The following is a 144179-nucleotide window of genomic DNA, read 5'->3' on the forward strand; positions in this document are numbered from 1 at the left end:
AAATTTGTTTTTTATGTTTTATTGGGATATTTTCAGCATTCCGTATATTCAATTTATTTTAAAAAAAATGCCAAAATATGTGCTCTTTATTTATTAAGTAGGTATCTATTTCCAATTCGTGTATCTTGATGAATGATAATTTTAAATTAATTAATTTCAATAATATAATAATTATTTATCTATTTTTTACGTAGGTATAAGAGTTTTTTTTAACACAGTGACATCTATGATCCTAGAAGCTAAGTAATAACACAATGTTTCTCCAGGAAAAATTGACGCGGATATAAAAATTATTGTCTTCAACCCACTCATAGATAATATACGTAAAACCCACTATAGGTAAATAGTTACTGCCTGCGCACAGAATTTCCGTAATTCCATTAACTAACGTCCATTTTCTTATTTTTAAGGGTGTAAGGGTCTAAATTTTAATAATAAATATGACCATAAAATATAATGTAATAATAAGATGTGACCCTGCAACGAATTCAAATTTTATTACATTTTTTTACAATTGTAAGTTTATCTTTAAATTAAAAAAAAAATCTTTTTAATGTTTTCAGTATCAAAAAAAAATCTCAAATTGCAAGCTTCGTATTTTTCCGCTAGGTTCTCTGATGGCATGAACATTTTTTGCATTGACTTGCTATTATGTACAGCTTATCTGAAGAATGGAATGGGGGAGCCACTGTCGAAAACTACCCAATCAAGACTCGTAACTGGACAAAATCTGACATTTTCAAAATGGCGTCATATGGGGTAGTTCGTAGTTTTTTTTTGGTCATTCTACAGATAAGTTTGTGGGTCTGTACCTATTTATCTGGAATAGGCAAAAAGATTTTACTCACGTAATTTTGAAATTCGTATTCAATATTCTAAATAAGGCAGGCCAATTATTAGTCTAATAAAATGGGAGATGCTTTACACTCTTCACCTTTACAGTATAATTTAGAATGTTATGTTATTTAACTTTAATAGGTACAAAATAGGCAAGGACCTAATAGCCACCCCTGCGCGCCACATATTATTGTTTAGTAATGTAACAATACTGACTACTGTTGTACTTAACTCATTTTCTACAATATCGCGTTGAGTGCAGCGCTCGAAATGGAAAAGTTAACGATCCGGAGCGCTCGACAATTTTCTGAAGATATTAACATGCTCGTAGTTATCAAATTATATTTAAATTAATTAGAGTATTATATAAAAAAATTGGTCAAAGACGGTCAAATTATTTTTCCACGAGACGGAGCGATAATTTTACCGATTTCACGAACCGGAACGGCGCTCCGGTGCGCTCCGGTCCATTTCGAGCCCTGGTTGAGTGTTGAGTCGCTTTTTGAATAAACTCGTGAATAGTCGTGAATCTACGTTATTCACACGTCTGTGATGCGCTTTTAATTGTAATATTACATAGGTATAGTACCTATTAATATAATAATAAGCTTGACTAATAACTTTATTAATTATTTTATTTAAATATGTATTATCAGTTGGGTAGAGAGGTCTGTGGCGATTTTTAGCTATGCTTTAGGCGTTGACAAGTATGGAGCCCCACTTAAACTAAACGCCCTACTGACACTAGGAACATCAAGTTACAGTCGTGCATGGTTTGATCGATTTTTTTTTAATACTTACGTATCTTTTAAAGTAGATTTTGACATCTACTTTTTGACGAAACGATTGAGACATCTGCTTCATGAAAAGCCGCTACTGAGTAGAATTGTTTCGAATCCAGAAACTTGTACGTATGCAGTTCGCCGTGAAATGTTTATCGGAAGTATATGGCCGTATATTAAAGACCGTCCAACCTCTTTGGGTCGTATAATACTGACATAGCACGGTTCTTATCGGTTTACCGGGTTTACACTTTACAGGAAGCCAGTTAGTAGCAAACAAATTTTGAAAATAGCCGATATACTGGATTATTTGTTAGGTTAGGTTTTCATTCTTGAATTCATGAATTTTGCCAAAATATGCTATGAAAATTTAATTAATGAAATTTTATAAAATTGGAGACCGTATAGTATACGGTGATCTCTTTCCAATATAAAACTCACGGCAAACTGTGCTGATGAAATGTTTTAACTAAAATTTACATGTACCTAACCGAATTGTTTAAAGGTAATACCTATATTATAAGGTGTAAAACACATTTTTTTATCGAATATTTTATTTTGATTCGTAGAAGTTAAAAAATTATATTAAAAGTTCCTCATTTTTTATCATATCAGCAAAGTCATAAACTTGCTTGCTTTTGATACTTCAAGTTTCTACACAAATTTAATAAACTTAAAAAGTACAATAAAAAACTTCACATGCTTTTGAATTATCGTGAGATAATATCGAGTCTTAATTCTATCATATTATCATCCTATTGTGCTCCATTTAGGGACTCGTATTTCCTCTTGTAGTTTCCTTGGGGGTCGAACTTCTGGGCCAGCTTGACCCAGTCCCTGGGCCTCCTGCTGGTGAGATGTCTGTAAACCTTGTCGGTGGTCGATCTTTGCTTGTCGGTGCATTTGTCGCACGCCGTGGAAAGTGCGTCAGGTAAACTCTCTGGAAATTAAAAAAATATAATATTTAGAAATTATATAAAAATATACAAAAATTAATACTATCGACTTAGGGTACATGATGGAATTTGAATTTAAATTCTAGAACAGTGATTTCCAAACTGGGAGGCGCGGAGTGTTGCAAAGGGAGGCACGAAAAGTTTAACACAATTAATGTAGCCACAGGTTTGCAGTTTTCAAATGCATAATTTATAAAACGGCCGCTAGTTATAAACTACATAAAAAAACAGTCCTATAAAAGGTTGTTTGCAAACCTGTCTGAAAATATGAAGTCTAATTTTATAATACCTCACTGCTATATTATTGTGAAGCGCGCTGGCTATCTCGTGAAAAAATGAGAAATAAAAGGGTCAAATCATAATATTGAAGTTTTAGGCAAATATGTTTAAGAACGACAATTTTGTTGTTAAACTTGTCTATTTGGTTGTAATTAAAAAAATATGAGTGAATAAATCAATGCAAGGACCACTAATGTATTCACTGATTTAAAAAGACAAAGTGAATTCATTAAAAATTGGAGCTTTGGAAGTCCAAATTACAAAAAAAAATAAGTTCGCCATGTTTCCACTTTTAAATGATTTCTACGCCAAATATTTTGAAGCAAACAAAAATCTATTTACTGAGTTTTTGGTTAGTTTGGTAATGCACTTTTCACAATATTTTATTAATAGTAAAAAAAAGTAGCCTGCTTTCTTTCGGGGCTATCAAATATTTTATTTAATATTTTATTGTGGTTGTGCGTTGCAATTTGATGTTATACCTATATATGATGATTGATATACTTAAATGATAACTCCCGTGTATAATTTAGGAAACACTACTTTAGAGCACTGCTCCGCAACCTTTTCCAACCCATGGCACACCAAAGGTCTTCCCAGAATTCCGCGGCACACCACACGTAAAACAATTTATACACCAAAACATGGACTCCACATCCTGAAGGGGGACCCCAGCCCAAGATCTTTGGCGGGCTCCCCTACCTATCGCTAAGGTTAAAGACAGTGTGGTACTCTAAAATAGCGTTTTTCAAATAGTGTTCGAGGTAAAATTAATGGTATTGATTTTATGTTTAGCGATTTTTTGTATGGTTATATTCTATTTATATAATTATGGTTACTTGTCGGGTTAGGAATAATTATTTATCGAGTATTGATACAATAATAATAAATTGTGTCTCACAATCACATGTTTCAAAATATTAATACTTACTAACGTAGTAAAATAGCGCCGTAGGCAACTTTTTTTGACTCGAAAATGGGAGCTGAACTGCGATAGCCTTGTCGGAAATCCGAGGATATTTTTTATTAACCGAAATCCAGAAAATAGCCAATGGAACATCGGCGAACTTCAGTTTTAGCGTCCCGTCGTTTATCAATTCAACAAATTCCTCTCGAATTTATAGGAAAAGCGCTTCTATAGAATTTTCTGCATTGGTTGCAAAAGGGTTTCGTATCCTGTCGCATTTACTGTATGAAAGTACTGATGAAATTTCTTTTGCAGCAAAGTTAAATGTTTTTGAGACGGATCCAAAATTAATTGCTTGTTTTCAATGGTGGTTTGGTAGTTCCTTTGGAACATTTGTAGAGATCCTTGTCTTAACTCCTTTTGCCAAAGTTCCATTTTATTTTTGACTTCTTCTAATTTATCAGAGCACGTCAATATATTTTCATTCTGACTGCATTGTTTTATTAAGTTCATGCAGGTGCTCAAATATATTACCAGCCATATACGAAAATTTGGCTATTGCACCGCGGCACACCGGTTGCGGAGCACTGCTTTAGAGGACCACACTGCCCTTAACCTCAGCGATAGGTAGGTGGGCTCGCAAAAGATCCTGGCCTGGGGGGCCCGCTTCAGGATGTGGGGCCCATGATAGAATACATTCGTCAATTAACGATGATGAATTTGGATTGACTACTATTGAAATTGATTGTGCTAATAAACAAGCACATTCATCGCATGAAAAACAAATTAATTTAATGAATATAATATATTATGTAGTAAAACCTTGCTTATTTTAATATATTTTTTTAACTTTTGTATTAGTATTAGTACATTTTTGACTGTTTAAAAATGTGTCTGTATTATTTATTTAAAATGAAGGGGGGGGGGAGGCGCCAAGATTAGGTTTTTTAAAAGGGAGGCGTAGTAACATAAAGTTTGGAAACCACTGTTCTAGACAATAAATGGGCTTACCTACTGGATGCATTAATATTATCTAGGTACCTACGGGTTTTTCCAAACACTTAAAATATTCAAAATTTGTTTTTATACTAAACTTGATGCTTTACGAATTAGGTAGTGGTAGGTGATAAACTTTTACTCTTCTTTTATTGTATTAAACTACTCGTACTATATAAACAATAATTAACTGTATTCGTTGTCAGTGTGTATTTGCTATTAGTGAGTGCGTATAGTGCCTGAAGATGCCGAAAGGCGAAACCCTGGTCGCAATAATGACTCAAACGAAATCCTTAATTTAGTCCTAATTTATGAATTATGGGATAAAACATTGAAGACCATTTGAGTAATTCCACACTAAAAGCTCTCTTAAAATCTCAATATAAAAATTTGATAAAATATTATCTAGCCGTAAACAAAATAATGCACACTCAGGGCTCGAAATGGACTGGAGCGCACCGGAGCGCCGTTCCGGTTCGTGAACTCGGTAAAATTATTGCTCCGTCTCGTGGAAAAAAATAATTTGACCGTTTGAGCTAGATAGGCTGTACAACAAAAAATCTAACACACTTATTTTTATAAAATACACATAAAATTTGACACGTCCTATGTAAATATTTTCAGAAAATTGTCGAGCGCTCCGGTTCGTAAACTTTTCCATTTCGAGCGCTGTGCACACTGTATAAAAAATGGTATAAAATATTGGTTCTAGTCGGTTATGTGGATTACAGCGGCAAACACATTTTGAAAATACTCTATAATATATTGGATTAGTTGTTAGTTTGGGTTATTTTAGGTTAGGTTAGGTTTGGTTAACATAACAAATAATTCAGTATATCGGTTATTTTAAAAATGTGTTTGCCGCTGTATTCCACATAATCGACTTGTACAAAAATATTTTTATACAATTTTGTACAAATGGTCATGTTTTTAGAATCTCGCCACGAATGCCAAACACGTGAAAATGCACTGATAAACAAGCAGCTGTGTGATTCGTCGAATCTTGTTTTACCAATACGCGCACATTATTAATAAATAATTGTATGATATCTGTCCAATTTACATCTTATTTGATGGCAATGTTTGGAGATATGGACATGCGTTGAGTTTGTGTAGTGATTGTATTTGAGACAAATGTATCTCATGATTCAGTGACGTCCCTTGGCAAAGAGGCTTAGAATGCCAACCGCTTTCATTTTTCATTTAAAATTGTTTGCAAATTCGTTAACCCTACTTAATTATTTATTTTCGGCAATCTTAAACAGGCAAATGGGTACTTACACTAAAAATCTTGAAATTTACTTTGAGCATTTCTACGAAACCTACTCTCAAGCAGTGATAGATTTAGGTGCGTGATGGTATGTGGCACTGAGAGGTTTGGAGACACCATTAAGAAAATGTTGGCTGTGCGATAAACCGCCATTATAATACAATAATAGTTAGGTATGTTATCAGTATTTTAATGCTTCGATTGTTTTTTTTTAAACTAATATGTCCTCCCAATGATATTTCATAAAATATTCTAACAGGTTCTTGTAAAATATCCTAAATATCCTAACATGTTCCATTAATTCTGTGTTCCCTGGTAGTGATAATATTGTATTCGTTCCTTCAGTCGCCGCCCTTGTGCCTCTTCTATACAATGCATGACCTGCCTACCCCCGTTGGGCGTCACTATTAGAATTAACAGAATAGGGGCACCTACCCATCACCTCGCGTAATATTCCGTCTATATAACGTATTGTGGCTGTCGTGTGCGAATTTTTTTGTTTTTTTTTTTAAATATGTATTTTTTAGCAGTGTATCTGAGCGAAAAACCAGAATAGTCAATAAGCTACACATATTATTGTGCAGTGGCGGCGTAGGGTACCCCTAATAATTATAATTAAATGCCCCTACATATATAATAATATATTATTATAATGATATTGTTGTATGGAAACCCTAACAACACACAAAGCACGACATATTTGGCTTGCAGCAATGCCTTGCATAACTAAATGTCGCGAGACTGGTGTATACATTGAGGTCAATTGACTTATGTATTCATTGCACAATTCCTTTTCAAAGGACTTCATTTTTGCACACCAAAGTAATGAAATAAATAATACAATTTCTTTGTTCACATGAGGCACTTACATGTATTTCTATGCATGTGTAAAAAACAGATTATAGAATAAAAACGAATTGTCATATGAAATGTTCAATTCAATTTCAATTCAATTATATTGCAACACATTTGTATTGTAAACATTGCAAAATATTAATTTACATGCATTACTTTACTCTGCTGTACATATTACAATATATAACTATTTTTTTATTCAACGAATCAGCCTTTAACATAGTGGTCTATGTGTATGGATGCGAATCCCGAGAGATGCAGGTTCGATTCCCGCGGGGTGTCTTACTTGTTCAAAGTAAGATTTTTTTCCTATTGTTTATAATGTATATTATCAGAAGTGTTTTCAAAATTATGTATGTATATATGAATATATCTGATTTAGATAAAGATGTTGAAAAAATCTTTCTTCCATAGAGATGGAGTCGAAATTTATCGGCTTATAATGTCGTGTGTCACAGGTTCGAATGAGTCTGGCAAATACACATATTGTTTTTCAATCCGTGTTTGGAGTCGGAGTGTGGACCTAATAGGATGAGCAAGTGGCTAACATCCCTTTTTCTTGAAAACAGAAATCTATTGATACACACCTCCACTCTATGTGATCCTATTAGGATCGGACGTGGTCAAAAGAAAAAATAAATAAAAAGACAATCCGCCACAATGAATAGATAAACAGTCAATAATATTGCACTGCGGCATTGTTATTTAATTGAACATTTTGTAAAATTTGTGTTAAATCGTTTATAACTGTAAGTAAACACAATGGAAATAAAAAATGGCAGTCATTATGTGAGTAATAAAATCAGAATGGCAATAGAATGATGTTAATAGTTGTGTAGTTTACCAACTTAAATATACTTCATGCGTTTGCTAAATAACTTCAAATGTCATAAAGCTATAGTACATTTTTTTGGATTGGGCCGACTATAGTTATTAAGAATTGGCATCACCGGTTAGCGATTTACGGAAAAAAACAACCGAAGTTCCCGTTTTATCGGGTTGATGGTGAGAATGTTATCACTTTTATCGGGGAAAATGCACTTCCACATATTAAAAAAAATCTAGTTAAATAAAAACATGCTCAAGAGAAAATTAGCTGATTAAGCTACGGGTTTCCTACTTACTGACACTTAACACGCCAACATAAATGATTTTCCAAATTCCGGTTGCGGGTGTCAAAAAATGTGATAAATAAATAATATTACATAACAATTAAACAAGCGAGAATTAAAAAAATATAGTATACGATCCTAAATTTATAATAATATAGTTAAATTGCGTCTTAGGCACATAACATTCGTAATACCTACATAACCACTAATCGTATATAATAGAATTATAAGAAAAATAAATAACATCACATTTTGACTTTGAATCCATCAAGCGAGTCAATCCGCAATAGTCAATCAACGATCAGAAAATACATAATTTGTTTTTTTACGTTTTTAATCTGCTCATTGTAATTTCATGCATGTCGAAGCACAAACAAATATCTATTGGGCAGATTTAAATTATAAATACCTAAAATTTTCAAAGCGTGAATGACGACACATAAAGTATCTATGTGATTGGCTTAGCGGATTATATTATAATATAGAATAAACTAGAATTTAATACTGACAATTAGTGTTTTTGTCTCACTTTTTCTAGGTCAAGAACCCCGGATTAAATTTAATTATATAATGTCAAAAAGTTCATTAAAGCGCCAATCTGAAGCGAAAGATCTTGGCATAATTTTTGTCTCTTCGTTATCTTTTCACTCGCTTATAACTTTTACAGCTTTACGTGCAAGTAAGCCTCTAGGATTCATCATGCGACCAGCCAAGCCATTCAAGAATCCAAATGTCATACGTACCTACTCTCTACATTTCGTTAGTGGGTAGTATTCTTGAATATGGATATGGACCCAGAGATAATAGTATCTGCGCATCTATTCTATACACAACACTGCTATCGGCCGCTATCGGCAGCTATCGAGGATAGTTCATATTTTTGTATCGAGGTATTAGTACTTATTGTAGCAATTACAACAAGTCAGTTCCAGTTGTAATTGTCAGATTTTTTTATTATTATTATTATTATTTTGTTCTTCTCTTTTGTGAAAGTAATATTTGTTATAATGTAAATCTCATGTTGTGAACGTCCTGAATTTTTATTTGTACATAATGTTTTGTTTTCTTAAATAAATAAATAATACTTTCGTTACTAACTACAGTTTGAAGTAATAGTTATATTATATTTTGTTTTATTTTAATTGAATACATTGTATATTAAAAAATACGGATGGAATTATTGAAATACATTAATTATTACTATTCGATAAATGAATAAGTAACCAACAAAACTTTGTAACTATATTAATATAGGTACATTAAACCGGAGCTTCTTAAATTTTCCACATGGATTAAGTCCCGAATATTCCAAAAATGTGTAAACATTTTTTGACATACCAACACATAATTTTCAATTGAAATATTTGTATTGCAAATCAATTCACGTGACCCCCCGATACACGGTTCAGATAGATCTAAAACTATTTAAAATTTTGTTAACGTAACATTGAGACATTCGGTTTACCGGCTTCCCATTTATTATGCAAATTTAATACTCTTTACTATGAATAATGGCCGCCAAATTACTAATAATATGTACGGGTAATTCTCAGAATTTAATTTATAAATAATTATTGTTAATTATAACATATGGATATCCTCTGAAATAACGTGTTTACAATCCATGACCTGATTGGCCATATTTTTTCAGCCTATCTCTGGTGCAGCCATGAAAAGCGCTAATTAGTTTAATATGGACATACATATTCATTAATTAATTACTCGTACATTACTATTTATTTCGTAGTCTGGCAATCCTTCGCTATTTCATTTCGCAAAGTTTACACTTCGGTACCAACCTAACAAGACTTAATCCAACACTCTTGTTTTACACCGAGAACCTGATTTAAAAAAAGAACGTTGTTATGTGGTACGGCCGTTCAAATTACCGCGATAAAACACCATTTCTTGTAGGAATATACGTTACTCAGTTTTCCAACCCATTGCGTCCATCCAGTCATTACGACGTGTCATAAAAGGGGAAACATTTTTAGTTTAGTCTCTTTCACTTTGAAGTCCAAGCTACCTCTATACGTGGTTTAACGTTTAAGTCATTGGTGATCTGCTATTACTGGCCCTGAATTGTAGGGATTGCAAAACCGGTATTCCAGTATTTATCAATACCGAAATACCGGTTTTTAAAATACAAAATACCGGAATTTTCGGTATTAAGAAAGCACACTCGTTTACGTTTTTGAAAATGAATTATAATTTATGTGCAGCTAAAATGCAAATATATTGAGTGAATCCAACACAGGTGAAAAAATAATAAAACAAATTTCATCAAATATGTTTGTATAAGTAATTGTCGCGATGAATTATCATAATATTAATTCGAAATAGAAAGCACCCGTGACAAAAATGTTCAATTATTCTATAATTATTCTTGATGCCTGTACAAGCAGCCGGACTTATTTGCACTTGATGAACGTTTGATGGCTTTAGTTAAAATTATCAATATATTCAAGTTATTTGTAAAAAATCACTAGATGTACAATTATGATCAATACATATTTTTAAATGTCAACATAATAAATGTAGGTATGCAGGTTTTTGCTATAAAATAATATTTTTAAAAGATTTTAATAGCTATATTTATTGATAAGCATCTACTCCAGTTTTTTTATGTTTAAGAAATACCGGTATTCAATAAGAGATACCAAAGACCAGTATTGATATTTTCATTCGGTATTGAAATCCCTACTGAATAGGGAGTATCCTGAATTGGATGCCAACCTTCGATAAAAGATGGCAGTAAAAGTAGAAGATTGTATTATAAACTGTTGATTAGATTTTTGTAACAATTATAATACTATGATACAAAAATTTTAAAAACTACCCTCGATAGCTGCCGATAGCAGTCTTGTGTATAAAATAGATGCGTTGATAAGTAATATATTAGCCCGGGGTCAATATCCTTTTAAAGTAAAAAATAATGTTATCTACGCTTTTCACGTTCCAACCGATTGTCTGCGAATTCGTATGCCTACTAGGTCATGGTATTTCAAATTCATTGTCTCAAAACAATATCGACAATGAAATTTCAATTGAACGAAAGAGGAATTGTCTTGTTTTGTTAATGCTTTTTTAAAACTAATTAACTATCAACAGAGACGTGCTTAGGTAAACTGTCGCCCTCAATCAAAACTGAAACTGCTACTATTATCATTTTGTCTGTCAAATATTATTTAAATTTATCAACGACAAGGTATTTAGTTTTTATTTCTTCTCGAAATAAACAAATGCAATTAAAATCTCATAATTTTTTTATAATGCTTATTTATTGACTTTAAATCAGGCAAAATATATCAGCGCCGCAGACGAAATTCATGATGTAATATTCGAATAAGCAACACATGACCTGCCTGTTCAATAATAATCATTTTAGTTACATGGTGTGGTTATAGGTAAGAGATAGATTGATATTTTACTAGGTACATTAGTAGTTTAGTTATTACAATTTATGATTTTTATTTTATTTTTTATCGTGGAGGCTTCCACGTCCATAATCCCACCATTATATATTACTACTATTTATTTATATTTCTTAATGTTATTAGTACCTATTTGAAGGAGGAAATATCAGTCAAAAACATTTCCAATTAGATACGTTGCTATGAAAATAACAACACGATTTCGATTGTAATCATTGCTTATGACTTTTCATACAACGCGGGCACATATTGTTTGAATCTAGTTTCATACATAAATGGATACGCAATACGCTCTTTTTACTATATTCACTTCTAATTACGTCTCTATATAAAATGCCGCTCCTAGGCAGCGCCAAAATGCCGCCTCATTTTTTTATTACATTATTTTATCATCCTTTCATGAGTCTAATACCTAAGAAATGTGTTGTATGGATACATATCTAACAAAATATCAGACTAATTATACGAAAATCTGCACGTGTCGTTTCTGGTCACCAAGGACGTCGAAGGGCAACGGAATTAAACTAGATATCGCAAACCTGACAAAACCAGTGAGCTGATTTTTTTAAATGGAAAGATAGCTTTCTTCTTCATAAAACTTGGCAACATTGGTAATGATATTTTTAGCTTGAGATCGCAAAGGTTTAGGCATTATTAAATCGATAATCAATATAATTGCGGCACGACTCTTCGATACAGACTAAAATCATGGGCCAGGAGCAGTAGGTGGGACGCTCTGTAGGAAGGAGGAGCATCTTTAGTTTCGACGGCCAACGCAACTTCCATGCGCACTGGTTAATAAGTCAGACTGTAATTTTTTCAAAGCTGCGCGTGTCGTTTATCAAGGACGTCGAAAGGCAACGGAAGTAAATTAGATATCGCGTTAAACCTTTTATATTAATTAATACATTGTGTTTCCAACCAGTGAGCTGAATTTTATGTAGCTATTTCTATATATTCCAAATGATTTTCCTCGATTTTCCGCCCTTCGAGTAACTGCCGCCCCCAAGCGATGCTCAATCTGCCTACACCCACGGGACGTCACTGTTCATTTCTATTCCGTCAATATTCGGCACTTCAATTATAATATATGTATATAGGTATATCTGTAGAAAATCTTCAAGTCATATATTATGACAAAACGATGACGAATATAAGTACTCACTCTTGAGTTCCCTTCCTTCCGCCGTGCATGGTCCCTCATCCAACATGCACTTGATGTAATTGTTGAGAATTCTGTCATTGGAGAGGATTCTGTCTACGTCGATGTTGTCATATTTGTTGGTGTACTTCTGGGCTTGCGTGGCCACCACCGCCACCAGGAGGAAGATCAGGGGAAGACGCATCTTTGATGTGATTCTGTAATGATAAGATAGTGATTTAGCCGAAGAGTTTTGACTAATAAAGAGGATGCACAATATTCTCGACTACAACACTAATTGATAGCGATTTCAGAACCGTTTTAGCAAGGTTGAATTGGTAACTATGGAAACATTAATAATTGTTATCTTTGTTGGTTTAAAATTTAAATCCTAGTCAACTTTTCACCGAGTCAACGAACAGTGGTCAGATATTTCTTCGTGCAAGTATATTCTTAATTGACTATAATCTGATGTGGATCTGGCCGCCTCATGAAGAGGTTCCAAAACGTTCAACTGTAGAAAGGAAAAAGGGCGTAATCCTGATTTTTTTCAAACTAGGTTTTGTTGCATAATACTTACCGTTGTACACAACTAAATACATGTTGTGTCTAAATGGTTTAAGCTACAAATAATGCCGATTTATTGTCTAAATTCAGCTAGCAATTTTTTTTTTTTTTAAAACTTAACCGTAATTTTTGTTGTTTTTTTTTAATTAACTCAATAATTTATTAATATCAGATTACGGTTATAAAAACCAAATTATTAATTATCATGCACTTCAAGGTTATGTCTATTTTGTAGTTTAACGTTGACCGAAAACCATAACAAAAACGTTTTTGTACCTCCTGTAAAATTTGAATTGTGTGGATTACGCCCTTTTTCCTTTCCACGGTCGAATATTTTTGTTTTATAAAAAATGTATATTAGCCACTTGTTCAACTTATTAGGTGATAATTACTCTATCTGAACACACACTGAAAAACGACATGTAAATTTTCCAGACCCACGACTTCATAAAGGTTCAATTAATATGTTATAATCATATTGTTATGTGCTGTCATGTGCTATCACAAAAAGTTACCGCTACGGGGGAAAGTGTGTAATGTCTTTTTTCTTTGTGTTTACTGATGCTCCCATCCCGTAACACATTTTAAACCTTTAAATGAATATTGTCAGTTAGCAAAATATGCCAAAATCTCTAGAACAACGATGAGGTCACCTCACGCGGACCGCGTTACATCGATGTTTGTTTTATCATTTTCTACATGCTTACATATATTACATGTAATTTTAACGTACGCACACGTAGAAACTGTTGAAATTAAATGAAATTAGCATGAATAATGAATAATAATTCAAAATACTAATACATTAGAGTTGGCACTCTCCACCGTTGAATTTATAGAGATAGCGATCATTCAAAATATTCTACGGTATGACATAACCATAGACTAAATTTGTCGCCGTACCAGCATGTGACAGAACATAACGTGATCATAATGTATTTCAGTTGCGAAGGTGGAGGTAGGCTGTTAAGGTATGTTCTGTATAGATGTGTTCATAAATAGTGCACATTAAACTTTGTCTGTCACACGTATTTGTTTTAATTGAAATAAGAATACAATTTACAGATGGTATTGGTTATTTTTTTTAAAATTCAATTAAACCCTGCGAAAGCCATGCCATAATAGATAATAGTCAAAAAATACTCGCCCACCTATAAAATATCTAAAATTGTGTAATTATATCATCCACAACTTTGGCTATTTTATAGATAGCTTAATATTTTTTTATATATTATAGTTTGTTTTAAGCATGGCTTAATGAATTTAAAAAAATGAACCAATAATATGTGTAATATGTATTTTTAATCCAACGAAAACAAATAAGTATCAATGAAAAAGTGTGCACAATTTTGAGTATCGCCCAAAATATACCCAAACTATAATGGTTTGATTGGGCAGGGTTTAATTGATTTTTAAAAACTAACCTACACCATCTGTAAAATGTTATCTTAGTTCAATAAAAACAAATACGAATGACTTCAATGTGCACCATTTATGGCGGATCTTAACAGCCCACCTCCACCCTTCGCTACTGATGTATTTGAACCCAAAGTCCGTCAATTTTAGTACTTAATAGAAAGTACAATGTTATTTCACGATCTATCAAAGAGAAAATCTGAATAATTATTTAACATTTGTTTATCAGTCGATGCTAAAGTATAACCACAAAATAATAATTCATATTTTTTACGTATGGTATGACTTCAATATACGAAACAAATTATATTTTTTTTGTTCATTTCACCAATTACGTTAGGTAAGAATTAATTAGATTGTCAAATGTCATAATTTACAATATGCTATTTCAAAAATAGAATATTGTCGTTTTTAAATTTAGTCAAAACGGATGTGAATTAAATTAATTTGTACTTAAATTAATTTTATTTAAAGAGTAATAGTTTATCTTTTACCAGTTTATTTTCAAGGCAAGCTGCATATTGCAATTAAACAGCTGCTTGCTCTTAAATATCGGAAAGTAGATGCATATAAGCCATTATTATACATAATATCGTTTCTTTCTTTTATTTTTGACGCTGTCTTGGCTGAAGGTCGGTACTGTCGGATGTCTGTGCATTTAAATCTTTTATACACTGATGCGCACAGTTCGTTGTTGCTATAAAGTAGTATAAAGTATAAAATATCATCGAAGGAACTTTAGCGAGGTAAACTGCATAGTGCGTTCGGTAGCGTCTACGAAAGCACTTTTGGACTGGCAGAGGAAGGACAACACAAACATAGACCCTCAAAACCAATCGCCCCGCACCACATTCCGTCTTAATCGAGCATATCACGAGGCCCTACGTATTTATGTGAAGAATCAGCAGTTGTTTACGCCTGGAAATATATCAGGAACAGACACCCAAGTCTTGGTAGCTTAATTGGAAAAGCACACTGGCATGAATCCAGTGTGTACAGGTTCAAGTCCCGCACAAAAAGATTATTTCTAGTGTGTATATGCATGAGGTGTTTTCAAATTATGTATGTTCAATATATAGAATGTTACATTCTCAAGTCTTGTGTGTTATTCGTTGAATAAAAGAAATAGTTTATTATATAATTTTCCCAACTGATCTTTGCTTCTGCCAAACACTTTAGTGAAATTAAAATCTGTGGATTAAATTATGGCCGAGCGGCTGACGCGTTGGGTGTTAGGTATAATGTCGGGGTTCTAGGTTCGAATATTTGGTCTGGCAATCATGTTTGGAATCAGAGTATGGACATAATAGTTTGAGCAGGTGGCTAACACCTATTTCTCGTAAAAACAAAAATCTGTTAATATAAACCTCCACCCTGTGAAAACCCATTCTGGTTCGAGGAGTCAGGACGGCTAGATTTTCATAACGAATGAAATTTCCGACAATCAACACTTTGCCGAATCAGTAATTTGTTAAAATGATTATTAATTTAACTGGTGTTTACAATGGTGTACAATTCTATAAGTGGTTTTAAAATAGAGTTTTGTCTAATTCTACAATTTTTGAGTAATCAATGTCGACAGCTTTTTCTATTTTTCGAAATTTCTGTCCATATTACAATGAATGTATCTCCAAGCATTATTTAAAAAAATGAACAAATACATTTTTGTTGTCACTATTGAACTTTTCACTTACTCGAAAATGTTCAAATTAATGACATTTCTCAGTCAATTACGATTATATTAATATTGTAACATCAATAAACTGACATAATTTCAAGTAGAAAAAAAAACAGTAAATATAAGAAGGTTATATCAACAGTTTACTGATCGTATTTATTTAATAATAACCAGTTTTTGACATACAAAGATCACATGAATACTTGAATCGGATAAGTCAGAGTTTTTTAAACCATCACCGCAGCGCGTGAAAAAAAAACTAATTTATAACATTTAAACCAGGCCTGGGAAAACTACGGCCCGCCAAGGGCGCCAAGTATTTCTGTGGGGCCCGCGAGCTTTAATCGTATTTTTAAAAAACTTTACTTTTTTCTACACTTTAACGCCTTTTTAAAAATAAAATTTGAATATACGTGAATTGCACCGTCGGAAAGAGATCCGCAAATTTTACAACACTCTTAATTCGGACAAATGCGAACAACTTGAAGATTCTGATCGAAAATGTTGCTTATTTTTGGATCAACCTAGGATGAACAAACATTTTCAATTATGAATAGCAAGCATCACCGTTGAACATTTACAAGCAGTTTTAAGAATCTCAACTACAAAATTAACACTTAAAATTAAAAAAAATGTTAAAAATGTAAAACAGTTTCGTTCTTCACATTCAATTGTTGGCTATTAGACAATCAATATTTTTTTATGTTGAAATTCCTTTTTCGTGATAATAAATAATGTATGACTAAAATTTGTATTTTACTTGCGGCCCTGTCTTTCATTTTATATTCCTAAGCGATAGCGCCCATAGAACGCGTCGAGCGGGCGAAGTCGGCGTATGAGCGTTTATTCATAACCATAATCACACGTCTCTTGCCGCTCATTACCCTTCACCTATGTAATAAGCGGCCCAAGCAGCACAACATAATTATTATTACAGTGTCTCTCATAACAAAGCAATAAAAATATTATATTATTTCGGGGCTTGTAATTAATATTTACGACGACATTATTCAACCAGCGAAATATAGGACATGCAATAAAATTAAACAATGAGATCTCTGTTATTAAATAATGACTTCTCGCCCGTCGATCGACGACGCCGTCCAGAGCGTGATTTTGCTCGCTGTGTTCAATAAATGGACTCCATTGTATTTTCTTTCATTCGTATCGCCGAGAAGCGGTGATTCGCGAAAAAACGATGATTCATGCGGCACGCGCGTATAATGCGTCGTCAAACGTTGTATTTTCGTTGATTTACGCGCCACTTGTGAAATTTTGCGCGAGAGCCACACTTGCTGCGTTAAGTGGGTTTTACGCCTAATGTGGCCCTTCATCCAAAAAGTTACACAGGCCTGATTTAAACGGGTGTTATGATTGTATCCGTCGGGCTGATATCCTTGGTACGTCCCTGTAATGGTACAACCGAAAAGTATGGCGAGTAAAAATGTGCACAAGCATCTGATTTATAAATGAAAACAGCATAGAAGGTCTAAGAAGCTCTTGAATTCGACCCTGAAGGAAAATAATCAATCGTAGTTAAGAACATAAAGAGTCCGGAAGATCATACAATAATATTCTCAAGTATTTTCAAGAAACTTCAGAAGACAAAAAAATAATCTTGAATTTTCAAGAATCAAATAAGTACCTACAGTAATACGCGAAGTATAATAAAGTTACCCGATAAGTTAGTCCGACGAAAATCGCTTAAGTCGAATTCATGTAAGTCGAGGTACAACTGAATACTACAACTAGATAACTCAGATTTGGTCATTGATGGAAAATGAAATTTAAACTTTACTTGATTAACATAAATCTACGCTATAATTATTATTTAGAATAAAAATGGAAAATTGTGGTTGTCTAATTGGGACTAAGGATTCCAATCCCGAGCTATTTTCGATACCTATGAATCCCGGGATTGATAAACATAATCCCGGGATTTCGGGATTGATTTTTTTTATCAATTTGTATGGAAAATAAAATAAAAGCGAAAATATAACGGAAATAATACTTTTAATAAAAAATAGCTACATTAGAAATAAACTGAGTTTGAATGAAGTTTGATTTATACCTATGTGTAGGTAGCCGATTCATTTTATTTTTTCACATTATTAAAAATGAGAAAGATTGGAAAAAAACAATGCTTCGCACTTTTAACAAAGTAATTCCACCATGATATCATACGTTTTACGGCAATTTCATTTTTGGCTGACTAATTAGATTTATGAAGCGAAAAGGCCATAAGTACGCCATGATTATTTGCTTTACTATTTTAAATCTCGCTAATCCATTCATTATGTCTTTACTATCAGAAACAGCAATCTCATATTAAATTCACATTATTATTTATATTACAATATTATTTACTCCATTAAACTTGTGTATTTCCAAGATTGAACATATACAATATTAACAATAAATTTCTTAAATAGAATGAATTATACTAGATTTATTTTTGGTCGATTTTATCAGTGTTATTTGTAAATATAAAAATTTTATATAAGCAATGAAAAAAAATGCCAATCCCGGGACCAGTCCCGGGATCCCGGGATTGTCAAATTGTAATCCCGAAATCCCGGGATCAGAATTTTGGCTCGGGATTGGATTCCCTAATTGGGACCAATTAAATAATGTTCAATTGTATGAAACATATTGTCGATATATTATTTTATTTATTTAATGCATTTATCGTTTTAAAGTTATCTAATATTTTCAAACACAAAATTAATACAGTTCCCATTAAATTCTGACTTACGTAGTAAGTTTCTTCCAGACACCATTCAATGTTGCCAAACGAAAAAAAATCAAGAATCGCGTAAATCCGAGTTCGCGTATGTCGGGGTATTACTATATTCATTAATTCTCGAATAATGGAATAAAAAAGTCGAAAAATCATAACCTCCAAACGGAGTGAGTCATGAAAATATATATTTTAGATTTAAACATATGAAACAACCACCTTGTTATTTCATGGATTTACATAAATTATAATTTAGCAGAATTAACTAGCACATATTATATTATTACGAAATTAAATAGGTACTTTATATTTTTTCAGACCTGCAGCTTAGTTTTTTTTTTTTACATACTTACGTGAATATCAACAGGTAAAATTACGAATTATTCTCGATTCATTTGAATAATGTTATCGGATTAAAAAGCTACTCAATAAATTATTGAAACTGGACGTATCATTAGTAAACTCGTTATTTTTTTGTAAATAAACCTTGGCAATCAACGATCAATGTCATTTTGCATGACATTTTTTATCAGTGGATTTTTAAGACTGGTTTTCATTTAACTGTTCGTTTGACTGATCGATGGTCGATGTAATTCTAGACGGGTGCTTATTGGTTTAAAAGTAACTTCCCATTGTACCTAAAAGTCTATGAACCAAAGTATATGTTTTGTTGAGGTCGCTCCTAGCAAGTACGACGCCCCTAGGAATGGCCCCCACATCCTGAAGCGGGCTCCCAAACCAGAATATTTGGTGCCATCTCTACCTATCGCTAAGATTAGCACTTTACACTTCACGTTTTTTAAAATGTTGTTCAAGGTAAAAAAAAATCAGTGTATTTTTAGCCATTTTTTAACACATCGAATTATGGGGTTGTCGAGTATCAACACAAGATAACAAAAAATTGCATCGCACAACCATATATTTAAAAATGGTAATGGTGCCGAAGTCAAATAGCGCCGCAGGCGATTTTTTTCACTATCAGAGCAAATTTAAGATGTGTGTTTATCTGGTCGACCTGCTGCGCCAGGCCCCTAGGCTAGAGCCCTGACAGCCCCTCCTTGTGGGGGCCATGCCCCTAGGTATGGAGTAGGAATTTTATTTTCTTCTCCAAAAATTAGTTCCAAAAACAGTTGCTTAAAGAAACTTAAAAAAATAATTTAAAACAATTTACAAGACGTTAATTTAGATTTAGAGAAAATATCAATATGTACCTACTACTTACCTAATCAATATTTTCTTGTGTTTTTAACGAACAAATAGTCATACCCAGTTATTATTTTGTTAAAATTCTTAGCTTCTTCAGTAATAATTGTTTAACAGAAAAAATGCAAGAAAAAATATACAGGACGCTTTTATTTGTCTAACAATATTGTTTTGTGCTGATTTTTGTCATTTTCAATAATTAACTTCCTGAATATTTTTATAAGAAGCGCGTGATTCTCGATTTTACAGATAATTGTATAGATAATCACACTGTAAAAAGAGCTCGCATTTAAAACATTTTATACCGACGTCCATAGATATTCAAATATCTGGCAACAATATTACAAAGCAACTTTAAATCACCCATAGTTTCATTTAAGGGGGTCAGCCCACCAAAGTGGAAGGCCCAAACGATCCAATCCCTCTAATATTCGGCCTGCTTCTCGTAATAATGCATAATATTATATGCGTGCGATAGATATTGGTGTGCTTGGTTTAATGGAATAATTTTAGATATTTTATAGATAAACGAATATTTTTTGACTATTATCTACTATTGCTTGGATTAAGCAGGGCTTAATTATTGAATTTAAAAAAAGCTAATAAACACTAGGTACATGTTGTAGTCCAGTGGCGCACCCAGGGGGGGGGGGGGGGCAGGGGGCCCTGGCACCCCCCAAAATAAAAATTATCAGAATGTAATTCACCAGCACCTTTATAGAAAAAATTCTTAGATTTTAATTTCTAACACAAAAATTTCGAAATACTAATGTCGGGTTTTTTAGAAACCCAATCCCTAATGGAACTGTCAAAAAATTCTCCGTGTCCACCCGAATTCCGGAGTGGTGTAGGTCATAGCTTGGGAGGGCTAACGGGGCTCTAGCCTGGGGCTCGGCGTGTCGGGTTGACCAGATAAGTGAGATAAACACACATCATAAATTAGCTTTAATAGTAAAAAAATTCGCCTGCGGCGCTATTATACTTCATGGCCATGAACATTTTCAATTACTTATATAATTGTGCAATATGTTTTTTGATTATTATGTGTCGATACTCCTCTACAGCTCCATTATTAAAGTAGATGTATTAAAAATCGCCAATAATTCACTGTATAAGTACCCTTAATTTGAACTAAAACACAATTTGAAAAACGTTAATTTAGTGTTTCACACTGCCTTTAATCTTAGCGGTAGGTAGGGGGGCCGCCAAATATCCTAGCCTGAGGGCCCGTTTCAGGATGTGGGGACCATGGTGTAGGAAACATACAATAGACAAAAGACCGATAAACGAGAGATTAGGCTGTGAAGAAGAAAAAGAGCCTATGGGACTAATTTACATTCTCCTCCTTGCCCCCCCCCCTCAATATTAAATCCTGGGTGCGCCACTGTTGTAGTCTTAGTTCAATGAAAACAAATACGTTTGACAAAATTTAGTGTGCGTTATTCATGCCGGATTTTAACAGCCTACCTCCACCGTTCGCCACTGATAGAGACGAATTGCTCTTTGCATGCGATAAAGGAAGAGTACTACGTAGTATAATTTTAGATATTTTGATAGATACCTACACGAATATTTGCGATGGCATGGATTCAATTAGGCTCCGAGCCAAGTGGCGTAACCCTAATTTTTTTTGAAAAACATTAATAGTTAAATATATAGGGACTCATTGCGAAGATTTTAACAGAGCTTTGAAGTCCGTTTTCAATCAAATATGATTGATAATTTTGATTAATATTAAAATAAATCCAATGCCTACGGTTTTTTTTCACTTCTTGAACAATTTGATATTTGAGGGTTACGACAATTGGCTTGGACTGGACAGTGACGATAATTCATCAAATTTACTAAGTATTTTTTAAAACAGTTTTTTTGATTATCTCAGAATATGATGTCTATTCAATTTTAAACTATCCTAAACGCTAATTTTTCAACATTTCTGTGTAAACACAAATACATAGGATTATATTGAATTAAAAAAAATAATTATTTTCATTTCACTTCTTAAGTATCCTAAGTGACAATATTTTCCATTGTAATTAATTTTTTATAAATTTGAAATTGGAAAAAATTCCCCAAAATTTGAAACAAAAAAATGTTTTTTAATATTTTGATATTACAGAACTGAAATCGAATTAAGTAAGTATAGGTTCGTAATTTAAAAATTTAACTTTCCTGCACATTTTATCGTTTGGCATTTTTTCCAGTTTTGTATATTTTGAGAAAATCGAATTTTAAGATTTGAGATGCATGAGAAATTGACAAAATATTAAGTATATATTTTTAAAATACAATATCGTTTCAAATATTCTATTTGGACGTACAATATTTTTACTGGACAAAGATAGAATGCAGACGAACGTTTTGTATAATAATGAGAACTCAATTTCGACAAAAAACTGGACATACAATATCTGCACTAAACCATCGAATTATTGGCTCAAACTACAAGGAGGTATTTAAAATAGAGCGACGGAATATTGACGTTTGTTTTACTTTAAATTTGAATTGACAATATTTAATTTATAAATGTGATTGATGCCAGTTATTCTAGAAGGTATGAAAGTACCTTAAGAAAATACCACAGTTTACCGTTAAATTTACAACAAAGTTTACTTTCATTTTCACTTACGTTACGGACTGATGAACTGAGTAAGTACAGTCGAGAGGAGGTGTCTTGCACGGCGCTTATCCACACACTGTCGATGTAAGTGATCGACTGGTATCCAGTGTCGCAACACTTCTTGTAAAAAGAGAAACTGAGATAGGAAGAACTAACTGGTTGACGGCGAAGTACTACTGAGTCGAAGCAACCAAGGCGGCCGGTTATATACGCGGCGGTCAGCAAGCCAAATAATAAATTCAAAGAAATGTCGAGCTCCGGTACTCTTCGTATCTTAGCACATTCGGAACCGGCGATGTCTAACTTGTCAAGGTAATTATTTTTATTATCCGATTCCAGGTGGAAAATATGGATGATTGTTGTTCACAGTTATAATATATACCTTTTGTAGGAATTCTATACGTTGTGTAGGTATTACGATATAATAGGTATAAAGGTATAACGAGTTAAACGCTGAAATATAATGTTATTTTCATTCTAACATTATTTTTAATATTTGTTGGAAATATAAATAAGTACACATGTATACACAATAAATTAATTGATTATGCACATCTTTCAGTTCTAACTTAGAGGGAAGTATTATTTTATTTTAATAAACTTTGTAAGGCATAATAATTATTCTCAATCCGTATTAAAAATGTGTCAAGCGCGAAATGTATAAGGTACAACTACTGAGAAGATAGAAGCACATTAAACTGACTTGCTTACTTACTCCAACAAATCTTTACGTACGTCTATTCCTTTGCGCATTTAATTCAACCGTGCGGCGTCCAATCCTCCCGGCGGCCAATTGGGCCGGGGTCGAATTGGGTCGGCGTCCAATTGGGCCGGCGTCCGATTGTACCGGCGGCTAATTACCGGAGGCCAATCGCCCGAGGCCAGTTCGCGGTGCCAAATCGTCCTAGACCCATAATAACAGAGTTGTTGAGAGTAGAGGTGGACGGCTCATTCCCTACATGCGATGTACGTGAATAGTCTCTCATATTGTGGGAATCATTACAAATTAATATACTACGTCATGCTTTCCCTATACTACCAGACACGTAGTGGCGAGGGGCGGAGGTAGGCTTTTAAGATCCGACATAAATAGTGCACACTAAACTTTGTCAGTGATACTCATTTATTTTCATTGAACTAAGAATACAACAGATAGTGCTGGTTTGTTTTTAAAAATCAATTAAACCCTGCCTAAACCAAACCATACTAGTTTGGGTATGCTATGGGCAATCCGAAAAAATTGTGCACACTTTTCCAGTCATACTTTTTTGTTTTCGCTGAATAAGGAGTACATATATATATTTTTTTTAATTCATTAAGCCGTGTCTACCCAAACACTAATCAAAATAAAATATTGTCGTTCCTATAAACTATCTAAAAAAATTATGGTTTTTTAGGTATTTTATAGATACTTAAATGATTATCTTTAGACTATTATCTACTATTGCTTGGATTAGGCAGGGTTTAACCGAATTATGAAAACCAACAAACACTATCTAGAAACCGACAAGTTTAACGTGAGGCCCCGCTGCATAAGGATAGCTATCCAGTTTAGTTGTTGGGTTTCTAACTAATTTTCCTGTATGTTCACCGTAGTATTTATTAGACACATTGCCATCAATGATTTTCTCCAAGTTTGTCCGCACACATGTTTTCAACCTCCGCACACAGTAATTTTGTAGAACTATTGTAGACTAAAAATGTCCAAAATTTTATTACGTTTTCTTTCGTGGCCCAATAATTTGACGAGTTCATTTATCAACGAAAAAACAAATAGTGAATATTTGCGCACATCATTTCTTTGAACACAATTTAATACTCAGATGAATTTATGACCCGAACCATTGCCGACTCAAGCAGAAAGCCGATACATTCACAATGACTGGTCCTACTTTTTCTGCTCCTCCCATTATTGTCTGAGGATGACTTGTCATTGCCTGTCATTTTTCTATAGAGTGCTCACACTGATGCGTCTGTAGTGTTCACACAGGGAATGGTTTGATTTGAATAGATAAGTTACATGATAAATAATACACTAGCATTAACACCTTCTACAAATGTAATGTATAGATAAATGCTACATATTTTTTGGAAATCGATATTACCACCGGTTTTTGTGTGAAGAACTAGTCTGACTTTGACAGCTGATGAATAACAGGAATGTATATTATTTATAATTTACAAATATATTTGATTTGAGAATTTTTATAATTCAATTTGAAACGAGAAAGGGCAAATCAATATGTCAAGCAATCTGGAATCTGATTTTGACAACTGAACAGTGGACCACTCGTTGCTTGTGCAAAAAGATATGCTCAGGCTTTATTAATCTAAAGATGGCGCTGCCCGAACACAAAATAAAAACATTAAAGGGATCGTTGTCTACCATACATTAGATATCACAACCTAACAAAAGAAAAGACTGCTCGTTAGACGGAGGAAATTAATTATAACAAACTTAAATAACAATAAACACTTTGACATCAATCAATGTGTTATATTGTAGGTACCCGTAGTATCTGAAAAGGCGCAGTGTCCGGCTTAACTCGAAAATGATAGAATAAATGGAATATATTCAGTTTATTCAAAAATAGCGAAATAATAAATAAACGTAGGGATCTATAATGTTCAGAAAATTCTTGAATGTTTTACACTAAACGTTTAAAAATAAGTTAGTATTGAGTCTTCGTCATTATAACAATACCAGATAACAAATAGGTACAAATACATACAATAATGCATCATTGTTTATTTAGCAATGCTTGCGTGCGTTGTGGGTAGGGAATCCAATCCCGAGCCAAATTTTCGATCCCGAGATTCCGGGATTATAATTTGACGATCCCGGGGTCCCGGAATTGGCATTTTTTTGATAGTTAATATTATTTTTTTATATACTTATACAAAAAACATTGATAAAATCGGTAAAAAATCGAGCCCAATACCAAAGCCTGAAGTGTTAGTTTTTTTAGATTTTCCTGTTGTTGTTACGATTGCGTAAGGCAGCGAAAAATGGTTATTTATTATCCGGCAATTCCCCTAGTGGGGGTCGAGAATAGCATTTTCTGGTAGAAACATCTAACTAAATGTTTCTTGATCTATTTATTCTATTTCTCAAATTCATACCAGAATCGTACATATTATGTGGAATTTTTAATTTATGTAAAACTATTTACAAATCTAAACGATTTTCATTTATAAGATTTCGTAGAATCAATATTGTGTTGAGTATGAGATTGCTGTTTCTGATAGTAAAGACTTAATGAATGGGTTAGCTAGATTAAAAAGTAAAGTAAATCATGATTTATGAGCTTTCCGCTTCATAAATCTAATTAGTCAGCCAAATATCAAACTGTCGTAAAACGTATGACATCATGGTGAAATCACTTTGTTAAAAATGCGAAGCATTGTTTTTTCCAATCTTTCCCATTTTTATTAATTCATGTAAAAAAAAAATGAATTTGCAACACATAGGTAATAAATCAAACTTCATTCAAAATCAGTTTATTTCTAATGTAGTTATGTATTATTAAAAGAATTTTTCTGTTATATTTTCGTTTTTATTTTATTTTCCATAAAAATTGATAAAAAAATCAATAACGAAAGTTTCGGGATTATGTTTACCAATTCCGAAATTCATAGGTATCGAAAATAGTTCGGGATCCCGCGATTGGAATCCCTAGTTGTGGATAAACTAAATTTAAAAATTAATGATTAAAATAAGGTACGGATATATTATAAGGATTATGGTTCCATAAACAGAACATGAAGAAATAGAACGGTGACAAAACAAAACACCGATAAACACAACTATGACATTTCATGAAAAATATAACATTTAATATTGAAATTGTCGTAGGTATCTCTATTTATTTTTAAACACACAGGTTTTCAATACGCCGTAAAAAATATAATTTCAGCATTTCTGATCGCTGGAAAGCCTCAATTAAACGGGACTCAACTCAGTGATGTTGGAAATCTAGGTATAGGTATCTAGTCTCAATCAATCTAATATGTTCAATATGCTTGGGTGACTAGGTACAACGAAATGGTTACATGTAAGTTGTACGTATGCAGTTTATCGTGGGACACTTATTCGTGCGCCGCAGTACGTGAAACATGAGCTCGTATAACATTTTATCAAATTACGAGTTCTTCGTTGAACATTTCACCGTGGAATACATTTGTACGTATGTTACAAAATGCGGCGATAGTTTGCAAATAGTACTGCTCCAATTAGATTAACCCTAACCTAACCTAACCTAACCTAACCTAACCTAACCTAACCTAACCTAACCTAACGTAGTAAAGACATCTCATAAAATTCGCCACATGTTGTAGCATACGTACAAATATACTACACGGTGAAATCTTCAACGAAGAACTCGCCATTTGATTAAATGTTACACGAACTCATGTTTCACGTACTGCGGCGCACGAATAAGTGTCCTGCGGTGTACTGTTTACGTACAAATTTCCGGATACGCAACGAAATAATAAGTTTAATAATTCAGTGAAGTTGTGCATGATTATCAAAATCAAGTATTTATATTTAATATATCTTTTATAAACAACTTAAGTTTTATAAGTATTTAATTAATAAATAGCTACCACAAAAAATAATGTTTTATTTATCCATTGTCTGTTCTGTTTAGTCACTGTTCTAGTTTTTCATGCTCTGTTTTGTCTGATTATCAGGGATTATGATGATATATATTACTAAATTATTATGTAATATTAAATTCACTGTCAAATAGTAAGTCCCATCCCACACATTATATGGTCAAATAAAGAGGTACTGCTCTTTATATGGGCTACTCGTAAACATATAAAAAATAACATACTTATATTGTTGCAAAAAATGAGCTACGCTGGATAGAATAAGTTTTCGCATCGAATTTCTGAATTACCTACACAGGTAATTCAGAAAATCGTTGCATAAGTATCGCTTGCAACTATTTCATATAAAATAGCAGTAATTTAAAATGTATTTATTTACAAATAATTCAAGACATTCACAACAATTAAAATAGTATTAAAACTTAGATAGTAGGTACTTAATGTTTTCATTAATAATTGCGCTTTAAATAAAATATTTACAAGATAAAAATAACTTTTTATATACAACGTTTTTAATTTTTTTGTTGAATTATTATGCTCAAACTTGTACTTGATATGAAGTAAATAAAAAAAAAAACAAATATAGAATACTGAAATGTCATTTTGATTTCCAAAGTAACGCACGTATATATTAATAGTTTAGTTGCTAGGACCACCCCTTAGCAACCAATAATAGTCTTTTATTTTTTACGGATTTTTATGAAATAACTTTCCATACAAAACAGAATTAACTGAAAATAAATTCAATCCTGCTTAAAGATGGCTAAAAGTATTAAAACAATGCATTGGCATCGTGTTCTAATATATTCTAAAAGTTTCAAATGTCTAGCTAATCGGGAAGTTAGTTAACAATCGATTGCAAGATTTGTAGCGGACAAACAACCACCGGACAAATAAGAATTCGAGCTAATAAAAACGTCGTAAAAACGTTGTAATTAAAATGGGCTTCGAGATCGGATGGTTTGATTTCAGTGTCATATTATTTGTTGTTATAAAAGTTTAAAAATGTTTTAAGGTGCCTGCTTGCCTATAACAATTTATGAAAAAGCAAGTGAAAGCAATCATTCTTTTAAAAGAAAAACTGCGTTTACTTGTTTCAATAGTTTGTTTGTGTACCGTACCCACTAGGATTTTAATGTATTGCCAATGTACGTGTATCTCCTCGAAGTCTCGCTAAGGTTGATTGATAATAATATGGAGGTTTCGATGCTAACCATTCGTTGAACTCACCTTTTTAAAGATAGTAGTCATCATTATTATAATCAGTAGATACCTAATTGAGTAAAGTGGTCATATCATATACTTTTATTAAGATATATTTACAAAAACTGTCTGTTATACAAAGGACTGAAAATATAGTACCCATGAATTTCCTTTGATAGACACACTTTAGGAATGCATATATTATCATGAAATATAGAAAATGGCATTTAACGCACTATACTGTCCTTCCAATGAAGAAGACGTTATAACTCACAAAATTTGTGAAACTGAGTTATGAATGCCATTCGTTAGGTATTTTTTTTGTTCATTAAAATCAGTATTATCACTACAATACCGTTAAAATCCTAAGTGAAAAATGGACATCTGCTAAAATGATGCACGAAGATATTTTCGTTATTACTAGGTTTATGTAGCTATTTCAATACTTATATATCAAATGATTCTCCTCGATTTGCCGCCCTTAGAGTAACTGCCGCCCCAAACGACGCTCAATCTGCCTACACCCACGGGACGTCACTGAACATAGTGAATGCCCTACGCATAAATATAAACTGAGCTATTAGGTACCAGTCTGTAATCTCAATAAGTTCACTATCCTTCTGGAAAGTGCTGAAGTATATATAGTTGGGTCAATGACAGTGAAACAAATCAAATCGGTTCAGATTCAATTCTTTCAAGGTTCAACGTAATTATTATGGATTTAATCAAAAAATGCCAAGTATCTTTTTACTACAAATTAAAAACAGACACGGTCTAGTAAAAAATACCAATTTAAGTGAGTGGTATAAAACAAATAATATTAAAAAAACACTTATATATTATTATTTAAGTTATATTTTTATATACAATTAATTTATAATTTAAACGCAAGAGTGGTTTCATCCTAATTGGCATTTTCAATAATAAATGGTAACAAAACTTTGACTTATAAAACTCCCCATTTGAATCGTAATATTTTTTGGCTTATTGCCGCGTGTTCGTGGATTAGAAAAAAATCAGAGATCTTTGGTAGTTATATACTTACAATTTTTGAGACGTATGTATTTTTTTCAAAATTATTATTATTATATTTCAATTGAGCCAATTAATGTCTACACACCTGAAAATTCAATGTATTTAGTTAGAATGGAAGTCGAAAATGGCGACGAAGAGCTCCTTATAGAATCTAGATATACGAGGAAAATTAAGAGTGCTGCGGGTTTACCACCCTATCAGCCTCCGTGCCGTTGAACGCCGAGCCGTTGAGACGTCTGATACCTGACAGCCAAATAATCTTGAAATGATCCTCACTCTAGCGCTCCCAAAATATGATACAAAAAACTCTGGTTAAATTATTTTTTTGTATCAAAGTTAGGTATATTTGACAGCTATGCAGTAGAACAATCGAGTTTGGAACTTGGCCTGTGTAGAGATAACTGTACCTAATAGAAGTTTGACAATGTTTCCCATTATTTTTATTAAACCGATTAGAACCGGATCAATTAAATTATAATATAAAATAAAAATAAAAAATTAAAAAGCCTTTTATTTCTTACAAACAAAAAAAGTAAATAATGGTGAATTGACTAAATCTAGTGTAGGTATATATAACCTATGATTATATATATTCTGTATATATCTATTTATGATTGTATTTTCTTCCTTTTCTTTCTTTTTCTATCTAGTTTATATAATATTAATTATTATTATTTTTGTATAATACATATGTATATTAAGATTTTTATTTTGTTTCGTTTCATTTTTTTTTTATCAAAGTTAGGTACATTTGACAGCTACGCAGTCGAACAATCGAGTTTGGAACTTGGCCTATGTAGAGATGACTGTACCTAATATAAGTTTGACAGTGTTTCCCATTATTTTTATTAAACCGATTAGAACCTGATCCATTAAATTATAATAAATTTATAAAATAAAACCTTCCTTAGATCTTGAATTTGAATAATATAAAGATTTTTTTTTCAATATTTAGCTTTGGCATTAAAATTTTCCGCATATCTGTCAGTATTTTGTTCATATGCGGAAAACGACCTCTCAACGTCCACAGACCTGTGATTACGCAAAATTTAAATAAAGGTGACCGAGTTGACTTTAGTTTTCTGGTAAATCCACAGCTCGAGGATGCCATTAAAACATGCAATTGCATCTAAACTATCTACCTTCCTAATTTAGTAATATTTCAATAAAATAATTTAAAAAAATGAAAATTATAAATGCAAAAGCCCTAAAATATGCATTTATTTATGAAATATGCACTAATGTCTCAAATATGCTCTAACGTCTCAAATATGAATTTATATGCACAATAAAATTTTATTTTTGGATTCTGCGTCTTTCGTAACGGATTTATGTGCAACTCTCATAATTGTGCATACACCCTAACAAAACATGCACTAGCATATAAATCCGGGCCCTAGTTATTAAGAATGTACGTAAAGTTTAATTGTATGCAACGAAAAAAGAGATTACATGGGTAGTTAAGCCAGTTTTTTTTTATATCCGTAAGCTTGATTTGAATATCAATACGGAGATTTAGTTTCTGTTCCATGAAAACAGTTTCATAGTGTATTATTTATTATTTACGAGTTACGACGTAGGTAATGTACAAACTGTAAATACATCCGTGTTATCAAATGGTAATATTGTTGTAATTCAGTGATTCGGGGTCTGGGTATGAACCCCGGGCCGTTTTTTCCGACCTTTATATTTATATATAGCAAGCCAAGGCCCACTAGTGGTAAATATTGTCCATACTTCGAATGTAATAGGGTAAACTGTTTGTAGCAAATGATGATTGCTGGATATTGAAATAAATGGCAATAATTTGAACGAAATATGCAATAAATATGCAATAAAAATTCAAAAAAAATTAACAAAATTTATGGAACTTACATTATTAAAGGGGCCTATAGTGCCTATACCAGGAATGGCCAGTGCGTCGATCGCGAAGGTATTTTTGATCGATCGCGGATATAATAATAATATTGTACTATTTCTTGTTCAAACGAGTCAAAACTACTGGATGTTCCAGCTCTTAAAATCCGCTAGTTCTTATCTCTTCTCTTATATTATATCATTTATCAAGAAATACACTCATTAAGAACACGAGTGATGAGAACTTGGAAGAAATTCTACAGAAAAACATTAATAAAATAAATAATGTAAATTCATATCCTTGCAATTTGACAAGTCGGTAGATTACACGGATATTGCATAACTATGCGTTTTTATTCGATTGGTTTTTAAAGACATGTTTGCTTCAGAAGAATTATTATTAACAGTTTTACCAATGGAGGAACGATCCAAAAGAGAAGATATATTTTTTAATGCATTTAAGTCGAATATTAATCGTACTCGATTTTTTATTCATAAACTAGTATCGGTAACGACTGATGGTGTTCCTGCTGTGGTTGGGAATCATGTTGGGCTTATTAATTTATGTAAAAATGAGGCAACAGTACCCACTTTTATCAGTTATCATTGCATTATACCTACACCAGCAGGCATGGCTCCCACAAGGGGGGGTCTGACAGGACCTAGTCCGAGGGGAGCCCGGCGTAGAGAGTCGACCAGTTAAGTAAGAAAAACACAAGCCACAAATTTTCCCGAATTGTAAAAAAGTCGCCTGCGGCGCTATTTTTCTCAAGGTATATTTAAATTTTAAAATACATGGCTGTGCGATGCAGTTTGATGTGATATGATTGATGCAATTAATATTGTATAGAATTTATTTTAAGTATGTTTCCTGGCGAAGGGTTGCATCGTGGCTACTACAAAATTTCTAATATTGGATATACCTACAGATAAATTGTGTAACTATGTCGAAATTACAGTTAATGTGTACCTACTTAATTTTTTTAGAAGTGAAAGACGTAATAATATTACTTAAGTACCTATATTATTGTCGTTAATTCGATGTTTCTGTATCATTTATTTTTATCTGTATAAAATATCTGTTTTCAAAATACATGTTTCAATTATAAAAACATGGGTTTTATTGTTCTCGCATGATATAATTACAAGTGATATCAGTCGATCGCCATAAATAATTTTGTTCAACTAGTCGATCCTAGAAAACGTAAGTGTGGCCACACCTCGCCTATACCATACGCATTCAAACATGTACGTAGGTACTTGTACATCAAAAAACTATTCATATATTACGAGTATTACGAGTCATTATTGAAATATTCAATAATAATTGTTTTAGTAACACGGTGTGATTCTAAGAAATAGTTACATTGACTAATTGGAATTTATGTTTTTGTTGATCACGAGAGACCTCAGAATTAGTTCCCTAAGTCCCTAAACCCGCCACTGCCCACGTGATGTACAAAACTCCGGCAACTCCGTTAGGTCATGTTTCAAGGGTGGAAGACACCCAGCCGTACCAGAATGGAGAAGTTGAGAGACCCGGTCGTTTGGATTGTATAGAAAGAGACACAAGTATCCCTTAGGTTTAGGATATGGCAGTTTATAGTGGTTGAGGAAGACAAAAGCGAGTGGTGACCTCTCCCGGGGGCGGCCATGACCTACAATATTATTAATTAGTTATTCGAGTACGAAATCAATGCCATTGACCTTAATATCGAGAGGCTTATAGTATTATTTTTTTACATATTATGTTGTGTCATTATTCAATATTTAAAATAACGCAAAAAATACATATTGACTTACGTTAGTTAAATATTTGATGTATGTCATACATTGTGATGTGGTGAAGTATCAAGGAATATTATCTTTATAAATTCTTTTCAGGCTATTTTCAAATTTCGTGCCACGACACCATCGGGATCGCATTAATTCAATAATTTTATTGCTGATAGGTATACGGTAACAATAATTAATAATAATAATTCGTATGCTTAGGCGACTGTTAGTTTTCTTCAAGTGCAAACAAAATTTCAACGCGGCATACTATTCTTCCCTTATCGCATGACAAAGAGTAATTTATCTATATAGAACTAGTCAAGTCAGTTTTGAATATTAGTAAAGGATGTATGGACGCTAAACCAAGAGAGTTCACGGAGACTTGAAGCTTTCGAGATGGGGCTGTATAGACGCATCCTCAAAATTCCTTGGATTGACCGGGTAACAAATGTTGAAGTTCTCAATCGAATTGGAATGGACCGAGAAGTTCTGCATAGTATCAAAACCAGGAAACTACAGTACCTCCGCCACATTATAAGAGGACAAAAGTACAGCATTTCCCACCTTGTCATTCAAGGAAACATCTATGGTAAGCGTAGCAGAGGACGACGCCGTAATTCGTGGCTTAAGAACCTCCGTGATTGGTACGAGTGCAGCTCCACTGAATTGTCCCGGGTAGCATCACTGTGTTTATTTCTAGACATTCTAAGATATTCATTCTAGGCTTATTTTATTAAATTTATGAATTACCTACCAATGAATAATTTGAGTAGTGAAATGAAAAAGTGGGAAAACGACTTGTATATATAAATTATATGAGGGCCCTAGAAACAAAAACGGCAGTTTCCATTTTTGAAAAAATGTTTCAAGTCAACAAAGATGTTCAATTTCTTTCTTATGGGTACATTATGAAAAATGTATTATAGAATGTTATTTATGTTATTAGCAGTACCGTCCTTAAATAAACTGAAAATGCCACCTCATTTAGTAAATAGATATTTACTATTTAGTCTTTCAATACAATCTCATCGGGATCTAAATATTTTTGAGTTGAGGACTGTAATTTGAAGATTGCTGGTTGGTTGATTACAGATCTAGAGGGGTGGGGGGGTGGTTTAAACAAGATGCCGGACACTGTCATTCTATGTTGAGAGAGCTAGCTCGCACTGGTGTTCACGCACTCTCGCACTGGTAAACGGACGGTACACTTTTGAATATGGATGATTATGAGGTTGATGAATGATGATGACAAGTTCAGGATGGATGATAGACGCGACGTTAGCTCAAACCGTATCAGATTTAGCACAACGAAGGTCAAACAGTTGCATTTTGTATGAATCACTCTGTAGTTAACGCGGCCTTATTCGTATCGTATCAGATATAGCGCGATAACTTTAACAAGCCTACCCGCTCGGCTGTATTGGAGTAACTAAACTTAACTTTTATCACGGTCGATCATAATCTGTGACTAGTGGTCTTGTGACAATAATTGGGGATTTAAGGTTGGTGGAAAGAGAGGATGAATGCGAATATTGGCCCAACCATAATGTATTGGTTTATTATTATATCATTAATTATCGGAGTAGTATTTGTCTGAGAAAAAATGGACTCATTATTGATGTATTTCTAAATATCACACGTAAACTAAGGATTTAGGAATGTCAATCAACATTTAGTTACAGATCATTAAAAACAGTAACTGAATTTATTATTCGAACGACATATTCTTTGATTACTTTTTTCTCTATTCATTATTGCACTCGTAGTCCAGTGCGTAAGGCGCTGGCCTTTCAAGCCGGGGGCTCCGGGTTTGATTCTCGACGAGGTTAAAATATATTTGTGATTTTCTCAAAGCCTGGGTGTTGTGATTGTTTCACTTCTACACTGGTGTTTCACTACACTTCTCTCATTAAGCCGCATGGCGTGCTGTAGTGTTAAAACGTGTATATCGTAGGGTTGCCGCCAAAAGTTTGTATGTCGATCATTAAGGTATTTAGAGCTTATTATTTAACAAAAAATCAAGGTCATCCGATTTATACACAATATATATTATAAAGCACAAAGCATTATGCCTGATTTTAGAGGGCATGTCAACTTTTCCAATTGTAATTGATTACTACATAACATGATTTCGAGACTTATCAACTTTCGGTAATAGCCCATTTAATAAAATTCGAACAGCAATGTAAACATTCTGATAAAAATGGAATATACATTTTTAATGACTTGCTAAGATTTCACGTAAATGGACACTGCGGTTTTTGTTTCTAGACCCCTCATATAATAAATATATTTTATATAATAATGCGGCTGCTGAGTTTTCTAAAACTTAATTACCTACGCAATAGTTGTAAAAAAGTGTATTTATTATAATCATATTATCATGTATCTACGTATTATTTTTATATTTTTTTTGCTCGCTGAATATAGTTTTTTTTTAATCTTTTGTGATGTCGCATTTTCACTTTTCTTTCGACTTAAACTTCGCAACCTTTTTGTACAAAAAAACAACATGAAATCAGCGGTGGCTGCTTACTGGCAAAAAGTTAATAATATCTCGAACTTTCCAACAATCTAAATTTAATTTCCAGCGTATATATAATATTATATTTTATTTTTATTATATACCTGACCGTGTGAACGGAGAATAATGTAAAAACTATAATATTGATTTAACAGTATTTTCTACGCATGTAAGACTGAAATTAAATATCACAAAACTCGTTGTTGAATCAATACAGCGTTTCTCAAACTATGTTCCGTGCAATATAGCCACTAGTTACTAACAGGGAACTGAAATACCTAACGGGTAAGAAGAAGCTGGTAATCGATCTCGAGTAAGGAAGAATACGGGAAATTTTTTAACACGTGTCAAGAATACGCCATATGTCAAAGACTGATAAAGAAGGCTGGTTTATGCGTTGACGCTCATTTAACATTGGTGTATTACACACACTATTGCACGTCTATAATGCGTGGTTCATTTTCGTAGGACACTCACAGATTCAAAAGCCTGCGTCAAAATGTACTGTATTGATATATAGCCGGAATTCTATTTATTATCTGTTCTGTGGTCACTAAATTAAAAGATATATAATATGCTTATCTGTGAATGTGTTGAAATATTCGGCGTACGTAGCAGTGTTGCCAACTGTCATTGACAAAAACATACCAGACAGGGTACGAAAACAAGCTTTTTGGTAGGAAAAAAAAATTATAATAGTAAGTAAGTACCTGCTGATAGAAAAAAGTGCAAAAATTTAAAAAAAAACAGGGGATAATTTATATACGGACAAAAACTGATACGCTGGTAAATGGTTTTGGAAGCGCTGACTTTGCTAAGTATATACCTAAGTAGGTATTATATTACACTCGTATGTTGTTTGTTGGAATTGCTACATACCCATTGTATGTATTGTCACAGAATTTTCATTATATGAATTCTATAAAAATAATATAAGCGATGCAGGCAAAACAATATTGCATAATGCATTGTTAGTAATTTAAAATAAATAAGGCAGGATAGAATTGATTTTTTTTAATATTCTTCTTTTGAATCTTCACCAGTGGCGGGTTCAGGGACTTAGATGACCGATGCGATGGTTTATTGTTTGTTTACAAGTAGTTCTGTTCGAGTTCTGATGTTGTAGACCCCTTTGATGTTAGTAGCGGGGATTTTATCATGCTTTGAGTAATATTTTTATACTCTTCTTGTAAGAAATATGCATCAAGATTTTGATATAATTTAATAATTATGGTCTAGTTTGTTTCGAAGTTCCGTTTTAGATCTTATGACGAAACGATTGCGTCATCTGCGTCAAAGAAAATCGCCGCTGATCTCTACTCATTGCTGAGGCTAACTAAATTAGCTGACTGAACTGAAAACAATCGACAACATGACAAAACAGAACAACGAAAATACAACTATGACCTTTCAGGAAAAATATAAATTTAATATTGAAATTGTCCTATCTCAATTATGTTGATAGATTTTTAATAGCATAGATTTTCAATACGCCATAATAAATAAAATTATATACCTAATTTCTGCATTCCTAATCGCTAGAAAGCCTCAGATAAACGCGACTTTGCCGGCAAGCGTAGGATATCTCATCTTAATCAATATAATATGTTCAAAATGATTGGGTGACTAGGTACAACGAAATAATGACCTAACCTAAATAGATTCCACAAAAATTAATGTTTCCTTTTTACCATGGCTGTTCTGTTTTGTCACTGTTTTGCTTTGTCATGTTCTGTTTTGTCCGGCTACCTTCGTTATACACAGTAATATAATCATTCCAGCGAGGGCTGCCAAACAGTGTAAAAAACCGACAGGTAAAATTACCATTTCTGCTAAAAATACGTAATTAAATTATATTATTCAACTGTATTTTGGCCAATGGCCAATTTAATATGTCATTTATTTTGGCAGACATTTTTTTCTATCAACTCTGTGCTTTGGATCTAGATAAATTAAAGGGGAATCGGGTAAGATAGATCTACAAACAGTATGCGAATTTATATCCAGCTGGATTAGAACTGAACTTCAAAAAAACAGCTGACAGATACACCATTTTAAATTTCGAATTTTTATACTCCTTGATAAACTGCATCTATTAAAAGAGTTGGTTCTGCAGGCAAGGCACTTTATCTCTTGGGGCCTAATGCAGGGGTTTGCAGTTTTTCATCACGAGCCAATTTTGTTAAATTTTAAGTAATATTGTGTGTGTGATAATTGTGTCGCTAGATTTCAAAATCGGCCAAGTCCACCTTTAGGTATTTTTGATTTTTTTGTGAATTGCTGAAGAACTACTACTTTCTAACATTTCTGCGTTATCGGAATGTGGAACTTATTAATTTTAAATAATCTATACTCGAAATAATATAAACTTGTGACTGTGTACTTGAGAAAACAAAAAGCTGTTTTTCTCCTATTCATCCATTATGGACTTGGCTGATTTTGAAATCTAGCGAAACAATTATCTTACGAATCGAGGGCATCCGTTATTCGTTCTCCCAAGGTGCAGAACCAACCTGCCTTTGGTAATGCCAATTGGGAGGGGGGGGGGGAGGGGCAATAACTCTGTTCAACCAAATCACTTCAAATATTGACATATTCTACCTGCGTGAGTGTAGTATAGGTGAGTGATGAGTACATGAGTATAGGTGGGCACTTTTTTATAAATTCTTAAAATAGGGTCTGCTTAGCTCATTCAGTGTACTTCCTTGTATCTAATTTATATTTTTTTTATATTTACCCTTTTCTACTGTTTGATGCTGATCTATTTTTTTTTAAATATATAGTACTGTTTTATTAATATTTCTTTTCTTCTAAATGTCAATTTGTGAACGTCTTAAATTAATAATTTGTAATGTTCACTATAATATGTAAAAATAAATATAATTTGAATTTCGTCGTTCTTATCTTGTGAAATGTAATTCTTTCGAATCCAAAACAGCATTTTTTCAGTACACTGTAAAAACTGTCTAATTTTGCTTTTAAATATAAGTTCGAATAAAAAAAAAAACAAACACTATTCGAAATTGCAAATTCGTTCTATGGACATGATTTAAAAGGTGAATTGATTTTTGAAATGGTTATAATTAATACATACATATTATGGATGCAAGAATCTTACACTAGCGTATTCTAAGATCGACGATTTACAGAAGTGAAGATAGGTAAATACCATGTTCGTTCCTAAGCAGAGTATATGGGACATGGCCCCCACAAGGGCGGGTCTGACAGGGCTCCAGCCTGGGCATACACTCACGTTTTACTTAAGACACTTTAAAAAAAAAATACACCGATGTCTCAATAATTATGATCAAAGTGTAGTTCTTACAAATTCAAATTTTGCTAAAAAAGATGCTAAAAATAATATGATATGCCATGCCAGTCAAAATTGATATCGGTCAGTCATCCATGCGTTCTGCTCCAAACAGAATAATTAGATGTGAGCTATATCGAACATTTTAATGAGGATAGTAATTTTTCCTGTTAAAATAGTATATATATACCTACAACGAACAAGAACATTAAATTGCTCATATCTCCAAACTATGTTTCTGTGGCATATCATTGTCTTGCAATAACGCCTTCAATTGTTTGTTCTATTATAAAAAGTCGCCTGCGGGGCTATTTTACTTGATTTAAGGGGCAACATGCTCAGCGTACGTCAAAATGGAGCTTTTATGCTATTTTAAAAGCATGATCCTGGATATTCCTTAAACGTTGTAGATAATCGATTTACATAATTTTGAAGCCTTATTATCCCTTATATTTATTTTAAACATTTGATGACTGCATAAAGTATTTTTATTACATAAAATAGTATTCTTTTAAACCCCTCGCTCTAATGTTTTAGAATATAGTCATACTTCAGTACGTCCATGTGAAGTGGTGTTAAGATTTTTTATATTTATTAATTTTTAAAAGCATTTATAAAACCGTTAGTAAAATTTATGTCGACATTATATAGTGAAATATTTACAATAAAAAATTATATTTTTGATATTTATTATTGATATGTGATCCCAAATTTGACAAGAATTAGGCATTTTATTATTCAAAAAATGGGCAAGATTTACACATTTAAAGATAATTATAATGATACTGATTATAAGCTATGTCCTTGACTATTCAAATGTGATAAAAATTATACGAATAATGTTTGCTTTATAATAATTATTGACCTAAGAATAAGGTAGTATTTTTTTGAAATACGCCATTTCTATTGGCATTTCCCAGTGGCTAAGCTACAACATACTGCCGTAGCCATAAATTGACAAACGATAAATCAAGTAGGGAGAAAGATCATGGTAACGCGCGTGTTTGAATATGTACCGTTTTAACAGAAAAAAAATCGGTTAGGTACCTACATGTATATATCATATATAGAAAAACGCTAAAACACACGTAATACTATTTTGGGAGCACAACTGTAGAACATCACACTGCCCTTAACCTTGGCGATAGGTAGGGGGGCCCGCCAAACATCCTGACCTAGGGGCCCGTTTCAGGATGTGGGGGCCATGATATGGGACTCCACTGCGTGGAGGTTATTAATTTTACGATTGTTATTTAGTGTTTATTACGATTTTTTTAGTATAGTATGTATAATAATTATATCACGTAAGTACTAGTTCGCCTCTGATGCATTGTGAAAACGAAAATGTCATTATATCGAAATGGTTGAACTCAATTATTGTGGGAATCGTTGTTACGTCGCTTATGTGACAAAAACCAGGTTTCTAGATACTTACTTCCTGATAGCGGAGGCACCATAACCATATGGGCGACAGACCAAGGGATTCCGTGTTTTTGTTAGTTCCATAGGTTTGTAAGTGTTCTTAAAAGTAACACATAGGTGTTCATCTTTTTTCAGGGATGTTTTCCATAAGATTTTAGAATGTTAGCTTTAAGAATTTGTTTAGTAATACTTGCCAGTCAAATAAATAGCATTGTGCACCCTGATTTTTTAAAATTAACAATACGCACTGATGTATAAGCTGGCTCTCACATCAAAACTCGCCTCGTCTGCTGCACAGCCATAAAAATTAAACTTTCTAGGAACGTCACTCCGATGTTGCATATATGGAGACTGCGCACATCTACCCAGTGACAGTCGCGCGTAACCTCTCGAAACGTATACCTAGGTATATATTAAATTTTGATGCAGCGACCAGCGAGCCGGTATAGGAATGACCAATTCATAGGTGTGCATAATATATGCGTTCTGGCGTCTTCGACTCGCAGCCCGAGAGGCATGCGATTTGTTGCTAGCAGCACTAGATGCTTTTTTCAAGCTAAAAAAATCGCATTCCACCAACGTGCGGAGCTCCATTTGGCAACGTGTGTTTTGTGAATAACGATGACGTCGCATCAACGTATTCGACACGTTGCAGTTGAGACAAGTTTTGAAGTGAGACGGCTTATGAATGGGAAGATTCAACGCCGCCGTATGGATGATGCTGTCACTGGACAAGTGGACTACGGACAATTGGGCACTGCACATATGAATGAAATACGTTACAATATGAAAAACCAAGTGGACGCCGCAATCTAATACAGAATAACTTTCTGTACCTATCTAATTGTTATATTCTCGTATTAAAAAAAAAGATTTGCATTTAATGCTTGGTGTTTACATTTATTTTGGCTTTAGCAATAAATGTTGTGCCTAACGCTGTTTATGATATAAATAAATTTATTTTTCCCTCGCTTGAATGTAAAGTTATATGAAATTGAATAAGTGTTTCCTCGGTTTTTATACAAAAAAATATTTTTTGTTTATAACGAATATTTGAATTGAGTTTGGATGGTATCTAATAATATTTGTTTCGCGTTTTTTTTTACTAATAATATACTTTTACTGTATGATTAAATTTATATTATTATGCGATGATCGCATTGCATTAATAAAATTGTTCAATGAGATGCGTTGAATTAAATTTATTATTTACTAATATTTTACGAACGGAAGCGCATGATAATTTTCCGAAGAATATGTTAATATTTATGTAAATTTTGTGAAAAATAGTGTGTTAGATAGTTTATTACAAAGCCTATATAGCTCAGATGGTCATATTTTCCCCACGAAACGGAGCGATAATCTCAAGGATTTCATGAATCGGAACTGCGCTCCGGTGCGTTTCGCTTCATTTCGAGGCCTGAATAAATGTATAATAATATTAGAAAAATAATTCTCCATATACTTCTTATTATAATATAATATGTAACTGTTTGTTTGCAATAATAAAATATGTACTTACAAATTTCTTTTGAAAAATTTAAGCCTAAAGGTAAAGCTTTAAACTTCCCACTATTATTTTCTCTCTTCAATTTGAAATTTTTACTGACAATCACGTGCGATTATCGCTAAAGTAAAACCACACCTTTAATAATTTGATTATCGTGGTTCCATTTCGGGAAATTATCCGTAATTAGTAATGGTTTTATGTCGGAAAGTCTACTGATAGCCAGTACCGCTAAATTCCACTCTTACCCTGCCCCTTCGCTTTCACTGGGGATCATCGCACTTTCCTGGATACGTTACCTATTTGCAGATACTTCGCGCTTTGTTTCCAGTGGTCCATACGTGGCCTGCAGCTATACCCGTTGGTGGACTGCTCGTCTACAAATCACGGGTGATTTTCGTATCTGCGTGACCTAACCGTTCAAATAATTAGGACATCAAATCTCCGTTTGTGTCGCCCGCACGGCGCTGTCCTGGTTTTTAGATATGCTGCATGTTAATATTAAAACCAAAACGTTCTTTCAAGATCATAGCAGTATGTAATAATAAATTCATTCATAAAACTAAGTTGTGATTTTTTCGTCCCTGTGAGGGGTCCATAACGCGAGAATCCCTGTTGTGTACATACCTGACCAGCACCCAGCACATATTATGTTTTACTCTGTCGCTGTAAAAGTAGTTTGCACAAACTATACCATGCAGGCAAGTCGCTGTCGTCTTGCCGGCGTTTTTGATCGGGATTGATCGATTAAAAATGTTTAAAGCTTTAATTTGATAATAAATTTCTATGCTTTTTTACCTATTTTCACTGATACACATACAGCACACAGATATATCCACCAGACTACTTGTCATTACATGTATTTTTTTTGAAAACATTAACAATTTATTATATTCGATAAAAAACATCATTAGAAACAATAAATGAAAACCTGACCTATTATATAACTAAATTGTAATGAATTTTGGCAATATAGAATAAAAAAAAAACGGCTTACGTCCATTAAATAAGTGGCTTCTGACGTAGATAGGTAGCTACTATAATACCATTTTATTTCCAAGAATATGATACTATAAAACATTTTTTTTGCTAATATGACAGGATGTTTTCCAGGCGGTTTTCCTTGTATCGTCTGTTATTTATGAGTGATTATTATTTAATATATACATATAATATATTTCAGTACTTTTAAGCATATTATTTATTAGGTTGTTAGGTTGTTAGGTAGGTATAGAATAACAGGAAAACAGTCTACCTATATGCTTAGTAAACTAGTAGCAGGGATTATAATATCGGGATTAGAAATTTAGACCCTGGGGCCTTATGTTATAACTTGTGACATGAAGTCACCCGACGACATGACGTAATTGTGACGTAACCTCAATACACGCATCGAGGCGAGCCGCCCAAGCACACGGCTCACCATAGATATTATTATGCCGAAACACCTATTTGTGTATGGGGACAATGAATAACGCCAGTATTTGAGTAGCGTTAATTTCTCGAATGCTATTATCACTCCGGTAGTACGTCACAATGATGTCATATGACGTCATGTCGACCGGGCTACTTCAACTCGCAAGTTACAACATAAGGCCCCTGATCCCGAAATTTGACAGGTGAATGCATGACATTTTGCTATAAAAACTATCTCTGTGGGTCTAATCTATACACAAGGCGGCTATCGACGGTAGTTTATGACATCTATGTATTGATGCGGTTAATAATTGTTACAATAAGTTAACCCATGGCCCCCAGACTAGGATAGTTGGCGGGCCCCCTTGTTATCACTAAAGTTAAAGGCAGTGGAACGCTCTTTAGTAGCGTTTTCCAATTAATGGTGTTCGAGGTAAAATTAAAGATATTCAGTATATCTACTTTTGCGATTTTTTGTGTTTGTGAATAAATCCACTTGGATTATGGAGTTGTCGAATATCGACACATAATAATTGAAAATTCCATTACTCTTGAAGGAAAATAGAGCCGCAGTCAACTTTTTTTTACTATTAGTGCAAATTTGTGATGTGTTTATTTCACTTATCTGGTCGATCCGTCACGTCGTGCTCCTCTGAGCCCTGTCAGCCCATGAGTTAACAGCATAAACTGTCAAAAAGTGCTAAAGTAAGTAAAACGATAATCTATACATTTAGAGAAATTTTATTGATTAAATTTGAGTTATAAATCATATGTTATAGTGAATACTTCAACGAATCCACGACATATTTTGTATTAAATTGAAAGCTTCGTATTTTCCCACTAGGTGTCTCTAGTAGGCCGAACATTTGCTCATATTATTATGTCGCATTTTCGATAGCCTTTTAATTTTTTTTTTAAATCCAGAAGCAATCACTCTCTTGACAAAAAATACGCTACTTTTTCAAAACAAAATATGAAAACAATTTTTTTTTCGACCATGTCCGATCCTAATAGGATCATATGGGCCTCCACAGAGTAGAGGATTGTATTAATAGATTTTGTTTTTTTTTACGAGAAATGGATGTCAGCCACTTGCTCAACCCATTAGGTCCATACCACACACAAATTGAAAAACAATATGTGTACTTGCCAGACCCAGGATTCGAACCTGAGACCCACGGCGTGATAGTCCAGCGCTTAAGGCACGCGGCCACCAATACAATCCAATTAAGCGTAGTGATTCTAGGAGCATTTAGCGACAGAATACGAAGCATACATTTATTTACTGATTGTTACAAATCCTTTTTATTTATATCAAATCTAGATTAGGGACGGTTACAATCATGGCCCCCATATCTTGAAGCGGGCCCCCCTACCCATCGCTAGGGTTAAAGACAGTGGGACTTTTTACAGAATCGTTATCTAAATGTTGTTACTGGTAAAATTACGGGTAGGTATTCGGTATATATTTAGCGATTTTTTTGTATTGTTGAATAAATCCATTTGAACAGTGACATTCCGTGGGGGTAGGCAGATTGAGCATCGCTTGGGGTCGGCAGTTACGCGAAGGGCGGCAAAAAAGTATATACCTATACACATAGGTACCCAAACTTAGTAATAATGGAAATATCTTTTTATTAAAACATTCAGTTCACTGGTTGGAAACAAAATGTATTAATTAACATAAATGGTTTAACAGGATTGTATTTTTTTTGTCGGGTTCGAGATGTCTAGTTTACTTCCGTTATCCTTGGACGTCACGTCCTTGATGACTAACAATGATACGTGCAGACTTACCCACATAATTAATTTATCCAAATATTTTTGCCAGTCACTCGCGAGTTTTGAAAGTTGTCACGTGTATTTTTAAATGTATCTGAAACCGTTGAAGTAGATATGGCATTTTAATTAGTTTTAGTGGAAAATATTTTGCTAGTAAATATTGGAGTCATTGAAAGGATGATAAAAAATACTGTATAAAAAGGGCGGCATTTTGGCTCTGCCTAGGGGCAGCAGTTTGTCTAGGGACGTCACTGCATTTGAATTATGGAGTTGTCGAATATCGACACGCAGTAATCAAATATTGCGTCACACAACCAGACATGCCAGATTAGGGAAAATTTGTGATGTGTGTTTATCTCACTTATCAGGTCGATACACCACGCCGGGGCCCCCTAGAGCCCAGGCCCCGAGGCTAGAGCCCTGTCAGCCCCCCCCTTGTGGGGGCCATGGTTACAATATTCAAGCTTGATTTGGGGCTAAACATAATAATAATAATATAGATTAAAGAAAAACAATGGAAACTCCGGAGCCACAAAATTTTGAAGGAGGGGTTCGGTTCCAAAATTAATTAATTGCTTTTCAGGATTCCGGTCCCATTTTCACCTTTGAGAATTTTTGTCGAATATCAAAATATGTCACGAATCGATAAGCATATAAAAAAAACATAATACCTTAGTCCTAACACAGATGTCACTAGTTGTCAATAAAGAAATAATATAATTATTAGTATTTTGTATTTGATTACCAGTGTAATCAAATATTACTACCACAGATGTCACTGCATTGATTTACAAAGAAAAAAATAATTTTGGTTTGGGCCAGAATATTATGTAGATAGTAGGAAACTGCTGATTCGAAACAATTAAAAAAAATATTGTTATGTTCCAGATTAAAATACCAATATGCACATAAATTATTTTATTACCAACTTTCTCTAGATCTGCGATAGCATTTCAAGTCACATTAATTCTTATAATTTAGCGATGATGGGTACACAGTAGAACTCACTAATATGTGTCTAATAATCTGTCATTATCTGTAAATTTTTGCTTTGCCTACATCACGGGAGAATTTTCAAACAAGGTGTGAGAAAACAATCGTCGGTAAGAGATTGGTTTCATAAACAATAGAACAGTGATGTCCCGTAGGGGTAGGCAGATTGAGCGTCGCTTGGGGGCGGCAGTTTCTCGAAGGGCAGCAAATCGAGGAAAAACATTTGGTATATAATAATATAGAAATAGTTAAAATTATTTTCTTTACCTTTTATATAATAACAGCATAGTAAAAATGGTGTGAAAATAATAAATCTGTGTATTGCTAAATGGTACAAAGCAAATGTGTCAGAAATATCAATCAAATAGAACTTCCGACTCTGGTGAATTCACGTTATCACCGGCCTTCTTCGCGCTTAGGTGGAGATGGCAGACCGTGATAATTTCATGGCCAAAGAAGCGGCGGTGGGAGACAGAAACGCACGGTGTATGCTGTTGAGGCTGGTTTATTTTATCGTAGTTAGTTATTTGCAGGGTATTTTAATATTCGGTCGTGGGTAATGTCGATTTGGCGGGCTGCAGACGCGGCGTCGCTGGCTGGAGATGCTGGCTGTTCCGCGTCCGAGGCAAGAGAGTCAGAGCTAGCGGTCCTTTTTCTGGCTGAGCTGGAGATGCTTGTGGCTGGCTTGGCATCCGAGAGGCAAGAGAGTCAGGGCTTGCGGCTTGGCGTGCTGCCGATGTGGTCTTTTGTTTGCTGGAGATGCTGCTGGGTAGTTGGCGTCCGAGGCGAGATAGAGCTTTTTCGCGCGCATCCAACTGACAGATCGGCGGCGTCCTCCCGCTGTCAGTCGCGAACCTCTGTTTTACCGACGGATTGACTAGTGGCGGCGCGAGCGGCCGTTTTCGACAGATCGCGTCTGTGTTTTGGAGTGTGGACGAATTCGAATTTCGGATTTTGAGGAGGCGGGCTCCGCTCGGCCGAAGGTTGCGAGAACCGCGAAGAGTGGACGTAGGCTGTGGTGTTTTGGGAAAGATGATGGTTCGGTCCGCCCTTTGAGGTGGTCTCCTGTGGGAGACCTTCATCCGGTATCAACGTTTTATATCTAAATTTAATTATTTGTTAGTAATGTATCCATACAACACATTTCTTAGATATCGTAGTCATGAAGGGATGATAAAAAAATGAGGCGGCATTTTGTCTAGGGACATCACTGCAATAGAAATATATGGTACAAGTCTGTTTAACAGCGGTAAATTTCATAGCCAATTATGGTAAAATTCATGAATTCAATAATGATAACCTAACCTAACCTAACAAATAATCCAGTAGGTAAGTATTTTCAAAAATTGTTTGCCACTGGCTTCCAACCAAAACCATTATGTTTGCCACTACATAATATAAAAACTTGAAAAACTTTTTTATTCATATGTTGAAAATATCATTTTCATGTAGCTGTATTTTATTTTCCAGTTTTCCATACATTCCATTAATCCAGCAATTCCAGTAACCATTGGGTTTTAAGTAGAAGTACATACTACTGTACATAATCTTATAATAAAATGATTGAAGATTGTATAGCATTAAGAATTCATGTGGGGAATATAATACATTATCATCTATATTAACGTATTCTTACATATGTATGTACTCACCAAAGATGTTGAAAAAACCTTCTTCTATAGAGATGAAACTTAAACAGTTCTATGCCTTCAGCGAGTTATCTCGCTCTTTGATGCCGTGATCAACAGGCTGCGCATACAAATTTCGCGAGTTATCTCGTCTGACTTTAAACTCAAATTACTAGCCAGTGTCGATTGATTTGCATAATAGAAAAAATTGAACACACAATGACATCTGTCTGAATAATTATGAAATACTAAACCACAAATTATCGGTATTACAGTGATTTGACCAAGAGCTTCGATCTACATTCAACGTGTGTCGTTAAAAATCTGCGGCCTGTCAGATACGATAAGTATGAAATTTAAGCAAAAAAAGAAATCATTGGTCCACTGATTAAGTTAGCTTCAGGTGACTTCGCATTACAGGTGTATTATCAAACTACTGTTATGACATATATATGCCAATTCGCAGGGTGTATCAAAAAACAATCTGTCACATTAATTACTACATTTCGGCATTATTATTAATTAGTTGAAAAATCATGTATCTAACATTTGTGTAAAACTGTTTATAACTGCACTCAGTGATCATAATAAACTAAAAAAATGGCCGTCATTGTGTATGTAAGAAAATTGGATTGGCAACTGAATGATCTTAATATTTGTGGAGTTTACCAACTTAACAATCTACATGCGCTTGCAAAATAATTTCAAATGTCATAACAGAACCAACCTCTAAGATTTCCTTTTTTGGTACTCACACATTTTCATATTTTTTATTTTATAGTTTTCATTGCATTACAATAATCCGGGAATTCCAATGTGAACTTATTATAATATAGTCGTGCAAGATAATGCGTCAATTTCATTGACCTACTTTACGAGTTGTTTGTTGGCGAATTTAATAGCGGGCGATTCAGCTACTGCGATTGTGATGATGACACACAAAACTTTCCATTCGCTGAGAAGCCACAAGCCAGCGACTATTTTGACAGAATGTAGTTCGTTTTTTTACCGGGAGGTTGCTACTGTGCTCTACTAAGCAGACGCAGTAGGCCCACACGCCGGCGTGTAGCGTGCAATGTTAACCGACTTTCAACTTTTCTCGGTAGATTGTTTACAATATGCTTGTTAGCTTGTTCAATGATGACACTGGGAGACTTTACAGGCAAATTGTAAATTTGCCAACAAGCAGCTCGTAAAGTAGCTCAACGCATAAGTGAGGTTATGTTATACTGTTCTGTTGTTTGTTTTTCCCTCTCTTTTATTTAAATATTATGTTAAAATTACTTAATGTATTTACACTTTACAAGAGATGTGACTGTTTTACCTTGTTTGCTAATGAGACAATGTTTTATCAAGCACTTGTAAATTTTTAAATAAACATATTATAATAGAAGAGATTGCTACCGCCACGTGTTTTCATAATGTTTGCATTCAATCATCAGAAGTTTAGTTTACAATAGGTCGGTTAAGCGAACAAAAAAAAAATATATATATATATACCCATTATTCAATTGCATTCAACGGATTGCCATTATCTGAACAATATAGAGTGACACATGACATGAAAGTATAAAGGTAGGTAGGTATATCATATCATGAATACCAATTTCTTTTGAAGAACGCAACTATTATTGATTATACAAATTTGACATGCTATGTTAACAAGCAGTGTTTATTTAATTTCAAATATTTGTCTTGTAGCAAATTGTTTTTCAATTTCATTATTTGTAATATTTTGCACTAAGTCCCGATAGTCGTGAAATGATCCATAATATCGGATGAACGATTCTAAAAATTAGGCCATCACCATAATGTATCAAATAAACACGTTTTTTTTCATGTGCAAGCATAGAGTTGTTTTAGTATTATTTTTTACATTTACTATAAAGTTTTCGATTAAAAGAATGAAAAATATTTTTTTTGACCATGTCTGATACTAATAAGATCATTTCCTTAGAGTGGATGATTGTATAAGCAGATTTTTGTTTTTACAAGAAATAGATGCTAGCCACTTGCTCAACCTATTAGGTTTATACTCTGACTCAAAGACAAATCGAAAAACAATATGTGTATTTGTCAGACCCAGCATTTGAACCTGCAACGTGGACACTATAAGCCGACACATGCGTAAGCCACTCGGCCATTGTGGGGTGGGTGATAAATATACTGGGAACAAAATATGCATGTCCTAATTCAGCACGACATACTTGCCATTCATATGATAACTACACCGTTGTCAAAAATCAGAATACTTTAACTTTTCATATGCTACAACTAAGGGCAGACCCAAATAAATCAAAAGACAAAATAGCTACCTGTGCTTTGGTGCTTTTGGCCACTTGAATAATGTCTTCAAAAATGACCTCCCACTGTTCCTAAAGTGCAAAGTGTTCAACCAGTGTGTGCTTCCCGTAATCACATATGCATGTGAAACATGGACCCTAAGTAAAAGAGAGATCCAAAAACTTAGAGTAGCACAGCGTGGTATGGAGAGGTGCATGATGGGCATAGCGCGAAAGGATAAAAAGCGGAATGATTGGATAAGAAAATAGACAAGGGTTTGCGATGTAATAGAGTTTGTTAAAAACCTCAAATGGAAATGGGCTGGACACAGCTCGAAGAAGGGACAATTGCTGGACAAATCTAGTCATCCATTGGTACCTGAGAGGTACAAAATATCCGCAAGGTAGAACTAGAAGCTGCAGAATTGATGAAATGGTTAAGTTCTGCAGAAGTACGTGGCAATGGCAACGCACAGGACCGAGAGAAGTGGAATCAGCTAGGAGGGTCCTTCATCCAGCGGTGGATAGATTCAGGCTGATGATGATATAAATAGTTAAATATTTTAATACTATTATGATAATGTGAGTAAAAAAAACATACTACATACTACATTTTTCCTGTCTTCAATATTACGATGCAAATGTTTTATAATTAGTTTAACATGGCATGTAAATGAAAAAGCAAAAAAATATTTTGCTTCTGATTATTGATATAAGTATTATATGTATTTTATATTTTATTTATTCGATGTTGAAAAATTGTCTTGAAACTCATTTTATTTTGCAATTCACCGATGTTTCCACTTAACAATCAATTATTTTTATTAAAATATATAAAAAATGCAGATTTATTGCCAAGTCATGTAATAAAATAGATACAAAGTCGAAAAAAGTATTTTTAAATAATTCATGTCATTGCAATGCAAGTCATATTCATATCACTAATTATTATTAAAGTCCGATGACTATGGGTGGTCTTGTTGAACTTTTCTTTTCCAAGACATTTACTTTGTGGTAATTCACCGAAATATATTAACCTAAATATATTAAAATATATAAACTGTTGTTTGTGGTTTGGTTAGTTTTTATATAAATGAGATAAGGATTGTTGCATCAGAAATTAAAAACAACATATTAAACACATGAGTATTTGCCACAATCTGAGTGTAAAAATCAAATTATTTGATTCGTGTGGGTTGATTATTTGGTATTTAAAAGCTACCCGTTGCTATAATGTATACCTAATGCCGGGTCCACACTGGCAACATGACGCCGGCAACCTCGTTAAATTTTACGATAATTATCATAATTGCTTAAGAAATTTTACGATAATTATCATACTTATCGTAAAATTTATCTAGGTTGCCGGCGACATGTTGCCAGTGTGGACGTGGCATAGCACTAAGACGCAGGTTACATACAATCGGGCGAGTGGGGCGCTCGCTCATATTTTCGTAAGTGAATGTTTCGGTGAATGACCGACAATACAACGTAATTAAATACGGCAGAGTACACTGGATTTATCGAGGTGCTGCGCCTGCCCGCCTCGTAATTCAAAGCACACAGGTGGGGCGTAAGCATAATTTTGGTTCTCAGGGCCGAAAATATTACTTATTTACAGGCAAAAGGGGCGCTGGGGTCTTTAATTTAGCCGCCTGCAGAAGCGTTGTCAACAAGTGCGCGCTTATGATATTTTCAAAGGCTTTGCAAATTATTATCTGAGTATGTAAGTATGTGCCGCCAATTATTAACAATAATTAAATAAAAATACAGGGTAATTAATATTAGTACAAAAAGTACTACATGAAAGCCATGGCCCCCATATCCTGAAGCGGACCAGGCTAGGATCTTTGGCGGGCCCCCCTACCTATTGCTAAGGATAAAGGCAGTGTGACGCTCTACAGTAGCGTTTTCCAAATGGTGTACGCGTTAAAATTAATGTGTATATTTAGTGTTTTTTTGTATCCATTTGAATTATGGAGTTGTCGAGTATTCATACTCAATTAAAAATTGTATCGTACAACCACATAATTCAAGCAGGCGATTTTTTTACTATTAGGTAAAGCAAATTTGTGATGTGTGTTTATCTCACTTATCAAGTTCTCTCTTAATCTTTTTTTATCTGTTACTCCACACCCGTTAGGTATTTCAGTTCCCATTAATTCTGTGTTCCCTGGTTTTGCACCTTGAGAGAACGAAGAAATGCTCCTGATTTCTAAGATCCGTCAGAGACGCACACATGTCATGTCAATACTTCCAAGAATGGCAGGCTTGGTTTTCGCTGGGTTTCATTGATTTTTAAAAACTGACCAACACCATCTTTAAATTGTAGTCTTAGACCAATGAAAACAAATACCTATGACTGACAAAGTTTAGTGTGTGCTATTTATGGCGGAATTTAACAGCCTACCTCCACCCTTCGCCACTGATATACATTTATATTAATTTTTAAATCAATTTGTTTTTAATGCAATGGATGCAGGGCTCGAAATGGACCGGAACACACTGGAGCGCCGTTCCGGTCCATAAAATTATCGCTCCGTCTCGTGGAAATATGAATTTGACCGTCTGAGCTAGATATTTCATATAATATAAAAAATAACACACTTATTTTTATAAATCACATTTACAATTGATGTAGTAGATATTTTCGTAAAATTTTCCATTTCGAGAGCTGGATGGATGGGTTTGCTTATTAGCATAAAGTTTATCAAACCTAGGTATCATTTAGGAGAGTATTACTCGTAGCTGTTTTCTACTACTAAACGGGCTCGATATTTGGATTTCATTGCTGCTAATGTAGAAAATCCCGTTTCGCATAAATAGCACTCAGATTCAATCAAAATTGAACTAAGGTTTCACTTCGAAATTTTTGTTAAAATTTTTGTCCTTTTCAACAAATAGTATTCAATCAAAATTTATTATCTTGTTCATAGACAAAATGGATTCTGTATCCACGCAAACTACGTAAAATCAAGATCTTCGAAATAATGTCAAACGTGCATTAGCAAACTATCCGACTGTTCAGTGAATAGATTTTTAAAACCAGTGGATCTCTGTTCTTTTCTGGATTCTCTAGACTTTTCGCGTCTACATTTACACTAGTCAGCGGCTCCCAGCTTGGAAATTGCTGCACTACAGTATGCAAACATACTGACTGTAGAAAGAAAAAAGGCCGTAATCCACACAAATCAAATTTTACATGTTTTTGTTATGGTTTTCGGTCAAAATTAAAATACAAAATAATCATAACCTTGAAGTGCCTGGTTTTTATATCCCTTATCTGATATTAATTATTAAGTTAATTAAAAAAAGCCAACAAAAATGATGGTTAAGTCGTTTTTCTCACATCACTTCCTATGTTTTTTATTTTTTTTAGCTAAATTTAGATAATAAATCGGCATTTGCAGCTTACATCCTTTGGACACAACGTGTATTTAGTTGTGTACAACGTTATTATGCATTAAAACCTATTTTTAAAAAACTGAGGGTTACCCCCTTTTTCCTTTCTACAGTCAAACCTAAGAGAATGTCAGTCAGATAGAGTCATGGATAATATCCATAGAGCCTAAAATAAGGGAGTCTCAAAAATTTCTTATGAATCCTCTCCACTATAAGACCCACTTCAGCGCTCGAAATGGAAAAAATAACGAACCGGAGCGCTCGACAGTTTTCTGAAGATTTTTACATAGTAAAGTTATCAAAGTTTATGTGTTTTTTTTTCTTCATAAAAATAAGTGTGTTAGATTTTCTATTATATGGCCTATCCAGCTCAGACGGTCAAATTATTTATTCCACGAGACGGAGCGATAATTTTACCGATTTCACGAACAGGAACGGCGCTCCGGTGCGTTCCGGTCCATTTCGAGCCCTGACCCACTTAAATTCTTCAACCACCATATTCGTCATTTTCCTGGAATTCTGCTCTGTATAAGTTGTAGCATGTGGTATCTTTCACCATGCGTCATATTATGTCCAAAGTATTCCAAATGAGTAATAAGTAATTTTTTATAATAAAAATATAATATTGTAATTTAATTTGCTCTTTGTACTTCGTGCGTGTTATATTTTTACATTTGCCGGGACCTTTAAACTCGTGATCAAGCTAAAAATATGATATGTACTACTTATTCCTAACAATCTTTTACGAGTCACCGTGAATAGATAGTTCAATCACAAAAATATACTTTTCATAAGAAATGAAAATATTGATATTTAATTTATTATTTTTGATATATTTAAAGAAAAATGTACAGTAAGTCATCAACTTGAGTGATTAATTCACTCAGAAAGTTTTAGTGTAAGTCAACTAAAACTTAAAATCATGCATTTTTTTTTAAAAATAATGTGTCAATTTGAAAGGATAGGTGAAAATAAAACGAACCTAAATACATTTAAGAAAACAATCCTCATTTTTTATGATTTCTGCTCCTCTTGATAAAATTCGTAGCTCCCTCTGTATCTGCACTGACAGCCTCGCCTGTTACTTTGATGTTGTGTGGTTTATTACAGCCATCCATGGCTTACAGTGAATGTATGAGTATCAACACTATCATCATTTTTACACTTTAGGTCTTTAGGTTTTCCTATATTAGCATAATATCCCGTTTACGCATGGATTTACTGCTGACAGTATAGTATCCTCCACGTAACTTTGCAATTCGGGGGCTTAGGGTGATAAGGGCGAAACTACAATAATCACGGTTTTGAGTTAAGCATTGAGCAGGCTCCGAAAATCACTTTTATTACATCATTACAAATAAAATCATTATAAAGGCATAACTTTACACTCTCAACTGTATTTTTTACTGATAAAAATATGTCTTAAAGAGAAAATTACTTAAAAGAAGACTGTTTTTATGTTTATCTCAAAACCATTATTTTGTAGTTTTTTACTATTATCTATTATGGCTTGGTTTCTCAGGGTTTATTTTAATTTTAAAAACTAACCAACACTATCTGTAAATTGTAGTCTTATTTCAATGAAAACAAATATGTATGTCTGAAAAAGTCTAATGTGCACTGTTTATGGCGGATCTTAACAGCCTACCTCCACCCTTCGCCATAACAAGAAAATGCACATGTAAACACGTATTATCGTGCAAGTTGCATGCATGTATCAAAAAACTTCAGTAGTTTCTAGATTTTCATGCAATAATTGGTATTTCCATGGTGGTGCGCACGCGCAATAGAACGATAATGGCAAGCCTGCTGGATGAATAATATATGCTGGAAATAATAAATATTTATAATAAATGAAATAAAAATTTTTGTATAAAAATTGTAAAATTTTTTGGTAAAATGTAATGGCCGCGCGGCTTAAGTGCCGGACTATATCGTCGTGGGTCTGGCAAGTACACATATTGTTTTTCAATATGTGAGTGAGTCAGGGTATGGACCTAATAGGTTGAGCAAGTGGCTGACATCCATTTCTCGTAAAAAACAAAATCTGTTAATACAAACCTCTACTCTGTGGAGGCCCATATGATCCTACTTTAATCGGACATGGTCGGAATTAATTTAGATATAAATATTTTTATCTCTAGTAGACCTATTCTAACTATTTAAATTTATTCTAACTATCGTAAATATTTCATTATATGTTCACATAAATTTTACTAATGGTTTTGTAAATGCATTTAAAAATTAATAAATCTAAAAAATCTTAACACCACTGCACACGGATGTACTAAAATATGACTATATTATAAAACATTAGATCGAGAGGTATAAAAGAATACTATTTTACGTAATAAAAATACTTTATGCAGTCACCAAATGTTTAAAATAAATATAAAGGATAATAAATAAGGCTTCAAAAATATATAAATACAATATCTACAACGTTTAAGGAATGTTCAGGCTAATACTTTGAAAATACCATAAAATCTCCATTTTGACCTAGTAAAAAGTTAACCGTCTGAACTGTCAAAAGGTGATATCTTTTAACAGCGCCTCTCTTGGCCGTGCTAACTTTGAAAACGAGACAGAATACGTACATTTTATATATTGAGATGCAAGGCCGACTGTTTTGCTGCAATCGCAATGACACGACTAATAAAATTGAAAGTTATGTTGGTATGTCTGACGTGTCGTTAATTTGGAATAATGATAATAACGGAAACATGCTAAAGTGATAACCGTTAAGAATAAACCTACAAACGGTGTAGTATGTAACATTAAAAATTTATTATTACAGAAGTAAGCATGTATTTTTATTTTCTTATGAAATCTTTTATGTAAGCAGTATGGTAAAATCAACATCAGCAGAGAAATGAATCATCAATCAATATACAAGTAAAGTGTAGTCATCTTTATAATTCAACTCAGAATCACCAGCTCATTTTTTTGCCAATGTTTATATTAGCAATTTAAAATATCCCCAACACACAATCACTTCAGATTATTAATAATTTATCACAACTAGATGCTGTCTATCATATTTAAGATCGCAATAATTGTGACCGGCTTGGATAATTAAATATATTTTACAGTATTAGGTCCAGATGCCCCTAACACAATAGTTTTCAAACTTTTTCGTCTGAATATTTTTTCACAACATTCTAAAAATATTAATTAGTTATTAAGTAGATTCAAAATACTGACCCAAATTATTTTAATTTTAAATTGTACGTAAAGCCAGTACCTATTTGTATTACATTATTTTCAAAACACTTCTGAGAAAATATATTATAACCAATAGAAATTTTTTTTTTGAAAAATGTAAGACACCCCCGTAGGAATCGAACCTGTATCTCTCGGGTATCGCGTCCATGCACATGACCACAATGCTAAAGGAGTCATACTTAATTACGACAAATTTTAACTAGTGGCTTTTAATACTCACTGAAGCGCTTTCTATATTGAGCTACATTGGCCACCGGCTTTTGTATTTTAAATTCTGATATACTTACACAGAAATCTTGACCATTTGGGCACCAGGTGAAAAAATTGTCAATTTTATGGAATCCATGTTTTGCATTTTTTTTTGTGTTTTGAATCAAACTAAGTATGGAATTTATCAGTGACGAAGGGTGGAGGTAGGCTGGTAAGATCTAACATAAATAATGCTCAATAAACTTTGACAGACGTACGTATTTGTTTTCTTGAACTAAGACTACACATTGCAGGTTTTGTTGGTTAGTTTTTGAATTCAATTAAACCCTGCGTAAACCAAGCCATAATAGATAACAGTAAAAAAATAATCATCTACCTATAAAAAAATATAAAACTATGCATAATTTAAACTAACCAACACCATCTGTAATATGACGTATTCTTAATTCAACGAAAGCAAATAAGTATGCACTGTTTATGTTGGATCTTAACAGCCTACCTCCATCGCTCGCCGCTGGTATTTATTATATTTAGTTTTGAATGACATTTCATTTCTCTCTGCAGTGGACAAAGTGCACCTATAAAAAACATATGAATTGCATATGAATATCATCTCTAAATATAACTTAGGATATTTTGTTTGTAAAAACTTCGTAAATGTAAACTATTAATATACACCAAGATAAACAAATATGTTTCTTGTTAAGAGCATACAATGAGCAATGTGTCAGAAAGAGGATATGAAAAACAGCTGTAATAATAGTCTGAAAAAAGATTTTAATTTCTTTCCAGTATTAGAATTTCTGTATAGTACACTCATTCAGTGTGATCGAAGGATTAATCCCTTCTGTAATATTTGTGTATCATTATTAACTTGTTTTAAATATGTAAATAACTATCATAGTCAGTAAGACAAACGATGTTTTCATTTATAATTATGAGTATAAAAAGCAATAACTCAAAATCAATTACTTCTTAGGATAACCATTTGAAACATTCGGCAGTAAGTATTATTGAATGCAAGTTGTGAAAAATATTGTCTGATAACACATAATCTCTGTGATGTCATTATCCATTCTATTTACCGCTTTCTTGCTGTCAAATATTTTAAATGGCTCTCCTAAAAAATAGGGCATTTTTAGTTAACTTTGCCAGTTCTGTGATGTCAAGTATGTTACATAAGTTATTAAATTTCTTGGTAAATATGTCGTCATACACATTTATTGTGTAAGTAAACAATATTTCAACTGAAGTATTATGAGCAATAACATTTTCTGTTAAGGACATGCTTTTGGGTATTTTTTACAAATCTTTTAGTATGAAAGCGTGTCAAATTAACAAATTAACTTTACATGATCAATTATTAAATAAAATTTATATTTTAAGTAATCTTCATTTTACCAATTTTATATTTGATGTATAAATATATATAAATACATACATACATTGCTAAAACCAGTATTTTCATTTAATAATATTGTCATATTGTTAAATACGTTAAAAAAAACACGTGCATTGATTTACTGGCACCGATAGTGTGTATTTTAAACTATCGCAATAATAAATATTTACATATAAAAGTGCTGACTGTCTCACCGATCTCATTCTTCAAGTGTAAGCGAGACGCAATGTTGTTATTTTATGGTGCTATTTAACTGGTTGTGAAAAATTGTAAACATCAAAATGCTTTGCTCGATGTAGTTTGTATTTTTTCCGGAAGGTTCGGTACTATCGTTCTACTGCACAGGCGCAGATATCTTACATATTCCAACTGTCGCGTGAAAATTCAGAAGCCTCTGAACTTACTTACTGTCAGCAATAAATCCACGCATGTGTAGACGGGGTATAATATTTGATAGTATGAGTGTGAAACAAGAAAGAGTGGCTTGAGCAATACATGGAAAGATATCAGATCTGTGCACCTCTTTAAGTGGTATTACTTAACTATAGTATGGTAACACATTATGACAGTACAGGACAAAGTGAAAATTATTCACACAGTAGGAGAAAGGTTAACTCCCTTTTGTTCCCAAAGAGGAATTTATCCAACCAATGACAAAGTGGGCATTGAAATGAAAGATTTGTTGGTATTAAAATTTAAATTTAATCATAAAAAACAGAACAGGAATATTTAAAATGTGCAATAAATAATAATGGATTTATCAAACAAACAACATGCAGGCCAAGTGAAGACAAATAAGTATTTACTTATCTTGTATTAATAATTCTAACTTGGAAAAGTTCCCTATAAGTAAAATTATAGAAATAAATCTTTGACTGAGGATTCAAACAAATATTTATCGCTTTCCGGGCGAGTGGGCTGGTCACTTTTGTCCAATATATAAGATCTGTGTGTTATAATTTTAATAAAAAAATATAACATTCATAAATCTCGTGTGCCCTATATTCAGTCTTCAATATAAAATAATTAAATATTTTAAAAATACTATAAAATGTTAAGTAAAAGTAAATACTTATTTTTATCATCTTGCCCCAATATCATCTAATACAGATATATTCAATAGATTGAAATGAAACACAATAATTGAAGGCGAAATGGTATCACAATGTTAACAAATGTCATGATTTATTAAATATCTAGATGTAATCATTTAGCACTAAGTAGACCAGAAGAAAATATTTTTCCAATGTACATACTGATTTCAATCACAGTTACTAATAATATTTATCATTACCAATGTAAAAACCTATAAATGCAATAAATTAGGCCAAGCGTAGACTATAGTCAAGACTGTAATTAGACAGTCTACTTGTCCAGTCCGGACCATGAGAACAAATGGAGATACGCACACTGACAACAAGACGTCTTATAGTCAAAATAGTCTAGCAGCCATGTGAATTGCTTCTAGACAAGTCTGACGTAACTGCTGTCTGCTTCTAGACAATATCAAAACAGTCTAGCGCCCCGCCTCCTTACAATCAGATATTGGGACCCATCGGGCCGTCCAACTTGGTCACCACAAAGCCCAATAATTGGCTTGATAACGCTAAATGATAGTGTTCTCTCCCATGGCACATTTATTAAATAAAGTCAACTCAGTAAACTCAGTCAAAGCTCACTTGAGTGAGTGGCGAAGTCAGACTTGGGTATCTATCTGCTCCTAAAACATTATCAAAAACTTACTGCTGATGCTTCACATTCAAACATAGGACCTCGTGATACGCTCGATTAAGACCGAGTGTGGTACAGGGCGGGTTCGTTTGGAAGGGACTACATTTGTGATTAACAAAATCATCTGAGCGTCCGTAAGGAAAATACGTGTTTTATTTTGCTATATTTGCTGAATGCACTATGTACTATTGTTTTGTCGCAATTTTAGCCGGATCTCACATCTAAACTCTTCTTGCCCGCAACGAGTCGAATACATCGATATGACGTCATCGTTATTCACAAAACACACATTATTTTATGGACCTTCGCACACTGCTGGAAGAAAACATTTTAGTTTGAAAAAAACATCTGGAGGCACATGCAACTATTTTTATCCAACATGCAGCGGTATAATCCCAAGAAGTCGCATGTTGCGCTCAGTTTTGATTTATGACTATTATCCCAGTCGAAACGATTTTCATTGTGCGACTGGGCTTATGTATGACAAAGACAAGTCTGAATAAAAACTGTCTCGACTATAGTCTTAGCCAGGCCTTACATTAATACTAAACAGAAAAAGATTCAAACATTCCCTCAACAAACAAAAAAAATAATATTAACACAAAACAATATTAATATTACACCAATAGAAAACTTTGAATACTTTTAAACAATTCTTTGTAATATACTTAATCATATATTATACATTATCATACACCCAATAATAGAAGAAGCACTATCACCCTGTATTCATTGTGTATATAACAATGGAAAATTCATTCATAACAAATATAAAATTTACCATATTGACCCGCATGTAAGACAAGGTTATTTGAATATTGTTTTGAGTAAATGCTTATCACTATCTTATAATGGAACTAGCCTAATTGCAATTTAAACTAAAAAATGAACCTAGTACAAGGTCTGAACAAAAACGAACAATAAGTGCGAGTGAGAAAGCATTCGGCACGCTTATATCTCCGCAACATGCGTTAGAGTAAGATAGAATTTCTACGCCCGAATTAAATAAATATTTTTTGTATTGACATTTATTTAAAAAATGCGAACATGTGTTGCTGAAATTTATTGTTTTTCTGTTAAATATAAAGTTAGTGGTAATTATTTTCAGTTAATTTAGTAAAAAATATGGTTAACTGTAACCATACTGAGAAGTAATATGATGGTACAATGTTTCATAGTTAAGTTAATAATAATAAAATTGAGGTTCTACTGTGCGTTATACGCAAAAAACACGGCTTCATTTTGCCGAACCATAGCCACTCTCTTTATATTATCACTCTGAGACGTAGTATGAGGAAACCTAAAATGAAACAGTTTAAATGCTTAAGTAAATTATTATTATACGGACGTAGATGAACTGAAGCAACTATTTTTAAAAACCAATAAGTACACAATTTTAATATTAATTGTGGTAGATGATGATTTTATATGTCAAGTGTAATTCCAGAATAAGTGAAGCTATTAATTTTAAAGTCGGAAATCTTCATTTTTATTTTTTATAAAAATATTTTTCTTTATTGTGATTCTATAAGTACTTTTAATATCAAATTCAGCTCGATTCGTTAGTTAAATGTAATTAAACAGGAAGTCGATTATAAAATCATTTATATTTCATGAGACACCATTTTTTCATATCTTACAACCAACTTTAAACAGGATTTTTTATTTATTTTAATTAATTTTAAGAGATTTTATTTGATTGTTTATTAAATGTTTGCAAAAAGAAGTTATTTTATTTGTAGTTTTTTACGATTATCTCAAAATTGTGGAATATGGAAGTTACCAACTTTGAAACTAGAGCCTCAATCACGGAACCAATTAATAAATAGAAACGTCAAAGTCATCAGTGCAGACCAATATTTTGAAGCAGAGTATTGTATGGCGGTCAAGCCATAAAACCCAAATATAACGAAGCACGCCGATGGCACTCAATATTGGATGCACGTTACATTAACGTGACAAACTTTAATGCATACTATTATCATACAGACGTAATTATTGATAATAACCCAGTAGGGAAAGCCAGTTCCCATTAATTTTGTGTTCCCTCGCTTAAAGTAATATGCTCATTTTTATTAACCGATACACCCTTCATTGCAATAAATAATATAAACACAACCATGACATTTATTTCTTATTAAGATTAATTTGGCAGGTTTTAGATTATTACATGAAAATAACATAGAATATGTACACATTTGACCGTAATGTGGGCTTGTTGATTTTTGGAAATAGACACCTCAACTAAGTGGACGTATGTTAGTTTGGCCGGACCAATGAATGCTTCTTCACCTAGCCTACTTCTGTAAGAAAGATATCTTAATAAAACATTTCAAATTATTTATTCATAACAATTAAGTAAAAAAAAAATGTACAAAACTAACTTTTGAAACGATCTGTTCAATTAGCAATTTGGTAGTTACTATACTATGTAGCCTACTTCTGAGTTAAGTTTAAGTCATAAGTATTCACCAAAACAATATTTGTTTGTGTATTATATCCTATGCTAAAAATCTGACGCGTGTTATCTTAAAGAGGTAATTTTAATACAAATATACGATGATATATGCAGGCTTGCTATTGCATCAGTTTAGAGAAGTTTATTTTAATACACTCGTATCTTGTAATCAAGTGAATAAACGAAATTGTATTCGTAATATGGAACAGTCTCTGAGACATCTATTAGAGAGCTTGTAAAAATCTTGTATCGAATGGGGTTTAAACCCACATCTATTGCACTCCGGGAAAGATAGGAAAAATTATAAAGCCGTATATGAAGCAATAGTAGTAATATATTACTTCAATATAGAAATTAGAAACAATGGTTGCCATTAAGCATCCCAGATGGGTTGTTAACGTAATTGGTAACGCTCTCGTCATGAATGAGATGGTTACACATAAATTGTGCGTATTACATTTCGCCGTAGCACACTTTACCGTGAGCCGTCTTACCGGAAAGAAAGTATACCATTGAGATAAAAAAAAACCCGTTGTTCTTGAAGCAATAGAGACAGTACTGTTCCAGTTTTATTAGATTCAATAGGAACGTTAATTTGATATTGATTGTAATCAAATGTTTCATAATAACGCTGTCATTATAATCAGATATTTGATAAGTACGACTTGATACGAGAACCTACCAGAATTTTATATACATTATACGATAATATGATTGCATTTCTAATTTACTTATCTACCTATTTTTTCTATCTTTCCCTAGTATTTCGGTGGTTTTTATAACGTATTAAGTGGTTTATCTAGGTGAGGAATTTAGATATTTCCGATAGAACATCTCACGATGAACTGTGTTATGGGAAACTGCATACGTACTAATTTCCGGACACGGAATTAGATAGATGTTTAAATCACATTCGGTCCACGATTTTTTTAAAGCACGTTTATAAGTCTGTCACAATTAATTATGAATGTTTATTCAATGAAGACTGTTCTGAAATCTTGTGTTTTATTCAAGCCTTGAATAAAAAGTAATTTGATTAAAAAATGGTATTTAAAATAGCATGTATTGGGAAAGCATCGAAGGAATGCAGTGTATATAAAGGTTATATTTTTGATTTGCACATTTAAACTATAATAGCAAAACACCAGCTGTAAATTTTACAAACAGAATAATATAGCATTTAAGCTATGAACACACATCATTGAATATTTTATTGAAATGTATTCGGTGCAGTGACTACGAATGGTTTTACGTTTAAATACTGTTTAATTTTAAGGAATACATTTTGTATTATACTGAAATGTAATCAATACAAGTCCATTGTTATTGTCAAGCAAAAGGTCATCTTATCCTAAGGATTGTCTTATATTTGGGTCAATACGGTGAGTTTATCATATCTCATTCTTTTCTAAGATAAGTGCGTCTGTGCGCTTCATCAATATTTTCTAAATAGTAAGTCCCAGGGAAAAGATTGGCAGTGGATCCGACAGGCTTGTACGGTGCGGCGTGACAGTTCTTTTCTCTGATCTCCATGATTTCGTTGAACTTCTCGGGGGTCATTCTTTCCCGTTTCTCTAAGCAAGGCACGACATCTTTAAGGTTTTCAATTATTCTGTCTAAATGAGATCCCTTTTTGGCGTCTTTCGATACTGTGATGGAAAACATCGACGAAGCAAGTCCCGAACCGTATGAAAAGAATCCAATCTTTTTTCCGGCTAGCTCCGATGCACTTTTGCTATTTAGTAAAGACACAAATCCGCTGTAGACTGACGACGTATACATATTTCCTACTTGATTTGCCAATAAAAGTGACGGTTTAGTCTTTTGATCGAACGCCTCCTGACTTAAGGTCATGAACGTTTTCTCCACATCTCGATCAGTATAACTGTTTTCCAATTTCAGATCTTTGAATCTTTCTAATCCTGGATACTTTGCCGCTTGAATATCCGGAGTGGCAATTAAATAGTCGTTGAAGACTAACCTCGCCAGTGATTTTTGAACTAGTTTGCAATACGGCGAATGGAACAACATAGCATCCAAACTCTGCAAACCTTCGTTGCTTGGATCCACCTTTTTGGCTTTCTGTCTGTAGAGCTTATAGCATTGATCTAGGGCACCTAGATAGCATTCAATAGAAAGTTTTCCATCAACGATTGGATACTCAGACGATAAATCGGGTTTATAAAAGTCGTACGCGTGCCGCATGAACGTGGATCGTACACCGCGGTCGAAAGCCAGCGGAGCATTGGCACCGATGAGCATAGCTACGGCCCCGGCGCCTCCCGTCGGCCTAGCGGATCCTTTGGCATACACTGCAATATCTCCAGCTATAACAACGGCATACCTTCCATCCCAAGCTGACGATTCAACCCAAGATATAGCATTAAATAACGCGGCTGTTCCTCCATAACAGGCATTTGTCGTATCGATGCCTTCGATATCCGTAATGCCGTACGGTTCAAACAACTGCATCAAGACGGTTTTAACACTCTTACTTTTATCGATGATGGTCTCCGTTCCGACTTGAAGATGACCGATTTCTTCAAACTTGATATTATTCTTCTCGATGAGTTTATGGAGGACCGTCAGACAGAGAGAATTGATATCTTCTCTGTCAGAGCAGAATCCCATCTTCCCCTGTCCGAGACCGATAGTATATTTCCCAGGAGACACTTCATTGTACACTTCCAGGTCCGTCTGGTCCACGTACTGCGAGGGGAATATCATCTCGATCCCCAAAACGCCGACATTTTCCGGCCACTGACCCATCTCGACGAGAATTAAAAACAATGTACTTCGTGAATTAAGAGGTCAACACTCGGCTTATCCACGTTGCCAATGAATTTTTCAATATCAAGGTTAATGGAAATTCGTATAAATTAACGAAACACTTGGCGGGAGCGACGACGACCGGCGACTGCGATAGTAGGTGACCCACTGACGGACGGCGAGTAATTCAATTTGTGTTCTCTCCGCATTCGAAGAATTCTTACCTACTTAATGATTTATACATGTAGGTCATCTCGCGAGACATGTGCTCGCACGAGGAGGGGGGGCCGGCTCCAAAATAAACGATACGGATCTGCCTTCAATCATAGTAGAGCTACTAACACCGCGGCGAAGTAAAATTAAATTATGTGAGGTGTCGCGGCATACGTAATGAGAACTTTCTCTGTTGTGCAATACATTCAAGACTGCCGCTTTCCGGAAAGCAGGTTTTTGAGAATTCCGACTAACATCTCTTTTACGACTGACGCACTAGAAGAGAAATCTCAGGAGACCGGTCGCGTTTCGTCATAGTAAATAATATTTTAATTTTACTCGAGATGTGGCTGCAACAAATTAAAATTTTACCAATTTTTGAACCGGCAAAAATTATTTGACATTTGATTGGTGTTGCCGGTAATTAAAAACTGACAGTTTTAGTTTGAAGGGTTGCCAAAAGTTACTGTCTTTTTTACCACTTCATAAATCGGGATTTTTGAAATTTACCGTAAAAGCGTCAAACTTCTTTGATTTTTTGTGTTTTCTAAAAAAACATCATGTAAGTGTATGCTTATCATAGATTGAATGTAATTATTTAATTTATATAATATTAACAAACAATTTTTTTTTCCAAAAAAAAATGCCTAAAACTTACACATGTGAAGGTACTTACCTAGGTACCTACCTCAAAATCAGAAGTTCTACGTTCTACAGAATTGGCCTTGAGAATTGAAAATATGATTTTTTAACATGTGGTCCATAATATCTGGTCTACTAGTTAATATAAAAAGGTCGTGTGAAAGTTGTTTGTGTCAATAAATTTGCTCTATGACTGATCAGACTCATATTTCACATTTATTTCATCAGGGCTGTCGAAGACATAAATCATATATAATTATAATTTTAAATTTTTATTTATAATATGTATTATTTAAGTTTTGTGCATCTAATGCCGGGTCCACACTGGTAACAAGTTAAGTTGCTGGCAACCTCGTTAGATTTTACGATAATTATGATGATTATCGTAAGGCCCTCCTCCCACGGCGCAACTGAAATCTGGTGGAACTGGTTGGTGATGGTACTCATAAACTGACCAATGTGATGATTCGCACACGGCGCTACTGAAACCACTTGAAATAATAATCACATAACCTCAAACTGTCAAACTGGACCATCAGCTGTTTTGTACAAAAACCAACAACACGCACGCTGCCGCGTTTACTTGAATAAAATTAGGTTATTTCAATTTTGCTTGTCTTGTACTTTTGACGTCTTGGGTTGTAAATGGTTTTTATAGCATGACACTTGTTCGCAGTGCTACCAATTTTGGTAAGAAAATATGATTTTTCACCGAATCTAATGATGTTGGTACCACTGTTTTACGGTGACTGGAAACTTGAGAGACCGCGCGACTAGCATGTCGCATCTCTTCGTCAGCGAACCGCCATTGAAATACATTAGCTAGATACTGGCTGGAATTTTAGTTTCAGTTCCGACGGACATAAGTTGCGCCGTGGGAGGATGGCCTTAAAATTCTTAAGCAATTATGGTAAGTATCGTAAAATTTAATGAGGTTGCCAGTGTGGAAATGGCTTAATATCCACTGTGGTTCACGTAGTGGCATGGACCTGGGGTTAACTAATTCAGGAAGTCAACACCCATGATAGAATTTTTTCCAGTTTTGGTTGCATTATACCTATTCCAAAACTCTTCTTTAAAATTCGTTTCCGATTTTATAAATGGAAATTTCTCGGTGTACATAGTAAACAAACCTACGAATAAAAAAAGACAAGAAGGAACATACTGATTCATCGCAGTAAAATCTGGCAATCAAATTCGCCATTTTGAAAAGCGACGATTTTGCGTAAACAAATATCACGTGGTCTGTACGTGTGCGGCAAACTTCGAATGTGTTTGTAATTTTGTGTATTTTATGTTTGTGTATCACGCATTGTCGGCCATATTTGCCGGCCTTTCTGATTGCCGTGATTTGTACACATCTTCCTTCCTGTCTTTTTTTATTCGTAGAAACAAACAGTATTTTTTATTAGTTATATGAAGTTGGCATTGAATTTGTTATAAAATAATACACAATTAAAAGATTTTGAAATAGAAAAAAACACATTTCCAAGCTTTCAGCCGTGCTCACTCATGCATGTCATTCGTCATTTAGATAAGTATATACACATTTTGATGTTATCTTTGCAAAGTGCGAATGTAATGTTTTCAAATAATTGATATGGATTAATTATACCATCGTATTATTTTCTCGAAATCATAAACATACTATAATAGTATTTGAGTATCAACCTATGTTCAATTTGAATTGGGTTATAATACTAATATACCCGTATATATATCAATAGTATGTTTGCTACAAAATCCACCCAAGTTATCAGTACGTACTTGCACAGGTTTGATTAAAAACTATGATGAAATTAACATTTTAAAAATATTAATGCTTAATATTATTTTGACAGCCCTGTTTTCTGATCGGCTTCATCTCGCAGGTGTTCATAAAATAATAATAATGCTCCGTGGCAGACAATATCAGTAATAATAATAATATTTCTTGAAATAAAATCTCTGATGATTAGTGATTTTTGCGAAAAGATCGATTTAAATTAACGTAGTTACGACGCCGAGGTCCTTTTTATACTGAATTATATTTGAATGTCGGGCTCTTCAGCGGCCCCTTAATTTCGATATTAATCCACTGCGTATACACGCAGTATCCGCACAATCATAAACTATATTGGCGCAAATTTTTCAGTATCTATCTAGCTTCTTTGCATAATTCGCACCTTAGTTGGGGAACATAGGCACTTCCAAGAATCTCTGTTGCTTGCCAGTTTCTTTGAATTTTCTCAGGTCAAATCAGCATACCATAGCACTGCCGTATACATTCTGTGGATGGTTTTTAATGGCATTCTAGGACGCTAGAATCCGGTTGAATTCAAGAACAAGCAAGCCAGGTTGAAATCCTTTTGACGGATCTGAAGTACGTGGCCAGCTAAGTCCAACGTCATCCCTTCACGATGAAGGGCTACTTGGTTCGCTCTTTTATATCCTACTTACTTGTAAAGTTATGCCACTGCACACCCAGTATCTGCTGCAAATATCTATTCTCAAAGCTCAGTATAGTCACTCTGAGCCTTCTTAAGGTGCCATGACTCGTTACCGTAAAGCAGCACTGTCAGAATACAATCTTTAAATAACACGTTTTAGTAGGTAGGTATTAATTTATCAGTTTAATCGGAATGTCAATATGACAATGCTGTGAAAAGGATTATAAGTAAGTTTAATTTAGAAAAATATTGAGGATATTATCAAAAAACTCATTGTGTTGCAAAGGTTCAGGTTTATGCCGAGTTTAGTTAGGTTTTGTGAATATTGTTTACAAACTGTTTGAAAATTGATTGTTTTGTTTGTGATTGCTGCGAGGCTATTCTAATATATCACTTAACATCCAAAAAGAGCTACATGTGATAAATATATTACATTTTGATGGGTTAGAGCTAAAATATTGTATCTCCAGTTTTGGTCGAAAATGAGTTAGGTTCTGAAATGTTCCAAATATAGCCTATATTTTTATGTGTTAAAATATTGCATCTTCTAAACCTACCATTTCAAAGATATATACCTATTTTTATATCACAAAATCTAATTTTCCAACTTTCAATTGCAGTTTTCTCAATATTATGATTTATGGAGATACAATATTTTAACTCTAAGCCATCGATTTATCACTTTATCTATTCAGGCAGTTAATTATTACAATAAGTTAACTGTCAGAACTGTCAAAAAGTGCTACCTTTTAATAGCCCCTAGATACCGCCTTGTGTATGGAATGCCTTCCATGTTAATTTGGACCAATGAAAATAACAGAAACGTAGTAAAGTGCTAACTGTTAAGAATAGTTGAGCTGATGTGGACGGAAGAACATAGTAAATATACAAATGTTCTTGGTCTGCACCAGGTTTATGGTGCTCATTAAAGAATAAACTTCAATAAATGAGATGGCGAACAAAACCACAAATATATTTATAAAACTCACTTTATTACAATAATATCTATTTACATTTACACTCCAAATCAATACAAAACAAAATGTGAAATTAATAATATGAGAAATGAATCTCACCCACATAAGACTAACTTATTGTACCTATTTTTTCTACAAAAAAATCAAATGAACACAATATAAAATTAAAAATCTGTAAATGAAATTAAAAAAACCTCGGATAAACATCGAGTTTGAAATCATTTATTTACCAAGGAAAACAATAAAAGTTGATTGCGCAAGATTATTTTAAATATGAATGATGTCTATGCATTGTTGCATCTTTTCAAAATTTTAGTTAGGTAATTTATAATACAGTTAATATAACCCATATGCACCCAAAGTTTTTACAAATTCATTATACATAATATTATTACAATTCTACTCTGTACTCTTATCATTGGCATTCGAGATTTCATTTTATTGTCAATCAAGATGATTCCATTCAATTCCATATGAACATTTACTATGTAGTATAAATAGCAAGACATGATGGTTCAAAAGCTATGTCAGGGATGACAAACCTATACATGTGCACCATTTTTTACCGAGTTCGATACATTCAGTACAGAATGTGAACTGAACTACGTACTACTACTAAGATACGTTGAATTCAATAAAAGAAATTAGTAAACTGCTATTTTGACCATCTTTCGGTAAACATGACTGAACCACTATTTTCATCAATGAATTATTTAAAATCAAAGTTAAAACATTGTCTTTAGAATATAAGAAGCCCCAAAAGATAAGATGACACTTTATTATGTACTACCATTTGAGATTCGTCAGCAACTACAGGATAATGTAATGGAAAGGGGATTCAAAACGAATACATATATAAATATAAAAATCAGTACATAATAATAAATTAAACATGTTATATTATTAGGGAATATCCGTGTATCTAAAACATCAATTCTCAGGGTAGGTGCTATTTGTAAGGTTGGTTTTCTGTGGTTAATCAGAATTTTTTAAAAGTTTAGTTTGTTGAGAATTTACAAACATTTTTTTACTAAAATTTAAAAAAAATTCAAAAACATATAATCTGATTTACCACAGAAAGCCAAACGTTTAAATAGCTGCTCTGGGAATTGATGTTTTTAGACTTATCAACATATTCACGGATATATACCATCAGACCAGTGCTTTTAACATTTTTTGGTTAGAGGAATCCTTGCAATGTTTTGTAAAATCTCAGGGACTCCTTACCTTAGCTGGGATGTTAGTTTCGACAGGGATATTTTCATGTCCCGCTAGAAACAAACATTGTGTATATACTTTGAAATAAAAATGTTTTTTCTTAAATATAATAATTGTTCAATAATGTCCACCACATAGATATTATATTGTGAGCATGTAAAACTTTTAAAATGTTTAATTGTTTTAGTAATAGGCCACGTGAAAAACTTCATTTAAATTTCATTACTCAATTACAAATTATGTAGTGGCAAATCATGCTTTTTTTGTATGATCTCATTGTGGACCCCGGCATGAGCTTGCGGATTGTTTGAGAATCACTGAATATAGATAAAATTATTTGTGTATGGAAATTGTAGTAGCCTTGTAATAATAACAATTTTAGAATTACAAATTTCGAATTACAGATGGAATTTTGTGCCAAAAAATTCAAAATGTGAATTAATAATTGGCTTTTGCTATTTATAATTCATAATGATACAAAAGGGTTTCACAAAGGATATTAAACTCATTCTCAAGATATTATAATAACTACAGTTTATAATTATTATGATAAAGGGTATATTTATATATCTATACCTCAGAGCCAGTGTATCGTATGTATGATTTCGCAGAAAATGAGATATGTTTGGATTTTGTATCTAAAGTATCACATCTTTCAGAGACAGTTCACCTTTTGAATCTATTCCCAAGACTGAAGAACTCAAATCAACTGGTTGAAATTTTTTAAAATTACGGTTTCCCCAATGTGTTTTATTTTAACATATCGTCGTTGCGCATTTAAAATCGGCTATGTGCATAAATTTCACAAAACAGGTTTTTTGCAACAAAATTTTTGTAATATTTCCTTCTATACCAAGGAAACAATATAATGATTATGATAAAGTGTATTCTGGAAATGGTTTAAAAAATATTTCGATGATGTAGGCGACAGGCATTGTAATTGGCATTGTTTTTAGCCTCTCTAGCTCTCCTAGTTTTGAAAAATACACATAGTCGATTTTGAAAGCGCAATGACAATATATAATATATTGGCTTTCAAGTATAGATATAATCTAAAGGTATTTTAATCTCATTACAATTTAATTGGACACATTATATGATAGATGTATATTATATTATTCTGATAGAGACTCAAGTCGGTATTGCCGTAATAGCTTTTTTATACATTGTCGCAAGAGATTTAGCTGCAAGTAGGATCATTTCTCTCCTGGTAACACCAGTCGCCGATTCGTGCCAGTTGGAGTGATGAGTCTGGAATAGAAAAATGAAAAAAAGATTGAATTAAAATAATTCATTACCACAATTCGTTTTTGCTAAGGAATAAGTGTATGAGATGCAATACCTGTAAGTTTGCGGCCATATATGATCCGATGGTGGTGCTAAATCCGGTTTCCTTGTGCTCATAGTCTAAGGGCGTGTCTCCTTTTGCGGCGGCGATTATGGTCATGGGGATTGGTGTCATCTGAGTATACGTTTCAAGAGTGACTCCGGTAATTGGATCAGTGAGGACTAGTACGCCCAAATCGAACCATCTACAATAATATTATTACACAATAATTTGCTTTACTAATATTTTTCAGTGGAAAGATATAATGATATTATTAAATAATGAAATTGTGAAAATGCCGTAAAATCGGTGTTGGGTTATAATAATGCGTACGAACTTCCAAAAAAGTGGTAGCGATCTTAACAAATGTTTTTTATGAGGAAGGTTAGCCAATCGACCAATCCATCAAAAAATGAAAGAAAAAACATAATTTTTTACATAGGATGTATGCGGGTTTATACAGTTACATGTATTTTGTACGTAAAACATTTTACCGTGAGCTTTGTTATCGGAAAGAGATGACCTTAATACTATACGGTCTCCAATTTTATTAGATTCAACATGAATATTAATTCAATTTTTATAGCTGATTTTGGCAAAATTCATGAATTCAAGAATGAAAACCTAACCTTACCTAACATAACCTAAGAAATAATCCAGTACATCGGCTATTTTACTAATTTATTCGCTGCCGGCTTCCTGTAAACCGACAAGAACCGTGTCTTATTTAGACATGAATTTTATGTCAGTACTATACGACCCAAAGAGGTCTTTAATATTATGGTCATATATTTCCTACACAATATTTCACGGTTAAGTGTGATAAGGCGAACTGCATACGTACAAGTTTCCGGATACGGGTTTATACATATTTTAAGAAACGGGCACTCTGCAACTAAGCCACCATAGGGCAACAATAATTACTAATTAAAGAAAATTTGTCTTTTAATACCATCTACGTACATCTATGGAATTTTCATTTGTGTGCAAACTGGTAAGCATCAAAAGTATTTTTTTTTCAATTTTATTATGTTCTACAATCTGGTGTGGATATTTTTCGCCCCACGAAGAAATTTCTTAATGGATGTCAGCCACGTGCCCAACCTATTAAGTACATGCTCTGCGTCCAATGGCACATTGAATATGTGAATTAGCCAGACCCGAAATTGGAATCCAAGACCCACAACTTTTATAGGTGGACATGCATGTTCATTGTGGGCATTTTTGTCAGTTGTTTACTATAATAGGCGTCCAAAGATACCGAAAGGAGAAACCTGGGTTAAAAACGATTCACATTGGATAGTACAAAGCTCACATCTATTAGAATATAACTTCCGTGACTCAGTCAATCAGTAACGAAGTGTGGATGTAGGCTGTTAAGATCCGCCATAAATAGTGCACATTAAACTTTGAAGTCATACGTATATGTTTTCATTGATCGAAGACTACAATTTACAGATGGTGATGGTTAGTTTTTAAAATTCAATTAAACCCTGCGAAAACCAAGCCATAATAGATAATAGTCAACAAACAGCCTACCTCCATATTTCGCTACTGATTGACTGAGTCACAGAAGTTAAATTCTAATAGATGTGAGTTTTGTACTATCCAATGTGAATAGTTTTTAACCCGAGTTCTGCCTTTCGGTATCTTTGGGCACCTATAGTAAACTACTGACAAAAACGAGCATGTCCACTTACATGTTATTCAATGTGTCGTCGGACACAGGGCATGGACTTAATAGGTCGGGCACGTGGCTGACATTATTTAGGAAATCTCTTCATCAGGCGAAAAATATCCACACCAGACTAAAAAAAATGATGGAATTTTGGTTACAGAAATAAAATTGAACAACATGGTATTCTGCGAAAAAGCACTAAGTCAAAATTTTGCTGTTTTGACTTAATGATGAGGTAGTCTTATTAAGAGTACGCTCTATAGTCTATAAAAACGCACACAGTCATATCTATAAAACTGGCGAAGATAATTTATGTTATAAGTCAAAAAGACATACATCTGTTCAGAGAAAAAGCACTAAATGGACTTAGTGCATTTGCTTCTCTCATTCTCAGGCTATATTCACAAAATTCTGCGTGCGAAACTGCACTAAGTCATACTCAAAGCAATATCGCAGAAAGGAATTTGCCTTTTATATATATAAAAAAAGTTAAGAGCGTCCAAACTTTCAAACTCGATTATCTCAAAACTAGTATTTTTGACTTAATGCTTATTCGCAGAATACCCACGAAATATAACTATTGATGTGTATCAGTTTGCATACAAATGAAAATTTCACAGTTCTCTACGTAGATGGTATTAATTTTTGAAGTTATACTTCTTTAGGCGTGTTTGGAAAATCAGATCAGAGTGTATTTTTGGCGTGTGACATGTAACACATAATTTAATTTTTCAAACGAAAAAAAAAACGCACTCGATTGGATTCGAACCACCGATTGTTCGGTTATCAGCCGAATGCACTATCTTTACGCCACAGTATGATACTGCAATCGTGACGATTATACAGTACAATATTATAGTTTAGAATTGTTCCGTTGCTAGGCAGCGAATTTATTATTGACGGCCATTTGCAATTTATTACGTAAACAAACTATTAAATGTCATAGTGGCAGTTGTTACTTTAAAAATACACACAACAATACATAATTATATAATTTAGTAATATAAGTTAAAGTGTATAGAAATAAGCCAACGGCGTTCCAATAAGCGGTTCTTTTTCTTGAGTGTATAATTTAACAAGATAATTAAGAGCTAGTCGAAGATTATAGGTTATCACAAGTTTTGTTTTTGTTTTGTTACACCAAAGAAGTATAACTTCTAACACGCGTACATAAGTACACACACCGATTTTTTTACATTCAAAACAGTCTATTTTTTTAATAGTTTGGACACAAAAAAAAAGATTCATTTTGATTTATTTTCAAAAGACTGGATTTCTAAAAATGGCAAAGAGAAAGAAAATAAATTAAAAGACATGACCATGTAAATATATATATATATATATTAAATATCTTCATTGAATAACAAGTAATTTGAATAAATTTAAATATGTTTAAAGAAAAAATTACCATTTTGACCCCAATGGATCCATTTGTACAACAATTTTGACCTTTTAGTAATATATTATTAATATATGTAAAAAACTCTATTTATTTGAATAAACAAACTATTTCGTCACCGTTCAGGCAAAAGTCACCAACCCTAAAAACATAGTTTTGAGATATCGCAATTTGAAAGTTTGAAAATGCAGGAAAAATCAGATTTTAATGTTTTTAAGGTTTTATCTACATTAAATTATTTTCTCATGTCTTCTTAATAATTTCTTTAACGTAATTTTACTTTTTGATGCTAATTAAAACATCTGGAAGGTTTTGAAGGAGGCAAGGTAGCTCAATTATGGTTTGGTGCCTTTTGCTTGTTAATAATCTGAACAATGTTAGCCAAAAGAAGGATCAGTAAAACTCACCATCCATAAGTCACTAACTTTTGCTTGTATATTTATAATGAAGGATTTTTTTTTTTATATAGTCAATAATGTCTATTCAGCTATAATGACTTTTGCTTGTTAAGATTTTATCGAAAGTCATTTAGTGAAAAACAAATAATTCGGATTTAAGCAAAATTTTACTAACTAATGTACCGTGGTGAGTTTTGCATCTTAAAGAACATAATTTTACGCTTCGGGTGACATACTCAACTCAAAACTGCCATTTTCAGGGTTGGTGACTTTTGCCTGAACGGTGACGATTTGCTGTTAATACTTTCTTGTTGTTATTGAAAAAAAATGGGTCAGGCTTGAAAGTGTTGCCAGCATTTAATGACAAGATAAAGTCGTAACAAAATATTAATACATATTACTATTTTATGGATATATAATCAATTATTGTTGATGTGTTAATGTTTGTGTAACTCCATTGCACTCATGGTGGAGTAGTGAATATAGTTTTTCAATATGTGTTTGCTGTAGTGCAAGGAGCCTATAAGTTGGGCGAATAACTAACGATTTCTTTCCTACATTCGTTAGCAAATAGAAAAAATAGCAAATTTACACGTGTAGCAATCATACCACTCAGCATTACAAGGGTAACACCTTAACATTATGTATGTTTTGTTGTCAAAACAAAACAATGGAGCAGAAGCGATTGTCAGAATTTCCTCAATCATAAATAGATCAGTAGTCTATTATGGTTTGTTTAATTACGAGTCTGGTCACTCGAGTCCAGTCTCTCGGTTATATTAACATCTCAGTACATCATCAGTCAGTTAATTAGTATAGTAAATCTCATCAGTATATCCGTACCTGCGATTATAGCATTTCTCTATCATCTTTAACATTGTATTTATTTATTGTTGTATCGATAAATAAACTCTCTCCTCATAACATCCAAGCCCTTACAGCGTTATCTCCATACACTCCCTTCTCATTCCCGAACACGTCTTATTTTACATTCAATTGTCCCCAAAATATTTCAATTCTGTTTTCGTTTGATGAGATATTCTGCCTTCCAGTGATGAAGGGAGGTGGTAAGCTGTTAAGATCCGACATAAATAGTGCACACTAAACATTGTCAGTCAAACATATTTATTTTCATTGAACGAAGACTACAATGTGTACATAGTGTTTGTTAGTTTTTAAAATTCAATTAAATTCCTACGATGGCCGCGCGGCCTAACCATCGTGGGTCGTCCCAGGTTCGAATCCTGGGTCTGACAAGTACACATGTTGTTTTTCAATTTGTGTATGAGTCAGAGTTATGGACTTAATAGGTTGAGCAAGTGGCTGACATTCATTTCTTGTAAAACAAAATTTGTTAATACAAATCTCCACGCTGTGGAGGCCTATATTATATCTTATTAGGATCGGACATGGTCAAAAGAAAAAAAGAATCCGAGCCATAATAGTAAAAAACTATTTGTTTCATCTATGAAATATCTAAAATTATGCCATTAAACAATACATAATTTTAGATATTTCATAGATAGAACAATAGTTTTTATCGATTATGAATTATTAATTATGAATTATTTTAATGATTATGAATGAATAAGCAGGGCTTAATGAATTTTAAAAAACTAACCAATACCACCTGTAATAAGTATTCTAAATACAACGAAAATAAATAAGTATGACCAAAAAAGTGTGCACAATTTTTGTCGGATCACCAATAGTATACCTTAACTATTATGGTATGGTTAGGCAGGGTTTAATTAAATTTTAAAAACTAACCAGTACCATCTGCAAATTGTATTCTTAGTTCAATGAAAACAAATAAGTATGACTGACAAAGTTTAGTGTGCAGTATTTATGTTGAATCTTAACAGCCTACCTCCACCCCTCGCTACTGGTGCCCTCTGCACGAATAGTAAATATCTGCTTTTAAATGTACGAATAGGGAAAAATTTCACAAATAACTAAAATAATTTTTATTCGTCGGTGAAGTAACTACTTTGAATGACCCTCACCTTTCACTGGTGACCTCGACGACAAAATTTTCTATACCAACAATCGGGACATTGTTTCCAATTTTAGGATTGGTGGCACGGAGGTTACTTATTCTCTCTTTGGCTGCAGTCAGGGCTGACGCAAAGCCAACCGGTTGGGCCGCCACCTTTGTAGCCTGTGATGCGAACCCTCTGAAAATAGTATTCAAATTAGTGTATTCAAATAACATGTATGTAAATAATGAAACAGAAAATTCATTGTGCGTGGTGGAGTTATGAATGGACCATGACAGTCAATTGTATTACTCGCTTGAAAATAACCATTTTTTTGTCTGACTTAGATCAATGAATATTTTCAGTGATAATGCATACATTTAGTAGTTCAATACATACTTATTATTAAAACTATAACCCAATGTGGGTTTTAACTGTTTCTATTTTGGCTCTATCCACGTTTTCCACTGATATTGTATCTGTTCCACACAATTCAACGGATTAAGTTTAGGTCTGACCACAGCACCAACATCCTGAAACGGGCCCCCTGACTAGGATCTTTGGCGGCCCCCCTACCATTAGCTAAGGGCAGTGTGATGTTAACTGGTATTCCGCGGAACCCTAGTGACTATAATATACATGGAAGAATTCACAGTACAGCTATATACATTTCAATGTTAACATCGCTACCTGAACGTGAGATAAAGTGAAAAAAGACGATTTTGAGATAAGTATGCTAATCGATTGCTTAAAGCTATACCTACATAATATACAACTGAGATTTTTTAAAAACTTCAATTTTTTTCTTTTGACCATGTCCGATCCTAATAGGAGCATATTATGGGCCTTTACCAAAGAGATTGGACTCCTCCCACAGAGGTAGCACACAAATGTCAGTGTGTACTCGTTTTGTGAGAGAAAGTTCTATTTCTCTGAAATTAGGTACACTTTGCTGCAAATGGGCCATACTCGGACATAAAAACGCCCCACTGAGTATTTTTTTTTATCAACACAAGCTTACAACCAATTTATGATACACGAATTTTCATTATAAAAAGTTCCCGCAATAAAAACTTTATTAGGATTTAGGGTAAGAAAGAATATTGCAAATGGAAGTAAGTATTTTATGTTTAATAACACAAAAAACACAATGTTTTGAAAAATTAAACACAAATCAGTTAAAAGCTTCGTTTAGGGTTCGTTTTTGACATATTGTGTATAAAATTACTTGTTTATATAAATCTATTAGACACAAAATATAGGTAGGTATGTTTAAAATTTGTTATATAGTTAATTACAATATTTTATCTATTTAACATAATATTATCAGAGAAGCCCTGCATATATAATATGGATTCATACAAAAAAATCGATTATTTAAAACGAAAATGTTTTTATTTGAAATATAATGTATGAAAGTCAGCGTTGAGAAAATAATATTTTGAAAAGCTATTGATTCCTAAGTATAATTAATCAATTAAAATATTGTGTAATATGGTTGATTGGTTCTCTGCATTTTTTGCTAAATGATGATATCTTATTTCTAAATATTTTTTTGAAACTAGTTTCATTAAATTTGTGACGTGGTTTGTTAATGGCGAAGTATCATACATGTGATTATCTAATTCTCTAAAAATACACTTGCTATTAACAAAATAGTTTAAAAGTTTATTATTCAAATATTCTAAATTAAATTTTGGATGCATACGAATGCCTCCGCTTTGGTGCAGGGCAAAATATAGTTAACTCTGAAAACTATTATAAATTTATCTAAATAATGAATGTCATTAACTAGTAAGTACTAATATTTTTTACTTTGAAAAACAAATCTTATATTTTGGGTTCACAATAATATTACGAGTGCGGCCCTGGCACATGACATTGGAGAGTAAACATTTTGACGTTTGACATAATTGTTATTGTAACAGATGTTTTAGGAAAAACTATCAATGTATAATTAATAATATGCATAATATATTATTCCGAAATGCTGTTACTCCTTTGTATTCTTCCATTAAAAACACTTTTTTAGCCGAATAACATCTGAAATCTTTGTAAAATGCAATAACAATATCCGCCATGTTTTTTTACAACACAAAAGCAAACGATAGTGAAGTAGCAGCTTACAGTAATGCCAACAGACTTTTTTTTCTGTTTCATATTGCTTCATACGTGTTCGTACGAAAATGACGATATGCTCACTCTCCACAGTCTAATCTCTTTGGCCTTTACAGAGTGGAGGTTTGTATTAAGGTGACGCATCAGTGAAACGCCAAATAATTTTCAACTGTACGCGCGACGAAATTTTGGACTCGCTGCCATTCACTGAGAGAATGTTGACCCGGGAACACGTCACTTTGCTGCGTGATGGCGACGGGTCAATTAATTCTAAAATCATGTAAAGATGACTAAAAACGTTACCCATTTACTTTAAAAAGAAAACATGTCAATGAATATATTATTATTGTTACTAATAGAACAATAAACAGAACATAAAATGGACGTATGTTGGATTTATATGACAATTAATATTTCGTTTGACAGGCGTCATTTTCACCCGCCACCCGCAATCCGCGCATAGCCTAGCGACGATCTTTTTAGACCGTGCCTCAACTAATGCATGGCCTTAATAGATTTTTGTTTTTACGAGAAACTAATGTTAGCCATTTGCTCAACCTATTATTAGGTCCACACACTGACTCCAAACACAAATTGAAAATTAATATGTGTATTTGCCAGACCCATGATTGGAACTTTGGATTCATGACATTATAAGTCGACGGGTAAGCCGCTTGGTCATTGTGGGTGTTGTAATACCTTGTAATAACTGTAATACCCCATTTAAAAGAAAAAAATGCCAGTGTTGCATTTATTAAAACTGCCCTATAACTTCAGGGCAACAGTAGGATAACTGAGATACCCCACTGTTGATAATGGTACCTATACAAAAAATCCTACCATTATCATTTATTATAAACCGCAGAAAAAAAACAAAATAAACATGTAGTTAATTATTCCATTTGTATGACACAAACATTAAAGTTAAATTATCTTAAAACTAGTATTTTTGACTTATCCCACTGCTGCTTTCAGGTAGCAATATACGTGAAAGAAAATAGGTGACTTTTTTACTGTTCTTGGAATAAATTAGTAGTGTATGAAAACGGTACTGTTCATCAAAATTTAAGAGTAACTGATGACTTCCTAGAAATCACGCGACCTATGGGTTGGGAACCGATAATTTAAATTTATTCGCAATAGTGGAAATCAGGATATTAAAAGTTTTTCTGTTCTGAAAACGATTTCCAAATAAGTACCTAAAATAAAGAATCTGATAAGATAATAAATTATTTTAATTAAGAGTAGAACTTAATAATTTTTATTCCGTGACTAAATTTAATTGGGAAACACAAACATGACTTAGAACGAAATAAATCAGTGTAAATTGTGATACAACAGGATAGTGCAATGTGCCTAACTAAATAAGTTGGATGGACAAAACAAAAGTCAATATTTAAGTCTTCTGCTCATAACACTCAGCTGGCCGACTTGCCAAGCCGGGCACCCAGGCTAGAACCCTGTCAGCTCCCCCTTGTGTGGGGCCATGTGTTTGACCCTCTTTTTCTCTTGCAGGTGGAGACTTTTGGGTGTTTTCCATTGTTGTGACATAGGCTTGCCTGATGGACTACTTTCACATATAATGCGATGGAGGTTCATAGTTGTACCTTCCTCGATACGTGTTATTACATCGATAGATACGCCAGCAATTCGATCGTCCCGTTCATTAGTCAGACAACTCCAAATAACTAGTTTTGAGATAATAGCAAAAGCAATATTCTAATGGTCACCAAAAAATCAAATAGTATTGATTTATGCCTGAATTTCATATATTTTATCAACAGGTGTTTAAAGATTAGGTACTTTTAGATACAGTTAGAGGACATTTAGAAATATTCTTTTAATGAACTAGACAATATCAATATTTCTTTTAATTCTTTAGAAGTTTATAAGCATTAGCATTTTATTGGTGGCATTTTGGAGATATCTGAGTACTGAACCAGGTAGAGTGTAAAATTTTACACAAAACTGCATATTTATCTAAATTTTTTTTTTTTTAGAGTTGTCTGACTAATGAACTGGACGATCGAATATCTATAAAAAGGTGCTCGTACATTGTAGGTAAACATCAATGACTAAGATAAATAATGTAATGTATGTTTACTTACAAAACAGTTGCTTTTCCAAAGACTGTTTGAAATGCTTCACGTATGGGGGCTATCTTGTCTTCTTTGTCAGTAGCCACTAATATTTCGGTATCACCACCTGAATCTTGAAAAATATTTAAAAATATCATTAAACTAACTAATTACAAACTCCAATAAAAAAGAGTTTAATTTACCAAAAAGTAATATTATCTTACAAATATATTCCTTCATTTGCGGATCCAACGTAGTTATCATTGAGTCAACAGAGCTCTTGGCCTTCTCAGCGACCCGGTGCAATAAACCTCCGGTAGACATTGCACCCTTCACCCAAGTGAGAATCCCGCTGCCCGGCATTGGATCACCCAGATATTCTTCTGCTTCATGCGCCGACTGCAGAGACGGATGAGCACTGTCCACTGAACTCGGAGTAGTCAGATCTGATGAGGTGTCTCCACTGCCGGGGAGCCTGGTCGCTTCCGTTGGGGCGCCTTTGATCGCTGGGATTGCAGGGCTATGGGTATTAAAATATTACAGTGGATAAATATTTCTAATATGTAGCATATTTTTTGTATTTTTTAATCAAGCTCGTTTGAAGTGGAGCATATCTAAGTCCTCCAGAGAGTGGAAATCACATTAACAAAGATTTTTTTTATGAGGAATGGATGTTGAACATTTACCCATATCATTCACAGTCTAATAGGCGGTCATTTAGTCCATTGGGTACTCCACCTAGTACAATGACTACAGTGCAGCTTTTATATTCTTGCTGGCACACTCTAGACCAGGGGAGGGCAAACTGCGGCCCGCGGGCCGCATGTGGCTCGCCGGGTATTTTTTTGCGGCCCGCCATCATTAATTGTACTTCTGATTACGAATAACTTTTTTATATTTTTTTTAAAAAATATTGACAATAGATTAAAATTTGAAGAATTTGTTGTTTCGTTAATGTATTATCTCAGTACGTCTTCCTTGCGTCTCGTCTCACACTATGTAACCACTATTTTCTATGTTGAACATCGTGACACATTTAAATACTTTTAACTCTGCGTTGCAAGGAAAAAAAATATATGCCCACGATATGGTGAACAGTTTGAGTGGATTTCAATTAAAACCAATGACATTGATATGGACGAATCATCTGGAAAAGAAAATGACACTCACTTTATTGTCGGGTCTGCCGAATGGCATAATCTGTTCTAACGCCATTACAATAAAGGTGATATTGCTATAAATTCCTGATGCTTTTTGTTGGTCTGCCAAATGGTTTGGTTCGAACGGGTTCGCTCAAATGAACATTGACATTAGAAACACTGCTCTAACGCCATTACAATAAAGGTCATATTGCTATAAATTCCCGATGCGTGATATCGCATAATGGAAATTGCGTGATGTCTACCTATACATGCGAATTTACTTGCTAGCTACTGTATTGAGTGCGTCGTCCATTAATAATGTGATTGATTAAAACTCAAGTTGTTCCTTCAACAAATATCGAATAAGAACGTGGACCACTTTCCAACTATGAAGTTGCTGAATATACCAGAATATAAATTTGAAGAATATGGTAAAATTATTAAAGCTCTGAATGACGATTTTTTACAAAGATTTGGTGACTTCCGAAAAATTGAGACAAGTTTAGCAACAGTACGCGATCCATTTTCAATAGATATTGATAGTGTACTGACAGAGCTACAACTTGAGATTATTGGTCTGCAGTGTGACACTGATTTAAGAGAATTGCATCGTCGTGAAGATATATCCAAATTTTACAATGCCCTTAATTCAGAAAAATTCGAACAACTTAAAGATTATGCAAGAAAAATGTTCGTTGTTTTTGGATCAACCTATATATGTGAACAAACATTTTCGATCATGATCCTCAATAAAAATTCTTTACGATCAAATATCTCCGATGCCCATTTACAAGCAGTTTTGAAAATATCAACCACAAAATTAACACCTGAATTTGAAAAAATGTACAACACTTTCATTCTTCTCATTAATTTTTTTGTAATGTTTATTTTTCGTGATAATAAATAGTGTATATCTAAAAATGGTATTTTACTTGCGGCCCGCCGCTCATTTTGAATTCTTGAATTTGGCCCTCCATCCAAAAAGTTTTCCCGCCCCTGCTCTAGACTTTATATCAAGGGTAGTCAACCTTTTTATACCTACCGCCCACTTTTGTATCTCTGTTAGTAGTAAAATTTTCTAACCACCCACTGGTTCCACAGTAATGATGATTTATAAAGTAGGGAAGTAACTTTACTTTATGAAATTTATAAAGCAGAGTTACAGCAAGTTAAAGCATATAATAATAATTACTTACCAAATACTTTATGTCAGACTTTTGCTAAGTTTGGCAGAATAAATCTTTATAAAACAACTTACTGTAATTAAATCTATCTTTTTATTTATACTTTGCATACATAGAAGCATAAAGTCTCATGAAATTACATTTAATTAATTAAATTATTAATGAGATCCTTGAGGCTGATGTTGCGAAACTAAATACTGGATATATGGCTCAATTTTTGTGAGGAACAAACGAAGGTCTCCTCTTTCGGAAATATTCATGAGGTTTCTTATCATTTCATATTCATATCTACCACTATCGAATTTATGTTTACTTTCTTCATTACATCTAATTTCTAACAGTTTTTCTTGGCATGTTGCATTAGCCTCTTCAATATTTGACTAAAATACTAAACTTATGCGAGAGAGGTACAAATAGTATATTTTCTGAAATTTAAATTGTCATGAAAACATAATGAAAATGTTTTTAAAACCCCTACCGCCCACAATAAAAGCTGGAACGCCCACTAGTGGGCGGTAGGGATCAGGTTGACTACCCCTGCTCTATATTGTCACTGTAAAAGCCAATTGTCGTAACCCTCAAATATCAAATTGTTCAGGAAGTGAAAAAAACTGTAGACAATGGATTTATTTATTATTTTATTACAGATTGATAATTTCCTTTTATTGACACACCAGTGGCTTACATTTAAAGGGTTATAGCATTTGGCTGGAATATTCTTTGTCAAGTTACAAATGGCTTAAAAATTAGTTTTTTTGGGATTTATGATACTTGGTCATTTCGTGTAACAGTATGCAATAAGTCCATTGCCATCAAAATGTCACTTCGGTGAAAAGTGAGGGTTATGACAATTACTACAACAAACTTGTAAAGCCAGTGTTCACCTACGCATCGGAAACCTGGACACTAACTCTGCGAAATAAATGAGCCTTGAACATTTTTGAAAGAAAAATTTTCCGCCGTATATATGGACCGACCAGGGACGGCACCAATTGGAGGAGAAGATATAATGCTGAGCTCTACGGGCTGTACGAAGATTGCAGCGCAGTTCAATCAACTAAGATTGGGAAACTGCGATGGCTAGGTCATGTGCACCGTATGAATGACAATGAACTGGCAAAGAGAGTGATGTCCAGCAATCCAATAGGGCAGGGCGTAGAAGAGGCAGGCCAAAGATTCGCTGGTTGGATGGAGCTGCTAGTGACTGCCGTATTCTGGGGGTACCGAATTTGAAAGCGGCCACACTGGATAGGGACAGGTGGAGGGAGCTGTTGGAGGAGGCCAAGACACACACCGGGTTGTCGCGCCCCTGATGATGAAGATGATGATGACAATTGGCCTGTACAGTGACGATATTATTTCTATTCAAAATAAACTAAAGAAAGATGTCAATTTACAAAGAAATTATATGTAATAAGTAGTCATTGTAGATTTATGAGATTGACTACTTACTATGTATAAAGGTCAAATGTATATTGATAACAATTTTAATGATACTTGTAAATATATTTTTGAGTAGATAATTATTGCAAAGTTAAAAACTACTAGATACATACAATCTAGAACTAAAATTGTTTTAATTGAATCGAAAAAAGAAATTCTGTAAGAGGTTTCATTTACTATTCTGTTATTTAGCAATAAATATTGGTATGTAACTTATGGTGGTTTAAAATTATGTTATGCATTGAAATTAAAATCGCATTTGTTTTGGCATACTTAAAAGATGGCAGACTTTTCCAGACATGGAAATAATATAACCATTCGGAATTACTAATTCGAGAAACCTGACCACTTCACTTATCTGTACTCCACTGTCACCGCTAACAATTATATGTTAACACCTTCTGACATTTAAAAGAAAGATCCTGAGAGTAGTATTTGGTGCCAAGATTGAATATGGTGTGTGGCACATATGTCACAGTTGTGAAATCCCCACCCAACATAATCCAAATCAACACAAATTGGTTAGTCATTAATTGAGTTAGCATTTACTTGGTAGAATTTCATTTTAAAAGAAATGAAAATATAATTAATATTAATCCTACAGGTTTTTTAGAAGGTTTGTCGATAGCTATTTTGGCTGTAACACCATTATCAAGACTATTCAGATAGGCCATTTGCCTTTGCTTAAATACTATATGCATAGATAGAGACAGAATACATTTTTTTTATTCATTCAAACAATATTACGACTGTATACTTATTATTAATTGCAATATTATTAATACTTTGAAAACCTTAAGTGGGCTTAAGTAATATTACAATTGATAATACATATACAATGTCATAATATTGTTTGAACGAATAAAAAAAATGTATTCTGTCTCTATCTATGCGTATAGTATTTAAGCAAAGGCAAACGGCCTATCTGAATAGTCTTGATAATGGTGTTACAACCGAAATAGCTATCGACAAACCTTCTAAAAAACCCATAGAATTTAATATTAATTATATTTTCATTTCTTTTGGGTTAGTCATGTTTAACGAATAATTTGGGCATGGAAAGTTCTTCATGCAAAGTCATCTGGGTGAAGAGTGTTTGGCGCGCGAGTGATTGGAATTCCAGGTTGGAAGAGGAGTGCGGAGTATAGACTGGAAAGGTGACAACTTGAAGAGGCTAGACACCATGTCTGGCTGTTGTGTCACAAGTGGTGTGAAAGTTGCGGTTTTCGAGTATCCCAGTCCACATCTTGAGGGTCCAGATTTGATTTGTGATTAATCAACGCTGACTTACTTATTTTATCCCAAGAATGCTATTCTATTAATGGTGTTATAAGCACAGAAGCTGAACATGAGGAGCATACTCAGTGAGGCAATGTAAAGATGTTTTCACACCTCATGGTTGATTTTGCCATTGGAACTGGCAATGGGAAGAAAACATCTTTATTTTTTTACCTGAATGTCGTGGGCAAGAAATCACTCGATTCGCTCGATGGAAATATTTGTGGCATTGATGGTTGGATATTGATTCCATCATGTGATGAAGATTCTTTCTATAAACAAAAAATAAAACATTTATTTTCATTACAGATAAATATGGCCAATGAAGCAAATAGTATAAATTATGAATCACATTGCACTGTGCAGTGCCATACCAGATGCCAGTAATGAAGGGTGGAGGTAGGCTGTGGAGATCTGACATAAATTGTCATAATTATTTGTTTCAATTGACCTATGATTTATTTTTAAATTGGATAAAACTCTACCTAACCAAACCATAATAGATGAAAAATTATTTAGATTTAATAGCATAATTTAATATTTATAATATCTATTATCATTTGCTGGCAGGGATTCATATTGAATTTAAAAAAACTAACCGATACCATCTGCAATTTGTATTTTTAGTTCGATGGTTTGGGATGCCACTATAGTGGATACACTCGAGGAATCTTACTTGAATAAATCAGTTCAATCGTCAGGTTCAGCAACTCTTTTAACCGAGTCCAACAAAGCCAAAAATACGATAGTCTGCCACCTATGATTTCGAGACTTTTTGACCCTGGGGACATTCTGCTTTAAAGACGGTGGATGAGATCGGTCATCGCTTGACTGATAAAACAGATAAGTGCCGTTCAACTGAGTACCTGAGATAATGAGTAAGCATATAAATCTAAAGAGGCAATGCAGCCACTGTTTTAAGTACTACTGAGGTATCCAGGGGATTGGAGGAGGTATTTTATAAATTTGGTGAAACTTAGTATATCAAGAGTTTTAATTATTATTCTATTGGTTTATATAATATATATGTACTTATTGTTTAATTTTTCAGCTTTTATTAATTATTACTGTTTTTCTATACAATATAATAATTCTCTATATTGTTTAATTGCAATAATAGGGTATAAAATAATTACAAGATAAAAAGAACTTTTTATATATGTTTTTAAATTTTCTGTTGAATTATTATGCTCAATATGCTCAAATTTGTACTTGATATGAAGTAAATAAAAAACAAACAAATATAGAATACTGAAATGTCATTTTCATTTCTATAGTAACGCACGTATATATTAATAATTTAGTTGCTAGGACCACCCCCTTAGCAACCAATAATAGTCTTTTACTTTTTACAGATTTTTATGAAATAACTTTCCATACAAAACAGAATTAACTGAAAATGAATTCAATCCTGCTTAAAGATGGCTAAAAGTATTAAAACAATGCATTGGCATCGTGTTCTGATATATTCTAAAAGTTTCAAATGTCTAGCTAGTCGGGAAGTTAGTTAAAAATCGTTTGCAAGATTTGTACTGGACAAACAACCACCGGACAAACAAGAATACGAGCTAATAAAAACGTTGTAATAATTTAAAATTAGAATAATATGAGAATTATAGTGCCTGTAAAAATGCATGGATTCATTGGCACCAATAGTGTCTAAATTAAACTATCGCGATAATAACTGTTTCCACGAAAAAGTGCTGAACGTCTCGCCAATCTCATTCTTCAATTAGTGTAAGTGAGATGCATTGTTGTTATTGTATTGTGCTATTTGATAGGTTGTGAAAATTGGTTGACGTCAAAACGCTCTGCACGGTGTAGTTATATTGTTTCCGGCAGGTTCACCACTTTTGCTCTATAAGCTCCAAGTATTGTGTGAAAATTGAGAAGCTTCTGAACTTTTATGATCCATGTATGCAATCTTGCAATTAGCACAATAATATGTGTTTACACATTCATTTTCTTGTTATGGCTGAGATAATACATACCGTCAGCAGTAAATCCATGCATGTGAAAACGGGGTATAAGTTATTCTTTTTATGAATGTTTAAGATATGGGTATATAATTGTCTTGAACTAATATGTATGTTTCCAAGTTCTGAAGAATATTATTTTTTTGTGTCAAATAGGTTTAAACCTATTCTTGAATCCACTCTTGAATACTCGATATACCCAGGTATCTATTGGGTAATATTTTGATGAAATTGTATAAACTGTTTGGCTACGGTATTGTTAAAACGAGATATTATAATATGGTGTCACTTAAATTAAGAATGTTTTTGTGTAAATGTCCAATTACTGATTTATCTAGGGTTTCATAGGACCATAAAAAAAGTTCTTCAATCTCATATTTAAAAAATACACAACTGAAACATAATATAAGAGTTTGTAGCCATATTTTAATAGGTATCAGAATAAGAGAGAATACATAATATAATTAAGTATCCAGGCGTTCTTATGTATTCATAACGATGTAGAGCTGAATTAATACCGTATAAAATCGATTTATTATTGAAAATAATAACCTTTATTAGGCTTTCAGATGCCTGCTGAGGCGCCGGAGTAGTGATAAAGTTCGGAAGAGCCGATGGAGGTGCAACATTCGAAAGTAAATTAACGTTGTTAGTTGCAGCTGGAAGTTTCGGCCTAGGGATGTTAGGATTCATCCTGATTTTGGGTTATCACAGAGCTTTGTTTATTCTTGTTGTCAGCAAAGAATTCAAAAGGAATCATAAGTTTATCGAGTCCTGAATGTTTGTTTATTGTATTCCTTGTCTTTTCAGAAAACACGTACACAGTCTTGTGTCTATCAAAAGTGACAGTACTTTGCGATTGCCATGCTTCAAAAATACTGTTGATTATTGCTATACAAGGTAAAATAATTTCCCCATTAATTTGTACAAAAATTTATAACCCTTTTCTGCTTGAGTAATGTTAAAAATTACTCTGAGCTTAGATAATTAATTAAACTGTTATATGTTTTAAAAATAAATTAATAATAAATATTGTTAAAAAATTAAATAATTGAAAAAATATACCTACCTACCTACCTATCTCAAAACACAAAATAAAATTACGTGTGACATAAGAAGACGTATTGAATTGGATTTTCTCAAATAATAAAATATAAGTGATGATTTATGAAATTATATTATAATTATACGGCGTAATTTGAAATTCTTAAAATAATATTTGTGTGCAACGATGGCTGCTTGGGTAAATTTGATACACCTACCTACATTCATAGTGAACCGAGAAAACGCTAAATCAGTGTTACCGGTATCTGTGGTTGTCATATCGGTTTGATTAGTGGAAAATCAAATTGGACAATAATGGCTGAAGATAATATGGAAACTCCCCCTTTGTTCGAAACTGTTAATATCAAAAGGGACGAAGACGACGACGATGGGTTATTCGAATCTGCCATCCAGGTAATAATTCAGCGATCGATAAATTGTTATTAACCGCTTAAATTGTCCATTTGACAGTTGTTTCAAGTTGTCTGCATACGTCAATGCATTCTTATCACCGACTCGCCTCACTCACTTGAATTATATTCCGTCGTGTGTCGTCGAAACGTTAATTGGAGTACGAATATTATGCGTCGCGATAAACAATTTCTCTTTGTTCCAATTTTATAGAATGTTTTCGATCGATTCTGTTTACATTCTTTGTCGTAAGTAATTACATTCACATGATTGAAATTTGCATTAATTATAGTTTAAATCATTGTTCAATGAATTCATTGCTTAACTGCACGTTATTACGAACAGAATATTACAAATTTACATATTTTTACTCAACATATTCACCATTAAAAACCATATATTTCCTCGAATTGTTTTTATTGTACAATGGAAAAGAATGTTTATTACCTATATTATTATGAGAAATCATACAAGGTTCATCAAAAAATTGGTGCTAATTACTCAATAATTGCATTCAAATTACTGCCATATCATTTATTAATTAAGTAAACTTTTGTATTAATAAAATATTGCAAAATGTATCCTCACAATTCAACAATTCAGTTGTTTGTTTTGATGAATAACAAGATAAAAAACCTTGCTGCACGCTTGTGTACCATCCATTTTTACTTTTTTTTGAATTGTAATGAACGTAATCATTTTACAATTTCAAGTATTATTGGAATGTTCAGTACCCGTTTGTAAAAAATGATGCAAGGCTACATTTTTTAAAGAACTGTCCATTGATTGCAGGGGATTTCGTTTTAGAGACAGTTTTGATAAGTGAAATTTGGTGATCAATAGGAGATTTAAAAAAACAATTTAATGTCAGATGTTAAGAAGACGAAAAACAAATGTCATTATCCTATTTTAAATAGGTACATGGAGATATTTAAATTATTGTTTTTACAGTATATGAATGCTGTATTCATTACAAAGTAATTTAAAGAAAAGGATGGTTCTTGTCCATTTAGATCGTGGGTATTCTGCGAAAAAGCACCAAGTCAAAATTTTGCTGTTTTGACTTAATGATGAGGTAATCTTATTAAGAGTACACTCTATAGTCTACAAAAACACACACAGTCATATCTATAAACTGGCGAAGATAATTTATGTTATAAGTCAAAAAGACATACATCTATTCAGAGAAAAAGCACTAAATGGACTTAGTGCATTTGCTTCTCTCATTCTCAGGCTATATTCACAAAATTCTGCGTGCGAAACTGCACTAAGTCATACTGAAAGCAATATCACAGAAAGGAATTTGCCTTTTATATATATAAAAAAAGTTAAGACCGTCCAAACTTTCAAACTCGATTATCTCAAAACTAGTATTTTTGACTTAATGCTTATTCGCAGAATACCCACGAGATACAAAAAATCATTCTGCATTAAAAGGTCGATTTCGACAAAAACGGATATTCGACAAACCAATCCTATAGCGACTACATGTCAAAACAAATGTGAGACAAAGAAACTAGTCCTAACAATTTCTACTCGCCAGAGTCGCGATACACGAAGGCTACCTAGATTATATTTTGGCTTGTATTTCAAAGTTTCCAACTTAACTAATAATCAAGATGGACAGACTGAGCCAAGTTTCGTATGATGAGTCAAATTGTCAAATATTGCCAATTGGTACTATGTCATATTCAAAAATACTTGTTTAAATTTAAATAATGTGACATGCATATATATGTCCACTACCAGGTACAGAATCAAAAATAGAATAAATGTTTCTTAGTCTATGGTCCTCTTTCACAAGGTTTTCTTTTTTTAAATTTCAGGATTTACCTCCTTCCAAAGAAGAAACAAACGGATATGACAACATTGACGAATTTCCAAGTTTGAAAATTTCGAATGACGTAATCAACGAAGAGATGGAAAATGTACCGATAAGCAATCAAAACTCGGTCCATAGCCCTATTATGGAAGAGGTAATAAAACGATCCTTGTTTGAGGTTGTAATATATACCAAGTACTTATGCTTATGAATAAGGGTATATGGCACAGAAACCATATTTTATTTAGTATTTTCACTCTTAGGTATCTTTTCTCACGTGAGACAATTCAAGAGACAGATATAAAAAATTGAAAGTAATATTATAGTAGAATATGTTGGAGAAGTACCTACTGACTTACTCTCAACACTTCCATAATGATACTGTACCAATTCAAGTATCGACATGTTTGTTTCGGGAGGACCTACAAAAGATCTCTAGATTTAGAGAGATTCTTTTTAGATTTCTGAACTAAACAAATTTTTATAATGGGTAGTTTTTGATACGACACATGCAAGTGTCAGTACTTCTAATGCAATACCAATAACGATTCTTTTTCTTTCGAAACGACCCATAGATTCATACATAGTATGTATGTAAATATGCAAAAAAAGGTAAAATAACTTTAACTTCTAGCCGAGCATGTGCCTTAAAGTGATTTATGCATCGTGTATATTAACACGTATATATATACTGAAAACAGATCGTCAGCAGGGCCGAATTAAAACTTTGTAAGCTCCTGGGCTACAGGTTCTCTGGGGCCGTCCCAGTAAATTTTTTATTAATTTATTGGTAACAAATTTCACCAAAACAGTAAATTAGGTTTTAAATGACATTGTTTTCAATTGTCATGAGATTTAGTCTGTTTAGCCGTTTCTGTGCCATTATCGACCCGTGTATATTCATTACAAGCTTTTTCTTGGAGAAACTACTCTAGTCACATTAACTATCATTCAACAAAGTAAAACCCAGTTTCTATTTAAACAATGGGGAATGAACAAGTTAATCCATTGCTTACTGCAAGGGTGTACTTAGATAACAGAAGCTTGTATTACATGCATGTGGTTGAATTCATCAAATTGCCCAACAAAGTCATTTGTTTTTATCTCTTATTTGACAAAATTATTCGAGCTATATTTATTAACAGGGTACCGTACATGTGGTACGGGTGACATCCACGATAAAACTCTGAAATATGTGTGTTCGCATTGAGCATGATATGTGTGCAATTGGTTTGATATTGTGATTCCTCACTGTACACATAGTTTGAAAATCTAAACTTTGATTATTACTGTACTAGTCCGATAAAACCCAACTTTTTTGTTAACCTTTTCTATGCCTCACGATATTACTATGGCAGTATTTGACAGGCAGCAAATTTTTAACGGCACACATTGAATGTAGAGCGAAGCTCTTATTAAAATCGCTGTAGTATCTATAATTTGTGGCTTAGTATTTCATAATTATTCAAATAGATGTCGCTGTGTGTTTAATTTTTTAGATTATGTAAATCGATCGACAGTGGCTAATAATTTGAGTTTTAAGTCGGACGAGATAACTTGCGAAATTTGTATGTGCGGCTTGTCGATCACGACGGTCTCGTAGAGCGAGAAAACTCACTGAAGGCATAGATTCGGTTAATGCTTCTATTGGTCTGAAATGTTCACCGATGGGTAATGGGTAAGGGGAAACATGGGTGTTCTTGATTTAGTTTCCCAATTAATTGACATAAAGAAACCTTGCCATAGACAACGATTAACAAAATTGCAATGCATTTAAAACTTTGTTGTAGGTCACAACCGAAAGAGGGAACAATATAATAATAACGGTGACGGAGCCACAGAAAGTGGGAGAGGGAATGAGCTCGTTTGTGGCATACCGTGTCATAACAAAAACGAACATGCCAATTTTCTCGAAGCAGAACTTTGGCGTGTCGAGGCGGTTCAGTGACTTCCTAGGCCTGCATGATAAGTTGACGGAGAAGTATCTGAGGGCGGGCAGAATTATACCGCCGGCTCCTGAAAAGAGCGTCATAGGTAACTGAATGTTGTTTATTATTTTACGATTGCCGACTATTGATACTTATTGGAAATAATGGTTTTAAATTCAATAGTCTCTTTGAATCAGGTATACTCTAAATAATACCGTGTCCGGAAACTTGTACATATGCAGTTCGCCATATCACACTTTGCCGTGAAATGTTGTATCGGAAATTTATGGCCGTATATTAAAGACCATCCAACCTCTGGGTTGATAGTACTGACATAAAATTCATGTTTAAAAAAACACAGTTCTTGTCGGTTTACACTTTACAGGAAGCCAGCAGCAAACAAATTTTGAAAATAGACACTATACTGGATTATTTGTTAGGTTAGGTTAGGTTTTCATTCTTGAATTCATGAATTTTGCTAAAATCAGCTATGAAAATTGAATTAATGTTCATATTGAATGTAATAAAATAGGAGACCGTATTGTATACGGTCATCTTTTTCCGATAAGAAAGCTGACGGCGAACTGTGCCACGGTGAAATGTTTTACGTACAATTTACATGTAACCAAATAATATAATACAATTTGAATTTATGGATTTTTTCTCATTCAAGCTTTGGTTGTGTTACCACCAGGAAGTTTATAGATGTTCCATCGTAGTCATTAAATAATTTATTACTTTCTTAATACTTATTTCAATTTGGATTGATAAATATACTTTTTTTGAATGATTGCAGCAAAAATCATGTCAAATTAGGGATCGTCCATATGACGTCACACAATTTTCGGTATTTTTAAACCTCCTTCCATTATCAAAATTTAGCACAAAATCTTTTACCCCATGTCAAAATAACGTCACATGTTTGATCTCCACCCGGTTGCTTAAAAAGCAAATGAGTTTATATTTTGTTGATTTGTTTATTTGTGTAGAGCAGTGTTCTTCAACCTTTTAACACCTGCGGCCCGGCGAACATAGGAGAAATATTTCGCGGCCGGTATCAGCCAGAAATATAAATCAATATACATAGATACAAATATTGAAAATACCCAAATATCAGTAGATTTCTTGGAAATTCAGTATATTGGCAACGCTGATTCAGTGGTTACATGTAAATTGTAGGTACGTATTACATTTCACCATAGCACAGTTCGCCATGAACGTTCTTATCGGAAAGAGATGACAAATTATGTGTTGTTCGCGGAGTATTGCAGACAATAATGTTCCTTCAAGAATGAAAACCTAACCTAACTTAACATAACTAATTAACAAATAATCCAGTATGTCGGCCATTTTTTTGAAATTTGTTTGCCGTTGGCCTCCTGTAAACTAACAAGAACAGTGTTTTATTTAGGCATGAATTTTTTCTCAGTACTATACGACCCAAAGAGGTTGGATGGTCTTTTATATACAACCATATATTTCCGATACAACATTTCACGGTGAAGTGTGATATGGCGAACTGCATACGTACAAATTTCGGGACACGGATTCAGCAACCAGCATTTCATCTAGCGGGAATTCCTCGAATCGTGTAGCAGTATAGTCGGTTGAAAGCATGGTGAACGCTTTCGCGGACCAGCAACAAATTCATGTGGATCGACACCGGTCTGCGGACCACCGGATAAACAAAACTGGAGTAGAGGAATGGTGTTGGTTTGTGATATCACATTTTCTACCCTCTTCGTCATCACAGAGTGTGATGTCATATTTGATTGACTCCTTATGAAATAATGAATATTTAGATTTATAATGGAATTTTTTATACCAAAATCATTTCAGTGTTTAGGATTGTGTAAAAATTTAAGTTTAGCTGTATTTCAAAATAACAGGTTAAACATTATGGTTATTTTATTTGTGTAAGTACCCATGCGGTCTAAAGCCGGGTACCCATTAGTGAGGTGTTACTGTAACCGTTCCAGATACTGTAACCAAGTCTAGATGCGAAATAATTATTTATTAGGCTTGTGAACTAAATATTTAGCGTCAATACTGGTTACTGTATCTGCAACGGTCACAGTTACGGCTCGCTAATGAGTACCCTGCTTAAAAGGCATAGAAGACGGATGAAAACTCCGCATTGACTGTAAGACAAAATTTATTCAGTGCAATTTACTGTATAATCGTGATCTCTTCAGTCTTTAAGCTGGAAACATTATAAATCTGCAATACAATGACATGTTTGATTGATGTTGATTTCGATTTAAAATTCAGGAATGACAAAAATCAAAATGTCAAACCAGTCGTCGGATAGCTCATCAGGAGTGACTCCAGGAGGATCGGGAAGTTCAGAATTTGTCGAACGTCGCCGCGCCTCTTTGGAGAGGTACCTGAACCGCACCGCACAGCATCCCGTCTTGTGCATCGACCCAGACTTCCGGCAGTTCCTAGAAGCAGGTTTGATATTAAAAGTTTTCATTATGATCATTAGATATTAAGTTGTTGAAATATGAATGTGGAGCGGAAGTTTGTCAATGAAAAAAAAATTAAAAGGGTAAATTTAATAAACTAGTAGTGGTAATGACTTCGGGCCTTGTCAGTATTATTTCGTCAGTGTAAGAATTAGCAAGTCATTTAAACTATCGCACAATCGTCGCATCTACGGTTAGCATATTCTACTTCGATGGGATCGAAACGTTCGAAGTGCAATAATGCAGAGGTCAGCAGATTTCTCAATTGCAAACTTTATCAACAATGAATGACTCACAATTTACCGAATATTCATGCATATAATTAGCGGGTCGTAGTTGATGAGTTAATCAGTCTAAATACCTATTAGTATCAATAATCTCCATCCGGTCAGTAAGCTTAGTGTTAGTCGCTCCGCACAGCATTCTATTCCACACAGCTCGGACCTCGGAACAGTATCATAAGTATTGTAACATACCGCTCATGTAACATACTCTTGTACCAACTGTTTACGCTGCAAATAAAACTCGCACCTCCATCCATCGGAGCAACCACCAAATCTTGACTTGTCATCTCTCCTTCTGACGACTCTCCATCTACACCTCCTGGTCATCCCCAATCACAGCGGTATTTATCCACAATAATGAGACGCCGCAAAAATTTCAACTGTACTACTTGAAGGTACAAATTACAGAGACATTTCGGGTTGGAAGTGGCTCTAACGTAACATTTATCATTTATTACTGACATCTATGGTATTTTTGGAAAACTACTTTTTTTAACTAACTAGGAATTAATATCTAGTGTGGCAACAGGTGGCATTATACGTATAGTTAATACAAATTAATAGAAACATATTATTAAGTTCTTATGTTCACGTGCTTCTTGTATGGGCTGATATTTAAAAGATGATTGTAACATTCTGGAATAATTTTGTTTTGTCGTAATGTATTGTTTTTTTAATTTAACAGAAATAGATCTCCCTAAAGCGACAAGCACATCCGCGTTAAGTGGTGCCGGTGTCCTCAGACTGTTCAATAAAGTTGGCGAGACTGTCAACAAAATCACTTACAAAATGGATGAGACTGATTCTGTAAGTTGGCAATTCCTTTTTAACCTTTTGTGACAGAAATTTAATATTTTTTTGTTGGCGTAACTAAGAAATAAATACCATACAGCTCTAACTAAAGATTTAACTCACTTACTTATACTCTTTTTATTGGATATTTACAATAATTCAGAAAAACAACTGAACTAATAACGCAGCGGAGATTAAATTGAGGAAATTGTCAAAGAGATCCTGTTATCATAGGATTCGTAACAATAATTAAAATAAACATTCGTGTTTATTAATGTTTTTAAAGTTAATAAAACTAATCTAAACATTTTGTGAATGTGTTGTAAAATCGACTAACCCCTTTTAGATTAATCATTACTTAAATTTTATACGAAATCTCGTAGAATAATGTTGTAGTATAATGTTTATACAAAGTAACTTATTTACATGTTTCAATCCTGTTTCGCACATCAATTTTTAGGTATATGATGATCTGAATGAAAACTGCTAACTCATTTTTTAAATATATCACTTGTACCCATTTAATCCTCAGCTCTCCAAATTTTCTTTAATAGAATTTTATTGGCTTAAATTCGAATTACAACAAAATTTGAATTATAGCAAAATTCGAATTCTGGTAAAATTGGAATTATGGGTGTTTGAATTGGCAAATGTTTTCTGTAACACTGTGCAAGTCTGTTACTTTTCCATCTTTGTCAACCCGTTCGCTTTATACAAATAAACAAACACAGCTATGTATGAATTGTTTTTGATTTCTTTCATTTGCACAATGTGTCATCTTTTAATATTCTTATGAAATGTGTTTTGTCTTATTTATTTGGTTCACGACACGCATCGAGGGCAGAAGGACGGCAAGGTAAGAATTACCGTGCCGCACACGTAGCAAATGATTCGTAGAACTTTTTTTTGTTTACTCATTGTAGATTTAGTTATATTACATATTATATTGACCTTTTTCAACAGAATGCTATGAAATTTCTTTTAGAATTCTTCTATTCTATTTAGGAATACACTGTCTAATTTATAATTCATAATAAACAAATATTGGTAATGTTATTAAAGTAATATCTTGATCAAGCATATATATTATTTATTACAAAGATGGTGTGCAATGTTGTTATGCAACTAAAATTATTATCATTATTATTAAAGAAACCTTTGTATAAAATATTTATTTTAGATTTGCTACCGTTATACTATTGTAAAAACTACTGATTTTTGTATAAAGTGATGGTGAATTTTGTTTACAATTTTTTTTATTATTAGCGTAGTCGCCATTCAAGCAAAAGTTACTGTTGGCCAAAAATGTTCCTGTATTTTCAAATCAAGATTTTAGCATGTTAAGTCATTGAGTTTGGTTTAGTCATTCGTCAAGTACAATATTTTATCCCACTTACTGACACTTTTCCTCCTTTTAAGGCCTTGTCCAGATGGTGCGATTTCACTTGCGCCAGGCACAAGCATTCACTGGACTCTCGACAACGCGGCGTTATTATGGCCATTCCAAAATGAATTATGATCACTTTGAGCTCAAAACGACAGTTTTATAGCCATTTCAAAATAAATTATGTCACCTATACAATGGCAAGAATACATCTTGTCAGTTATTGCGACATATAAAATCTCAAAGGAACCGTATGTAATGATTGAGTTGTTGGCCTTTCTTCTCGCACTCGCGCTTGTTTTTTATGCTGATTAAAAATGAATTACATCACCCAGCTTGTTCACTGCCAAATGAAACGCGTTGTATGGGCGCAATTCATTTTTGCTACTCAAGCGTAATAAGCGCCTGGGGTCTTCAGAGTATTTTTTAAAAATCCGTTATCGTATTTAATGCAAATCTATCAATTCTACTGATTGATAGTAACTTTTGCCTGAATAGCATTAATTATAAGCACCGTTTTTTGTAGTCTTATCAACAATAATAATATAATCTATGATATATAAATAAGAGTACCTAGTGTTTATATCAATTTGTTTTTAGCGTAATAGTAGATTATTTTGTATTTAACAAAATTATTAAAGTGGGTCAAATGTATCAAATTTCTGTTTTGTACATTCTACAGATATTATAGTGTACACTTTAATAACTTTATTTTGGATATTTTAAAATATGATAACAAATAATTATATTTTTATAATTTTTCCATATGAAGTCTTATAGCTGTGTTATTTATTTGCATAAAGGTGATAACTTTAATTTGTTATTTACACATTTTTACTTGTTATATAAGTATAATGAAAGCTTTTCTAAAATGTAGAAATATCTTATTTATTTTTGTAGATTAGTAATTTATTGATTTCCTTTTTGATTTTATCTTTTAAAATTAATTAAGTAATTTGATAAAAAAACCTAATAATATATGAGGGCTATTTAAGAAGTATCTTAACCTTTGTTTTTCCTGCGGAAACAAATAAAGCGAGGGAGGTCTCCTACGTTGGGGTGTGAATTTTTTCCCACATCCAGAGAGTGTCAGTCTATGAATGAGGGAGTACTCGGCCCGTGTCGAATTTTCAGTCAGATTTATTCTGTCAAATGTGTTTAAAAAATCATGAAACCCGTTCTGTATCAATTACAAGAATGACAATGTAAAAAATTGCATGATATTTATTGTTATTGTTACACTATTTCAAATGGAATTATCATCGTTTCAGTGGTTCGAAGAGCGGTGTGGAATGGTGGAGGCGTTAGACGCAGCACTCCGTCGCTTGCATGCGGCTGCAGAAGCCCTGGCCGGGGGAAGGAGAGAGCTGGCGCTGCTGGCGGGAGGGGCGGCTCGCTCTGCTGCAGCTCTGTCCGGGGCTGAAGAGCATGCTGCGCTCGCCAGGGCACTTTCACAACTAGCCGATGTGCAAGAGAAGGTATGCCGTCATTTATTTAAAGAATTATTGTAATATTTTATTCAACCCTCCCTAAATTAAAGATGTAGAAAAAATCTTCTATAGAGACTGGCCCAATGAAGCCTTTCATCCTGTCATGCCCCAGCATTGGAGCATAGGGCAAGCACAAGTTCGCTCCACTTATCTCGGTCTATCGCCAACTCTTGCTGCAGATTAATTTGCAGGTACTGTCCCACATTTGTACTCTGAGATTTATCTGCCATGGCTGCTCTGAATTAAACCGTTTCAAGCATAACATAAATTTATACGATGACTATTCATTTAGGGTATTTACATGAACAAACACAAATTGTAAATAACAATATCATAAAACATCAAAATTGGCCGACATTTTGTTTAAGCCACTGGGTGGTACTAATTCAATCTCGCTAAAAAATTCTAGAATCGGCATCTAGTGTTGTGATACAAAATGTTCATATGAATTCCTCGACTTACGACTGAACTATGTTCCTCCAATTCGATCGTAAGTTTAGCTGGTTTAATAGATTTTTCAATTTCATTTTCAGGTGGAAAATCTTCATAACGAACAATCGAATACGGACTTTTATATTTTGTGTGAGCTTCTCAAAGACTACATCGGCTTACTAGGCGCCATCAAAGAAGTGTTCCACGAGCGTGTCAAGGTATATATTCCTATATTTTAGAGAGATAATCGTCATGCTCATGACTGAGGATTGTGATCAATGAAATACTGCCGAATTCTGGATTAGCTTTCTACATATTACCCTATTTGCAAGTTTTGTGGCGGATACTATGGGTTTTCCAGTGAATTATTTTACCGCCTGATCTCTCCATTTTAACAGTGTTCGGTTCTCCATCTAACCGTTAATATGTTTTTTTGTAGGTATTCCAAAACTGGCAACACGCACAGATGCAATTGAACCGCAGAAGAGAGAACAAAGCCAAAGCAGAATTAGCGGGACGCAACGATCGCATGGAGCAAGCAGCTGCTGAAATTATCGAGGTAATTCATTATTTTAATCTTAATAACATGAAGGAAAAAGAAGTAAATAAGCGAGGTCCAGACCAACATCTGTAGCACTAGGCTAATCCAGGTTTGATATCACATGTCCACCCTTAGTAGTTAGCGAATTTTACTGAGCTTAACCTGTTCTCACCAATGAAAGGGGTACATTTGAGTTACTCGACATTCTCAACTCATTCAAATTTGGGGCATTGTACTACTATGTGTACAATGTCCTCGTGAATATTACATTCATCGCACCGCTCCTTCCCAGGAGAGCATCAAATCTATTATGTATGCCCCCGAGTGGGAATCTATCCACATGTTTTGGCACATTTTCTTCATTGACTGCCTGTCCAAGCAATTCGAGATCCACTCATCTGATTGGCTAGCTTTTTTGTCAGATCATCTGCTACTTCATTGCCCTCAATTATATGTAATGCAATCCATTGATTGTATAGGATAGCTCAGTTTTTTGTTTGCATTTGATCTAATCATTAATGGAGTATTATAATATGCTCTTATAGTTATGTGACAGAGTAGCCGCAGCGTGGTGTTGTATAGCACTTCTGCGCCTTTATTCCATGTTACCCACCGCGAGTGGAATGTATCGCACTAGGATTATTGAATTGTCATTACCTTGGTTACTTTAGGGAAATACCTAGAATTGAAATAATGCAGCTGGAGTCTGCTAATATGACACCGAATTCAGCTGTCATCATTGTCGGTCTGGTATCAAAAGAACTGGTTCTGCTCTATTCAATTTTTTTGAATCATCTATGTAGAGATGGGCGCATCTTACATATTGTGAGGTTGCTGCCTAAAAAAAATTAAAAATTAATTAAATTATTAGCTCAAGTAAGTTACAACAAAAAATCTTGGAGTGATACGTGACATTGGTTAGTAATTAAAGTAATACATACGAGGTGTTTCGAAACAAAAATGGCAGTTTTTAAAAATTAATAAAAACAAAAATGGAATTGTTCACCAACTGCCACCAGTATATTGCCGTTTTTGTTTCTATCGATTTTTAAAAACTTCCGCTTTTGTTTTCAGACACCTCATACCTACTTTGATTTAAAAATATAAAAGTCGATCGTCAATAGTAACTCAATTTGGAAAGCGCTTCAGAGAGTATTAAGAGCCATCAGTTAAAATTTGTTGCAATTAAGTATGGTACCTATAGCATAGTGCTCTATGTGAATAGGCGTGAAACCCAAGAGATGCTGGTTCGATTCCAGCTGGGTGTCGTATTTTTTTCAAAAATGGTTTTTTCTATTGGTTATATATTTCTCAGAAGTGTTTTCAAAATTATGTATGTTAAATAAATTATATACAGTACAGTATGCTTGATGCATGAACAGATAGATGTGGACAAAGAAGAAGAAGAATACAAAGTTATTACAAAATTATTCAATTACCTCACTATTGAAAAGGATAATATTTATCTTTAGCTTTAGTCTCATTTAGTATGATTTTTTTTAGTGGGAGGCAAAAGTTGAAAGAGGCCAGCAAGAGTTCAACAACATCTCGAGTATGATCAAGAAAGAGATGGAACTGTTTGAGGTGGCCCGCGTCAGGGAATTCAGAGCCACCATCATTAGGTACCTGGAAGACCATATGGCCCACCAAGCGCAGGTAATTGACTCATGCAAATTACAACTGAAACAATCCATAGATATCATTGACATTATATCGTCGCCGTAGATGTCAAGGGAGCCAGTCCACAAAATCATAATGCTGAGAAATCGGCGCGCAAAGATTTTGTGTGACAAAAAAAGGAACAGTTTTTGTTGTAACTTTTTTATTTTTAAAGATAGAATTGTGAAACTTTGAACGTAGATACTTTGTGATATTATCTTTTTATTATTTTGAATGAATAACTAAAAAAAATTGTATTTTAAAAGTAATGTGTGTTATATCTCTTGACCACTGAATATTGACATGTACAGTTGGCATACTTGTGCGGTAGTCAAAAGAGTTAGGCCTCTTATGCCTGTTGAACACTGAGAATTTGTGGACAAAGCACTAACATTTTGTGGATATACTCTAAAGAAAAGTCTATTATTGACCTTTTATGGTGCCCACCTTAACCTAGAATCTACCTGATTTCATTCAGTATGTGAACATAGTCGTCTCTAAACAAAAAGTTAGCTTTTCAAAAATATAATTACATTGTTGTTTTAATTTAATCAAACGCTTTTTTTGTAGTACTTATTCCATTTTTAATCAATAAATTAGGACCGGTTTCATCCGCCTCAGAGGGACATTTTCAACTTGTTCATTTCAGTTGAAAATGTCCCTATGAGGCGGACGAAACCGGTCCTAATTTATTGATTAAAAGTGGAATAAGTACTACAAAAAAATTGCGTTTTATTAAATTAAAACAACAATACAATGCAGTTACACCATGAATTGACAGTTAACAAAATAAAAGAAAAAAATATATAATTACAATTAAGTTACAATAAAACTAGACACACATTTTAATCATCTCCATCGCTCTCTGAGCTGCTGTTTTTCTGAGTTGGACGATCTTCAGGCTCCAAATTTTTATAGAAGTCGTGATAGGTTGACGGAATGCTACCTTTTTGGCATAGTTTTGACAGATCTTTTAGTTTACCTTGGTCAATTCTAGGTTTGGAACTGTACAGCCTTGGTACTTCTAGGGTAGGTACGTTTCGATGCCGTCTTCGCTGGATTTGTAGTGACTCAAAGTTATTCTGGCTCAATTGGTATTTATAAAAGATAGTCGTGGGTTCACCTTTGCGATATTGGAACCACTTTACCTTTAGCCACTTCATTTTGTCTCCATTTTCCGACAGAGTTTTATTGGTCATCACTTGACTGCAATATTTCTTGTAATCGAAGAAGTCGGAATATGCCATTTCCACAACCTTATGGTAGGGGTTACTAGTTTTCGCGGTACGGGCGACCATATACCATCCTTCTGGTGTGAATACGTCCACTTTCCTTCCTCGGGCCTCTATTGTGGAGTGCACAGAATCGCACTCCATTTCGGAGTGCCCTGATTCCATAAATTTTTGGTTTATTGTGTTGATGGGCAGCTGTTCCACGGCACGTAATAACATTGTAGATACAACTGAGTTGCGATTTTGACCTGAAGCTGTATCCGAATACAGAGTTACTTCTTTTTTGGGGCCTACTGAAACCAAGAGCTTCCACAGGCACGTGGCGACCTCCGAAGCACCCTTTGTACCTGCACCTTCATGCCACATGTAGTTCGTCGCTTGTCTAGTAGCCAGGTCATACACTGTGAAATTGTAGGTTTTCAGCTTTTTGGTATAATACAACTGTCCTACTTGCAAACTTGGAGTCAACAATATTTTTTCCAGATCCATGGTAAAGCAACTAATTGTTGGATCACACATAGCTTGGGCCTTGTCGATTTTTTTGTGTTCTCTCGCTTCCTCTTTTCGAGTCAAGTGCAGTTTGTATTCCTCCTCGTCTTTTGCCTTCTCTTCGTCTGACTTGTTCTTGTACTGAGTACAAAAGTCACACTGATCCTTTTTAGGAGTGTGAAAGCCGTAGTTAAATTCTGTGACAAAGATCGATTTGTAGAAGCCGTGCTTTTCTGGTTCAACATTATGCTCCTTGCAATACTCTACATAGTCCATGTAGATACGAGTCTCGCTCAAACCAGAAGGCAAGTATTTTCTCTTACTGCTGCTCCGGCAGTAATGGGAAGCAACTACGGGCAACGATTTGATGTGGTCCCTGATTATGTTCCTCACTTCCTCTGGTTTTTTGTTGGGCGGTTCTTTGTGACCTCTCCGATCTATATCAGTGACACCTGAAGGAGTCAACTTTTTCATTGCATTTTCAACTTTTTTGCTCGAGATGTCATATGTCGCCAAAAAGAACTGTTTGCACACTTGGGCTCTCAATTCATTACACATCACAGAGTATTGCAAGGTATACTCTCGTTTGGTGCAGTCTCCATGGTACCTTCGTTTCACTGGGATACGATTTATACTGTTACCAATGAAGGCCCATCTTGCTCTTTCGGAATCCAGACTCAGATAGTCGGCCAACATTTGCTCCCGCTGTGATTTTCCTATTTTGGATGTGCATTTATAATGGCACTTACAGTTAACTTCTCTTATCGCCCTTGCTCGAATTTTTTTTCCGGATCTGCTTTGATATTCGCTGCCTGCCATTCTCAATATCTTTTGTGAATTCCGCTTCCACATTTTTGGGTTTCGCTTGCGTTTCCTACTTAAATCATCTGTAGTCTGATCTGTAGAAGTGGGGATGGATGATACAGGATTGTTACTATGGTTGCTCTCGGTTATTTCAGAAGTATAAGTTCCTGAAACATTAATGTTGTGTTGATAATATGCAGGTTCCTGCTGGCATGACTCATTTGAATCTAGTAGTGTTGGTGCCAGGTTGACGTTCCAATCTGTAAAACAAAACAAAGTAGTTTATTTCTTTGAAACTACCAAGGTAAATATTAATAATTTGTTATTAGCAAATGACTCTCTGATGGTCACAGGTTTTAATCAAACCAACAATTATTGATAACCAACAAATTAAAATATTGACCTCCCACGTGTGTGCTTGGAGAGACATTTTGGAGCTCTGTATATATGGCTGGACCAGCAATCTTGTCCGGAGCTTGCATATTCAGCTCGAGGTCTGCACATCCAGCTTGTACGGCATTCCCGTGAGAGTCTGTAAAAGAAATAAAACTAATACAGCTTGCGCACACATTACTCATTGCTGTCAAAGCAGCCTGAATCAACATTTTTAACTAGTAAGTGTTTTTAGCTCAATATTTCATCGACACTTACCTTTACGGGTATGTTGATTAGTAGAATTTAAAACGGCTGCAACCATTAGTCTCCCACGTGAATAGTTCATTATTTAGCACCTTTTCTCACTGAATCACAACTGAATACAACAATCACACTAAATACACTGAATAAAAATGCTTACAGTCGCAAACCCAAAGAAAAAAGATCACCAAATAAACCAACCGCAATGTTAGTATGAATAATATGACACGATACAGGTGCTGGCGTGAATAACCCGACTCGCTAAACTCAGTTTTCTCTGTTTCTTATGCTGAGTTAGAGCAAGACAACACTATAAATCTTTGTCGAATGTGAGCCGAGGCGTGCGTACCGGGCCACAGATTGAGCGGGAAGTCCCAGTGGTCAACAGCGTTAAGTCACATAATCATGTGAAATTATTCGGAAGTCAAAAGACTTATGCGGCTTGTCGTCATTGACTACTTTAATGTATGTGTGCTAGGTCTATTGGCAATTTACAAAATACTCATACATAGGGCTTTTTGTGGCTCAAATCCATTGACCACGGCATCTTTGATGGTTTTAAAATGCTTTTGTGTACTTAACTCATTTTCGCCAAATGTGTGGCTTGACTCCCTTGACATCTACGGCGACGATATACATGTCACCATTTGATTGTATCATGCCCATGGACCGCACAATGGGGGGCTGATAGGGCTCTAACCTGGGGGCCCGGCGTGACGGGTCAACCAGATACGTGAGATAAACACACATTTACTTAAAGAGTATCAACATTAAAAAAAATATATGGTTGTACAATAGGCTATATTTCATTTTGATGTTTCGATACTCAAAGATACAAAAATTCGCTAAAATACACTGGATACCTTTAATTTACCTCGAACACTGCTCTAACACTAGAGTAGACTGTAACACTGCCTTGAACCTTGGCCTATAGCAGGGGGGGGCAAACTGCGGCCCGCCGGGTATTTTTTTGCGGCCCGCCATCATTAAGTGTACTTCTGATTACGAATAACTTTTTTATAATTTTTTAAAAAATATTGACAATAAATTAAAATTTGTTTACAAATAGTACGCGATCCATTTTCAATAGATATTGATAGTGTACCGACAGAGCTACAACGTGAGATTATTGATCTGCAGTGTGACACTGATTTAAGAGAGATGCATCGTCGTGAAGAAATCTCCAAATTTTACAGTGCCCTTAATTCAGACAAATTCGACCAACTTAAAGATTATGCAAGAAAAATGTTCATTATTTTTGGATCAACCTATATATGTGAACAAACATTTTCGATCATGAACCTCAATAAAAATTCTTTACCATCAAATATCTCCGATGCCCATTTACAAGAAGTTTTGAGAATATCAACTAAATTAACACCTGAATTTAAAAAAATGTTAAAAAATGTACAAAAGTTTCATTCTTCTCATTAATTTTTTTGTAATGTTTATTTTTCGTGATAATAAATAATAGTGTATATCTAAAAATGGTATTTTACTTGCGGCCCGCCGCTCATTTTGAATTCTTGAATTTGGCCCTCCATCCAAAAAGTTTGCCCCCCCCCCTGGCCTATAGGTAGGGGAGGGTCCTGGGCCTGGCCTGGGGGCCCGTTTCAGGATGTGGGGGCCATGATCGTGCCTAATTTAAATACACATAAATAATTCGATTTGCATATTCAGTGGTTCTCAACCAGTGGTCTGCATAAATTTTCTGGTTGTCCGTGTATTTTTGGCGTCCAAATGTCTATGTTAATAATTCCAATAAAATCTTCAAAACTCGTGTTTGTGCATTGTGTCTTTATTGTTAAAATAATTCTGCGTTAGCGGTCCGCAAAACATTTCTCCTATTTTCAGTGTTCAGTAGCATCATAGCACTGATTAAATAATTTTTAATCAAGGCAAATATTTAATAATCATAACCACACTTGATGCCCGAGCGGTGACATGGCTTATAATGTCAAGGATAGTTTACGGGTTCAAATCCTGTGTCTTGCAAATTCACATGTTGTTTTTTCATCGTGTGTTTAGAGTGTGAACCTAATAGGTTGAGCAAGTGGCTAATTGTAATGTATTATCAATTTTTTGGCAACACCTGCTATCCAGTGTTGTATTCAAATAATGTATTATTTTTATTACGGTTTGTTAAAATCTTTTGAACTAATAATTTTACTAAATTATTATGGAAGGACCCCCTTGTCTTTCATATTTTTTCTTGGATTATATTATTTCGTGAGAAATAAATAAGTACCTTTAAATTTCATTACTTAGGTAAATGGATAATATAGACTTTTGTTATGTTTTCAGCTAATCAAATACTGGGAGGCGTTTGTCCCCGAGGCGAAAGCAATCGCCTGAGGCTCAAACAAATTGTCATCATACAACTTGCCCAACGGCAAATGGTGATGATGATTCACGGTTCAATTCCAAAAATATATTAAATAAACAGTGTTATTAATTGATTCGTTTGCCGCGGTACGCCGCGATCGAAAGTTTTTGTCTTTGTGTACAATTTCTTCTGCGCTTTTAATTGTACACCATCGATTCAATTCCAATATTCTTTATCCTAGTGTTTAAGGCTACATAAAAGACTTTTATATTATGTATCAATAGAGATGGTCATAATCATATTTATGACGCGTCTTATCTGGTGTTTTCTAATTATTGTGTATATGTATAGGTTAATTCTGGTTAATTTCCTATAAAATTTATGATATTTTATTACACATTTCTGTATCTCAATGGGAAATAAGTTATAATATTGAATATTAGTCTTCTGTTGCAGAAAATATTGATGGGTTTAATGAATTCAATAAGAATGTTAAAGTTTTCTTTCCACGATGGCTTACTTCTTTGTCGTTTCCTCATAACTGAGGATCGTGATAACCTTGAATATCAGTTATCTTCTCGGAATTAAAGACTCTCTACCCTCTTCGGTTCTCTGCTGTCCTCAGTAGGTTCCAGGGCGCTGACTCTTTTCCTCTGCTTTGCCTTCCCTGGAGGTTACCCAAAACTACCAGTCTCTCTAGGTTATCCGGTCCACGCTGTATAATATGTCCAAAAAACTGCAGAGTGCGTCTCAGACATATTATTATCGAGAGCCGTTCCTTTACTTGGAGTTTGTCCTGTGCTCTTTCCAAGAAATGCGAAGCATTCAGTGTCAACAGCGTTTCGAAGGCATCATTGCCTTCCACTCCCTTGCCTTCAGAATCCATGGCTCGACAAAAATATGGAGAACACTAATGTTTGTAGAAGCATCATTTTCATGGGAATTGAAATTCCTCAATCTTTCCATTAAGTGGTAAGACGTGTTTCGCATTTTTTGCAATCTGTGTGCGCCTTTTTATCTCTGCTACACATTTACCTTTTCCACTAATGGTCAATCCCAAATTTTGGAGTATACTTGTTGCTGGTAGAAGGCTAGCCCGATCGATGTTGTGATGTAGAGAAGTTAAATTTTGAATTGATAAATGTTGCCATCTCATCGAATGACATTGACAAAGTATAACAGATTATTAGCAAACGATTGTTTATGGTTAATAATCAATAGTAACCCATCAATTTGGTTCTTTGGATTTCACAAAATATGTATGATTATCAGTTTTCTTGTATATAATGTTAAACCTACTACTTTATACTATAGGCATATAAATAAACTTATATTTCTTATTGTAATCTATTTAACCCTTAAATGCATGGTGGTGACACTTTAATGGTAACACTTTTCTAATTGAATGTTTTATATACATTATAAATTAATGGTGGCACGTAAATGGCAATTGGCAATAAAAACTATAACTATTTTGTCAGCACGCTTTATCCATTGCATTGTATGTTTTCAAATAAAATTTCATTCACACAAAAATATAAGTAATTAATAATACAGTTTGTTGCTGAAAGGCAACACCATGCAATTAAGGGTTAAAGAGATTTTTTTGTGATATTTGGGACATTTTTAATTTTCATTATTATTCACTGGTATTTTTGAACAACTTGTCTCAAATTATATTAATATTTATTATACTGTTCACTGCCAGGTAATATCTGTGTGCGAAAAGGAGAAGGCGTTAAGTCTTAAATCGCTACTTTTCAGGACAGCCAAAAGAATATTAATTTTTAGACCATATTCTATGGAAACTCCAATGTTTCTTTATGTAATTCCTTTTTCTTATTTGTGCATGTGTGTATTATGGTTCATTTGCCATCTTCAACTCATTTTTCGATTTATAAAACTTATCACCGTGTTCCTGTCACCCACAGATATATTATACAATTTTATTATGTTGCATCTCATTGTTATCGAATATAGTATATACTAATAATATCAAATCGTCAAAGGATAGCGCTATGTTAAAAAGCTTAACTGGCTCTGTCTTCAGCGAGTTTTTTCACTCTATGATGCCGAGATCGACAGGCCGGGCATACAAATTTCGCGAGTTATCTCGTCCGACTTTAAACTCAAATTACTAGCCACTGTCGATGGATTTGCATAATCGAAAAAATTAAACACACAGTGACATCTGTTTGAATAATTATGAAATACTAAGCGACAAATTATCGGTTTTACAGCAATTGTAGTAAGAGCTTCGCACTACATTCAACGTGTATCGTTAAAAATCTGCGGCCTGTCAGATACTGCCATAGTAATATCATGAACCATAGAAAAGGTTAACAAAAATACATCTGATATTTAAATGCATGAATATTGTAAATATTAATGAATTTATTATTTGTATCAGTTCTCATAATACAATCATGTGGTGATGTATTCATACCGATGATTAAACACCAATAAATTTCATAAATGTAATTGAGGTTAATAAAATTCTGGTTAGAGATAAAAAATAAATAAAATCGTTTATAAAGATTACGTCATAGTAGGTATCTCAAAATAATCGTCCAAAATTTTTATGACTTGTTTTTATAACACTATTATAAAAGAACGTATAAATTTAGGAAAGAAAATAATGATATCTTGTTTATAATAAATGTATTATATTTGATTACTAATTTGACCAGCAATTTGGATGCTATACTACGTGATTGTGACCTTATGGCGTTGCTTCGTTATTATAATAATGTGGTGTCGCAGTCCTGTGGTTAAGCATAACCTATACATAGTCTTTGGCAATTTTAAATTGGTCAGTAATTCAATTACTTGAGTTTAACAAATGGAAAAACAATGTTAAATTAAGTCGCTTTTGGTATAATGTATTAATTACAATCCTCAATAATGTCTAAATCAAACATAATATTTCATTATGAGTAAATCAAAGTTTTCACCTCGTATTGATAAATTGTATAAAATATTAAAATTACCTAATCGTGAGCCTAATACTACAAGGTTCTAAGTGTTTCGCCAAAAACGAAAACTTAGAACCTTGTTCTCCACTCGCATAATGTGAATTTTGTATAAAAAAAAATATATTTTTTATTTTGTTTATCGTGTGCTCAACTATATTATTATTTTTGTCACATTTTAAAAACATGTTAACTATTAAATTTATAATGTTTAATTAAAATTATTTTGAAGGAAAAATTTCATTTTACTAGTGTTTTTATAGTTTGGAGTTTTTTTGGGCTGGATAATTGAAGTGGTGATTATAGGAAATTCAGTTAGTTATAAAATTTACAGTTTAGATAACTGGCAGGCGCGTGAAAAACTAATCTAGAAATAATAACGCATTTAAAAAGGTGGTTAATTTAACTGTTTTTTTGAATGTGAGACTGATTGGTAAAGCGTTATCTTTTATAGTAATAATATAAGAATCCGTATTATGACATTCGAATTATCTTTACCAGCCAGGTGCATGTTGCTACTAAAACATAGTTAATTTAGTCACTGGTTTCATGTTCTTAAAACAGTAGAAGACAGAAGATATTTTGAGTATGGCCATCCGCTCACAGAATACTCAAAAAAGACGAGACTGATACTCCTGTATCTAGCTAATGTATTTCAATGGCGGCTCGCTGACGGCAAGACTGGAATCTCTCAGTTTCAAAACGTTCGCGACCGAAACCGAAGAGACGCGACAAGCTAGTCTCCCAGTCACCAAAATCATAATATGTTCTTACCAAAATTGGTAACACCGAACTGAACTGAACAAGAAATATCAAGTCAAGACGTCAAAAGTTAAAGCTGGGCGAACCGATTTTTAATTAAAAATATGTGGCAGATGTTGAAAAATACTCCTGCCTTTACAGGCTGCCATTACAGGCTGCCAGAATATTCCCATAAAGATATTAAGGAAAAAGCTTAGAATGAAGTAGGAAAGACAATAGGTTTGACAGTTTGAGGTTATGAGATTATTAGGTTTCAGTAGCGCCGTGTGCGAAGCATCAGTCACTGGCCAGTTTATGAGTTCCATCACCAACCAGTTCGTCACATTTCAGTTTTTGCGTTAGCGGATGGCCTATGTCTTATACATTTTTATCGCGGTAGCATTTTAACTAAACCTATCATGTGTTTATGTCATAATGTTTCATAATAGTTATTTCTACGTTTGAAATCTAAAAACACTTTTATTGTTTTTACAGAGCAAGTCTAAATATTTTTTTGTGTATTTTCTCTTACAATGTTACAAGGTTCTAAAATTTATTTAAAGGCTTGTTTTTAATATATCCACTTTTTGGCTTTGATTACGTTACATCCTGATGTGTATTTAGTGTTTAAAAAAATATTTCTAGTGATTATATTACAATATTATTCATAGTTTCTATTTTTCGATATATTAAAAAAATATAGTGCAGTAATGAATACCTACATACATATATTATAAATATAAGGTATTTGTAAGACGCGCTCATCGTAATATATTTACTTATGACAAAATATGTTTCGTAAGGTCTTTGGATAAATTTTAAGTCAACCACTAAGTGTGTTTATTATTGCTTCCAATAATTATTACGTATCGATTGTAAAGTATAAAATAATATATACGTACTAAGAAAACAATATGAGATAAGTGCTATAATTATCTTAAAAATCCTATTGTATCTTTATTATATTTGTACTCAAAATTTAGAATTAGATCCATATTGTAATGGGACCTTGTTCAGTCAAAATTTGATATTTATGAATTACTCAAAATTCTAATTATTCAAAATTCGAATTATCTAAAATTCGAATTATACAAAATTCGAATTATACAAAATTCGAATTTTTCATCAATTCAAATTATTTTATGAATAAAAGTCATTTTAAAATATTGGAAATACTACAATATAAGTTTGATCAACATAAATAATTGAAATAGTAAATATTAAATGTAAACTTATTATCATATATCTGTTGAATCAACAAATAAATTGGATTAATTCATTCACAACCCCCTATGTATTAACAGGTTTAAATAAAAAAATGTTTTACTGTATATTATTACATTTACATAGATAAATAAATGAATTGCCTATGTAGTTATCCATATAATGTTATTCTATATGGAAATTTTCATGTTGTACAATAATTATTGGTATCAATTAAATATTATTGTCCATATATTCTGGGCACGTTTTATGTCTTTTGGGCCGAGCACTAATTTCAAACTATCATCTTATTCAGAGCATGAATTCGTTTTCAAAATATTTTATTTCAATTATTCCAACACTAAGTTATTTCGTTTACTGTGTAGTAGTGTGATAGCACCATTTGAATGAATAATATTTTAAATCTATTTCGATACCTGGCTACCTAGCAGTCAATTTGCACATTCTGTAATATACTCTTAAATGCATTTTTAGTGTCAAAATATAGCCCTGATTTCGTTATTGTGTTTAATACATGTGACCTACGCATGTGTAAAATGCGTTGAAAATGACAGAAGAATAATTTGTCCTTCCTCTACTAAAACAATAGCAAAACAGAAATGCATTTGTTCTTGTTTTTATCCATGATTCACCTATATTTTAATATATAAAATACGTAAATCGTATTGGTACCTTGGAAGTGTGTATAAAATGTGACCCAGTGTATATTGTATTGATTTAGAACTCGGTGTAAATACTATATTGTTCTAGACGAGAGCTTTCAAAATAATTTAAAAGTACAGTTTTCTTTTTAAGTAAAGTTTATTATTCATATAAAAAAAAAAACATATTTATAACACTCATAAAATATCTGCAAGGAATACATTGATTCTACGGCTTCAAAATTTGTAGGACAGTGTGATATCTGTGTGCAGATGGAAAAGGGAGATGTCAAAAATTGTCATTTTTCTCATATTATAATATGCGTTAGGCATATTCAACTCATTTAAATTATTTTAAGATTTATCTCCATATGCACACAGATATATTCATCTGAAATAAATTTTGTTTTTATCCCAATTTTTATTGTGGTGCCAAAAGTGGTGCCGTATTATATAATAGATAGTTAGTTTTTTCTCCCACATGTTATATTGTTCTAACGAAGTTCATATTGTTAAGTTATCACGTATTATGATTCAAGATACTATAATTTCACTCAATTGTCCTCTTCTTGCCATGTCAGGCGTTCCGCACAGAGCATGATTGGTTTAATACGTTACGATGATTAGAGCGAATGGCAAGCATGCACATGTGTTCATGCTATGAATATCGTTATTAAGTCACTGATACGAATAAAAGATGCTTGGTTGGTGGAGTAGGGGATGTGAGAAAAATACTTTATGCGGTATTTTAAAACAGTATCATTCAAATGTATATTTTTAGAGTTGGCAGTTATTTTGTTGTGTTCATTCATTTATGATCTGAAAAATGCATGCAGTCAAACAATTAAAAATATATTGACAATGTTATATCAAAAACATATGAGGCGTCTTATAACAAAAACCGATTAGTCCATATGAGTCACCTAGAGTCATAATTCACATTTTGAAATTTTGTCATTTTTGAGTTAATATACCAAGTGATTCTAAAGACGTTAATCTATATAAAGAAAAATAGTTGGCTACCAAAAGTCACTTTAAACCATGTGAAAATCTTGACAAAGTTGACTGGTGGTGTCATAAATCACATTTTTCAATGAATAATTTGAGTTCTGTCATCAAGGCCTTTCTAACCAATCAGGGAGCTCTATTTCGTGTCTGCAGCCTTAAGAGTATAATATATATATATTTTAAATAATGTAAATTGACTCATTCACTCATTAGTAGGGAGTTCAATACTTTCAAAACAGTGCTCTGGTGGTTTTTTTGCGATTATCTCAAAACTCGATTTTTGGAATATGTGAGTTATGACTCTAGGCAACCATATATCGTCTCTGTTCTGGCAGAACATAGTAACTGGAGAATACTAGTTTTGTTTCATTTGACCTTGAAGTTGTTAAAATGTTTGAAATGGTCTATCATGTGAGTTTATTAAGTAATCGTAAAAAGGATGACTTTAAAATAAAGACTGTTTATTTATTAAGAAGGTTTCCAGACGGTAAAGTTTGAAATAAAGAACATTTTGGTATAACTAACTCAATATGCCATTTTTTCGAATTAGTGGCTTCTGCCAGAATAGTGACGATATTATATGGTCAAAATTCAACAAAAAATGTGTCCATGTTCTATGTGAAATTTCACACATTATGTAATGTCTATAACTACTAAAACGACCCAAAATCGATTATTTAAAATGATATAAATATATTATGTTGAGACATCCAATTTCATTTTTCGTGAATACAAACAGGGGTTAATGTGCTAATAAAAATATACATTTGAGAAAAGAGAAACTAATGTTAAAACCAACTAGTTACAATTGATGCGCAAAAGCGTAATTATTTACCACTAATATTGAATTATGGATTTATCAGTTTTTGTTATTAGACGCTTCCGATGTGTTTATTGTATTCATTTGAATATTATGAATAAGTTGTATGTCTGATATCTAATTATTAAGGCAATTCGAGCTGACAAAATACGATAACTTTTGAGTTTTCCCATATAACTGCTGATAACCATATGATGCGATATATTGACGCATAAAAGTTATACATATTTATAATATTACCTACTATCACTGAGATGTTTATTTGTATATTTTTGATTTTTGATCACTCTGATTTTTGTTCATTAATATAAAATAAATATTATATTAATTAATGTACAGAAGTGTTTATTTTGTTAAATTTTTCAAATATATTTTTTCCCTGTTTATAAATTCTTATAAGATATAATAAATGCATATACCTACATCATACAAATGTGTTGTTTTTCTATTTAGGTATTTCACCCCATTCAAATTACACAAATTGTATAGAAATATCTCCTACCTAACATAAAACTTTTCAATATTATTCAATAATATTTAATTGAAATTAAATTAATTATATAAAGAATGTGTCTAGAAGATCATTTTCTCATCTTGCACCAGTGGTTAGTGCTTAAAGTTGTTGGCTGGCTTGTTGATAACGGGGTGGACTGATTGATCAAAAATTGGCCTCAAAAGAGACCCACTGTCAACGACGTTTGGTTTAAGCAAGTTGCTTATATCTTGGATGGTTGGTCTTGAAAGATGTCCATTATCTGTCACGGATGGCAAGTGGCCGTTATCTTCAATGGGTGGCCTCAATAGATCTTCATTATCAATGTTGTCTTCGAAAGCTGGCCTCAAAAGATGACCATTGTCAACATTGGACGGTTTGAGCAGATGGCTATTATCTTGGATGGTTAGCCTCAAAAGACTTTCGCTGTCAGTCAATGATGGTTTGAGCAAATGGGTTTTATCTCCAATTGTTGGCTTCAATGGTTGTCCGTTGTTAATTACGATTGGTTTGAGCAGGTGGCTGTTATCAACGATGGTTGGGCTTAAAAGTGCATTGTCAATCACGGACGGTTTAACAAAATTGCTATCCTCAAGGGTTGGTTTGAAGAGATGTTCATTGTCAGTCACTGGTGGTTTTAGCAATTTTTTTATATCTCCAATAGTTTGCATTGATATATGTCCTTTATTAATTACAATTGGTTCGAGCAGGTGGCTGTCATCAACGATGGTTGGGCTTAAAAGATGTTCATTGTCAATCACAGCTGGTTTAACAAAATGGCTATCCTCAATGGCTGGTTTGAAGAGATGTTCTTTGTCAATCATTGATGGTTTGGGCAAATGGGTGTTATCTCTAATAATTGATCTAAAAACATGCCTGTTATCAATGACAATTGGTTTGATGATGTTGCTGTTATCAAGGGCGGTTGGCCCTAAAACATGTCCGTTGTCAATTACACTTGGTTTGATCAAATTACTGTTATCTTCGATAATTGGCATCAAAAAATATCTGTTATTAATTACATTTGGATTAAACAAATCGGTGTTATCAACGATGGCTGGTTTCAGTAAATGCCTATTGTCATTGATTGGTAACCCCAAGAGGTTTCCACTATCAATTAGGTTTGACCCGAGGAGATTTGATGAATCCAAATGGTCAAATTTGTTTAAGTCTTCAATTGGGAAAAGAGTGAATGATCCTGGTCCAGATGGATTTTCAATAGGGAGAAGAGGGAATGTTTCTATATCACCTGGCTGATTAAGCGAAAGAGGGGGGAATGTTTCAATATCTCTTGGCTTCTCGATTGAAAAAATAGGGAAAGTTTCAATATCATTTGGCTTCTCAATTTGTAAAGAAGAGAATATTCCTATATCTTCTAGTTTCCCAATAGTGAAGGGAGGGAAGGTCGCAATGTCTCCTGGCTTATTAATTGGTAAAGGAGGGAATGCTCCAATATCTCCTGGTTTCTCAATAGGGAGAGGAGGAAAGGTTCCAATGTCTCCAGGCTTCTCAGCTGGTAAAGGAGGGAATGTTCCAATATCTCGTGGTTTTTCTATAGGGAAACAAGGGAGGGTTTCAATATCGCTTGGCTGCTGAATAGGGAGAAGGGAGGAAGTTTTCTCAATCGACATGATCGGAAATATTCTGACGCAAGTTGGGTCGCATGGTCTGTTAGCAACATTTTTGATGATTGGAATCAATGGAAAACTTTTTTGTTGGGGAATTTTTATAATTTGTCGGTAGGTTGGAGAGACCTCATTCAGCATTGGCATTGTCGCTCTGAAACCTTTCACTTCAACCGGAATTGATATAGATCCCGGTCCATCAATTTCGATTGGCATGATACCGTTTGGTCCATCGATTTCAACAGGAATTGGTATGATACCGATATGTACTTCATTTGTTGGTCCTTTGATGTGAGCAGGAGCAGAGACGAATCCAGAAGGCGGTCTGATGTCGAAGGTCGAGGTTGGTTTGCAAGAGACGCTACCCACCAGGGTGAACACCAAGACGAGGAACTTCATTTTTCAAACTGTAAAAAAAATATGTTCATTTGTCTGCATGAATTTTTATTGGTAATGCCACAAGAATAACGTAATATTTTTGGGGCCTAATGGAATGCAGGCCTAAAATACAAATAAAAAGTTTATAATATGGAAGAGGGGAAGTCCTTGGGTCCGGATGGAAAAAGAATTCATTTTTTCTAAACCAACAGTGGAGATGTTCTGAATTAAATGTTTAATTTCTGTTATCAATCTTGTTATGAGTGCCATGTTGATGTGGGGCTTTATATTGTTTTTTTTTTTTTAATTTATTAATTTATGACATTGAAATAAGTTGGTCAGTCAGAATAATGACTCACATCCTGGATCCATAATAACATGTTAAAGTCAAGAGTAACCCAGCGTGAGAGGCGTATGAAGGTCATGGAACGCGGAAAGGCCACAAGCGAAACCCATTGATATGGAAGCAGACAAGAGTGCGCGTTTTGATAGCAATGACTAAGATTCCTCATCACAATGGTATACCAAGCATAATGACCTAAGTAGAACAAAGTTCTCTAAATATCAGTAAAATTAATAGTTATTAATGAACCTTCAATTTGTAGTCATACACGTTTACACACAAAAAAAAGATTAAAAACGAATTGAAAGGAAATCTGGAAAACAAATATTTGATCTACCAACAAATAATTGATTTTGCATAAAAAAATCGGAATGAAAAATAATGAAAGGGAGGGCTAAAAAAAGCTTTCGAAATTGGACGGATTTTTTTTCTATTTTGGAACCACAGATGTCCTTGGATGGTTATTGCACTGTAGTTCAATATTAATTATAGGTACAACGGCTACAACACTGTGTAGATCTAGCAATGACATTTTAATTAATAATGTCATTGAGATCTAGCCATACAGATAGACAACGGGGTAGAAATTGAGCTTAGCAAATAATGCCAAACTGGGGGGAGATTGGTCCCGGAGATACCATGGCAAAATGAAGAAGCTAGGACTAACATTTAAACTATCTGTAAGCCAATTCGCATTGCTATATACGAGTATGCGCGAAAGGACAATAAGAGGAATGGGTGGATAAGGAAGCAGACAAGGGTATGCGATGTAATAGAGTTCATTAAAAGCCTAAAATGGAGGTGGGTTGGACACATAGCACGAAGAAGAGACAATCGTTGGACAAATTTAGTCATCTAGTGGTATCCAAGAGGTACAAAACGTCCGCAAGGTAGACCTAGAGGCCGCTGGATCGATGAAATGATAAAGTTCTGCGGAAGTACGTGGCAACGCAATGCACAGGACCGAGAGAAGTGGAAGTAGCTTGAAGAGGCCTTCACCCAGCAGTGGATAGATTCAGGCTGATGATGATGATGATATACGAGTATATATTATTATAATTAATCAACGGTCCGAAAACTGTTTATGGTATAAGTCGGTTATGGGGAAGCCAGGCGGGAACCGCGCTAATTGTCATGGCCGATTTTGGCAAAATTCATGAATTCAAGAATGAAAACCTAACCTAACCTAAACTAACCCAACATTTAACTACAGACAGTAGATTCAGTGACGTCCCGTGGGAATAGGCAGATTGAGCGTCGCTTTAGGGCGGAATTTACTTGAAAGGCGGCAAATCGGGGAAAACCATTTGGTATAGGTATAATATTATAGAAATAGCTACCTACTTAAACTTAGTAATACCGAAGATATCTTTACATTAAAAAAATTATCTCACCGGTTGAGTACCTTTTATCTAATTTTTGTATATCCTCACGCTGTTTTTAGATCTGCTTTCACATTTCTATCTGTATACCTTATGGTCAACACAACATGTTATACGAAAAATAGCTAAATGAAAAAAAAATGTTGAGCACTTCTTCGAGGACGAGAAGTTTTTTTTTTAAATAAATCAATATGTACACCTACCTAGTTCCTATTTTTTTGTTTAACCAGACTTTTACGTACCTACCAAAGTTATGTTTTGTTAAATAATAAAACAATCAATATGCCCTATCTATATATACAATGGCAACGTATGAAAATGGTTTAAGAATGTTTAAGAACGGCGATGACAAATACTTTTAATAACAAATATTCACAAATATGAAATACCCTCAAATAACAATAGCACCTCATAATGACGCATTAGTTGAAGGGTTTGTTAATTTGAAAAATAAATTAATATATTGATACAATATACACGTTGTAGATAAGAATAATTTGGAAATTAATTGATGAATCGTTCATCAAGACTGCCAAATCAAAAAACGTGCCACGGGCGCCAATTGGTTGAGCCGATCATATTGTGGTGCATAGGGAATCCAATCCTGGGATCTCGGACAATTTTAGACACCTCTGAATCCCGGGATTAGTAAACATAATCCCGAAACTTGATCGATTTTTTTTTACCAATCATAATCGATTGCTATGTGTACAAAATCATTATGTTAGTAACGTGTATGTACCTGCATATGTCACAGGGGGAATCGCCGGATGCTCACGGATAATAAATAACCATTTTTGCTACCATACATAATCGTAACAACATCAGAAAAATAATAAATCCATTTATTTAACTAGTTAGATGTCACTGAACGGAACTAGACGGCGTATAACCTCCATTACCACGGACGTGCAAGCACGCACTTGTTTCTACGCCAAATTTTATGAACATATATTAAAATTTTCTCATTGTTTTTTTTTTTTTTTAAATAAATACATACCACTGTTTTCCTTTTACATTAATATTTATATTACAATGTTATTTACTCCATTAATTAACCTATGTATTTCCAAGATTGAACGAACACAATATTAACAACAAATGTCTTAAATAGTATTAATTATACTAGACATTTTTGACCGATTTTATCAATGTTATTTGTATACGTATATACAAATTTAACACAAACTATCGAAAAAAAATACTAATACCGGGTAATTGTAATCCCGAAATCCCGGGATCAAAATTTTGGCTCGGGATTGGATTCCAACGAAAGTCAAAAGCCCGCCATATATAGTAAATATCAGTAGCGAAGGGTGGAGGTAGGCTGTTAAGATCCGCCATAAATAGTGCACATTAAACTTTGTTAGTCACACGTATTTGTTTTTATTGAACTTAGACTACAATTTACAGATGGTGTTGGTTAGTTTTTAAAAACCAATTAAACCCTTCCTAACCAAACCAGATAATTTTGGTATATTTTGGGCGATACGACAAAATTGTGCACACTTTTTTATTAGATTTCGTTAGATTAAGAATACATATTTCACATATTGTTGGCTTATTATTTTAAATTCATTAAGCCCTTCCTAAATCAAACTATAATATATAAACGGTACCTATTATTATATCTATAAAATATCAAAAGTTATGTATGATTTAATTGCATAATTTTAGATATTTTATAGATAGGCGATTTTTTTGACTATTATCTATTATGGTTTGGTTTTCGCAGGGTTTAATTGAATTTAAAAAACTAACCAACACCATCTGTAAATAATTGTAGTATCATTTCAATGAAGACAAATACGTATGACTAACAATGTTTAGTGTGCACTATTTATGGCAGATCTTAACAGCCTACCTCCACCCTTCGCCACTGGTAAATATAAATAAAAATATCTATGCCTACCAACACTTCGATCGCACAGACAATGTTGAAGAATTAAACGTCCAGTAGATAAGAATCGTCCTCTAGTTAAAGTCCGAAATCGTTGAAGTAATTATATTTACATTCGGATTTAGTCTGTATTTGATAATATATAATACATGTTAATGGCTTTAACGCACTTATAACTTGCATTGTTATTGTATATAATTATAATCATCCCGTAAACTAGACACTGGAAATCATCGCACAAATGACAATATACACAGACAATACAAGAGGTTTCTACACGACCTATAATAAGGTTTAAAATGGAGGTTACTTAGAATTTTAAATAAGTTAGTAGGTGACTACAAGTATGGATTTTGTTAGTATCGCATAGCTCATTGTATCGACGTATATTTAATGCGGGTTTTTATGTTTCGTAGAGGCTCGTAGCGGTGTCTACGACGCGGCGTAGCTCGTAGACATTAATTTTGACGTGTGTTACGAGATACATACTGACATCTAGAAGTAATGCTTTAAATTATTACAAATTACTACGTTTCTGATTTTATTGTTTTATTTTGAACAAGTCATAGATGTTTTAAGTTGTTTCAGAAGATTTATTTTAATTATAATAAATAAAATACTTAAAATCAATCGATATCTTATATTAATTAAATCATTTATTATTAATTAAAATAAAACACAATAATATTATGTAGTACTAATTCCATTTAGTTTAATATTAATCAGTGGATCTTTTCCAGGGGTTCATAAACTTTTCGTCAAAGGGACAATTTTTAAATCAAAAATATTTGGCGGGATTTTTGAGAATTACCCCAAAATATATTTGTTTAAAACGATATTACCCCCAACCGACAAACAGATAGATACCTAAGCCTAAAAATTAAGAAAAATTACAAAACTCCAACTTAAGAAATATCTTTGTTGATTAAATTAAAACTTACTTACTTGCTCCTTGTATAAGAGGTTTTTGTATTTATATATAATTATTTAATTCTGAATTTGAAGTGTGTAAGTTTTTAACCCTTTTTTCGCGTATGGCATAGGTGAAAAAAATATTACATGTTTAATGTATATGTTACACCGAATGTGTCAAATTGCGTATTATACAAAATCGGCAATATTTTTCTTAATTCATGAATAAGACAACGAGCTTTCATTATTCATGAATTAGGCAATTTATCTGCCGAGTGTGTGAATTTGGCAAGGTATGGAATTCTGTCAACATGACAGTAGAAAAAGTAAATTTAATACGGATAGTTTTATTAGTTATAATTGGACATAATATAATATTAGGTACTGTTCGGTTATACGGAATACAGCGGAAAACGCATTTTGAAAATAGCCGATAAACTGGATATTATTATCATTACGATATGTTAGGTTAGGTTAGTTTAGGTTAGGTTAGGTTAGATGAGGTTAGGTTTTTTAATTCTGAATTCAACTGAATGTCCATTTTGAGGTTAGCTAACAAGTGTCAACAAACTATCAAATCATACTATCACATACAAACAATCGACCATTGCCTGAAACCAAAGCACGAATCAAATCGCGAAAATACATTTTAATACAATTCTTCCGTTATCATATTATAGTTACAGATTTTTTTTGGGCATAGTAAATGGATATGAACGTCATTGTAGTTATTGATTGGTATATTTATATATAATCAATGACGTTTGACACATTTGGTTAGTTTGATTAGTTGCAAAAAACACCACCGGAGCGCGACCATCTATTTTGACCAATGCATGAGCATTTGACACATTTGGTTTAGTTGCGAAAAACACCACTGTAGCGTTACTATTTAATTTGCCCAATGCTTGAACTAGGTAGAAAAATTACTGCCGAATTCACGCATTCGGCAGATATTTTGCCTAATTTAAGAATAAAGCAACGGGCTTGCATTTTTCATGAAATTTTCGCCAAAAACATGCCGATTTTATGTAATACACAATTTCACACATTCGGCGTAGCATATTTTATATAATTTTTGAGCCCACATGAATTTATATAAAGTTAGTAATAAAAAAACATTACAAATATTTTTTTCTATTCAATTTATTTTCATTAAAGAGTTTATATTACTATGTACGATATTAATATAAAAAAATAATACAATTTACTTTTCATACTTCAGTAATAATTAATACTATGCTTAGATTTATAATGTAAATATTTCAACATTTAGAAAACTTTTAATGTCTGCGAATAAATGGTTCATAAACAGGTGTCTATAAACCACTGTCATTATTAATAGAACTTGGCTTCAATAAGAGGCTATTAATAAATTGCCTGAGAAAACCTTATTGTTAATTGGCCTGGATAAGTCTTCAGTAGGATGGAAAGGGAAGGTGCCGATTGAAGGTGTGTTAGGTGTGATTGGATATGTTTACATTGGGGGTGCGTTTGGTATTGTCTGGATATGGTCTGGTATATTTTCAACGGAGGCCGAAGGAAATGTGCCGAAATTTGGAGTATCAATCGGAGCTAAAGGGAATGTGCCGAAACCTGGAGTTTCAATCGGTGCTAAAGGGAATGTGCCGAAACCTGGAGTTTCAATCGGTGCCAAAGGGAATGTGCCGAAACCTGGAGTTGCAACCGGAGCTAAAGGGAATGTGCCGAAACCAGGAGATTCAATTGGAGCTAAAGGGAATGTGCCGAAATCTGGAGTTTCAACGGGAGCTAAAGGGAATGTGCCGAAACCTGGAGTTTCAATTGGGACTAACGGGAAGGTGCCAAAATCAGGAAATGAAAGCTTGTCAACAGGTAAAGATATCTGGCGGCCTTTAAGGTTGATGATAATCTCAACTAATGGAGAAGAATAAGCAAATTTAGGTAATCCTTCAGGTCTTGGTCTGGTGATGTTGTGCATGTTGGCGGTGTATTTGATGGTTGGGGGGAGAAAGTGGCTTGTATGACCCAAGGAAGTCTTGACAGAGTCTTCATTAGTGATAGGCTGCATCATGGTTCTTGGCATGCAGCATACTGCTGCCACCAGGCCAAGGGTGACAAAGAAGATTTTCATGGTCGATTTGGTTTTCTGCAACAGAAATAGTAATTTATTTATTTGCAGCGATAAAATTATGAACCTTGAAACGATGCCTTATGTACCTACCTACATATATAATTTTAAAACATTTCATGCACACACAAAATCTTTTTGTAGAAAAAAAATTCGTCACCCGACGGGACTTAAACTTGTATCCGCTGGATTCGCGTCAATGTTATTTTCCATATAAGCTACGGGCATCCTTCTTAATTACAACGATTATAACTAGTGGTTGTTACATGCAATGCTTGTCAAATTGCGTTATAAAAAGATTTTTTCTAGTGTGTATAATATTTATTTATTTATAAAAAGAGTATTACGGCATTACAGCTATTGGCCAATGCGCCATAATACTTAATAAATACAAATGTATAACAATATCTTAATTACAAATAACAATAAAAATACAGCATGTGTAAATATTAATGAAATATGATAATTTATACAATTATAAATTTAGCCTATTTAATACGTCCACAAACATTATATAGTTAATAAAAAACAAATCAACCTTTATGGTGCCATCAAATAAGCTAATTGCACGATACACAGCATCATGAAACATAATATCTGTCCTGCGACGAGGTATCTTGAAGACCGTGGAGCTACGAGTGATATTGGTGGGAACATGAAAATTAATATTTGCCAGTATATACGGATTGTAAATGAACCCACGAAGAAGTAAAAAGAAATGCTTTAAAAGAACAATCACTCTTCGGGTAGACAGGGATTGCATTGATAGCATACCCAGAAGAAAACGAGTCGGAAAATTCATTTTATTGTCATTATCATAAGGAAAGAACCCGTATGTTCTTAAGTAGAGAAATCTAAGAAATCTATTGTGGACTCGATCCAACTTAATTGTATGGATGGACCTATTAGGACTCCAAATAATGCTGGCATATTCAAGAATACTCAACACAAATGATACGTATAATGTACGTAGCACTCAGACGTTTTCGAATGATTTTGAAACCCTCATTACAAAACCAAGCATTTTGCTAGATCTATTACTGATATCAAGAATATGCTGATTGAAAGTGAACTTTGCATCATACAATACACCCAAATCTTTTATCTCCGTTACCCTACTCAATATTATACCAGAAAATGTGTATGGGAACAATAAGGTGTGCCTTGAACGACTGAATGAAATAATATTACATTTGGAGGTAGTGAATTCAAGTTTATTCAATATAGACCATTGCGAGATAGCATCTAGGTCAGACTGCATCATCGCACAGCATAATGGGGTTTCAATAGTTCGAAAAAGTTTAAGATCATCTGCGAATAGCAAACAAGAAGAATTGGTTATAACTTTGACAATATCATCAAAAAATATTAAAAACAAAATTGGGCCAAGATTTGAACCTTGAGGAACACCAGAGTTTGTTCTAAAAATCCGCGATTCATTCCCATGGTAATCTACAAATTGACGGCGATTTTTCAAAAAAACATAGTATACTATATGACGCGCCAAATGTACAAAGCTTTTGTAATAAAATATCGTGATCAACACGATCAAATGCCTTGGAAATATCTGTGTACACAGAATCAACTTGAATTGACTTATCCATAGAATTTGAAATAAAATTATTATACACTATAAGATTTGTTACTGTGGACCGCCTAAGTCGAAAACCATGCTGCGAATCGGAGAGGCGAGAGTCTATTTGACGGTTGATGTGTATAATATGTAATATCGATTCAAATTATTTACATGGAGCCGAAAGAACTGCTATTGGCCTATAGTTAGAGAATATGCATGAGATATTTTCAAATTATGTATGTACAATAAAATATAGAATGTAACATTCTCAAATATTGTGTCTTATTCGTTGAATAAAAGAAATAGTTTATTAGATGCCTTATGTGTTTTGCCCTATAGTCAGAAATCTAGAATCGACCGGGTTCGATTGCAGAACGGAGAACGGTGTTTTATTCAAGAACAAGTAGGTTCAGATAATAAGATTCAAGTCGTTGATATGCTGATTATGGTTATGATTTGCGTTTTAGCTAAATTCGCGTACACGCGTACATTCGCGTACACCATTTTTGACAGTTCGTAAGGTAATCGGGGCCGTTCGTTATTGGGAAATATGCAGCTTCAAACCTCATTGATTCAAGCAGTCATATCCAGACCGGAAAGACCGAGTGACTTAAGTATTGATCATATGTTAAAAAGAAAGGTTCGAGGGAGATTTGTTTGTATAGCAATATATTCACATAATAAATAGATATCTGAAGTCAGTCGCTATAGACAAGGAATTTTAAGCGATATTTGGTTTATGACTCAATGTTGGTCAGGCCATAAAACCAAAAAAAAGCATACGGAATGTCCTCAAATATTAACAATATTGAATGCGAATTTCATTTACGTAACAATGCATTTTATATATTATGAAAAAGAAACATAACTATTGAAAATTACATTATTCTTTAAAACGTCATGTTAAAGTTTATCCCATATTTATTCACACTCGAGAATTAAACCATGTTCCAGCCTCATCCGGAAGGCAATCCACTTTCCATTGTTTTAGTGTTAGGGGTACATCCCTTCCTGATGCCTTGCTTACATTGTATCCATAGGAAGTGGAATATATCGCGACAGGATTATTTCGTTATTATTACCTTAGTTACCAACTCTAAAAAAATTCCTAGAGTAACCAAAGTAATAAAATAACAATTCAATAATCTATATATTCACTTGCAGTGGGTACAATAAAATAAAGGCACTGGGAATGGAATATTTACACTGGGTATGTAATTTATATAAAAAAAATGGAAATTAATTTAACTAGCCATTTGCAGCCTCTGTTTATTTGGCCACCAAACGCCGGTTTTGGTTTGTTTTCGACGGGCGCCAAAATATAGGAATCACTATTTATATGATAGTGCAAAACTCTTGATATATTATAAAGATATATGGTACATATAACTGCTTCAATTATAATACAGGGTAAAGGAAACCAAACAATGTTTGCAGGTAATATGATTTTACATTAAAGTAGGTAGATACTGAAGATACGAAATGATTTAAAAATAAAAACTATATGTATTTACATGAATTATTTATGCATGATTAATTTTAGGTTTAGGACGATTCGGTGCCGGGACAATTGGGCGCCACGCAATCGAATGAAATTTGAAAATAAATAGACGTTCGTGAATTATAGGTACTTTTAAAATATAATATGTATATTATTTAATACTGAGTAATGATTTAAATATGAACACGTAAATAATGATTTAATTGTGCATATGTCTAAGTTCCAACGAGTCAAGAGTTTTTTTAATTTTTATATAATGCCTCAAGCATGATAATTCTCAATCCGCAATAAAAAAACATTATGTTAAGAGCAACATGAATTAAAACTACTAAGTAGTAGATAGAAACTGATTAAACTTTATCGACTACTCTCTGTATAAAATCGTAACGAACGGCAATGTATACATTTATTTCATTCGACAGTGCAGCGCCCAATTGTCATGGCGTCCAGTTATCCCCATCCCTTAATTTTAAATTAGTGGGTGAACATATTTTTAAATTTTTAATGTCTGAGATGCATTCTGCAGTTTTTTTGACGTATTATACGGTTAACCTGGAAATAGTGGTAGTTTTGGTTAACCTCCAAGGAAGGCGAATCGGAGGAAGAGCGGTGCCGCGCAGGAGCGACCGAGTGAAGGAGCTTTTTGGGGACAGCTTTCACTCCGCCCAGAGAGAAGCAGAGATGTCTGAATTTTAGGGATGTCACGATCCTCAGCTATAAGGGAACGAGAAAGAGGTAAACAGAGAACTATTTGTTATTGTTTAAATTATAAAGGTACTTACAACGTTAAAAGAAATCCAGCAACCAACAACGTCTATGCTCAATTGTTTTTCAATATCTTATAGTTTTTCTTTCTTTGCTTTGTAATAAATGTTTGTTAATATTGCCAATTCGCCATAGATAAGAAAACAATATCTTGCATACAATTGCACCAATAGAAAAGTAATGGGTATATTGTTTTTTTACGAGTTTATGGTTATTGATGAATTTAACATACAGAAAATAAAGATAGTTGATGAAGGTTTTTCTATTGAAAAATACCGCTAATTATTGGTAATTCACTTTGATAAAATGATAAAAATATACCTACATAATCGCTTAGTGGTCATGGTAATCAAGACGCTGCAAAATGTTGGACTCTTACACAAATTGAAAAACAATATGTGTATTTGTCCGACCCATGATTCGAACCTGGGACCCACGACACTATAGGCCGATGCTTAAGCCGCACGGCCTTTGTGGGTGGGATTACTTAGGTATGATTAAAGTTCAAACAAATTCATATTGGTATCACTAATTTATCATAAATTGTAACTTCATTACTTAGGAATGAAATGATATTCAATTAATTTGAACTTGTAGGTTTTATGTTATCGTATGTAAAATATTTTTACGAATTGAAACGTTAATTATTCATTTGGTATCTTGTCTTTGCAACAGCGGAATCTTAATGTACATCAAAATGTGTTTGAAATGATTATAACATAATTATTATAGTATTTTAGATTTAGAATGATTTAGGAAATCCAATATTTCCATCTCGACATTTTGGCCTTTTGCTTGAACAAGTTTCACAGTAATTGATTCAGCTTTGCTCTTGGAGTGACCACGATATCGTGGAAGTACACTAAAAAAACTTATTAAACACAAGGTCTCGGGGTCATGGGACGGGTCGGTCAAAGAATTTATTGTACGTGCTCTGGCGTGTGATGCCGCAATCCACACATGGCAAGGGCGATGGACCTCTTCATCCAAAGGAAAGCAGAGTATTAATAAAATTATGACCAGTGAACCAAAATTAATAGTTCCTATCGCACTGAAGAAAAATTTACACGTTAAAAAATATGAGCGTCTGTGTCAATTCATTTATCTGACAGGAAAAATTGTTTATTTTGTTTTAAATGTTCTATATTTAAAATCTGTTTAATTTTTTTTAGCTTTGGTTACCTCAGAATTGAATAACTTCTCATACACAATGGCTACCCTGACACTTTATTATAATTTGTGATGAATTTTGGTTTCATATTTAGTTTTATTTCATGATTTTATGCGATCACATTATCTGTTCTCTGCGGATTGAAATTATGTATTAGAATCAAGGGAATGATTAAACCTTAAAAAAGTATCTAAAATTAAAAGTTTAATAGTTGAGAGAGGTGGCGATTATACTTAGAGTGTGTACGTAAAATATAGGTTCACCAGAGTTAATCCAGCCACTTAGAATACCCCGTTTACAGGTGCATGGATTTACTGTTGACAGTAAGTATTATACTGGCCATAATAAGAAAATGTCCTGCAGTTGGCAAGATCGCATGCACGAATTAAAAAAAGTACGTTTTACAATACATTTGACTGAAAAAGTTTAGTGTGGACTGTTTATGTCGGATCTTAATAGCCTACTTCCACCCTTCGCCACTGGTAAGTGCCTATAAAAATCTTGGATTAAGTGGGATTCGAAAACGTGGTGATCGAATTTTGCCGTATCCGGAAATTTGTACGTAAACATACAGTTCATCGTGGGACACTTATTCGTGCGCCGCAGTACGTGAAACATGAGTTTGTGTAACATTTATGATGAGTTCTTCGTTAAAAATTTCACCGTGGAGTATATTTGTACGTATGCTACAACATGTGGCGAATTTTATGAGATGTCTTTACTTCGTTAGGTTAGGTTAGGGTTAATCTAATTGGAACAGTACTATTTGCAAACTATCGCCGCATTTTGTAAGATACGTACAAATGTATCCCACGGTGAAATGTTCAACGAAGAACTCGTCATTTGATAAAATGTTATACGAACTCATGTTTCACGTACTGCGGCGCACGAATAAGTGTCCCACGATGAACTGCATACGTACAACTTACATGTAACCGAATTTTGCTTAGTCAGATTTTTACAATACATATATTTATAAAGCCTTTCAATGATTAGAATAATATGCATTTTTAGGTCTTGAATAATAAATAATTTATTTTAAAAAAATGTACTTAACGCCATTAAAATTATATTTTTGGTTGCAGCTGACATTGATTAAATGGAATTCGGGCTATGCAAATCAAACTGGTTTATCACATCTAAATACACATAATCGAAGATAAAACATGATAATATATGAAGTCGAATTCGATGTTATTTTATCAGTTATAAATAAAGTTACGAGCCGACAAGTTTTATTGTAATTTATTTTGTAATAAACTATAAAAAATAAACAATACACGCAATGAGTGGTTATCATCTATAAAGATAACAATTTTGATAAATTATTGTGTTCTGGTCTGTCAAAGGTAAATATTATTTTATATTATAACAATATTATTATTTTAATTGATAGTGGTGGAAGTCGCATGAATACAATTTACAGATGGTGCTGGTTAGTTTTTAAAGTTTATTATTATACCTTGCCTAACCAAAACCATAATAGTTTAGGTGATAGTGCACACTTTTTCAATCATCTTTTCGTTGAATTAAGAATACATAAATTACAGATGGTATTGGATAGTTTTCTTTAAATTCAAATTACTAAACCAGACTATAATAGTTAAAAATATATAAATAAAAAGAATTTCAAGTTATACACATTTATTTTTTATAAAAATCGATGTTTTTTTAAAATAAATATAAAACATATTAAAACGATGAATTTGTCAAAAATCTAAACGGTCAAAAATTGAAAACTTAATAAACTAAATTTTAATAATACATATGACCATAATATATAATGTTATAATAAGATATGACCGTGCAATGAATTCACATTTTTTTACAATTGTAAGTTTATCTTTGAATTAAAAAAAAATCTTTTTACTGTTTTCAGATACATATTTATTAATCAATATACATAGTTGAAATTGTAAATTATCAAAAAAAAAATCTCAAATTGCAAGCTTTGTATTTTTTCCGCTAGGTTCTCTGCTGGCATGCCTCTCCCCCTTAATGGCGTAATTTTAAATATATTATGACTTGGTTTACGCAGGATTCAATTGAATTTTAAAAACTACCTAACACTATCTGCAATTTGTAGTATTATTCAATGAAAACAAATACGTACCATTGAAAAAGTTTAATGTGCACTATTTATGTTGGAATTGTCATTGGTTGGAATAGCCTACCACCACCCTTAGCCACTGTTATAAATGCACGTCTGTCAAAAAAATATTTTGAAGTCACTTACGATTGTTTGATCGGTAAACATTTTAAACTCATTTAGTGCTAACACCGCGACTGGCGCGTTTGGAGTACTTGAAGTTACTCCATTAGATATAATTAACGTGTTATTTAAATGTGGTTATTAAAAGGTTAGCAGTGATTGTGTTAAGCAATAGAATATCAAGCTTTATACTTTCATTCTACCATTTCGTTGTAGTTCAGTGCAAGATCAAAAGGTAAAACCACGACATCAATACTACCCCCATAAGAAAAAAGATAGCTATTAAATTTGCCAGTCACACTTTTCATTTTCTCAAGAATTTTTTAATAATGTGGATGAATCTTTTGATTTATGGTATAAGCAAAAACCAGTATATATTCAACCGATGCTGTGTTTTTGCTTATGAATCTCATTATACTGTCATCTTGTTTAGAATAACTACCGTTTTAATAATTGAAAATATGTCGATTTTTATACTGAAATAAATTTTATACTGCTTTTGACTTTATGTCAAATGGTTCAAAATTTCACTTAGAGCCATTATCTGTACACGTACTCAATTTGTGATTTATGTCAAAAAGCTGACTTTTTTCCTTCTGGGGGCAGAATATGAGTCTTAGTAAAAACCATGAACCTCGATTTATTATAACTTGCATATTTACTTGCTGGTTTATGGTGTAACGTACAATTTTAGCGCGTTTCATTAATCTTTGCGGCGTCCAGCTGTCCTAGCGTCTAGTTAGCATCGTTAATTTGGCAAACGCCGAATCGCCACAGGTTAAGAGCGTACTTCAGTGAAACGGCAAATAATTTTCAACAGTAGGTGCGACGAAATTCCTCACTCGTCGCCAATCGGAGACAGAGAATGAGGTGTGCGCACGTCGATTTGTTTTGTCTTGTCGTCGGATGAAAATATTATTAAATTGTGTAAAGATGACTAATTAACTTTACGTATGTACTTAAAAAAGAAAACATTCCAATGAATATACTATTATTATTAGTAATATAACAATACACATTAAATGGACGCATGTTGGATTTTTATGACAAATTATATTTCATTCGGCACGCGTCATTTACACAATCCGCGCATCGCCTAGCCACGATCTTTTTAGACCATGCCTCAACTATAACTGTAACATAGCCTTAAATAAAAAGGATTTCAAGTTTTACACATTTATATTTTTTATAAAAATCAATGTTTTTTAAAATAGATATAAAACTATTAAAACTTTGAATTAGTCAAAAATCTCTTAGGTGATGCTTAGAAAACTTAATAAACTAAATTTAATAATAATTATGACAAATTCACATTTTATTACATTTTTTACAATTGTAAGTTTATCTTTGACTTAAAATAAAAAATATTTTTCTTTTTAATGTTTTCAGATACATATTTATTCATTAATACAGTTGAAATTGTAAATTATCAAAAAAAAATGTCTCAAATTGCAAGCTTCGCATTTTTCCGCTAGGTGCCTCTTTAAAAAAGGCTCAGTGAAGACTTCGCCTTAAGGAAGTGGTTAATATCCATGTCGCTGTTAAGAAACCTTTTTGTAAGGTGGCCAAGATTGTAATGGCAATAATATATATATTTGTTTAAATGAATTATAAATTATTTTTATGCATTTGTAAAATTATCATTACAGCCTAGATTTAGTTTTATTTACATCAATTAAAACATCAAATACTACCGACTAAATATTAGATTAATATCACAGTTATCATTATCTTTATATTATGCCAGTTGAAGATTAATTTACAACGGATTAAGTATAGTCGAAAACTTAAATACGATTGCTAATCAATAATAAATTAAGCGAGTAGGTACATACATTTCACGTTATTGTCTTATAATGCATGTAACTATAATATTACAATGTACGTCTTCTTTTAATGTAGTCTTGATAAATTTAAGTGTTCAGAATCGGATTATTACAAGTGCACAAGTGACTGAATTAAGTAAATCGTCTTCAATGTTAAATAATATGACGTGATTGTAAATTCTACATAACTCTTTTCAATATTCTGTAAATGAAGTCTGTTTCTTAAATGATCTTTTATTATTTATTTCACCATATAAAATGTACAATTTAGATCTATCCAGTATATGCAATGACATTATTAATGGACGACGCACTCAATACAGTAGCTAGCAAGTAAATTCGCGCATTCGCATGTATAGGTAGACATCACGCAATTCCATTATGCGATATCACGCATCGGGAATTGATAGCAATATGACCTTTATTGTAATGGCGTTAGAGCAGTTTTTCTAATGTCAATGTTCATTTGAGCGAACCCGTTCGAACCGAACCATTCGGCAGACCCAACAAAAAGCATCAGGAATTTATAGCAATATCGCCTTTATTGTAATGGCGTTAGAACAGATTATGCCATTCGGCAGACCCGACAATAAAGTGAGTGTCATTTTTTTTCCAGATGATTCGTCAATATGAATGTCATTGAGTATATGAGACTCCACCTAGTGTAAATGATTATTAACGGTGTTTTTACGGGAGCCATAATTATATTATACTATTGTAGGTAATGATAGGTAGATGAAAAATAAAATATCCAAGATTATCATAAAAATTATCATGGTACATGTACTAAAATTGGTTCAAAAACTTTTGTTCATCCTGGGGGATCTAGCACTCACTAACTAGCTTTCAAATCTCGCGTAGCGCAGTCTAGTCCAGTTTTCAAGGTTATTGCATTATGTTACCATACAAAAGGAATGTTTTCGTTATTTTGTGTGAGAAAATATTTATTTATTTGAAAAAAAAACGGATAGTAAAGTACGACAAAATAAACAAAAGTTTTCCGTGACAGTGAAAGATTTTAATCACAATTTTCATATATTCCTAGAATATTTTATAAGGAAATTCATCTGTTTATTTATTTAAAAAAGTCGTTAGGTAATAAAAAAAATATGTATTTACACCAGAAATCTAGGATTAGAGCTTGTGATATCTCGAGATTTGAGAATTCAATTCAAAGATATTTGTTTTCCCGAGAGTTCGAGATTGGTTTATTGATTTCTTGAGAATCAAGACAATTATCAAAATTTTCTTTTTTATTAGGTACTTAACTCTCTTGGCTGAAAAAAATCTCCGAGAAATTTAAGATAATCCGTTCATAATCATACGCTTATAAGTAATTTTACTTTTCGAATGAAAATCGAAGTATTTTACGTCACTTTTCTAATGCCTTCATTTTTAAAATTTGCCTGAAAAAATGACTCAGTCGCTTTATTTAACACACCCAGTAGGCATAGTACCGGGGGCCTACGAACCTTTTAGGCCCTACAATATTTCATCCAAAAAATATATACATTAAAAAAATACGAACAATCTAAAACAAGGAAAAATTCCTTTAAAAATATTTATTTAGTAATCATGATTTTAAACAACCTTAATAATTAATTATTATAATTATACACGACAAAGCATAATAATAATTTAAAAAACCGGTCATTAGCCTCTAGAAATAAAAGGGCTTATTAAGTACTTAAAATGGCCCTGAATATTTGACTGACATAGATCTTTAAATTTTTAGAAGCAATACGTGCATGAGTTAGTTAGTATTCAAGGATTTTATCTTAAATATATATTTTTGTGATTTATAAAATAAAATTAAAACATAATTAACTAACGACTATTAATGATTTAATAATAATTGTTGATGTCAGCAATCCGCATCTAATTTGAGCCAAAGATTTTTGTTTTCTTGTGAATATTGTACCAATCTATAAAGTTTCACAAAAAACTTTTCATTTAGTAAAGAAACAAACCTCATATAAAGAAACACAGTACACTCAACAGATGGCAAGACTGTATAGAATCATAATTTTATTTTCCATTATGGTGAAGGAACCTATACTACTGGGGACATCTGGTAATATTATTACGAAACAAATCTACTTTCATTTAAAAAATACTGTTCTATAATAAACGTTCGCTGAACACTTTTTTTTTATCACTGGAATATATGGTTTTATATATTATTCGCTCAAAGGCAAAGGTAGAGAAGTATTTTTGAACAATTCAGAGAAAGATTAATGTAGATATCCTAGTCTTCGTAAATTCTTTTATAGGTATGCCTACCTATTATTGGCAGAATTATTTTGTGTGTGGAAGGGAAAGTGTGATAATGGGCCAATAGTATAACATCACTACTGCTCTTGGTACTTTGTATTATAACTTTTATGTGTCTGTCTGAAATTTACCAATGGACAATACTTATTGTCGGCGTTTATTAAACTCGTCCCTTTTCTCCTTGACGCAATTTACGCACCCGAGGAATGATAGTGGCACATATCCAAATTTGTCATTTTTTAGTTAAGTATGCAGAAATGTTCCAAGATATCATTTCTATCCGCAAAAATAGCGGCATAATTCTTAAAAATATAATGGTAGCCTTAAAAGAATTTTTGTCATTATCATATTATGACATTTTACTTGAATTCAAGCAGAAATAGTGGCACAATGATCATTGTGCCATTGTTGTTGCGGATAATATTCAAAATATAATGACTCAGGTGTGCCAACTTCACGCTATTATAAAGTTAATTAAAAAAAACTGATTTAACACACCAACATAAAATATTTAAACTGCTCTTCTGCAAAAATAAGTTTTTCGAGTTGTGCCACTATTATTCCCCGGGTGAAAATATACATTATGTCCCATTATCTTTCGCATACGCATACAGTATCGTTTTATAGACCGCTACAATATTTATATACTCATTCACTTCACTCATTACATGTTACGTCTTCTTTTATAAAACTAATATTTTTTTAAAAACCATTACTAAGTATGTATCAAATTATTTCATTTTATCCAACTTTTACATGAAATTTTAATACCTTTGAAAATCAATACAAAAATAACATAATTGGTCCTAAATTTGAACTAAGCTATTATTTAAAAAAATAAATAGCAACATTTCTAAATGAGTAAAACAAAATTCAATTCTACTTGTTAATAAATAGACTCATTTTAAGATATGACAATATTATAAAATTCAAAACAATTTGGAATATTTTGTAATAAATTTACGTAAAATAATAACTTTTTTTTAAAATCCCTAAAAACAATTTAATTCAACAATTACCATGCTTAAAATTACTTCAGTATATATCTCAATTTAACAAATTATTATTATAAGCAAAAGAACTGTGGTAACATTTAAAATCATCCTAAAATCAATAGTGTAAATTTGTTTTTTAGCGTTTTCTTAAAATTGCATTTATCGGATTAGGTCACTTTATTATTAAGCGTGCGATATGTTTATATTATACCTACAATAAACCAAAATTATATACGTAAAAGTAATAATAATTGTGCGATTTCTCGAGATTTTTCAATTAGCAAAGTCGCTAACCTGTCTATTTTTAGTAGACCGTTCATAGATGGCAGTAATGTTTACGTGACAATGAAAATAGAAAACCTGCAATGCCCCAGAGCTAGGGTTGCGTGTCGACTCATTTTTACATGAACCAATTCCACATATTTAAATTATATTATTTGAATATAACCACTCAAAGTATTGATTTAAGTGAGCAGGTCATTTGGAATGCCCACGTTTCTTACCCAAATAGATTGCTCGGCATATAAACAAAATATTTCAATGCGGAAGTATGTTTTCGTTTCATTAATAGTTATATGGTTTTGATACATTTCTGAGGAATAATTCTGAAGATAAACAATAATTTAGTATATTTTATGGCGATAAATAACTCATTACCTGTGTCAGCGGATTGATCGGCGATATTAAATACAGTACCGCAATTACAAATTCTTTAATATGCATTTCCGTAGTGTCAAATTATAGTACAATAAGTAAATAGCTTATGGCAAAGGTTATTTCCGCGATATTTATATTTTATACAATAGTCAGCTACTCGTATGTCCATTGACGTAAATGACAGTGTGTAGCTGACTCAATTAATATAGTTATTACCTAAATTATAATGGGTAGATATTATTTTGATTGCATACATAGCGAATAATAATTCATCGGGAATGCCACTCGAATATACCTTTCCGGTCTATTACTATCTCAATCTCCGTATCGTCCCGCACAACATCTCATTGTATCGAGAAGCGGACCTTGGATCCGTATCATAAGTTTAGTATGGTAACATAACCACTGTAACATACTATTGAACCGACTGTTACGCAGCAAATAAAATTAGCTCCTGCATCCATATTAGACTGCTTCATCATCATCCTGAACACCATGACCTACAACACGTCAACGACACACCCCCCACAGTGGTAAGTCAAATCGAACCCCACATTGATGACGCACATCGAACCCCACAGTAATGACACCCGACTTAAGAAAACTACGCAAACTTCTGATCAGCAAGTTCTACAAGATACTGAGGGGATACGACACAACTGTCCCTGCCGATACTTTCTACCGGCAAGTTCAGCAAGGTGCAAAGGGGATACGAAAACCTAACACTAATAATAATATATAACTATCTATTATACGAGGGTGGGTCAATAATTCCTTAGAAAAAAGCATTAAAACAGTTTTTATTTTTGTATTTTTTTTTATTTCTCAACATAATCTCCTTGGAGCTCAATACACTTGGTTAGACGTTTCTCAATTTTTTTTAAACCGTCAGAAAAATAAGTTTTCGGAAGGTCCTCAAAATAAGCATTTGTCCGATCGATGACTTCTTCATTTGAAAAAAAACGTTGTCCACTTAGCCATTTTTTTAAGTTTGGGAAAAGGAAAAAGTCACTGGGGGCTAAATCTGGCGAATACGGTGGGTGGTCGACCAATTCGAACTTCAATTCTTCAATTTTAGCCATTGATCGTAAACATGTGTGAACACGGGCATTGTCCTGATGAAAGACGATTTTTTTCCTGTTTAAATGAGGCCGTTTTTCTTCAATTTTGTTTTTTAGCTGGTCCAATAAAGATGCATAATAATCCCTTGTTATTGTTTTTCCTTTTTCCAAATAGTCAACGAAAATAATTTCACGTGCATCCCAAAATACAGTAGCCATAACCTTACCAGCTGATTTTACGGTTTTCGCCTTCTTTGGACATGGTTCGCCTTTCGCAATCCACTGCTTTGACTGTTCTTTCGTCTCGGGAGTATAGTGGTGTATCCATGTTTCATCTACAGTCACAAAGCGACGAAAAAATTCATCCGGATTGCGTTGCATGAGCGACAACAGGGCTTTAGAGGCCACCACCTTATTGCGTTTATTGTCGACTGTGAGCAAACGCGGCACCCATCTTGCAGACATTTTTTTCATGCCCAATTTGTCATGTAAAATAGAAATGACGCTACCTTTTGAGATCCCTGTAACCTCAATTATCTCACTCAACTTTAATCTTCGGTCACTTAACACCATATCGTGGATTTTATTGATCATTTCTGGTGTAGTCACTTCTACAGGACGTCCTGAGCGTGGTTCATCCTTTGTTGATGTACGACCACGTTTAAATTCATTTAACCAGTTATAAATAGTTGCAAGTGAAGGAGCAGATATGCCGTGAACTAAATCCAACTCATTTTTTATTTCCTTTGCTGTTAACCCTTTTATATTAAAATGTTTAATAACAGCTCTAAACTCAATTTTCTCCATTTTCCATTTTTCCATTTTCCACAAGCAAATTTTTTTTTTAAATGTACGAGAAACACACAACAACCCGACCAATCTGATTGAAACTTCGCAGCATACTGAATCGGTAGTGCCGCTGCATGAAAACAAACCGCTTACAGTACTAGTCGCGCCACCTGTCGTCTTTTCTAAGGACTTATTGACCCACCCTCGTAATACGTAATTAAATATAGCAACTGTAACTACATCCTACCTTAATATAACATAACAAACTATTATAATATTATATTCATATTAAAATTGTAAGTATGTCAATAAAGAACATCTTCGTACTTTCATAATAATTACATCACAGTGGCGAGGGGTGGATGTATTCTTTTCACAGAAATAGTGCACATTAAACTTTGTCAGTCATACTTACTTGTTTTCATTGAACTAAGAATACAATTTGCAAAATTGTGCTGGTTATTTTTTAAAATTGAATAATTAAATCCTGCCTATCTATACCAAACCTAAGTTATGGGCGGTCCGACAAAAATACTGCATACGTTTTCAGTCATACTTATTAGTTTTCATTGAATTAAGAAAACATTGCAGGTAGTGTTGCCTATTTTTTAAATAATTGTATACACGGTCAGGCTAGGGCTATATTTGCCTTAGAGCTAAAGGGGCTACAGCTTAGAGCCCCGGCTTGGTAGAGACCCCGGAGCCCACCAAAATAATTGATAAAACCTTGAGGCAGAGGAAAAAGCTGTTTCCACGTTAAGCTCGATAAAATTATGTTGGTGCTTGCATTATAATATAGCATTATTGGAATCGATTGCAGCGAAATACACTACCTACCGTATGAAATATTTACTATTCACAAAATATATCAGATTAAAATTAGTACACAAATTGTGGTCGAATCAAAATACATCATCGTCTCTCTGTCTCATGTTGCCTTTCAGTTGTAATTTTGACAACTTGAGCATTCATAATAAATATTTCAATTAAATATATGACGTAGTATATTGAAATTAATCATTGGAAAAATTCTTTCTTTAGGTCTATGAAATTTTTTACGTTGCGTCATTATATAGCATTATGAAATTATAAAATTCAAGACGTTCACTGCGTGACACGAAAATTAAAAAAAATCATAATAGTGTTAGCAACATTATAATATGTCAAAATATAAAAGTTGTTATCAGTGCTTAACAGTAGGATTTAAATAGTCAGGGTTAGATTAGATAACACATTAGATACTTACTACATTTATTTACTTTTTCAAAGCCTTCTATGAATGGTTCACACTGAGTTATGAGCTATCTCTAAAAGCTCTCAAAAGCCGGCTAAACTAAATTATAAACTTTTAATATTGAGGCCAAACTTTTCTTAATCTATGGATATTAATATATAGTGTATTTTTCATCATCATCATCATTATTGGCACAACAAAGCTTCGCAGTCCTTTGGTTCCTGAATACCAATAATCACCAAAAAGAAACCCAACAAACAATGTCTTATGCATCAGTTGCTCAAAAAATGCAATTTCCGAAGAAGGAGCAAGCCATCGTTTTAGATGCTATCGAGGGCATCTCTATACGAGAATATACACTGTCAATCGGGAATAAGGTAGGTCCATGTCATATAAGATATGTATCTAGGATTTCCCAGGGAAGAATATGTATATACTTGAGTAGTGAAGAACAAGCAGATAAATTAACAGTAAATCAAGAAACAGTTAAAATTGGAAACTACGTACTAGAAATCAGGCCGCTGATCACCAAATCAAAGAGGATAATAATATCAAACGTGTGTCCTATAATCCCACACAGCGTTCTGGAATCAAAACTCAACGAATTAAACATAAAAACTACTTCACGTATTACAAGCATCAGAGCTGGTATTAACGAACCGGGCTATGCACATATTTTAAGTTTCCGGAGACAGGTTTATGTAAACCCAGAAGACACAATTAAACTGCCAGAGTCAATGCAAATAAATTTTGATAATACCCTGTACTGGATTTACTTCTCCACCGAAAAATTGACATGCTTTATATGCAAAGAAGAGGGCCATCTGGCCAAATATTGTAAAACAACTGGAAATAATGAACCTCACACTGTACAATTGCCTGACTCTCTCAATGTACCAAAAGTGTTAACCTCTCTTTCGTTAGAGAGAAAAAATACACTCCAGGAGGATGAACTAGCCGCAGATATAGAGTCGGACAACTCTATTATCAACAAGGATACGCCAATCGGTTCAAAAAGGCCGTTGACCAGTCCAACTGATATCAGCAGCGTAGAATTTGAATTTGAAGATACAGTGAAAAATAATGCATTCTCACGCATTCCTGCACTCCAACAGACACCAAAAAAATCAAAAAAAGAAAGAAAAAAAGTATCCACTGAGGATACAAATGAACTTTTGTTACCTGCCAAGGAACATGTTGAAAGTAATCGTCATAGATTTCCAATCGATTATGAAACATTACTCAGTTTCCTTGTGAAAACACATGGAAATCCCAATACCGAAATGATTGCTAATGAATTTACTACTGATATAGAAGCTCTTAATAACATGCTAACAGAAATCTATAGTCATTTAAAAGAACGCAGCATTAAAAGTCGCATAACAAAGATCAAGAAAAGACTCAGTAATCCACAATTAAAAGTTTCCAGTGAAGATATTAGTTCGTTGGAAGGACAAGAGGAACAATAACATAATGCATAATTCCAGCAACAAAGTTAACCAATTTATTCAATCTGATATACGTATTGTTTTCTGGAATACAAGAAGCATTCTTAATAGACTAGAGGAGCTTAGAGTGATGCTAGATGAAATTTATATTTTTATAGGCGTGGAAACATGGTTAAACGACACCATTCCTCACATAGTTATTAGCTTCCCAGGTTTTATGGTGCTTCGGCGAGACAGGACGTACGCCAGAGGAGGAGGTATAATTTTCATTATTAGAAATACTATAGCTTACAAAGCTATTAACAACCTCATCATTCCGAACATATCCACTGAAGTTTTGGGCATTACACTGACTAACCTTAAAGATAAAACTAATATCATTGCAGTTTATAGGCCCCCGAGCAATAGCGGAAATAATACAAATCTGTCGCTTCAGGAATGGGATCAAGTTTTTAGTAATACTCTATTAGATGATAAAACCATATTGGTGGGAGACTTCAATGCCCACAATGTCGCGTGGAATTGCAATAGAAATGATATAAATGGTTCTAGAATCATCTATACTTTAGCTGATTACGACTTAATTTTAATAAACAATAATACTAAAACCCGTATTGATCTGCGACGAGGTACAAAATCAAATATTGATTTAGTTTTTTCTTCTCCTAATCTTCTACAACAGATTGTATTAAATAAAGATGAAGACCCCCGGGGATCGGATCACTATCCAGTGCGTATTAATTTATCTGTACAAAAAGCAATTTATTTCAAAAAGACTTTCAAGTTGCAGACCAAAAAAACCAATTGGGTTAAATTTAAAAATACAATGGCTGAAAATATTAATGAATTCAAAACAGATTCTTTTCTCAGTTTAAGTTCAGTCTCACAGTATAAATTCCTCATTAAAAAAATCACACAAGCAATCATAGACTGCACCCCAAAAAAAGGGAATAATCCCCAATTTCGCCATAGCAATCCAGTAGAATGGTGGGATTCAGAGTGTGATAAGGTAAAGAGAAAAAGAAAAGCTGCCTTAAAAAAATGGGAATTTACCTTAGATTTTAAAGACTTAATTGAATACAAAAAGAATGCTGCCATAGCTAAAAAAACTTTTAAAAAGAAAAAGAGTGACTGCTTTCGAAAATTTGCAGAGACCATCAATTTTAGCACAGACCTTAAGTATACATGGGAAAAAGCAAAAATTTTTTAAAACAAATGGATAAAAATGAGACCCGATAGTATTGAACAAAATATGCAAAATAAAGAAAAAATTGAAGCTGCTCTTGAAAAACTATGCCCACCGTGGGTTCCAAGTAACCCTAACATTTTCCCTGTTACCAAAAATAACACGCTATTCGACACTCACTTTAGTTTCATAGAATTCAGCATAGCATTAAATTCTCGTCAACATAATTCCGCACCTGGAACGGACGGGATAACGTATGAAGTCATTAATATGCTTCCCACTCCAATAAAACATATATTCCTTGACATTTTTAACCTCATGTTTCATAGCATGGAATTCCCTGACGAATGGAAAAGCATATTTATACATTTT

General features: G+C 33.4%; 5 protein-coding genes across 8 annotated transcripts; 1 reads left to right on the forward strand and 4 right to left on the reverse strand.

The window, feature by feature from the left end:
• Positions 1 to 2161: 2161 nt before the first annotated feature.
• LOC147074400 (ejaculatory bulb-specific protein 3-like) lies at positions 2162 to 22971 on the reverse strand. Its single transcript, XM_085944076.1, has 3 exons — positions 22803 to 22971; positions 12594 to 12787; positions 2162 to 2559 (listed from the first exon to the last, which is right to left on the reverse strand). The coding sequence occupies exons 2-3, from the start codon at positions 12772 to 12774 to the stop codon at positions 2375 to 2377; spliced, it is 366 nt and encodes a 121-aa protein (XP_085800202.1). The 5' UTR covers positions 12775 to 12787; positions 22803 to 22971; the 3' UTR covers positions 2162 to 2374.
• Positions 22972 to 59072: 36101 nt separating this feature from the next.
• On the reverse strand, positions 59073 to 65993 carry Hmgs (hydroxymethylglutaryl-CoA synthase). Its single transcript, XM_085943568.1, has one exon. The coding sequence runs from the start codon at positions 65340 to 65342 to the stop codon at positions 63972 to 63974; it is 1371 nt and encodes a 456-aa protein (XP_085799694.1). The 5' UTR covers positions 65343 to 65993; the 3' UTR covers positions 59073 to 63971.
• A 4788-nt stretch (positions 65994 to 70781) lies between these two features.
• Positions 70782 to 89671, reverse strand: LOC147074402 (protein PRRC1-like). Of its 2 annotated transcripts, none has more exons than XM_085943666.1 (7): positions 89374 to 89671; positions 87020 to 87117; positions 82023 to 82318; positions 81829 to 81931; positions 77630 to 77800; positions 72164 to 72353; positions 70782 to 72072 (listed from the first exon to the last, which is right to left on the reverse strand). In XM_085943666.1, the coding sequence occupies exons 1-7, from the start codon at positions 89512 to 89514 to the stop codon at positions 71953 to 71955; spliced, it is 1119 nt and encodes a 372-aa protein (XP_085799792.1). In that variant the 5' UTR covers positions 89515 to 89671; the 3' UTR covers positions 70782 to 71952. The 2 variants fall into 2 exon arrangements, with proteins under 2 accessions (XP_085799792.1, XP_085799793.1); XM_085943667.1 differs by having other exon boundaries at positions 70978 to 72072; positions 81829 to 81925.
• Positions 89672 to 90085: 414 nt separating this feature from the next.
• LOC147074403 (sorting nexin-2-like) lies at positions 90086 to 111648 on the forward strand. Of its 2 annotated transcripts, XR_015070252.1 has the most exons (11): positions 90086 to 90279; positions 92103 to 92252; positions 93889 to 94132; positions 96298 to 96480; positions 97464 to 97585; positions 100226 to 100432; positions 100978 to 101094; positions 101316 to 101435; positions 102921 to 103073; positions 108542 to 109113; positions 109255 to 110094. XR_015070252.1 is itself a non-coding variant. In XM_085943729.1 (10 exons), exons 1-10 carry the CDS (start codon positions 90181 to 90183, stop codon positions 108590 to 108592), a joined length of 1446 nt encoding a protein of 481 aa, XP_085799855.1. In that variant the 5' UTR covers positions 90086 to 90180; the 3' UTR covers positions 108593 to 111648. The 2 variants fall into 2 exon arrangements, 1 of the variants encoding a protein (XP_085799855.1); XM_085943729.1 differs by having other exon boundaries at positions 108542 to 111648.
• On the reverse strand, positions 103780 to 106871 carry LOC147074404 (uncharacterized). Of its 2 annotated transcripts, XM_085943763.1 has the most exons (3): positions 106253 to 106871; positions 106005 to 106133; positions 103780 to 105861 (listed from the first exon to the last, which is right to left on the reverse strand). In XM_085943763.1, the coding sequence occupies exons 1-3, from the start codon at positions 106320 to 106322 to the stop codon at positions 103922 to 103924; spliced, it is 2139 nt and encodes a 712-aa protein (XP_085799889.1). In that variant the 5' UTR covers positions 106323 to 106871; the 3' UTR covers positions 103780 to 103921. The 2 variants fall into 2 exon arrangements, with proteins under 2 accessions (XP_085799889.1, XP_085799887.1); XM_085943761.1 differs by having other exon boundaries at positions 106005 to 106346.
• Positions 111649 to 144179: the final 32531 nt, after the last annotated feature.

The sequence above is a fragment of the Rhyacophila brunnea genome, unplaced genomic scaffold (genome assembly GCF_057557595.1).
Source record: "Rhyacophila brunnea isolate RB1 unplaced genomic scaffold, BYU_Rbru_1.0 scaffold_16, whole genome shotgun sequence".
Lineage (NCBI taxonomy): Eukaryota > Metazoa > Arthropoda > Insecta > Trichoptera > Rhyacophilidae > Rhyacophila > Rhyacophila brunnea.

Bases quoted from the DNA above. Each gene is read 5' to 3' on its own strand.
- LOC147074400 (XM_085944076.1), bottom strand. From the start codon at position 12,774: ATGCGTCTTCCCCTGATCTTCCTCCTGGTGGCGGTGGTGGCCACGCAA. The intron at 2,560-12,593 runs GTGAGTACTTAT...TTTAATTTCCAG, and splicing joins GGAAGGAAGGGAACTCAAGA to AGAGTTTACCTGACGCACTT.
- Hmgs (XM_085943568.1), bottom strand. From the start codon at position 65,342: ATGGGTCAGTGGCCGGAAAATGTCGGCGTTTTGGGGATCGAGATGATA.
- LOC147074402 (XM_085943666.1), bottom strand. From the start codon at position 89,514: ATGAATCCTAACATCCCTAGGCCGAAACTTCCAGCTGCAACTAACAAC. The intron at 81,932-82,022 runs GTAAGATAATAT...ATATTTTTCAAG, and splicing joins GCAAATGAAGGAATATATTT to ATTCAGGTGGTGATACCGAA. The intron at 72,354-77,629 runs GTGAGGGTCATT...ATATTATTGTAG, and splicing joins GTCGAGGTCACCAGTGAAAG to ATGGTTCGATTTGGGCGTAC.
- LOC147074403 (XM_085943729.1), top strand. From the start codon at position 90,181: ATGGCTGAAGATAATATGGAAACTCCCCCTTTGTTCGAAACTGTTAAT. The intron at 97,586-100,225 runs GTAAGTTGGCAA...TCATCGTTTCAG, and splicing joins AAATGGATGAGACTGATTCT to TGGTTCGAAGAGCGGTGTGG. The intron at 100,433-100,977 runs GTATGCCGTCAT...TTTCATTTTCAG, and splicing joins TAGCCGATGTGCAAGAGAAG to GTGGAAAATCTTCATAACGA.
- LOC147074404 (XM_085943761.1), bottom strand. From the start codon at position 106,206: ATGTTGATTCAGGCTGCTTTGACAGCAATGAGTAATGTGTGCGCAAGC. The intron at 105,862-106,004 runs GTCAATATTTTA...TTTGTTTTACAG, and splicing joins TCCAAGCACACACGTGGGAG to ATTGGAACGTCAACCTGGCA.